The sequence below is a fragment of the Cervus canadensis genome, chromosome 12 (assembly GCF_019320065.1).
Source record: "Cervus canadensis isolate Bull #8, Minnesota chromosome 12, ASM1932006v1, whole genome shotgun sequence".
Taxonomy (NCBI): Eukaryota; Metazoa; Chordata; class Mammalia; order Artiodactyla; family Cervidae; genus Cervus; species Cervus canadensis.
In genome coordinates, this window is record NC_057397.1 from 9,019,275 (window position 1) to 9,155,543 (window position 136,269).

The following is a 136,269-nucleotide window of genomic DNA, read 5'->3' on the forward strand; positions in this document are numbered from 1 at the left end:
TCCACCATCTCCACCACCAGCACCATCTCTACCAGCAGCACCATCTCTACCACCAGCACCATCTCCACCACCAGCACCATCTCTACCACCAGCACCATCTCCACCATCTCCACCACCAGCACAATCTCCACCACCAGCACCATCCACCACAGCACCATCTCACCCAGCACCATCTCCACCACCAGCCCATCTCACCACCAGCACCATCTCCACCACCAGCACCCTCACCATCTCCACCACCAGCACCATCTCTACCACCAGCACCATCTCCACCACCGCAACCATCTCTACCAACCAGCACCATTCACCACCATCTCCACCACCAGCACCATCTCCCCAGCACCATCTCTACCACCAGCACCATCTCCACCACCAGCACCATCTCCACCACCAGCACCATCTCTACCACCAGCACCATCTCTACCACCAGCACCATCTCCACCACCAGCACCATCTCTACCAGCAGCACCATCTCCACCATCTCCACCACCAGCACCATCTCCACCACCAGCACCATCTCCACCACCAGCACCATCTCTACCAGCAGCACCATCTCCACCATCTCCACCACCAGCACCATCTCCACTATCTCCACCACCAGCACCATCTCTACCACCAGCACCATCTCCACCATCTCCACCACCAGCACCATCTCTACCACCAGCACCATCTCCACCATCTCCACCACCAGCACCATCTCCACCACAAACACCACCACTCCCCTCTTTTGCTAGGTTCTGGGTAGAGGACCATGCCAGTCAGGGCAGGCAGTTGAACAGCCAAGCCTGCTGAGCAGTCAGCTGGGAAGAGTAGGGAGGAGGTGCAGGACTGAGATCCTTGCCATGGTCCTTGTGTGTCATGTGACTTTGCACAACTGACTTGCCATCTCTGAGCCTCAGTTTCTCCACCTGTAAGAGTAGAATTATGCTCCCTGACCTGTCTATTTATCAGTGTTGTTTTGAGAGTGAAATAAATTGAACTATCTGAAGGTGTTCTGTAAATGTTAAAGTCCTGAGCAACTGTTATTCTTTCTTCTCAGCATATAAAGTCCATTTCCCTCTCTTGGCCCCCCTCCCAGAAACCACATACTTGCCGGGTCTTGGGAGTGCTGTGGTTCCAGGAACCAACTCCAGGAGGTGGAAGATGGATGCCACCTTTGACTGGAATGCAAACATGTGAGTGCACATGCACATCCCCCGAGATCCTCTGAGAGAGCCCTACCCAGCCCTGGCTGGGCTGCCCTGCCCTGGTCTGGTTCAGGACAGGCAGTGGGGGCACAGGGCTGGGGGGTCTGGGCAGAAGGAGAGGCTTGGAAACTTCCGCCCATGACAGAGAACCCAGCAGGTCAGTGTGCTCACCACATCTCTGCTCCACATGGTATCCACATGTCTTCCGGAGGTGCCAGCCTCCCTCCGTCATCTCAGATGTGGCATCCGTCCCACTCCAGGACCCGCTTCTCGCTCTTCCCTTCCGCCTTCCCAGCACTTTCCACAGGAGCTCTTGTGGGCCCTGCGCTCCAAGAGAGAGACCAACAAGAGCCCCTGCCCCCAGTCCCACCTCACAGTCCCAGGGAGCCGCCCGATGGACTGGGGGTCGGAGGCACTCCCTGAGAGACGCGGTGTGGAGCTGTGCATCTCCATCCTCCGCACACCTGTCCGTCTGGCCGTGCAGCACCCAGGCTGGAGTGTCCTGCGGAGCCCAGGCCAGGCCTCCGTCCAGCGGCAGCTGGAGCTCGTGAGGCCACCTGGTGGAGCCACGGCGATGGGACTTCAGGGCCCTGGGGGGGGACCCACGTGGAAACCTAGGTGGTGTCCACGTTCTCTGTGGGCGCCAGGGCCTCCTTGGCCCTCAGAGGCCATGAGAGCTGGGGAGTGTGCCTGTCTTGGGGACCTGGGCAGGGTACTGGGTCGTTGGGGAGAACTCGGCCTGTGACCCAGAGGGGCAAGGGGGCTGATTCATCACCCATGCCGCTAGGAGCCCGCTGGGCACCACGTGTGGCAGGTGAGCATGCAGAGCCAGCCAGACCACCTCAAGCCTTGGCTCTGTTGGCTCTGTGATCTCTACTATTGTCTGTATTGATTTTCACTGCACTGTTTATTCAACGCTTAATCTCCGTCCACTGAAATCTCCCAGAGCAGCACCGTGTCCGCCCTCCCGAGGGCTCGCTTAGCCCAGGGGAGGGCCTGACAGAAGCCGGGTGCTGCTGGCTCTGGGATCCAGCACTGCAGGGCTGGGGCACACAGGTGCCAGCCCATAAGAGGGGTCCAAGAAAACCCGTCAAGTGGCTGCAGTGGATAGTCATCCTCAGGGGTGACCAGGGAGGGTCGGGGCTCAGTCAGGATGGTGAGGACTGGAAATGGCACTTTGGAAATGTCCAGGGTTCGAGCCAGGAGCTACACATAAGGATCCTGCCTTCCCTGTCTGCGCTGTCAATCTTGAAGACCCTCCCTCTCTTTGAAGAACAAGTCCATGACTCGAGGTCCCACCTGGTTAGAGGAAAGACTTTGGTGTCAATCCTGGCTGTGTGAGCTCAGGCCAGTCACACCCCTTCTCTGAACCACAAGATTTCCTGCTTCCGAGCGGCACCACGCCTTGTAGCCCCTGGAGGTTGCAGAAGGAGACAAAGAGTGGAGTGGCCTTGGCCAGCATGGCTGCTGTGGACATGTGGGGAGCATGGCCACCAGGCTGCCCACTTGCCGGGTCTTGGAGACCCTGACGGCTCCCCAGTGGGCCCCAGCCCGGACCCTCGCAGCAGCAGCAGCAGCAATGCCCATTATGGGCTGGAGCCTCCTCGCCTCTCCCTGACCTGCATTTCCTCGGCCCTGCCTCCCACGGGGGTGTTAGGAAAACCCGCCAATCGCACCCGGTTCTCGCCCGAGAGTTGTGAGAACGAGTGGTTGAAAATAGCCTGAAACTACCCCGGCCTCCTCCTCCCCAGGGAGGGCAGGGCGGGCGAGGGGTGCCGGGGAGCAGGCAGGGCACTCCGGTTACATAAGCTCAGTGTCCCGGGCTCCCCAGGAGAAGGCTGGGGACTCAGCAGCATGGCCAGGAAACCAGCATCCAGAGCCCAGGCTGTGGGCCCCTCAGACCTGCGGGCGGAAGCTGGCCACGCAGACTGAGGGCTGGGGCCTGAGGGCTGGGTAGAAAAACTCTTCAAGCACTTGGTCCCAAGTCCCCCAAACAGAAGACCCACTCCCCCCAAAAGTCTGCCTGGGTCCTGCCTGATGGGTTCAGCCGGCGCCTTCACCTCTCCGCACCTTCCCTGCAGAAGGGCGGTCCCGGCCCCGAGCTGGGCTCAGCAGAGTCCAAAGTGGGACTGGCTGCTCCCCGGCTCTGCCCCTGCCCATCTGCTCCCCACTCAGGAGGCGTGGCCCCCTCCTGGGTACCCACACCCCAGCACCACCTGGGCTTTGACACCAGCCAGGCAAGAAAGTGTCTTGCCTGGCTGAAAGCGCCCTGCCAGGGGGCCTCCAGCTTTCTAGCCTGGTGTCCCCCACCCCAATTGCCAAGTGGACCCCTCCATCTGAGATTTCCGCATTGGGCATGCCTGGCATTAGGCAGAGGTGGGGAGCAGAGGTTGGATGGAGGGCCAGGGTCGAGGCTGCAGCAAGAGGGCTTGAGGTCAAGTGCGGGAGGAGCTTCCAAAGGGCGAGGGTTGTAACTGCTGGCATCACAGGCAGCTTCCCCCCCACCCCCACCTCCTGCCCTGCCAGCCCCAGGCCCAACACTCAACCCAGGTGTGGGTGGTGGCCAGGGGCCCACGGGGCGGGGCCACACTAAGGGCGTGGCCACACTAAGGGTGTGCACAGTGGCCCATAGGACACTGGTTCCATGGCACCGAGGCAGGTGGCAGGAGCTGAAGGCCCTGAGGCCAGAGGGGGACGAAGCCGTGGGCAGCCTACCGCCATCTGCCACCATCACGCCTGCTGACCCTGAGGGGCTGGAGGCAGGGGTCCCACCCTGCGGCTGCGCTGAGTCAGTGCGGAGAAGCAGGTGGGAGGGGGCAGGAGCTGGGCCCGGGCCAGGAGGTTTGGCACCAGAGAGCAGGCAAACTGGGGCTCTGACGTGGAGCCCGCACCTCCATCGGAATTGGCCATCTGTGCCAGGCCCGCCTTGATTTACTCACTCGATCCTGACAAAGACCACACAGGGGGTGCCTTTATTGTCCCCAGCACACAGATAAAGCAGGCACAGAGGAGGCAAGTAGCCTGAGGTCACACAGCTAGAAGGTGGGGCCGTCAGGATACAAGCCAGCCCCGGTCTGGCTGCAGCTACTGCGCCGATCTGCCCTGAGGACTCCCCACTCTCACTTGGAGCCCAACGTGGGGAAGGGGCGGTGCCAGGTGGCTCACCAGCTCTGCAGTGGAGCCTATAGCCACAGCTCACGTGCTCACTGGAGTCCAGTTAATGACAAATCTCAGGTCCCCTCCAGCCCGGAGCCCTCCCCGGGAGGAGCCTCAGGACTCCCCTGAGGCAGGGATGACAGGCCACCATGCAATAGGGCAGTCACCAGCCACACGTGGTTATTTAAGGTGAAACTAGTGAAAAGTAAGTAAAATTAAAGCTTCAGTTCCTCGGGCACACGAGCCTCATTCCACGCTCAGCAGCCACACGTGGCCAGGGGCAGATGCTCTGGTCAGCCCGCACAGAACACGGCCATCACTCATCCTGTTGGCCAGCTCTGTAGGGCCATCTGGAGACCAGCCTTCTCTGCCCTTTGCGCCCACCCCCACCCCGGTGCCCCTGGCCTAGGAGTGAGCAGCCTGAGCAGGGTGGGTGTGGAAGTCGGTCCCCCGGGTCCTCTCACTGCTGGACTCCGGCTACTCACGCTGATTCTGGCCCTGAACTTGGTCTCCAGGACACAGACCCCAGCTGGGTCGCTGCTGTGTGTGCAGACCTGGCCGGGGCTGGGGCAGGATGATGGCCTGCGGAGGATTGTGGACGTCTCGGAATGGGAGCTGACTGCCCACCTGCCCAGGCCCACCTATGCTGGCCCCGCCACCCGTCACCCAGCTCTGGGCTGGCCAGGGGTGCAGGAGGGTTGGTCACTGTCACTGGGCCCGGGGAGCACCTTGGCCTGTCTGCTTGCAGGTGGGCTGAGATGTCTGGGTGTCTCGGGGGCCCTGCCTGCCAAGGGGGAGATCACCGGAGGGTGATCCATGACTCCATGGATCCAGGCTCCATGGAAGCCTGTGGCCAGCCAGAGGAGCTGGGAGCCCTGGCCTCGCTTCCTTCGTCCTCAGGCATCCCTCTTCTTTTCCATCTCCTCACAGTCATATAGCCTGGAGAGTCCAGGGCTGAGCGGGTGGGCAGCAGGGGAGCCAGAAGGTGGAGCGGCCACAGGGCGGGGCCTCATTCTGCTGAGTGGCAGCGCAGGCCCTGCGTGTCCTGGCTGGGAGGCTGACGCTGGCATGTTGCATCCACAACTAATTACATGCATGTGAATCAGCTGATTACTCACTCTGCTCTCCCCCACCCCACACCGACCCTCTGGCTTACAAAGTCCACCAAGTGGCTGGACAGGGCCACGATGTCCCCAGGCTGGGACCCCTGCCCTGGCCCCTCCAGCCAGCCCCCAGGCACCTCTGAAGGCTGGGGAAGGGGTGCCAGGTGCTGCAGGCCCTTGCTCTGACTTGGTGCCAGGAGGCTGGGTGGGGAGACCAGGACTTAGGGGGCTCTGCTGTAGACCATCCCAGGTCTCCCTGTGACCACAGGTAAACCCTCATGTCTTCCCCAGAGAGGGGCTGGTCCTGTGTGAGAATGGCTGGAAACAGATATGACCCTGAGGTAGGCTTCCTGCTGCTCCACTGGGGGTCCTCCTAGCCCCCGCACACACAAAGTTTCTATTTCTCATTCCTCGGGGATGCCTTAGCGTGTACACTCAGGCTTGGGGATAAAGAGCTGAATGGGTAAAGTGCCATGAGGACAAGGCTCAGTGGGACCAGGCTGGGGCTTCAACATGTGACCAGGGTCAGGGCTGAGTGTGACTGGGGTCAGGACCCAGAGCGTGACCGGGGTCTGGGCCCGGAGCGGGACCGGGGTCAGGGGTCGGAGTGTGACTGGGGTCAGGGCTCAGAGTGTGACCGGGGTCAGGACCCAGAGTGTGACCGGTGTCAGGGCTCAGTGTGGGACCGGGTTCAGGGCTCAGAGTGCGCCCGGGGTCAGGGCTTGGAGTGTGACCAGAGTCAGGGGTCACACTGGGACTGGGGTCAGGGGTCACACTGGGACCAGTTACAGGGCTCAGTGTTGAATAGGGTCAGTGGTCAGTGAGTCGATGGCTGTGGTCAGTGTGTGGTTTATGGCCATGAAATTTAATATGCTCCTTCTGGGGCTGAGTGAAGAGGTACCAGGACTTGGTGCCCGGCTAGATAAGGCTGACCTGGCATGGGTCCATCAGTTTCAACCTCCTGTGCTGAGGCCACTTTGGACTACTACAGGCTGTGTCCTGCCCCTGTGTGTGTGTGGCCATGGGGATTGTACACGCTTTGGTGGAGAATGCTGGCGGTCAACTGGGAGCAAATGTCAGGAACAGTGGCCCTTGGCTCAGAAGTGTAGAATCCTGAGATGTCTGGGCCGCAAGAAAACCCCACCCCCTTCTGTCAAGGTCTCCATGCACCCCCAGGGCTGCTGAAGCCGCAGCGGGCGGTGCAACTCTGTTTCAGGACCTCAGCTGGGTGCAGGCCTGGGGAGTGGGTAGGATTCCCTGTGCCGCAATCCCAGGGCCCTGCTGACCCTGCTCCCTCCTTGAGGAGCAGGGGGCAGACGGCCTCTCTCCTCCAGGAGAGGAACTGTCTGGGGTTTGGTCAGGAACTGGGGTGAGGAGACCCTTTTCTAGAAAGGACCAAGAGTGGAGGGAGGCGAGGAGGGGCAGACAGGGCCCGCTGAGAAGTCCCGTCTCAGGGGACATCGCTTCGCACCAGGTCGCCTGAGTGGAGGGAACCCCAGCCTTGCCCTGGGAACCCCCGGCGGGGGTCCCAGAGCAGAGGAGCACGGGATGGCTGCTACCCTCCGCCGTGGGCGCGAGGAGGGCTGGTGGCAAAGCGGCAGCTGAAATCCTGACTCAGAGCTGCGGGCACCCTTGGCGCGGTCCATGGCCTAATAGCAAAGGCCCCCTGGTGGCCACGGGCTGCTAGTGCAGGAAGGAGAGCAAAGAAAAGGCTGAGGCCCTGAGGGCCTGGGTGGGGAGAGGTGGGAGCTACAGCCCCCAGGGGCACCGCCTCTGCCTCCTCCCTCAGTTCAAAGACTCTGGGGAGCAGGTCCTCTCCCCCGGATGGAGAGGGATACGTCTGCCCTGGGGGTGGACTGGGAAAGGGGCCTCCTCTGCCCTCCGATTGCCTTGGGGACCGTGTCTCCCTAGCTCTTCCGAGGAGCCCTTCAGGATGCCCCCTATAGAGGCTCAGTCCACAGGCTGTCCTTTCCAGAGGGACTGGTCTGCACGGAGCTGCCCCTGATGAGGTGAGCCACGTGCTGTTGCCGGGGATAGTGCTGTAGAGGCCCCGCTTGGGGGTTACGGTGATGGCCATGGGGAGAATTGTGCAGGGCTGCATGCTAACGTTCAGGCTGAGAATGGTGACAGCGACTGTGAATTAATGGTTGATGGTGACAGTGATGACACCCTGATGGAGCCTTCTGGGAAGAAGCTAAAAAAAGCCGACAGTTGGACCAGATGTTGGGCTTGGGCCGCAAAGGCATTGGTGGCCTGCTAAGACAAGAAATGTGTATATGATTGCATATTCAGGAAGACTCAATGAGGATTTTGCATTCAGAGTGGACCTCAGGTTATGAAAAAGAAGCAAGGGGCTGGAAGGCATAAACGTCCTAGTAGAGAAGGACCCTGAAGTAATCTCCCTGAGGTCCTTTCTCCAAGATGCTGTGTTTCATTTTAGGGAGGCCCCCTATGGGTATCTGGCCAAAGGTCTCAAAAGAAGGGGGGACTATGGTCACTTTAAGATGAGAGATGAAGCAGCTAAAGGAGCGTCTCCCCCAGTTTATGGAAAAACAAAACCTGCATATGGGACTGGGATGTTCCCACTGTCACCAAGTCAAAGGAGGATGCATGGAGGATATGAATGTGGACAAAACCACTGAGGACAGCCCCTCAGGGTAAGCGGTGCTTCTAACCCTGGGGGCTCTTTTCTCAAGCCCCTCCCTCAGCACCTCTCAGAACAGAGCCCCCTGAGGAAAGACTGGACAAACCCAACCTGAGCCGTTCAAGCTGGGCCTTCCCATGTCCGCCAACCTCTGAGGCTCACTGATGTGGTCCAGGGTCTGTGCTTCGGCTTCTGTCTTCTGCCCTCACCCCCATTTCCCGTCCAACCCGCCCACCCTGCTTCTGCACCTAGCCACCCACCGTCCTTGCAACTGCACGGCCCAGCCATCTCTTCAGCCCTCCACTCAGGTGCCATCCACCCAGTTATGCCCCCACCTAGTCTGCCCTTCTTCCACCTGGTTCCTCCACCCATACACCCACCCTCCATCCCTCCATCCACCACGCCGCCCATCTCTCTAGGCATCTGTCCTTCCACCCATCCCCTCCCTCACCTCCTCGACCGAAGCCCACTTACCTCATCCGCCCTTCCACCCAGCCTGTCCTCTCTGGCACCTCTGCGCCCTATCGGGGCACAATCCCGTACAACTTCCTTCCCTCCATCCATCTGCCTTGCCTATCCATCCACCCACCCGTCCACTCGCCCAGTCGGCCCGCGGCAGCCACTCCTCGGTTCCCGGGAGAGGCAGAGAGCTGAGACCCAACTCCTGGTGTTGCTGCTGCGCGGGGCTGGCGCCGGGCTTCCCCCGGTGCGCGCGTGTGCGCGTTTATCCTCCCCCCCGCCCCGCCCCCCTCTCCCCTCCCCCACACCCCGCCCCCCGCTCGCGCTCCCCTCTCGTGTGTGATCTGGAAGCTCTAGAAAGCCTGATGTAATCCGTAATGCAGTCTCTGGCTCCCGATTCGGGATCCAGTTTCAGAGCGAGAGATTGGGGAGCGCCGGCAGCCCGGTGGGGGAAGGAGCCCGCCTCTCTCCTCCTCCTTCTCGCCGTCCTCGGCCTCCTCCTCCCCCTCCCCGCGCCGCCCCGCCCCCGGCTCGGCTCGGCTCGCCCCCCCCTCAGGAAGGGGAAAAAAGGCGAGAGGAGCGGGCCAGGAGAGAGGAGCCGAGCGGCGGCGGCGGCGGCCGGAGAGGGAGCGGCGGGCGCGGCGTTGGCGGCGGCCCCGGCGGAACGAGCGTGGAGTCGGCGAGCCGGGAGCACAGGCGGCCGCGCCGCGTACTGGCCGGGCCCGGGCCCGCGCGCCCCGCATCGCCCGCAGCCCGGGCATCCGGACCTCCCGGGCGTCCGGGGGGCGCCGGCAGGCGGGGGGAGGGGAGGGGACCTGCGCGCGCCGGCGAGTGCGCTTCCCGGGGGCGTCCCGGCTAGGCCTGGAGCGGGCCGGGGGCGGCGGCGGCAGGAGGAGCCCCCGCTCCGGTCGGGCGCCCGTCTCGGCCGCCGGCGACGCGGGGCGCTCCTGGGGATTTGCAACTCGCCCGATCAAGTCTTCGCCAGCGGGGCCGCTGCTGCCTTGGAAGGTAAGGAAGGCTCTGGCGGGGGGCTGGGGACTGGGGGCGCGGCGAGAGGGGGCGCAGCGAGGGTGGGAGGGGGTCGGGGTCGGGGCGGACGCCCGGACTTCCTAACTTCGCCGTTTGGGGCTTCGTAGCTCCGAGGTTGGCGCTCCGAGCTCGGACCCCCCCGCCCCCACCGCCCCCGCCCCCTGCCTCCTCCGGCGGCGGCGACGGAATCTGGCAGGTCTCCGCGCGCCCGCACCGGGCGGGTTGAGGAGGGGGCGACCTGGAGGTGGGAGAGGCTCCTCGGCGCTGCTCGGCTCCCCCGAGTCCACACACCCGCAGCCTGGCCGGGGTGGCAGGCCGGGCTGAGGAAGACAGCCCTCCCCGTCACATGCACAGAGCCAGGGCCGGCTGGGGAAGGCGTTCCCCTTGTGTCCGCGACCCACACGGGCGCTGGCAGGGGTCTCGGGAACCCCAGAGGTGCCCCGCAGCCACACACTGACCCAGGTAGGTTCAGGAGAGACACCCCGGTGTGTCCCCCTTCCCCTCATCACACCTAGAGTCCCTAAACCCCTGTAGGGGCCCGAGATGTCCTCCCCACACGCACAGGCTCTCCCTCACAGCCTCCGGTAGACGCGGCACCGGCGGTGGACACTCCCTGGAGGTGCTCTTTCCCCCAGATGGTCAGAGGGCTACCCTAGCACTGTCCGGCCCCCTACACACACACACACACACACACACACACACACACACACACACACACACACGAATGCCCTGATTCGTTCCATTCTGATCTTTTCCACTCGCTCGGACAGGCCGCGCGGATAAGCGGGTCCGAACTTTGGGTCGGCCCTGCGCCCTCTCCGCGGGAAGCGGCGAGGCCGGGCGCCGGGCACTCCTCGGTCCCCATTCCCAGCGGGCCGAGGCCGCCGGCCCTCGTCGGCCGCCGCGCAGCTGCCTCGAGGAACTAGCCTGGCCCCGGCTCCCTCCCGGGCAGGTTGGGGCTCTGGGCCCGGCCGGCCGCCCTCTCCCGCTAGTCCCCGCGGCCCCCTGGGCAGGGCACAGCGCGCCTTGGGCCTGCTTCGGGAGGGCACGGCGGAGCTGAAAATCGCCGCGAAGCTTGGTGGCCGGGAAGGCTTGTCAGAGGATGCGGCTCTGAGCCCGGGGACGGCTGCCGGGTGCGGCGGCTCCCGCTGGGTCACTTCCTAGGCAGCTCAGAGGGAGCGCCCGTTCCGGCACCCCGACCCTGGCCCGCTGGGCACCTTACCCTCCCCACTTTTATTTTCGCCTTCCAAGTTTCTTGGCGTGCAGGGAGCCAGGATGGAGCCGGACGAGTCCTAACCCACCCCTGCTTCGGCGCCCTTTCCCTCCGCGCGCTCCCGTCACGTCCCTTTCATTCCCCGGGGTCAGGGCCGAGAATTCCTTAGCAGCAACTCCCGAGGAGTTGAAATGTGTGCAGGTGTGTGGGTGGGCAGGGGGCGCGCAACCCCCGCCGTAGGCAGCCAATTGGCAAACGTATTGGGAAGGGGGCTGGGAGATCTGCGCTCCCAACCCACCCTGGGGACCTAAGGGGACCCCCAGCGCCTTCCCCCACAGACACAAACACACGCCCCCTCCGAGCAGCGGCCGCGCGGGCGGGGTTGGGGGCGAACGGGAGGCCGGGGTCTCTTTTCATATCCGGAGGTGGAATACCGTGTATTTAGGGTCTGAGGAGGCGGCCATGGCATCTCCTAGAGCCTGCAGCTTTCTATTTCTCGGCGACCCCCGCCGCCGCCGAGGCAGCAAGGGAGGTCGAGGGAGAGAGCCTCCCTCGCCCCCGCAGGCGGCCGCGAAACTCTGCGTCCGGACGCCCGGGTGCCGCCGGGTCCGGCTTTGAGGACCCCAGCAAGGTCAAGAAGACGAAGGAGGGGGTGGGGGCTCCCGGGCGCGCCCCCGCTCGCTCAGTGTCAGGGCCGCTCAAGGGGTGGGGGCCGCCAGCCGATCAGCCCGGACCGCCCGCCGCCCGCGCCGCGTCCCCGGAGGCGGACGTTGCGCGCGTTCCGGGATCCCGGAGCGCTCAGCCCCGCGCCCTTCCTCCCGGCTCGCTCGCTCTTGTTCGGCGCTGCTTTCAGACTTGTTGCGCCTGGATCTGGGGGGCGGGGGGCCGGCCTGGGAGTCCCGGAACCCGGGCAGCGGGAGGCCGAGAGCGAGGCCGGCGGGAATGCGCCAAGGCGGCGCGCGGCTCCGCCGGCGGGCGCGGCGCGGAGGCTCGAGCGCGGAGTTTGCCGCCTCCGATCCCGGGGAAGGGCGCTTGTCCCCGCCGCGCTCCCGCGCGGGGGCAGGAAAGGGGATTCGCCCCCCTCGGCATCACGTCGCTCTGCTCCAGACCCAGGGCCGGGAGGGGACGCAGCCAAGTTGGGGGGCCCTGCCTCGCCCGCAGGCTCCGGCCCCTCTCCGGCCTCGGTGGCCGCGTCCGTGAAATGGGGGCGAGGGGGAGGCTCTGGGGGCCCTTCCGGCCCAGGCCCTCGGCGCTCTCCCGGACATCCGATGCGCTGGGCCCGCAGCGTGCTGGGCCCGCAGCGTCCCGGCCGGCCGGGTCCGGAGGCAGCTGAGCGCCTGCGGACGCGCGGCCTCGGGGCCGGGCAGGAGGCGGCCTCGGCGGGTCCGGACGAGCCGCAGGGCGCGGGCAACCTCCCTCGGCATTCTCGCCCCCTGGCCGGCCCACCTGGCCCGGGCCCGCCTCCGGAGCGGGTCCTGGGGGCGAGTCCGCCCCCCGGGGACGCCTCCAGCTCCGGCCGGGGCGGCGGGCGCGGGGCTGCGGTGGCGGCGGCGGCGACGGAGGGCGGCGCGCTGCCCCTAGCGGCCGAGAGAGGGCGCCCGCGCCACCGACCGCCTGCCCGCCCCTTCCGTCTTGTCCGCGGCCCCGGCGCCCGCCCCATTCCCGCAGCCCGGCCGCCCCCGCCTCTCGGCTGGCCCTAGGCTCCCTCGTCAGGGCCCGAGCGCAGTCAGCCGCCTCCCCGCACTCGCCGTGCCCGCGTGCCCGGTGCACGGGCGTGAGGAGCGCGTTTGGGTACCTGTGTGCCACGCTTGCACGTGCGTGTCCGGCCGGCAGGTTGGCGGCTTGTGTGGGCAGGCACGCAGACTGCCACACGTGTGTGCGTGCGCGGAGCAGATCTGTGTCAATGCGCGCCCGGGATGGCAGGATTGAATCTAACCACGTTTTACCTCTGATGGGTCCTGTGGTGGTGTGCAAGCGGTGGCCCCCTCAAGCCCTAAACCCGGAGCGCTGGTTAGCTTCGTGCATCCCGGCTGACCCACTCTGTCCCACTGTCCTCTGGAACTCTCTGGCCCCCAGCCTGCGTGGCTGTGGCCATGCTACCGGTCAGAGCTGCGATTTCTGGGTAGACACATGGCCCGGATACCCTTGTGTATAGCCTGCACACACGTAGTGAAAGTACAGGTGCCCACGTGGACACATGTGCACTGGGAGTGCAGCCTGAGCAAGGCAGATGGCGTGCCCCACCATGTGAAGGCGAGTGGGAATAAGGGAGGAAAGAGACCCTGCTCAGCTCAGCGAATGGGCTCTGGGGTAGAAGGAGGCCAGAGGTGGGGGGTCTCCGAGAGACCTCTATGGGGAATGGCAGCTAAACCAGGAGAAGAGGGGTGGGAGTGGTGAGGATGGTCTTGCGCGGAAGCAGCCATGCAAAGGCCCTGTGGCAGGTGTGAGGCGTAGGCAGCTTGTGTGCAGGAGCTGGAGAGGAGATGAACAGCAGGACCAGGGCTCCAGAGGGAAGGAGGCCAGAACCCAGAGCCCTGTAGGCCTTGGACTGTGTCTTGGGAGTCGTGGGGACTACGGCGGGAGGGGGGGGGTGGTCCTAGACTGAGGTGGTGACCTGCCCCAATGGCCAAAGAGATGTTAGGTGCTCCTGGGGACAGCCGCCGCCCACAAGCACGCTGGACTCCAGGCTCCTCTTGTCATCCCGACACCACCCAAGACCCCCCGTCAGAGTGTACCACAAACAGACCCACAACACAGCACAGAATATGAGTGTACACTGCCCTGGAAGCTGGGCCCCGTGGTGGACATTCATGTCTGCGGCTGTGGCATTGCTCCAAGGATACCGTGCAGAGGGTGCTGGGGGAACCCTTCTCCCCGCCCTTCGTTGTTGGGAAAGCAAGGCCCAAGAGGGGAAGAGCTTCCCGCTGATTCCCAGCCTGGGCCTCAGAGGCAGAGCACTGAGGCACGAGCCCTCCTCTGCAGGGCGAGACGCAGCGGGAGACCCAGGACCCTTGGCTGTGGCCGCACGTAAACCCCTGGGTTCGGACCCCTTTCTGCCTGAGCATCTGGAGCCTTCCCTGCACCCAGGGTCCCCCTGGCTCACAGAGTAGCGGGAACCGGGGCTCCTTCCTGCCTGCAGCCACCATCCCCTCCCCTTTTTCTTATTAATTCATTTCTACTTGGGCTTCCCAGGGGACACTAGTGGTAAAGAACCTGCCTGCCAGTTCAGGAGACATAAGAGATGTGGGTTCGATCCCTGGGTTGGGGAGATCCCCTGGAGGAGGTCATGGCAACCCACTCCAGTATTCTTATCTGGAGCATCCCCTGGATAGAGGAGCCTGGAGGACTGCCACCCATAAGGTTGCAGTTAGACACGACTGAGTGACTTTGTATGCACGCACCTGAAAGGTGACAAGCAATGGGAGCACCCCCAAAGGGCTAGAGCACAGAGGGAGTCTCCTTACCTTGACCCCAGGTCCTCCTGTTAACATGTCCCTGCCATCCTTCCAGAATGTTCTGTGCCTTTACAAGCATAATCGTGTGTGTCCTGTAAGTGCTTTAGACAAACGGAATCCGTCTGCATGTGGCAGGGGACCCTGGCTCACCCCTCGACCATCTCATCCTCAACACTCACTCCCACTGTTGCCCCCACACCTCCTCCCCCTCATCTCCCCATCCCCCGCAGCACTCCCACCCTTGCCTCTGACTCTTCAGTGTGTCCCTGCCTGTGGGGTCTGTGGGCATCCTCCAGGGCTCACTTGGGGGGTCGGGTACGGACTGGCCCCTGCTGAGTGACTGGGTGGCTGCGGGACCAGAGAGGCCTCCAGGGCAGGCGGTTTCCAGGGCCTCAGAGGCTGCGATGGATGGTGAGATGAGGGCCAGGTGGCCCCCATCCCCCACGTGGTGGCTGGTTTTGGGGGTGCTGATTCTCAGCTGAGACACGGCTGAGGGGTCCCTGAGGTGGGAGGACAGGCAGAGGACCTGAGCAGCTGGCAGGCAGGGGCCTCGGAGCTCCATGCGTGGCCCAGATGGCCTGGCCAAGTCACTGGGGGGCAGGGGGTGATGGTGGGGGGCCCGCCCCCTGGAGCCTGTGTCCCTGGCCGGCGGAGCCTCCCTGCGGAGTTTAGACAGGCAGTGTAGGCGCTGCCCTGGGCAGTCAGAGCTGCCAGCCCTCTTGTCCAGGTGGATGCAAGTGAGGTCAGCACATAGAGAGCGCTGTCCCTGCCCCCAGCCCAAGACCTGACCCTCCGGGTCCCACCAGTCCCTGTGTGTCCCCTGCAAGGGCACGTATCCCTCCGGCTCGGCCCAGCCCTGGTCTCGGGGTCAGCCTCCTCCCCAGGGCTCGCCCTGGGCCACAGGTTGGCCTGTTCTCTCTGCCCACCCAGCCCTAGCTCTCGGGGTGCAGCTGGTGGTGGCGCTGGGCCCGGCCCAGACTCTGTCACCCTCCCTCCCCTCAGCCCTCCTGGAGATGGGGGAGAAGGTGCCCATGGGTGTCGGGAGCCTTGGTATCTCTGAACACCAAGTGCTCAGGGCCCTCTCGGGACGGGCTGTCCTGATGCAGCCGCTGGTGCCATTGGGTGGGTCAGGGGGCGTCGGGAGCCCGGAGACCTGGGCTCCCTGAAGCGTGTCCGGGCTAAGCACCCCTTCCACTGTTCTTGCCCCTCCCACCACCCCATGCTGTCGGGGACACCCTGACACCCCTGGGACACCCCCGGGACCTCCGTGTCATCAGCCCGGCCATAACGGCCCTTCCTGACTGCCTCTTCCGATCTTGCCGCCATCCCCACCCCCTCCCTGTGTGACCTTGGACCGCTGACCTTGGATGAGCCCCTCTTGCTGGGAACCCCAGGAACAGACCCTGGCGTGGGGCTTGGGCAGGGCATCACCCATGACCAGCAGCTGAGTGGGCGAGGACACTGTGTCTCCCTCGGGGAGCACGGGCTTCCTCTCGGTGCCAAGCAGGGGGTCGCAGAGAGGAGAGGCAGGGACGTAGGTTGCAGCCAGAATATCGGGAACCTCCCCTCCTCGGGAGAGCTCCCTGCCCCCGAGGGACGCCCAGCTGAAGGGGCTGACGCTCACTGTCCCCGCCCGGGACTCCGCAGAGTGTGTCTGTGCGACACAAGGGCACTGTGTGTGCATGCGTGTGTGTGCCCGGGTCGCAGGACGTGGTGGGAGCTCGCGAGGGTGCGTCTGTTCTCGGGAGGGCCCACAGGCTCAGGTAACGCTTTCCAGGGCCGCCACCTTGCCAGTGACCTGAAGGCCCGGTGTGTCTGCCCGGTGGGGGATGGGGGTGGGGCAGCGCTGCTCAGAGCTGGCGGGTGTGAGCACAGGCCCGGAGCGCCGGAGCGCGGGGTGTCTTCAAGGCCTGCAAGTGGCTTGGTGCGACAGGCACTTGGGAAAGAGAGGCATGATGAGGTTGCGGGTCTGAACGGGGCGGCCTGGAGCGGAGCCAGCGCAGGACAAGGCTTCTCTCTCCACCCCCAGCACTGGACCTTCCGGCCGGGCCGCCTTTCTCTTTCCTCCGGGGCGGCTCTGCCTGGCTTCTGGCCAGGTTCCCCTGGCGGCCCCGGTGCCCAGGCTGGCGGGCAGGGAAGGGAGCCTCGCCGCTGGCAGCCCAGACCTGCCCCAGCGCCCCCCACCCCTGGACCTGGGGACCCTCCCCCTTTCTGCTTCCCTTCTCTGCTGGGAGGACAACATGGCTGGGCCCCCTCGGGGCAGGCCTGGGATGCCCCACAAGTTGGCCCGGGGTGCTCAGGGAGCTGGCTGGCCCCACGTGGGCTGGGAGTGGGGGCAGGTGGTGGTCGCGGGGCTGGGGGCTAGGCTCTCCTAGCAGACCACCCCTGGCTTTGCTCGTAAATGGAGGCCTGCCCGGGCTCCTGGCCCCTCCCCGTGGCCCCATGCCCCCGAGACCGCTCGGGCAGGCTGTCCGGGGTCAATGACTGGGGTCACCCAGCGGTGCTGCCTGTGCCTCTGGGAAACTAGCTGCCTGACCTGCCACAGCCCAGGAGGGACCTGTGGGGGCCCTGGGGGCCCCACGGGAGGGGGTGGGGTGGTCAGGCGCCCTTAGGTGGCCTCTCACAGTCCTGCCCACCGCCAGCCCGCGGACCGCCGTCCATGCCGCGGATGCCCACCCGCCCCTCCCCCAGGGCAGCCTTCTCCCCAGGGCAGGACACAGGCGGGCACTGTTCAGGGGGCCGGCCGGGACAACAGAGCGCCTTTTGTGGCTGGTGTCTGGGGATGCCATTGGTGGCCTGGGGTGGGTGGGGAGGGGACGGCAGGGCCGGGTCGGGCCTGTGTGTTGGGCCGGGAGGGGAGCGGGGGGCCCAGGGATGGAGGTGCGGCTGGAGAATCCCGGATCCCGGCGGGCTGGCACAGAGCCGATGCCCCTGTGGGCAGGGAACCTGGGGCACCCCCAGCTTCTGATTGTGGGTGGGGGCTGGACAGACCACCTGGGCACGGATGCATCTGAGACAGGGTGGGAGGTGGGTGGGGCACTCCTCAGCGAATTGGTGACCCCCCCAGCTGTGACGTGGGGCTGACACTGTTCCTGCCTCGCGGGGGTCCCCTGAGACCCGAGACCCGGCCTGGGGTGCGGTCAGCCCTCTCTCATCACCGTGACTCCAGCTTCTCCTTCCTCATCTGGCATGGCTGGCTCTCTGGGATCCCCCATCCCTCACCAGAGGCTGCCCTACAGGCTCCGAGAGGCCATGCGGTAGGCTTGGGGCAGAGGCTGGCCAAAGCGCTGGGGCCCAGCGCTTGGTGGGCTTCCTGGCTGCAGGCAGGCTGGGGAGGCAGGGATCTGAGGGGGCTCCGGTGCCCATCGATCACTGGAACCCAGGACGGGCAGTGCACGCTGGACGCCGCAGTGACCCCGGTCGGGATACGTGAACCCACGGACCAGACAGAGGCCTGCAGCCTCAGGCAAACAGCCACCCGTGAGGACTTCTGAGAGGAGGGACCGGTGACCATGCTGGAGCCCGGCCCGGAGGCCAGGTGCCTCTTCCACCCTCACCTTTGGTCCGTGGGCTTGTGGAGTCTGACCCCCAGGGGAGGCCCGGTCTCTGGGTGTGGCTGAGGGCAGGGAGCACGGGCCGGCTCAGATGAGCTACCGCGCAGTCACCTGCATGGAGGGGTGTGGAGTCACCCTCCCTGGCCCAGCCTTCCTCCAAGGCCCTGCCCTGGGCTCCTCAGGGCTCCCCCTCTAGGCTGGCCCCTCCCCGGTCACTGACCCGCACATCCCATAACACACACTGAGCCCTCCTCCTGCCGTCAGCCTCGTGCAAGCGTGCTACAGGTGCCCACGTGTGCAGACGCCTTGCAGACACATGTGTGTGCACACAGAACACACACATGCACACACAGATACTCGCACGCATCTGTTTCCCCAGCTCAGCGAGGGTCCCCACCGCCCATCGCCCACTTGCTCAAGCTGGGGGTTTGGTCATCTCTGAGGCCCTGTCTGTCCTCTGACCACCCCCCGCCCATCTCTTCCCATCTCTCTGTGCCTGCACCCCCACCCCATCAGAGGAACCCCCCAGTGAAGATCAGGGGCTGCCCCCCATTGATCCCAGGACCCTGCCTGGCATCGCCCCTTGGGGACACTAGCCCAGAGTGCTGGGGGGTCAAGGGCTCCCTCGCGGGCCCCACCCCCTCTCAGCTGTGATCTTCCAGCCTGGGATGGGTTTGACTGGTCGGCCTCCACCCTGACACTGGTGTGCCCTGGCCTGAGCAGCCTCTGAGCCGTTTATCCAAGGCCTTGTTAGATCATCTCAGGCAGGCAGTTAACAGGGGCCGGGGGACCCCCGCTGTTGGAAAGCACATGTGGGCCTGTCGGGGGCGGGGCAGAGGGTGGAGTCTGGGCAGGTAGGTGAGTGGCCACTGGTGGGCTCAGGGGCCGTCCATGCTGGCGGCCTGGGCCTCCTGCCCAGCTCTGCCCCGAGTCCAGCCAAAAGAGGCCGGGCCAGGCCACTCTGAGGCTCGGGCTCAGAGCTGGGATCACCTTCTGGCCGGCAGAGCCATCCCCAAGGCCCAGGGCATGGAGCCCTCGAGTTCTGGAGGACGCCTGGCCCTCTGGTGGCCCCGGCAACCCTGCTGTGGAATCCTGTGTGAAAACCCCACGGGGGGCTCTACCAGGCCATCTTCTAGCCCCCCAGGAGCCTCTTGAAGACTCACACCGGAGCCTCAGTCTTGGGGGCACCCTGACCCGCCCCCTTTGGCACCTCCCACACCCCCAGTGTGCAGGCCAGAGGGCGCCCTCCTCCCCTGCCCGCTGGGCCCAGGGCCGCTCCCTCCTGTGGCCCCAGCACCTGCCCCACTTGCTTCCTGCCCCCTGGCTGGCTTCTCATGTTGCCACGCTTCTGGGGGGCAGTTCTGAACAGGGCCCTGCCCTGTTTGTGACCCTCACTGCTCCTCTTGCCCGCTGTACAGGGCACAGGGGTGGCCTCGCTCCCTGGACACGCTGACTGGAGCCGAGTGAGCCAGTCTGGATGAGGGCCGGCCGGCTCCCACGGGCCCCTGGACAGGCAGGGTTAGGGCGGTCTGCCTGACCCGGGTCAGTGCCTGGCCTCTCAGGGGGCAGGGGCTTTGTCCCGCAGGCCCGGGCCCAACCCTGGCTCAGGCATCCAGCACCCGCAGGCCCTCACCCAGGTGGCTCCTCTGTGGCCCCCACACGCCCCTCTGCACAGAGGTCCTCCAGGTTGTGGACACAGAGAGTCTGGCAGAGGAGGTCCTCCCTTGCATCCCGCCACGCGGGGCCAGGCTGACGCCCCGTACAGGCCTGTGAGGCCACGAGGAGGGGCAGGCAGCTGTGCCTGCCAGCCCCTCACCCCTAGAGCTGCAGGCCGAGCATCTGCTCCAGGCTGCATCCACTTTTCAGACGGGAGGGCTGGGAGTGGGCTACCAGGAGCAGGGATGGGGCAGGGGGAGGGAGGGCAGAGCCCAGGCAGGCCCCTCTAGGGACAGGCGTGCGGTTTTGGGGTGGCCTCGACCCTGGGTCCAGGGGGATGGGACAGGCTGAGCTGGCTGTTGAGTGGTGGGATCGGGGAGCTATTGGAGGAGGCACCAGACTATGATGATGGTCTCCGCGGGGCTCTGCCGACATCCACCAGGGACTCTCCCGGGCATCAGAGCGGGTCTGTCCCAGGGCTGGGACCCCAGCTGGGGGGCTGGCGGCCGCGTTAGTTCCCAGCCTAGGGCCAAGGGAGGGGGTGCTGCCGCTGGAGTGGGGGCCCAGGTGAGGTCTCAAATCCCACAGCCACCCTGCAGGCAACCTCCCCGCTCTGGGATTGGCCGTGGCACCCTGGCCCCAGCCTCAAGCCCCAAACATGGGCTACGGGGCTCTGCGGTGCTGCGCCCATGGCTGGCCCAGGATGGCCTGGAGGTGTGGCAGGACCAGGGGCTTCCTGGAGGCAGGGGCCAAGGGCAAGTTCTGCCCAGTTCTGCCCAGAGGGCTGGCACAAAGAGTTTGCAAGTTCCCTCCCCAGTGTTTGCCACTAAAGAGCCCCCAAGGGCCGTCCCTGGTGATCTGGAGCCCCTCCCTTCCCTCCCCACTGAGGTCCCCTCCTGCCCCATCTCTGGGTAAATCCGCGGGTCCAGTGCTTCCTTTATTCTGGGAGAGTGAGGCTGCAGCCCCACTGTACAGATGGGGAAACTGAGGCCGGGAGGTTAGGGGCGTGGCTGCATCCACACAGCCTGAGGGGGCGGCCCAGGCCCGGCCACCCTGCCCTGCCTGCACGGCCTGTAGGAAAGGGCACCAGGAGCGGACTGCAGAGCGGTGGCCGACCTTGTGCAGCCCGCCAACTAGGCCCGGCAGCACGAAGCGGCACGTCCCTGTGGACAGGCGGCCGGTGTACGCGCACTCAGCAGAGCGGAGGGGCCGCCCCGGGCCAGGGGGCTCGAGGGTCTGCTGCGGCTCCTCCCGCGCCCATCCACCCAGCTGCCATGGGGAGCGACCCCCAGCAGGGGCTTTGGGGAGGTGAGGTTTGCAGGCAAAAGGAGCTTTCCAGGGTCCAGGTGCAGGCGGTCAGGAGGGGCGGTGCTGGCCTCTGAGCCCAGGCTCTGCTGCGTCCCCGCTGACCTGAGGTGTCCCGCCCCCACCCCCCAGCGGTGAGTGGGTGGCACACGGCCAGGCCCACTCCTCCACAGGGCAGGGGACCCCAGGGCCAGGAGTTTGGGGGCAGCCTGGGGGTTCAAGTGTGGGTACCCTTGCCCCCTCACTGACCCCATCTGAGCCTCGGTTTCCTCATGTGACATGGAGGAGGACAGCGCCCGCCTGACTGGGGGCAGGCAGGGGTCAGCATGGGCCAAGGCCTGGTCCCCGGGGGCTGCAGGTGACTCCAGGGAGCGGGAGAGGGCGGCTCCCTGGCAGGAACGCAGGCAGGAGGCTGGGCGGTATGTGCCAGGCACAGGGCGGGTGGATGACGGTCAAAGCTAGACCGGGTCGGACCCCACCCTCGTCCACCACAGAGCCAGTCACTCCTGCAGACGTGGGGACTCCGCACCAGCCCGGGCAAGGCTCAGAGAGACGGGGCTGCAGGAGGCTGGGCGCGACCTCTGTCCTCTGCCCTCCGCCCTGCTTCTCCTCTGGCTGGGTTGTTTGCAGATCCCTCCCTGAAAGGTGCGGGGGAGGGGTGTGGTCTGAGAGGCCCTGAGGCCCCCGTGGCTGTGATGGGGCCAGTGGGCAGGCCCGGAGCCCCCGGAGCCTCTCCAGGCTGCCCAGCCAGATGGGCACAGCCAAGGCCCCTGGGCCGGCGGTCCTGGCCGGGGCTGCCCGCCGCTGCCCACCCAGGCTTGCTTGGGGAGGAAGTGACCGCCCCTGGCTCTCTGCCCCTGCAGGTGGACACACGGCAGGTGGGCAGAGCAGGTGCCTGAGCGCGGGGCCAGGGCCCGCGCTGGAGGCTCGGAGCCCAGGGTTGGCACTGCCCTCAGTGTGCCCTCCCCAGGGGCTCAACCCTGCCCTCTGCTGTTTCTCTTCCAGCTGCTGCTTGAGGCCACAGGCGGGTGCCAGGCTGCTGGACCATAGGAGCCGCCACTGCTCCCCCGGTGCCCGGAAGCCGCCTCTGCCCCCCCGCCCAGAGCCCCGGCCCCCCAGCCCAGCCCAGCCCCGCTCGCCGCCGGACCCTGGCATGTCCAGGCCTGGCCCGCGCCTGCCTGCCCAGCCCGCGGAACCCCGGCGGCCCCGCGAGCTAGGATGAGGGGCCAGGCCGCCGCCCCGGGTGCCCTCTGGATTCTTGGGCCACTGCTGCTGCTGCTGCTGGGGCGCCAGGCGGGCACGGCTGCAGGCACGGCCGCGGGGCCTGGGGCCGAGCCCTGCGCCACGCTGGTGCAGGGCAAGTTCTTCGGCTACTTCTCGGCGGCCGCGGTGTTCCCGGCCAACGCCTCGCGCTGCTCCTGGACCCTGCGCAACCCGGACCCGCGCCGCTATACGCTGTACATGAAGGTAGCCAAGGCGCCCACCTGCAGCAGCCCCGCCCGCGTCCGCACCTACCAGTTCGACTCCTTCCTGGAGTCCACACGCACCTACCTGGGCGTGGAGAGCTTCGACGAGGTGCTGCGGCTCTGCGACCCCTCAGCGCCCCTGGCCTTCCTGCAGGCCAGCAAGCAGTTTCTGCAGATGCAGCGCCTGCGGCCGCCCCAGGACAACACCCTGGGGCCCCGAGACGGGCCCTCCGGGCCCAGCGACGACTTCTCCGTGGAGTATTTGGTGGTGGGCAACCGCAACCCCAGCCGGGCCGCCTGCCAGATGCTATGCCGCTGGCTGGATGCCTGTCTGGCCGGCAGCCGCAGCTCACACCCGTGCGGCATCATGCAGACCCCCTGCGCCTGCCTGGGCGGGGACACCGGCGACCCTGCCTCCGGCTCCCTGGCCCCCCGTGGGGACGTCTGCCTGAGGGATGGCGTGGCTGGTGGCCCTGAGAACTGCCTCACCAGCCTGACCCAGGACCGGGGTGGGGCCGGCACTCCAGGTGAGTGAGCAGCAAGGCGTCCGCGCGTGAGACGGTGCAGGGGGCGGGGCCTTGGGGGGTGCTGCCAGTCATCTGGAAGTCAGGGGTCACTTGGTCCTGGGGGACAGTGTTTGGAATTCTGGGAGAAGTGCAGGTGAGCCCTGTGGGGGTCAGAGTCAGGGCAGGGCAGAGGTGAGGTGGGCGTGTGCTCGACCAGTCCCAGCTTCTTAGCAGCTCGGGGTCCTTGGTGAGACAGGCAGCAGCACAGGGCAGGGGTGGTACCATCAGGGGGCGGGATGCGGAGCGGAGCGCCACGGGGGCGGGGCATGAGGGAGACCCTGCATACGCATGGAGGGTTGCCCCCCGTGGGACCCCAGGGCGAGGGTGACGGGACAGCTCGTCACCATCTGTGCCGGTGGAGACACCAGTGTGCCAGGCACTCGGGAGCCAGGCTGGGCTGGGCGTGCGTGCGTGCGGGTCCCCGTGGGGCCAGGTGGCGTGTCCATGGCTCTGGCCTCTCCTAAGCCAGTGAGACTGATGGACTCCTCAGAAAAATGTCTTTCAAGGTGTAAGAGCAACTCCATGGGGGTTTCAAAGGGCACCCGCTCTCCTGGAACACGGCCCTATTCATCCACGGCCCCTGGGCCGTGGAGCCCAGAGTAGAAACCTCCGTGAAGCAGGGAGCATAGCTGGAGAGGAGGAGAGGGAGGGGGCAGGCAGAGCCCCCGGGGGTGGGGGCGCGGCGTCCAGGAAGCTGTCGGGAAAATCCCGCCTTCCATCAGTTGGGTCAGGGTCCCCAGCTTTGGGGTGCAGGGCTGATCTTCGGGCTGGATCTTCGGCGCTGTGACCTTGGCACGGGCAGCCCCCGCAGCGTGGTGGTGGGAGTGGTCCTCTGGGTGGGGAGGAGGAGAACGGAGCAGAGAGGGGGCGGTGGCTGGTTTGGGAGGCCGGTGGTTGCAGGAGGGCCAGGCGGGGTGGTGGCCTGGCCGCACGCATCGCTCGGCCGCTCCCCAGTGGTTACCTGCCCCCTGAACCTCAGTGTCCTCACCGGCAAGGTGTTGACTGCTTTGAGGGACTGTCCAGTCCCCTCAGGCCTGATGGCCCTGGAGCTTGGCCCACACTGGAGGCCACAGCACAAGAGCTGGCCTCTGCCAGCATCCCGGGGCAGTGACCATGCCAGGGAGATAACCTGGTCTATCTGGAGCCACACGGGGCTTGCAGGACAAGGTCAAGGAGACAGGGCTGCTGTGATGAGCAGCGAGCTTGCAGGGCTCAACGTTGGTGCTGGAGGGAGCAGGCCCAGGTGTGCATTTGGGTGCAAAGGTGGCCAGGTCCCCTGGACGGGGTTTGCCTCTTCTCTTGAGAACTGAAGGGCCATGGGGGCTTTAAGCAGAAGGGGCACAGGGCTGGGGCTGTCAGTGTGGCGACTGGCTCAGAGCACAAATCCGGGAGGGAGCTGATGCTGGCCTGGCCAGGAGGAAGGGGGAGCATCTGGGGGATGGGGTGTGCAGCTGATGGACTTGCTGATGCCAAGGATGTGGGCGTGGAGGAAGGAGATTGATCGCTGGACCATGCCCAGGTGTCTGGCCGGGCGTGAGGACCTCAGCTGAGGTGGGGAAGTGGCGGGGAGGAAGATCCAGAGTTCAGAGTGGGACCCGACTATGAGAGGCCCATAGGCCATCCAGCGGGAATGTCATTTGAGAGGGACCATGGGGTCAGGTTCAAGTTAATCCCAGCCTGCCCTGCACTTGCTGTGTCCCTTGGCCAATCCCCTCAGGCTCCGTGTCTTTAAAATGGAGAGAGTAAAACATCATCTTTCCTTGGTTGTCATGAAGAATGAGAACTGGGGTGAAAGTGTTTCTAAGCAAAAGCAACATCAGTGATGAAATGTCAATATCTATGTTTATTATTAGGTAGGGGATCTGGAGGGCTTGGCAGGCAGAGACAGATTAGAGGGGGAGGAGGGCTATGTGGGGACTCCTGACTCGAGCAGAGATTCTGAGAGGGAGGTGGGCAGGTGTGTGTGTGTGCACACACGTGTGTACATGCTTGCACCCATACATGTGTACATGTGTGTAGTGTGTTATGTGAGCATATGCGCAGTGTTATGTAAGCATGTGTGTTCAGTGTGTTATGCAAACACATGTGTGTTCATGCATCCATGTGTACGTGTGTGTGTGCGTGTGTGTAGGACGTGTACGTGTGTGCTCACACAGGCGCTTCCAGTGTGTGTGTGTGCACACATTCACACATGGACATGTGAGTGTTTGCATGTGTGCGTGGCTGGCATGTATACGTGTGCATGCCGGTGTACAGCGCATCAGGTATCTGTGGGCGTTGTGTTTGTGCTTGTGTGTGTGTGAGCATGTACACGTGTGCACTGGTATGTACTCGAATTCACTGCTTGTGTGTGTCTGTGTGTAGGCTGGCCCTGTGCAAGTGTTGACAAAACTCAAGTCAAGGCTCTGGGGCAGGGCTGGCTGCCCCATGGAAGACCGTTTGGAGGGCATGCGGGCTGGGGCTGCCACCGGGAAATGAGGAGCTCGACTCTGAGGGGCCGGGCGGTGGGAACAGGAGGTGGTCACCCCCACCCAGGGGCAGCACGGACCCCGTGCCCATGCCCTGGACTCAGAAGGCCCTGATGCTTCTGAGACCTTGGGAGTAAACGTGGGGTCAGCAGTGGCCGCAGCATCTTAACCAGCTCCCTCTTCCCAGACGCCCAGGTGGCTCCCAGCGAGGACCGCCTCCCGGCCCGGGGCCTCTGGCTGGGGTGCTCCCTGGCCTGGAACACTCTCCCCACGTGCCCCTCCCTCAGGGGCTGCCCGGATGGCACGTGGCGGCAGCCCCAGGCCCACTGTCCCCTCACGCTCTCTCCCTCTCTTCCCACACGGAATCGCCCGTGAACACCAGAGAATGTCCCGTGTCCTTACTCTGTCCCTGCCAGGATGCCCCCAGCACGGGGCAGGGGAGTTGGGCCTGCTCGCTGATGAAGCCCCGTGATGGCCCAGCCCCTGGCGGCAGCAGGCCTTGGATGAATGCGTGTTGAGTGGACGGAGGCACAGAGGTGTCCAGGCGGCGGGTAGGCTCACACAGTTTGAAACGGGGAGACCCGGAGCAGAGCAGCTCTTGGCCACCTGGGGCGTCTCCCGCAAGAGCGCAGCTGAGAGGGTCTGTGTGTGTGTGTGTGTGTGTGTGTGTGTAGGGGTGAGCTGGCCCACGGACCAGAGAGATCTAGCAGTCATTCAGAAGACACACAGCTGAGCTGGACCCCGTATCGTGCTGCGGAGCCTGTGCCCCGGAGCCACGCCCCCACACCGAGCAGTGGAGGCTGGGTCAGGCGTGTCCTCTGTCCCGGCTCGAGGGGGCCATGCAACGCCCAGAGCGAGCAGGCGGCCCAGGCCAGCCTGTGGCCCACTTTCAGCCCTGCCCCCGCCCGGCCTGTCCAAACGCCGCATGGCCATGCCACGCGTCCAACTGGCCAGCCTTCCTCGGGCCAGAGCACCACTCCCTGCCCCCGGCCGGCCGCCCCTCTGCACAGCCCACCTGCTCCCGCCCCCTTCAGAGTCTCTGTGCGTTTTTCTGCCTCTGGTGAGATGGGGCCATTTCTCTCAAGGGTTGCTTTAAATATTCATGTTTTAATTAAAGAATTTTATTGCAGAAGCGACATGTAAGATAATGAAAAAGCGGCATCCTGGGGGCTGGGGGCCAGTGTGTGCGTGTGTGTGTGTGTGTGTGTCCCTGTGCTTATGCGTGGGTCCCTGTGCGTGTGTTCTCGTGTGTGTGCATGCGTGTCCCTCTGCATATGTGTGTGCCCCTGTGTGTTCATGACCCTGCATGTGCACATGTGTGCCTCCCCCAAGTGCCTGCATGGGTGGGGTGGGGCTGGGCTGGAGCCTGAGTGTGTGACATCCCCGGTGCGTGCAAGGCGGGGATGCTGGGCCTAGGGGCCGTGACCTACCCCGGGCTGAGTGCCCCGGTGCCTCCAGGCCTGTCCACTCTCAGCTGGGGCGCCCCTGCCCTGACACCCCATGGGCTTTGAAGTAATTCCCACCCTAAATGCTGCACAGCTACCCTCTCTAGGGGCTGCAGTGTGTGGAGAGAGGCAGGGCTCTGATGGGAGGAGGTGCTCCAGGGGGAAGGGGGTGTCTCTGGAGTTTAGGGGTAATCAGGAATGTGTTGGGGGGACAGGGGGACAGGAGCAGGAAGGTTAGGGCCTCCCTGCCAGGATGGTTTTCATCCCAGCCCGGTGAGGTGTTCTTTCACTCAAGGGCCAACTTAGAAAACCTGGAAAACAAGGTTTCCGGCTCCAGGCAGACAACCTCCAGGCATTGTAGGCGGACGTAGGAGGACGTGACCCCGTGGAGACCAGAGGAGCACACAGGGGGCCGCCCAGAGCGGGGTGCCCACACCACCCTGCGGCTGTGGCCCTGCGGGGGTCTCGCTGCCCCCCAGAGCGGGGAAGGGCTGAGTTGTGTAGCCGAGGCTCCAGGAGGGGAAGAGACCTGCCCAGGTCATCCAGCATTGAAGCGCAAAGCCAGGCAGGACCCGGGTCTTCGCCAGGGTTTGTAACAGGCACCCTTAGGACAGGGGGTGCCTGCTGGACTAACCCTGCAGATGGGGTCCATCACTGACTTGCCGAGTCTCAGCTTCCTTCTGTAAAATGGGGATGGGACAGTACCTGCCTGTAGGGTCTGGAACCTCTGTCGTGCATGGAGGAACTCTCCTTGTCCTCCTCCTCTGTCAAGTGGCCTGTGGGCAGTGGCCGCGGTTCTCAGCCCCGTCCTGAGATCCCACAGCGCCTCCTGCAGCTGAGTGGCTTGCTGACCTCTAGGGCCCTGACAGTGGAAGCCGCAGGCCTTGGTGAAGGATGCACCACGTCTGGACTGGTGGAGCCAGAGCGGGGCTGTGGTTTCGGTGGGGGCGGAGCTGTCCATCCCCTGGGGCCTTCATTTGCACATCCATGCAAGGGGCTCAGAGGAGGAACCTGCGTGCGGCAGGACAGGCCTTGATTCTGGGGGCTCAGTCCTCACAGGGGCTGGACTGCGCTGTGGTTGCGTAGGGACCCCAGCCTGACAGTCAGGGGCGGGGCGGGAACAGGCGGTGCTACCTGACATGCTGGACTGGGGAGACCTCTGCTGGACGAGATGGGAAGTGCAGACTGCCTCCTCCAAAGGGGACCCGGGAGGCAGGGAGGCCCAGCAGGAAGACGGCCTCCCTGGGTGCCCCGCCGCAGCCCACTGGGGTGCAGGGACCCCGGGACTGGGGTGACCACAGCCTCCAGACTGGGGCGCCGGGGTGGGAAGGAGGCCTGGAGCCCCCTCACCGTGTGTCCTCTCTCCTGGGTGGCCAAGGCTGCCTGGCGGCCATTAATTGGCTCTATTCATCCCTTAATGAGATGGAAATGAGGCTTCCAGACAGAGGGGGCATTGAGCCTGGGAAGAATGGCGGCTTCTTTCCGGGCCTGGAGGGGCAGCCCACCCCCCCAACCTTGCCCACTCTTCTGCTGCCCCCTCAAAGCCCACCCAGCCCAAGAGCCCCGTGGCCACCCAGGAAAGGGTGGCCTGAGCCCCTCCGTGCTCAGCCCTGCGGGCCCCAGGACACCTGCCTGGGTGATTCTCTGGTCTTGGATGCGCTTGCCTGACAAACATTTATCAGGTGTCAACCACGTGTGACGACACACGGTAAAAATGATAACAAAGACCGCAGCTGCCGTTAGCCGAGCGTGCATCAGCGGCCGGGCTTGGTATGCGACAGGGATCCTGTGTCGAGGATCAGAAGTCAGTCTGTGATGAGGATCAAGGCCGTGTGTGATCAGGACCGGGAATCAGCATATGAGCAGGGTCAGGGCCGGGCCCGGGGGGCAGTCTGTCCTCTGAGCCAGTGGACCCCCTGCCTGTCCTCTCCTGATATGACCCTTCCCTCCTTCCCCTCCCCCCCACCACGTCCCCGCCACCTGGGTCACCAAGGTAACCAGCCCTGAAATAGTGGGTGTTTTGGCAGCTGAGGCCTAACCTGAGTCTATCCTGAAAGACGGAGCTCTGCAGCAGTTGCCATGGGAACCAAGTGGCATCCTCCGATTAGCCTGGCTTGGACACCCTCTCTCTCCCGCCCACTGCCAGGTTCCACGTCACTCAGGCTTCCACACGGGGGCTGGGCTGGGGCAGCAGGGGGGACAGGAGGATGGGCCTGCTGTGTCTCTGCAGCCAGGCCGGCCCCCAACTCCAGCCTCCCTGTTCCTCCGTGTCAGTGTGACAGGCCGGGGGCTCAGCCAGTGAGACCGCTGGGACCTGGAGCCCCAGGTCGGCGAGCGGTGCTGGCAGCCTGCCTTGTCTGAGGGCCGCAGGGGCAGTGCTTGGAATCTGATTGGGGGTCTGGTCCCGGCTCCCCTTGTTATCAAATGGGGGTGTCTGTGGGGCTCCTGCCGACCAGCGGGCCTCGAGGGAAGGCGCCTGAAGTGGCGGCAGTGAGGGCCCCGTGTCTGGGCAGCCTCAGAGCCACTCACGGGCAGTGTGCACAGGGGGGCTGTCCTGCAGGCCCCCCACCCACTCCCCTGGGCCCTGGTCAGCTGCCACACACCCCGAAGCCCTGGGACACAGGCATTTTCAGCTCAAAACCAAGTCATGTCTGTGTGGCAGCCTCCATGCTTCCGGCTCCTACCCAGCCGTGGGACCCCGGGGCCACCTGCCTGGGGAGGCTCAGGCCTGCTTGCCTCCTCAACTCCAGGGCAGATCTTCCTGTGGGGTGGGGTGGGGAGAGCCTCACCAGCTCCCGACTGTCTGGACCACCCCTCTCTGAGCCCTGGTTTCCTCTGCTGTAAGTGGGTCCACACCTGGTTCCTGGGTGGACTGGGACTCAAGGTTCCTGAGGCATCCGATGCTGAGCAGGGAGGGGGGACAGGAAGTGGGGAAGACAGGACTCTGCTGCCCAGGATGCCTCCTGAGGGCCGGCCCTGGGGGAGCACGGGCCTTGAAGGGTGGGGGGCCAGGTCCAACAACCTACTCAGCCCCTCCTGACTGGGGGAGCACAAGCGTTCCGTCACTAGGGCAGGCTCAGTCTTCTCACCTGGACAACGGGGGCAGAGAGGCCCCGGTGGGAGCACAGGGCATCAAGCCCAGGCCCAGGAGGGGCTCGGAACCAGGGCCCTTGGCCCCCTGGAACCAGGCTTCCTGCAAAGCTCAGCCCGGCCTCTCCTCTGCAACCCTGGCAAGGTCCTCCCTGGGCCCCTCTGCACTGCGTGTGCAGGAGGGGCACAGAAGGGCCCATGCCCACCACAGACCACGTGATTCAGATCCAAGCCGGCCCCTCCTGCCCCACCCACCTGCGTGTCCCAGCTGCAAGGCAGGTCTGAGAACAGGAGGCCTGACTTCTGTGTGCCCTTGAGGCCTCTCTGGGCTCCAGGGGAGGTGAGACGCTTGGGAGGGGGTGCTCTGTGAGGGCAGAGAAGGATCCTTGATGGCTTGGGGACCTGGAAGGTGAATGAACCTTGCCTTCTTGTGGGACTTGGGCCCCCTTCCCTGCCTGCCATTCATTTGCTTCTGGCGCCCCCTGCTGGTCAGTTCCCAGCACAGGCACAGGACAGCTGACACCTTTCAAGTGGCCCTCCACAGAACCCAGCACCTGGACGCCCAACTTGCTGCACATCAAAGCAGGTTCTCTGGAGGAATTCCCTGGCGGGCCGGTGGTTAGGACTCGACGCTTTCACTGCTTTGGCTCGGGTTATATCCCTGGTCTGGGAACTAAGAGCCCACACGCTGGGCAATGTGCCAAAACACACACACACACACAAAGTGGGACTTTCTAGCATCGACAGACCCCACACCTGTGGTCTCCCCGTCGTTTCTTGCTGCTTGCCATCATAGGCTGCAGACTTGGGAAGAAGCGCCCTCATCCTCAGGTGGAGGGTGTGAGGGCAGGGTGGGGTGGACCTGACCATCCCAGGGCAGTGGGTGGTGGGGCCACCACGTGAGCCCCATCTTTCGGCTCCAGCACCCACCCTAGGGATCTGCACAGTACACCTTCTCACCCCACGTGCTCCCCAGAGAAGCCAGGCTCCGAGAGGCCACAAGGACTCTCCTGCCGGGCCAGGCGTGACTTGCCCTTGGCCAGCCTGGCTCCCCTGCTCCCGCCCCAGGTGGGGCAGCGGCCCAGCTCCAGGGTGACTCCCAGTGCCAGGCCTTGGCAGTGCCTTCTCCTTGCCCCATTCCTGGGGGCTGTGTCAGGGGCTGCGTGCAGGGCACCCAGCCCACAGTAGGCACTTGGTGACCTGCACGTGCCCTTGCTGGGTCTGCCCTGACCCTGCTGTGCTGGAAGCAAGGGGCCCTGGAGTTCCTGAGGACAAATGGGGTGGCGGCACCAGAGTCCCTCAGGGCGGGAGCTGTCTGGCCTGTGGACTGAATGCCTGGATGAAGCAGCCCCTCCCTGAAGCCATCAGTGCAGCCCAGCTCTCGCCCAAGATGTTGGCCTCCTGCTCCTCACCCCTCAGTGGCTCCCCAGTGCTTGGAGGCTCTTACTGTCCTCGGTGGCACTGGGGCCACCAAGGGGCTCAGACCTTCAGGGACATGCAGTCATGATGCTTGAGGGGACAGGGCCGGGATGAAGATCCGTGAGAGGGCTGAAGGAGGGTGGCCAGAGGGACCTGGAGGCCAGTCTCTGCTGTGTCTAGGGGAGGGGAGGCCTGGCGGGGCCCAGGGTGTGAGACCTCACTAGGCCACCAGGTATGGGGCCTCTGGTGTCCCTGAGTGATGGGGTAATGAACACACAACACAGATCATGGGGGGAGGGTGAACAAGTCTAGACTGAGGACCATGGGGAGGGGATCTGCAGGGGCTGAGGCTCTGTGCCAAGTAGAAGCCTCCTCTGCCCCCACCCCCTCACTGGGCCCTTGGAATAAGGCAGCTGTTGGGGTGGCCGGGGTGCCTTTCACTCATTCATTCTTCAGACCTGCCTGGGGCTCCAGCTCTGGGTCCAGCCGCTACACTGGGAACCTAAATTCAGAGTCAGTGGAGACCCTGGCCTGGGAGCCTGTAAACAGAGCCAGAAAGCACTGAGACCCCAGAGGGAACTCGGGTCGCACCTCTGCCCCCCCTGCCCTGCCAGCCGCCTATGCTTCGCACCCCATCGCTAACCTCATCCAGGCCCACTCTCGCCTCCTGGCTGACCCTCCAGGGCGCTGCGCTGGTTACGCCGCCCAGGCTTCTTCGCAGGGGCCGCTCTACCCTCAGGCCCCTGCGAGACCCCTGAGACACTGCCTGAAAGACATCGCAGCCTTTTGACCCCGGCCCTGACTCTGCCCTCTGGTTCCCACCAGGCGGCTGGAAGTTGTGGTCCCTATGGGGCGAGTGCACGCGGGACTGCGGCGGAGGCCTGCAGACGCGGACGCGCACCTGCCTGCCGGCGCCGGGTATCGAGGGCGGCGGCTGCGAAGGGGTGCTGGAGGAGGGCCGCCTGTGCAACCGCAAGGCCTGCGGCCGTGAGTGCGCGGACCGGTGGGACGGGCGGAGTCGCGGCGGGGGAGAAGGAGGGGCCCGGGCCGGGCCAGGTGGGGAAAAGGGCGGGGGCTGGGTCTGGCCGGACAAGGGAAGGTGCTGGGGCCAGGCTAGGCCGGGCTAGGGCTGTGAGGGGCGGGACGTGGGGCGGGGCGGGGTCAGGGGGTGGGGCCTAGCCAAGGGAGGGGCCAACTCCTGGTCCAGGCCGGGTGGCATCAGAAGCAACGGCCTAGGAGGAGGGGCGGGACCGGGTGTTAGACTGGATGTGGCTGTCTTAGCACCTGCGGACTGGGAATTCTGGGGTGCACGCGGAAGGCTGTCAGTGAGGCTTTTCCCTCCACCCCGATCCCCAGCCCTGACCAGAGCTGCCTGTCCCAGCTGCATCTTGCCTCCAGGATGTATTTCTCTAATAAGGCTCTCTAATGACCTCATGCATATTTTAGCTGCTTCCATAAAGTTAAATCAAGTTATAATGAGACTGTCATTCTTCGGGTTGTTTCTTCCCCGATGAGTTTTCCTGGGGAGAGGAGCTCATCTCAGAAGCCTGGGGAGGGCCCTGTGGTGTCTGGGCTGGGCCGCGGGACGCAGGACTGCAGGCGGGATGCTAAGGAGGGGACAGCAGCAGCCATCTACACCTGGTGCCTTGCGGATGACGCTGCGGGCCCCGGGGGAAGAGAGGGAGGGGCGCAGGACAGGGGAGTCTGGACCAGACAGGGCTTGGCACCAGACCAGGGTGCCCTGGTCCCAGGTTTCTCAGCTGCCCAGTGGGACCAAGTGGCCCTGGTGCTGGCAAGCCTGGGCCCGACTGTGACTGAGGACTGAGGGGCAAAGGGTCAAGAGCGCCCCTCTAGAGCTGCAGGGCGGGAGCCGCAGGCCAGGGCCTGGGTGCTTACCTGGACCCGCCCTGCAGCCGCTGGCCGCACCAACTCCAGGAGCCAGTCCCTGCGGTCCACAGATGCCCGGCGGCGTGAGGAGCTGGGGGACGACCTGCAGCATTTTGGGTTCCCGGCCCCGCAGACAGGTGAGTGGCAGCGTCTGGGTGGGGCTGACAGCAAACGCACTAAAGCTGGGAATTGGGGAAAGTTGGTTCCAGGGTATCAGGTCTTTGGACAAACACTGTACGTTATTAATTGCTGCTGATTCCAAGTAATGACTGTAATAATTTCCCATAATTAGACTAACCTCTCAGGTGCCAGGCGCTGGTCTCCAGGCACACTGGATTTAGGAGAAATGGTGTGAGGTGAAGGGGCCTGTCGAGACAAAAAAAAAGGAGGGAGAGCTCACGGGCCTTGCTGCGGCCACCTGGGGGTCTGGCCGCAGCACAGGTACGGGCGCAGCAGCAGGCCTGTGATGCTGTAGGTCTGGGCCCACAGGTGACCCCGCGGCCGAGGAGTGGTCCCCGTGGAGCGTGTGCTCCAGCACCTGCGGCGAGGGCTGGCAGACCCGCACGCGCTTCTGCGTGTCGTCCTCCTACAGCACGCAGTGCAGCGGGCCCCTGCGGGAGCAGCGGCTCTGCAACAACTCGGCCGTGTGTCCAGGTGGGCGGGGCGCCGGGTAGGGGCGTGGTGTCGGGGCGGGACGTCAGGGGTGGGGCGGGGCGTCAGGGCCTGGGGCGAGGCGTCCAGGGCAGGTGACTCGGCCGCCGGCTGGGCCGGACAGGGGTCGCAGAGCACTATGTTCCCTCCTTAGTGCACGGCGCCTGGGACGAGTGGTCGCCTTGGAGCCTGTGCTCCAGCACCTGCGGTCGCGGCTTCCGGGACCGCACGCGCACCTGCAGGCCGCCCCAGTTTGGAGGCAACCCCTGTGAGGGCCCGGAAAAGCAAACCAAGTTCTGCAACATCGCTCTGTGCCCTGGTAGGTGAGAGGGAGGGCGCTGGGTGGGGTGAGACAGGGCAGAGGAGGGAAGGACGCAATGGGCCACCGGCCAGCCCCCGGAGCCCAACTTTGCCCACTCAGACCCACCTGCTGGGGCCTCAGAGGTGAGATTGGAACCCCAGGCTGTGATCAGGCTGTAGGCAAGAGAACCTGGGACGTTCTCACTGGTGCGCCAGGGGTGTTGGGGTGCTGGGGCCTCCTTGGGTGTCACCCATGCCTCAGACTTTGTGGGGTGCTCACACCTGTGCCCCAGGTGGGGTGTGGACCCTGGCTGTTCACGCTGGCTTCCTGTCCCCTTCTTCCCCTGGGCCGGGCAGTGGATGGAAACTGGAACGAGTGGTCCAGCTGGAGCACGTGCTCCGCCAGCTGCTCCCAGGGTCGGCAGCAGCGCACACGCGAGTGCAACGGGCCTTCGTACGGGGGTGCCGAGTGCCAGGGCCACTGGGTAGAGACGCGAGACTGCTTCCTGCAGCAGTGTCCAGGTCAGGCCATGCCCCGGGGCCTGTGGGTGGGGACCTGCGGTCCTGAGTCACTTGGCGGGCTGGGGGCTGCTGGAGGGCCCTGGAACGAGGCCCCAGGGATGTGGTGGCGGTGGAGGGATCCTGGGGGCCAGTGCACATGAGGCACTTTTCTTATCCTGTATCAAGCTGAGCTCTGCCTTCCCCTCCCTGGTGTCAACTTCCTTCCGCTCCTGGCTCCCCGCCCCTGCGTCCCTGTGGCTCCTGCACGCCCCTCGTCCCCATCCTCGTGCCTCCATGCGTGGCTGTGTCCTGCAGTGGATGGGAAGTGGCAGGCCTGGGCGTCGTGGGGCGGCTGCAGCGTCACATGCGGGGGTGGCACGCAGCGGAGGGAGCGCGCCTGCTTGGGGCCCTTCTTCGGGGGAGCAGCCTGCCAGGGCCCCCAGGATGAATACCGGCAGTGTGGCACCCAGCGGTGTCCCGGTGAGTGTCCCCACTCTGCCCCACAGCTGGACCCTGAGGAGGCGCAACCCGAGTGGTGGGGGAGGCCCTCGGGGCGCAGCTGGGGGACAACTGCCTTGTGAGGGTGGATGTCCCGTGGCATCTGGGCCCTCCTGACCCTGCTGCCAGCTCTCTGACCCTCCCTGCGTTCCCCTCCCCCACTCATGTCTCTGGCCCTTGGCAGAGCCCCATGAGATCTGTGATGAGGACAACTTTGGAGCTGTGGTCTGGAAGGAGACCCCGGCCGGAGAGGTGGCTGCGGTCCGGTGTCCCCGCAACGCCACAGGTGAGGGCCAAGGGGGCAGGGGCTGGCAGGGGCACCTGTCCCTTCCTTGCGGGATGTGTGGGAGGCACCGAGATGCCCCTGGAGGCCCGCCCGAGAACTGTCAGCACAGGGCACGCAGCCCAGACCCTGCCCAGGCAGCCCCTTGCACACCGAGGCCAGAGGGGTGCGGATGGGGACCCGGGGCCGCCGTGTCCTAAGTCACTGGAGCCAGTGCCGGCATGAAGCCCTTTGGTGCGATGTTTACACGTGGGAAACCAGAGGCACAGAGGCCACAGCCTTGCCCTGGGTCTGCACGGCCAGTCACGGGGAAGTCGGCTTTGGACACAGTGGTCTTGATCACCATGCACCCCATGGAGCAATATGAGGTGTGGGAAGAGCAGGATGGGCTCCCAGAAGGGGCTCTGCAGTGAAGGTTTGGTTTCCTTTGCCCTCTTGTCTGAGGAACATGTGTTGTTTTGTGCCCCTGTGTGCTGTGTGACATTCAGGAAGTACCTACCCTCTCTGAACTTCCATTTCTTTCTGTAAAATGAGCTTGCTCTGGGTTCCCCACCCCCTGATAAGGCTGGTGACCGTGGTGGAGGCTGTGGCTGCAGCCCCCATACCCTGTTTTGTTTACAGGATAATACAGGGTCTGGGTAGCGTCTTGCAAATCTAGGGAAGTAAAGTGAAAACACAAGTTGCAGGATGGTGTCACTTCTGTAGCGTTTGTCTGCTTGTGTGACCCCTCATTTTGATTCTGCACCATGCTGTGGACCAGGTGTCCCGTCCTGCCCCGTGGCTCCTGTTGGGTGGCAGTGTCCTGGCAGTTCCCTAGGGTCATTACAGCTATGCCTGGCTCCCTGGGAGTAAGGTCTGGGTCATAGTCTGTGCCTGTGTTCAAGGCCGTCCACACCTGACTCCAGTCAGCCCCAAGGCTGCCCAGCATCTGCAGCACACCAGGGTCATCAGGGGCCCCCTGACCCCAGAGGTGGAGCGGGGCAGGGGTGGGCTGTTGGTTCTCCCCAGGGCTCTGGGTAGGAAGGGGCTCCGGGAGAAGCCCTGGGCTGAACTCTGAAGCCCGTCACTCAGCCCAGGGTTCAACCTCCACACAGGATGCCTGCAGGTTTGGCTCCTAACAGGCTCCAGTGCTTGGCTGGCAGCGTCTGCTCAGAAATGTTTTGAGTGAAAAACTGTCGACGGAGGCCTGGCCCCCTTGCCAGCTCTGCTCCGGGAATGCGGCCATGAGCGAGTGTCTTCCAGGGCTGGGGGGTCCCATCAAGAGAGCTGGAGGCACTTGGGAGCTGTGGCTGGGTGGGTGGGACTCTTGCAGCAGACGTGGGCATCCTCCTGAGAAGTGGGAGATGGAGCTGACCACCCATCTCCACAGGCCTCATCCTGCGACGCTGTGAGCTGGATGAAGAGGGCATCGCCTACTGGGAGCCCCCCACCTATATCCGCTGTGTGTCCATTGACTACCGGAACATCCAGATGATGGTGAGGCTGGGCCCCGGGGTCTCCCACCCCACCCCGCCCATCACTCCAGGGCTCGCCTCTCCCCTCCATTCTCAGACATAACCCTGCATCCCCAGCGGTACACTCCGTGGACACGGGTCAGCATGGCTGGGGGCTGCAGAGCACCCTCTGGGCATGGGAGACCCTTGGTACCTGCAGAGTCATAGCACCCACACCCTGTCTGCCTAGACCCGGGAGCACCTGGCAAAGGCACAGCGCGGGCTGCCCGGGGAGGGGGTCTCCGAGGTCATCCAGACCCTGGTGGAGATCTCCCAGGACGGGACCAGCTACAGCGGGGACCTGCTGTCCACCATCGACGTCCTGAGGAACATGACAGAGATCTTCCGCCGGGCGTACTACAGCCCGACCCCTGGGGATGTGCAGGTGGGCGCCCAGGAGGGCATTCTCTACCCCAGCCTTAGACCGAGTCCCGACTTCAGACGGAACCCTGAGCAGGGTCCCGCACTGAGCCCTGACCTCGGTCACACTCTGACCCCTGGTCACACTGAGCCATGATTCTGGTACCTTATTCTCTGTTCTGGAGAAGGAAATGGCAGCTCACTCCAGTATTCTTGCCTGGGAAGTCCCGTGGACAGAGGAGCCTGGTGCGCTGCAGTCCCTGGGGTCGCAGAGACCGAGTGCACGTGCCTTTTCACTGGCCGTTCTTCCTCTTCCTTCCAGAACTTTGTCCAGATCATCAGCAACTTGCTGGCCGAGGAGAACCGGGACAAGTGGGAGGAGGCGCAGCTGGTACGCCTGCCCACCTGGGGGTGGCTGTGGGCATCTCTGTGACTCCCCATCCCCCAGGCCGGCTCAGGGTGGGGTCTTGGGTTCAAATCTCAGCTTGTCCTCTTCCAGGAAGTCACTTAGCCTTCTGAGCCTCGGCATCCCCGTCCGTCAGATGACGGGCTCACGCTTGGGGCTCAGGGAGGGGTCTGAGAAAGCTTGTTGGCCATAGGGTGCAGGCCGGAACGTGGCAGTCCTTTCTCACCTGGAGAGAACGGTCCGCCTCCCCCCCACACTGATCGGGAACCTACCGCTACGCCTGTGCCCAGGGGCTGCGGCGCCCAGAGACCCGTGCTCTCCTCCCACCTGGACACCTGGCCATGGGCCGGAGTGCCACAGCCCCTCTGGGCTCAGTGTTCTTATCCACAAATTGGTGGTGGACACTCAGGTCCCACTCCGCTTCCCAAGTCAGGTCCAGAGCCCTGCGGGGTAGGGAGTGACCGGCGGGACCTCGTCCAGGACGGAACAGATGAGGGAAGGAGGCGGGAAGAGGCAGAGGAGCAAGAGGCTGTGTCCCTGCTGGGGGGCAGGGGACTCGGGTGACACTCAGTTCTGGCGCATTCTTGGCTGGGCTGCCCCCCACAATCTTGAGGCTCCCTGACCCTGCCCCCATCCCGTCTGCAGATGGGCCCCAATGCCAAGGAGCTCTTCCGGCTAGTGGAGGACTTCGTGGACGTCATCGGCTTCCGCATGAAAGACTTGCGGGATGCATACCAGGTGACAGACAACCTGGGTAAGCCCAGCCCTCTCTCTCCCAGGCCTCATCTTGCACACCTGGACGGGGCTTTCGAGCCTCAGTTTCTGGCGGGACCCCCGGGCCAGGTTCTAGGATGATCTATGAGTCCTCAGGTGCACAGACCTAAGTCTCCTGACAGTGGTTGGATGTGATGCTGGGAGGGGGTCAGCGTGGGGGCTCTCGGACCCAAACCAGGCCCTGGACATTTAGAGTCATGGGGTGCAACAGGAAACCCCAGCCACAGCTTCTACCTCCCTGGGGTCGGGGGCCCACAGTGCCTTGTCCCCAGGACCCGCTGTGCTGGGACTGCGGAGATTTGAAGGCAAGGTTGCACTCTGCTCCCAGAAGTGCTTGTCAGAGGGGCTTGGCGACAACCAGCTCAGTAGCACTGACAGAATCTCAAATGGGGAGGCGGCAGTGCAGGCCTCGAGGGGTTGGAGGGAGCCATAGACGGGCCTGGACTTGGGGGGTTGCCGGTGGCTGTCGGCACAAGGACCTGCAGCAGTTGCATTCAACGATTACCACCACGTCCCCTTAAACAGCTCTCCAGGGCACTTCTCCAGATAACCTTCTCACAGTGGGGAGCTGGGTGGGGCCCGGGCCTGGCAGTGGTCCACATAGCGCCGAGGAGGGCGATGGTCACCGCCTCTGTAGAGACTCCTGGGCCTCTGGGGACGTGTCCTCTGGGCCCACTGTGCTCGTTCGCACGCACCTGGGTACCTTCCCCAGGCAGGGATGAACTCCTGCTAAGCTAGAAGTTTCTAGAGCCCTGGTCCTGCCTTTCGCCTTCGAGCTCAGGACCCCAGAGCTGGGGAGACCCCTGAGGCCAGGGGAGTGGGAGCAGCGTCCTCCTGTAGGTGGGGAGAGCCCAGCCTGGAGGCAGGGTTAGCAGGGGCTCCAGGCTGCTGGGTCCCTTTCTCACTGGGCTGATGGGGCCCTTGTTCTGGGTGAGATGGGAGTGGCTGGAAAGCGGGCTCTTCTGTGGCCACATGTGACGGGTGTGGCCCGGAGGCCACCTCAGCTCTCAGCCGCCTGCCCCCGGACCTTGCTGTAGAGGCTGGACCCCTGGCCACCCAGCACCACCCACAGCCCCTGGGGCGGGGCTTAGGCCGGGGCCAGGACCCCTGACCTTCCACCTCCAGGGAGCCTGTCCAGAGCCAGTGGACATTCAGGGCCCACCGTTTGTCACCAAAGGAGGCCCTGGACTCCTCCCGTCACCCCTCGTTAGCCCTCCCACCCCCTGTACCCACACACCCCCATTCTCCCGTACACCCCGCTCATACACTAGCACCTCTGCACCCTACACATACACACTCCATGCACCCACTGCACACCCCACGCCCCCATTCACCCATCATATACTCACAGCCCTGTATCCTGTGCACCCAAATGCCCTACGCCCTGTGCACCCGTGTACCCCCTGCACACCCCTCGCGTGGTGTGGCTGGGTGGCCCCACGAACACTGCGTCTGTTCTGAGCCAGGAGCAGCCCCGTGACGGTCCCGCCCAACTTCCCGTCCCAGGGCCAAAGCTCCTCACCCTGAAACCGCTCTGTCTCTGTCTCCCTTTGTCTGTCGCTATCTCTCCCCTCCCCCCGCCCCCCACCCCGCACAGTCCTCAGCATCCACAAGCTCCCAGCCAGCGGAGCCACCGACATCAGCTTCCCCATGAAGGGCTGGCGGGCCACAGGCGACTGGGCCAAGGTGCCGGAGGACAGGGTCACTGTGTCCAAGAGCGTCTTTTCCACGGGGCTGGCAGGTGAGGGCCTCAGGGGGCTGGAGGGGCTCCCCAGTGTCTAGAACTTCTCAGGCCCCCCAAGGAACTCCCCAGCCCCACTCCAGAAGCACTCCAGAAGTTCTGACGTGCTGTGTCAAGGGCTAGGGCGGTGTCCGTTTCTTCTACACAATCTCAGTGTTCCTGAGATTGCCCCCTCTTCCAGGAAGCCCTCTCTGCCCTCACTATGTTGGGAGGCCCCAGGAAACCTTGGCTGAATGGAGCCCCTCATCACAGGGAGGGAGAGGGTCTTGCCTGGTGTCACACAGCAAGCGACTCCAGTTCCCAGGAAGAAAAACGGTGCCCTGCCTGCCCCTGGCTTTCAGGGGTTACTCACAGGGACCGAGGAAGTACCCCAGCTCCAGGGCAGTGCTGTGTCCATGGTTGGGTGACGGGGGTGGACACACTCCTCTTGCCCAGCAGGGCCTTGGCCTGGGGGTGGTGGGAGGAGGGCGACCACAGTGCTGTCTTCCAGAGGCTGATGACTCATCTGTGTTCGTGGTGGGCACCGTGCTTTACCGCAACCTGGGCAGCTTCCTGGCCCTGCAGAGGTGGGCATCAGGGCACAGGTGGGGGCCGGGGAGGCTGGGCCTGGGGGAGGTGGGGGCTGGGGAGGCCGGGTCTGGGGGCTGGGGGCCTGTGGAGGCTGGGTCTGGGGGCTGGGGGCCTGGGGAGGCCGGGCCTGGGGGAGGTGGGGCCGGGGAGGCCGGGCCTGGGGGAGGTGGGGGCCGGGGAGGCCGGGTCTGGAGGGTGGGGGCCAGGGAGGCCGGGTCTGGGGGATGAGGGGCCTGGGGAGGCCGGGTCTGGGGGGTGGAGGGCTAGAGAGGCCAGGCCTAGGGGAGGTGGGGCAAGGGGCTCCTGACCCCAGCATGGCCCACCGGCTATCCCCCAGGAACACAACTGTCCTGAACTCCAAGGTCATCTCGGTGACTGTGAAGCCCCCGCCTCGCTCCCTGCTCACACCCTTGGAGATCGAGTTCGCCCACATGTATAACGTGAGTACCCTCCGTGTGCACGTCCACGCACATGGACCCCTCCACCTGTCCCCGTGTGCGCACACGTCCCGGCCTCTGGCCAGCCTTGAGAGACAGCTCAAGCGGCGGGCGGGGACGGTGGCTGGCAGAGCTTCGGGGACTTGCCCGGGGTCACAGGCAGGGACTGAAGGAGCCGAATGCAGCCTAACCCAGGTCCAAGGCCGCTGCTCCCGGGCGCTGCCAGCCCGGCCGCTCCTTGGAGAGGACGGAACTATCTCTGCCATGTGCCCCCACCCCGCAGGCCCACCACGCCCTCCTCCCCGGCCTCTCCGTTGGGCCTGAGATGCCCTCGGCCACCGAGAGTCTGCCCACACCTGCCCCGCTCCCCAGCCAGGACAGGCAGTGTCGGCCGGCGCTGGGCCGTGCCCAGCCTCTCCCGCCTGGCACCTCCCTCATCAGGCGGGAGCCCCCTGTCATCACCCCGCAGCCTGTGGGGCAGAGGTGCTTGCCGAGCCCTGTCTGTGCCCCTGACCTTCTGGCGGCCATTTCGTATTAAGCGGAAGTGGTCGCTGCTGCCCAGCCCCGCCCAGAGAGGGAACAGAAGCTGCCCGAGGCCGCGCAGCGGGCTGGGGGCTGAGCCAGCCCTTTCCCCGCTCTGGGCCTCAGTTTCTCCTCCGCAAACGCCGTCTCTGGGGGGCAGCAGAGGCAGGGCGCCAGGCGGGGTGATGGGACCCCGCGTGGACACTGCCTCGAGTGGGGCTTGAGGGCGGGCAGGTGGCCTGACTCCGCCGTCTCTCCCAGGGCACCACCAACCAGACCTGCATCCTGTGGGATGAGACGGACGCGTAAGTGTCTTGGCCGTGTGGCCTCCGGGGCGGGCTCCGTGGCCAGGAGGGAGGGGCCTGGGCTCCAGGTTTGGGGCCAGCTGCTGACCGTCCCCCGCACCTCCCGTCAGGCACGGTCTCTCCCTGCCTGGTCCAGCACTGATGGCGTGGGGAGCCCACCCAGCCAGTTTCCCACCGCTCCTAGGGAGGTCCATGGCTGCGGGTCCAGAGGGCTGCAGGGGTCCCCCAGGCCAGGTCAGGGGAAGGGGCATGAGCACAGAGCTGGGTGAGACCCAGGGTGACCGATGGGACGCAGAGGCCAGGACTCCTGGGGTCTCGGGCCCCGCTCCCTGCCTGGCACGTGGCACCAGCCTGTGTCAGGCCCTGCCGCTCCCGTTATGAGTGGGGGCCGGGCGCTGGGCTGGACTGGCCAGGCTGAGATTCAGGGTCATGGCACCTGCATGGGCGCCCAGAGCAGGGTTCCTCCCAGACACAGGGAGACAGAGGGAAAGGTAGATGGGGGCTCGTGTGGTCACAGGGAAGAGTTTGTGCAAAGGCCCTAAAGTGGGGGCAGCCCTCAGAGGCAAGGAGGGTCAGCGTTTGGGGAGACTGGGCAGGAGAGAGCTTGGCGGCTGGAACCTGATGGCCCAGGTGGGCCGGGTGGGGGCTCGGCCTTCCCCCCAGGGGTTCGGTATCCACTGGGGAGGGGGTGTCAGAGAGCCGCGTGTCACTGTCACCGCCTGCCTCCCTCAGCCCTGGCACTGCCAGTCCCCAGGCCGGCCCCAGGGCCATGGGGAACGTCCCTCATGCCGTGGGGATGGAGGTGCGTCCTGTGAGGTCAGGGGAGGCTCCCAGAGTGGCCGACACGTGAAGGGCACACGTCCTCCCGGCAGCGGAGGGAGGGGGGTCTCGGGCAGAAGCAGTTTGAGCAAAAGTGTGGATGTTGGAAGGTACAGGAGGAATGTGAGGCATGGCCAGTGAGAGTGGGCAGCCGGAGGGGCAGGGGTGCGGAGTGGGAGGGAGGCTGCAAGGGGCAGTTTGTAGAGGCTGTGGACCTGTGGAAGTTGTTGGGGAGGGATGTGATTACCATGCATCCATCAAAATCCTCCACCCACCCGTCCTATCTATCCATCCATTTGTCCATCCATTCGCCCATCCATTTTTCCAATCTCCCATCCATCCATCCTCCACCCATCCATCTGTGCATCCACACTCCATCCATCCATCCATCCATCCATCCTCCATCCACCCATCCTCCCATCCTTCCATCCTCCCATCCTCCCATCCACTCTTCCATCCGCCCCATCCATCCATCTGCCCACCCACCCATGTACCCATCCACCCAGCCACCGACCCGTCCTCCTATCCATCCTCCCATCCATCCATCCATCCTCCCATCCATCCTCCCATCCATCCTCCCATCCATCCACCCACCCACCCATCCTCCCATCCTCCCATCCATCTTCCCACCCACTCTTCCATCCATCCCATCCATCCGTCTGCCCACCCACCTATGTACCCATCCTCCCTCCCACCCACCCATCTTCCCATCCTCCTATCCATCCTCCCATCCACTCTTCCATCCACCCCATCCATCCATCTGCCCACCCACCCATGTACCCATCCACCCACCCATCCATCCCTCTTCAGTGGTTCCTGACCACTGACAGAGCATGCTCTATGAGGTCCTGGTGCTCAGCCTCCTCCTGTCCCCTGTGCGGAAGGACAGGAAAGTAGGAACATCCAGATCCCCGTGAAACTGTCCGGTCACACCACATGCCAAGAAGTAGAAGCAGTGGATCTGGTGGCCGGTGAGGTGAGGAGCCTGAGAGCAGGTTCACAGAAGCCTCTTTGGGGTGGTGTTTGAGAGAGGCCTGCTCAGCACTGCACGTGGGTGTCTGGGGACAAGCATTTTGGCAGAAGGAACAGACAGTGTAAAGGCCCTGTGGTGAAAGAGTGCAGGCCCATGCGCGGACTCCACCGCCCTTGCCCACTCGGGGTGTGAGGACAGCGTCGGGGAAGCGCTGGGGTGGACCCCGTAGCCCCAGGAAACCAGCCCGCTGGCTCTGGTTGCCAGAGACTGTTTTTCTCTGAATTTCATAAGCGGTGTAAACTTTGCACAAAATGCACTGACAGAAAAGGGTAAAAAAAGAAAAGGCAAGAACGAGGGCTCGCGTGCTCCCAGGCTGGCCCCTGTGGCCATCATGTGGCTGCTGTCCACTCCGTCTGGCCCCTGACGTCAGCACGAGCCCCTCCCCACCGTCCAGAAACCCTCCCACTGGTCTGTTCACAGGTGGCCCGGAGCCCCTGGGGTGCCTGATTCACCCAGCGGCCCTGCCCTTGGATAGCTCTGCTCACATTTCTGATTGTTTCGTTGGCATCAAATCCCTGGACAACTTCCAGGCCTTGGTAGTAAATTGCTTTCCAGAAAGGTGGACCCATCTATCCCCTTTGCTGTCCGGGAGCAGCAGGTTGTGAGAGGCCTGGCCAGCCCAGTGAGTGCTGGGTTCACTGTCCCCGGGGCACGGTCGGGGCAGATCCTGTCCCCTGGGAGCGTCCCTGTGGCCGGAGTCCACCTGCTTGTGTGTGGGAGCAGAGCGGGGATGGGGGTGCGGACAGCAGCCAGGCCCGTGGGACGCTCATGTCTGGCCATGGCCTCCACTGGCCCCTCCTTTCTCAGGTGTGGGGGCCTGCCCACACCCCAGGCCTCCCTTGCCCTCTCCTGGTCCCCCCTGGACAGATGGGACTATCAAGGCCTCTGTGCCTGGGCCCAGGGCCCTTTGGACAGGGGGGAGGTGCCAACAGCTGGGCCACATTGGAGGTGCCCCAGAAGACATGTGCCCACAAGCTCCCTGCTCAGTCCGGGGTGTCCCTGGGAGCCCTGCCTGTTACTTCTGGAGAAGCCGAGGCTCTGGAAGGTTGGTGCTTCAGCTCAGGGTAGGGACCGAAGCTTCTGCCCCAGAGCCGGACAGCCTTGGGCCCAGAAGTGATGGGGTGGGGGCCTGGGGCAGGAGGCAGGCAGCTGGCTCTCCCTGCCCAGGCTTTGTGCCGGAAGCACCTCCCTCCGTGGCCAGGTGAGGCCATCTCACATGTAAAAGGGCTCAGAGGAGCCAACGGTTTCCCAGGTGACCCAAAACGGGGACCAGGGCTAGGGCCCCAGGTTGCTTCCACCGGTGTGCCCAGGGATCAGGTCTGTGCTGGCGTGGGCTTGTGTTTGTATGTGTTTGGATGAGAAAGAGTCTCATGTCTGCAGAATTGTGTGTATGTGGGTGGGGGGAAGGTGTCAGTGGGAACTGAGAGTCACTAGCGACCTTCAGCTGAGAAGCGGTAAGCTTCTGACCCGTGACTCAGTCTTGGCCCTCGTCACTGCAGGAGCCTAGACACCAAGCCGGACTGAGCCCTGGCCCTGGGCACACTCTGAGCCCTGACGCAGCATCTCACCCGGCGTCACTTGTGCGTGCTCACATGTAACATGTAACTGCACGTGTCCTGTGTGTGGAGGGCCGCCTCCTCTTGCAGACACACGCACCCATCAGGCATGTGACACACTCTTCTCGGAAAGTCTGAGTCAGGCTTCCACCCACAGTGCAGACCCTCCACCTGCCTCGCCCCCAGTCACACACGCACTCTTGCACGCACAGGCTCAGCGTCTACACTTGGGACGACTGCTCACAGAGAGGCTCAAGGCCGCCCCCCCACGCCCCCACACCCTTCTGCCAGCCTGGCCAGTGGCAGTGAAGGCCTGGGGGCAGGGCAGTTAGGGAGGGAAAGGGGGTCTTTTCAGAATTCTTAAATGTTTAGGTGGGAGGGGAGGGGGGTCTGGAAGGATGGGCTGGTGGGGGCGGGGTTGACGAAGGCCAGAAGCACCGCCCGGATTTCATGTCTGTGGTTCTGAAAGGACAGCTCCCTGTGTCTTTCTAAGAAGCTGCAAATGTTTTGCAGTTTCCTTTTTAAAAATAAACACCTGAGAGGCACACAGAGCAGAGAAGTCAGAGAGGGCAGGCCCTCAGAAGTCACCTGCTCCGGCCGCACTTGAAGATGGTGTGGCTGAGCCCCAGCGTGGGGACGTCAGGACAGGACAGGCCTGGGTGCTGCGCCCCCATCTCAGAAGGTGTTGTGCCCAGTACCAGGCCCACGTGGGCTCCAGGGCGGACAGCGTTTCATGCCCACCATGTCTCATGCCCCCGGGTCCACACTCGCGCCATCTGTAAAGGCTCTGAGAAGTCCTGCAGCGGGCTGCTATTGAGTCAGGCTGGGAGTTCCCCTAACTAGTGGGCTCTTGACACCCCTACACTCCGGAACTTGAGCTGGGAGAGCAGACGCTGGGACAGGCTGGTGGAGGGCAGGCACTTCCCCAGTCTGGAGGGTCTTCTCCAAAGCCTGAGCCCCTTCCAGGCACCTTCCAGTGTTCACTCATGCAGCTTTCTCAGCCGGGCTGAGGACTGGGCCCAGAGCTCTGCTCGCCAGTCTGGGCTCTCTCCCCACCCCCGGCGGGTGCAGCTGTCCTGGGGGACACTCAGGACGCAGGCCCGGGCCCATCCCCGGGTCCTCACACAAGTGCGTGTCCTGATCCCTTTAAGAGCCTTGCCCCTCCCCCCCCACCCCCAGTCCCTGGTTTCCTTGGAGAGGGCGGTGAGGGGCAGGCCGAGGGGGGCAAGCGGAAGGGAGACTTGGCAGGGTCCCCAGGTCGCTGTCAGCGGCCGGTTCCCAGCCCAATTTCTCCCACGCCGTCTGGTTCCTGATGGGGGCAGAGAAGGCAGGCGAGGGGGGCCAGTGGGGGAGGGGAGACAGCTGGACACAGAAGGCCTTTTGGTGGCCCTTCATGAGCGTGGGTGGGAGGTGGGGTCCTGCTCTGCACCCCCACCTGGGTGGGGAGCTAGGGCCGGGGGAGGGGTGCAGTGCTGCTCTCAGCAGCGAGACCGCCCACCCCCAGCCCCTTCCCCAGCGCCCCTCCCTTCTCTGAGCCTCCCCTGGACTGTGTGCTTGCGGAGTGGGGGGCCTGGCAGAGGCCTGCTCTGAGCCTGCCCTCCTCGAGGGGCATCTGAGTCCAGGCCTGCCTGTCTTGGCTGGGTTTGGGACCTGGAGGGGACAGACAGCAGTGAGGTCACGGCCCAGGGACAGCAGCTGCGCTCAGAACGTGGGGCAGTGAGTGCCCCCGCCCTGGCAGGCAGCCCGGCTCCCCAAGCCGCAGTCCTCCACCCCACGGGCCCCTCGCCACTCCTTGGCGCCAGCTGGAACGCCTGGCGCCTTTGTCCCTGGTCCCTGTGCCTCTTCTCCAGCCTCAAAGCCACCTGCTTCTGGAGGCCTCTCTTCCTGTTCTCCTACATGCCCCCCAGGTCCCCTGCTCCCCAGCTCTGACTTGCCAAAATTCTGTGTATCTTCATGTGCCCCCCATGAGAGTGTGAGCCTCCTGATCAGAGTATGAGCCCCCCATCAGAGTGTGCAACCCCCCAGCAGAGTGTGAGCCCCCAGCAGAGTGTGAGCCCCCCATCAGTGTGCAACCCCCCAGCAGAGTGTGAGCCTCCTGATCAGAGTGTGAGCCCCCCATCAGAGTGTGAAACCCCAGCAGAGTGTGAGCCCCAATCAGAGTGTGAGCCCCCCATTAGGGTGTGAGCCTCCCAGCAGGATGTGAGCTCCTCTAGCAGAGTGTGAGCCCCCCAGTAGAGTGTGAGCCCCCAGCAGAGTGTGAGCTCCCAGCAGAGTGAACCCCCCATCAGAGTGTGTACCCCCCAGCAGAGTGTGAAACCCCTATCAGGGTGTGTACCCCCTAGCAGAGTATGAGCCCCAATCAGAGTGTGAGCCCCCAGCAGAGTGTGAGCCCCCCAGCAGAGGGGGCTCCCCCCGTCCTGCCTCCCACACCTGCACTGATCTGGGGGTGAGGGATAAGGAAGAGCCTGGAGTTTCCCTCAGGGAGGGGGGCGCATCAGGGAGGTCAGTGCTGGGCCTTGAGCGCGTGGGACAGTGCCCACAAGTGGGGAGGGCGCTCACCTCCTTCCTCCACTGAGATCTGGGGGTCCCTGCCCTGGGATGGGCCTGGAGGGTGTGAGCTGAGCCTCCTCCTCATGCCACGTGCTTCCCCACGCTTGGGGTGTGCAGTTGCTAGTTTCCTGAGGCAGGAAAGTCTTAATCGAAACCCCAGCTCCGCAGGCTGCCCAGTGGCTTGCTGGTGGTATTGGCAGGGACTAACGTCCTCTTCTCTGCAGAGAACCAACTCAGGATGCAGATGGCAAGAGGTGGAGGAGACAGGAAAGCTTCCACGTTAGCAGGGAGGGCGGCGTGAGCAGGGTGACCATTACCCTTTCCTGGCCTAGAGAGGACTTTGATGGAATGACCTTGAGGTTCACCTTGGAGGGTGGGGTGTGGTCAGCAGTGTGGAGGATCAGATGATGGTGATGGTGAGGTTGCCTGGGTTCAGCCCATCGTGATTGACAGGCGTGGTGGGCGGTGAGGCCTCCTGCAGGACGGTTTCTGCCTACACAGTGCCCTGGATGTGGAGGGTTGAGTGTTGGTGATGGCGGTGCCCAGCTAGTGTCAGTCCACAGACACAGTGCTGGTTCAGCGGTGATGGCAGTCACGGTGACACTGCTCACAGCGGAGGTGGCGCTGGTGAGCTCGGTGATCAGGGGACTGATAGGAGTGACCGCATTGGCGACGATGTGCCGTTGGTGGTGGTGGTGATAATGTTGGTGCAGCGGTGGTGTTGCTGTGATGGCGTGACCGGCATGGTGGTGGTAAGGGTCGTGTTGTTGTTGCCGCTGCCAGTGTTGGTAACGGTGACAGTGTTGGCAGTGGAGGTGACAGCGAAGGGGGTAGTGATGACAATACTGCTGATAACATAATGGTGGTATTGGTGTTGCTGGTAGTGCTGATGGAGGGGAAATGGTGGTGGTATTGATGATGGTATTGGTGGTGGCAATGGTGATGCTTTTAATGACCCGGTTAACCACGATGGGGTGGTCACTCACCTAGAGCCAGACATCTGGAGTGTGAAGTCGGTTGGGCTGTAGGAAGCATCACTACGAAAAAGCTAGTGGAGGTGATGGAATTCCTGATGAGCTATTTCAAATCTTAAAAGGTGATGCTGTGAAAGTGCTGCATTCGTTATGCCAGAAAATTTGGAAAACTCAGCAGTGGCCACAGGACTGGAAGACATCAGTTTTCATTCCAATCCCAAAGAAAAGCAATGCCAAAGAATGTTCAAATTACCCTATACAACTGCACTCATTTCACACGTCAGCAAGATTATGCTCAAAATCCTTCAAGTTAGGTTTCAAGAGTACATGGACCGAGAACTTCCAGATGTATAAGCTGGATTTACAAAAGGCAGAGGAACTGGAGATCAAATTGCCAATATACACTGAATCATAGAAAAAGCAAGGGAATTAAAAAAAAAATCTACTTCTGCTTCATTAACTACACTAAAGCCTTTGACTGTGTGGATCACAACAATGGAAAATTCTTAAATAGATGGGAATACAGACCACCTTACCTACCTCCTGAGAAACCTATATGCAGGTCAAGAAGCAACAGTTAGAACTGGACATGCAACATCGACTGATTCAAAATTGGGAAAGGAGTATGTCAAGACTGTATATTGTCACTCTGCTTATTTAACTTACATGCAGAATACATCATAAGAAATGCCAGGCTGGATGAATCACAAGCTGGAATCAAGATTGCTGAGCGATATATCAACAACCTCAGATATGCAGATGATACCACTTCAATGGCAGAAAGTGAAGAGAAACTATAGAGCCTCTTGATGAAGATGAAAGAGGACAGTGAAAAAGTTGGCTTAAAACTCAACATTTAGAAAACTAAGATCATGGCATCTGGTCCTGTCACTTCATGGCAAATAGATGGGGAAACAATGGAAATAGTGTCAGATTTCATTTTCTTGGGCTCCAAAATCAGTGCGGATGGTGACTGCAGCCAAGAAATTAAAAGACACTTGCTCCTTGGAAAAATAGCTATGACAAACCTAGACAGCATATTAAAAAGCAGAGACATCACTTTGCCAACAAAGGTCCATGATTAAAGCTATGGTTTTTCCAGTAGTCATGTGTAGATGTGAGAGTTGGACCATAAAGAAGACTGAGTGCTGAAGAATTGATGCTTTCAAACTGTGGTGCTGGAGAAGACTCTTGAGAGTCCCTTGCACTGCAAGGAGATCAAACCAGTCCATCCTAAAGAAAATCAGTCTTGAATACTCATTGGAAGGACTGATGCTGCAGCTCCAATACTTTGGCCACCTGATGCGAAGAACTGACTCATTTGAAAAGACCCTGCTGCTGGGAAAGATTGAGGGCAAGAGGAGAAGGGGGCGACAGAGGATAAGTTGGTTGGATGGTATCACAAATTCGATGGACATGAGTTTGAGCAAGCTCCGGGAGATAGTGAAGGTCAGAAACGCCTTGAGTCCTGCAGTCCACGGGTCTCAAAGAGTTGGACATGACTGAGCAACTGAACAACAAATGGTGATGATGTAGTGGTAATGATGGTCCGATGATGTGATATGGTGATGTGATTGTGTCCTTCTTGAAGCTGGTGGTGCTGTTAATAATGGAATGCTGGTGTTGATGTTGGTGGTTACAGTGGCGGAGGTAATGATTGTGTTCTCGATGACGTTGGCGGTGATGTTACAGATGCTGGTGGTGGTTTCAGTGGGAGCCGTGAGGGTGGAGGTCGTGGTGACAGTTAGGGTAGTAGTGCTGTCAGCTTTTTGGGGGGATTTGAAGCCCCTCCCGGGAACCAGGACCCGCCCGTGGCACAGTTTTCGAGGCCGACCGCAGCACACAGGGTCAGACACCAGCCCGGGGAGATGAGAGGACTGGGTGCACGGGCAGAGGAGAGGGTGTCCTAGAGGAGACGAAGCTGGGCTGGCTGAGGCTGGTGAGGTCTGGCGTCTCCTGGAGCTGAGGAAGTGGCCATTGGAGGTGCCTGTGCCCAGCACAGGGCCTGAGCAGGCCGGCGAGGGACTCGCGTCCTGAAAGCGAGTGACCGACCAGCCTGGAGCATGAGAGTGGGGCGTCAAGGCATGGCCCCCCGGCTGGTGGGGGCAGGTGACAGGCCGGACAGAGCTGGGCCCGCGGTGCAGCGGGCGGAGGTCTGAGTGGACGGCCAAGGCTCTGGTAGGCTTCATGGACTCTGAGCCGGCAAGGGTCAGCAGGTGGGCTGAGGCCAGAGGACTTCCTGGCAGGGCTGGGGAGTTCCAGGCCCAGACTCACCAGGGGCCCTGGTGGCTTTGCCCAGGCAGGTGGGTCGGTCAGTGAAGAACCACCAGGTCCTAAGGACAGCCGGTTTCCCAGCCTGGGGCGGGCCCGGGGCCGGAGGCCCCGACTCAGAGGGAGCGGCACCAGCCGAGAGCCAGGAGATGGCTATCGCAGCTTTGTGGGGAATGCAAGGCGCCCCGGAGGCCCCGGTCACTACCTGGTGGATGCTGAGCAAGCCCGAGACCCTGTCAATACTGCGAGAGCAGCCGTGGGCAGGGGTGCAGGCTGAACGGGCATGCTCTGCCCTGACACGTATCCGTCCCCTGGGAGTCCCCAGGCCCTGAACCCAGAAGGGATGGAGCTGACCTGGGCCTGCCCTGGGGGTTCTCAGTGGCCAGACGGGGAGACGGGGGCTGGGCATGGAACACATGTTGAGGAGGACTCAGGTTGAGGAGGCTTCCTGGAGCCGGCAGTGCCTCAAGGGAGCCCTGAAGGACGGGGCTGAGTCAGCCGGGGGACAGACGAGTGTGCGGTCAGAGGGACTGGCTGAGACAGAGACCTGGAGGCAGGAGAGGCGCCTGTGTTGGTTCCTCTGGGCTGGCACATGCAAGCGGGGCTGCCAGGGCTGGGGGTGGGGAGGGCTTGATGGTCACTATGAGTTCCAGCCGCTGGCTGAGGTAGGACCCAGAAAAGCAGCACCCGCGCAGCAGCAGGGTAGGACCTGGTGAAGGAGCCAGGTGCAACACTTGGGAAGTCACTGCTTATCCCAGCAGGCTCCCTGGAGGAGGCAGCTCAGCACAAGCCTTGATCTGTGGATCAGAGGTCAATAGGGGGAGGTGGGAGGTAGGAACTCTGGATGTGTCCGTACGATTCCGCAGGGGTTGTGCCTGGAATGGGTGGTCTGGGGAGCACAAAGTCCAGGCTGAGGGACCCCTGCCTGCAGAGACACCTTGCCCACTCCCTGTTCTCTCACTGGGGTGATCTGTGCCCACTCTGGTTTCTTTCTGCTGTGTGGGAGGACACCTATGAGTCACTCACACTCCAGTGTGAGTTAGTCCATCAAACCCCAGGCCCCCTGAGGCACAGTCCCATAATAGCACCTGCCGGCAGGAGGCATCCTGAAGACAACGAAGGCCCTGGCTCCATGGGTGGGCAGGCCGAGCTCTCCATGACTGTCCCCCATGTGCCAGGAGCACGCGGGGCCCCATGCTGGGCACGGTGTGCCTGTGGTCTCCGTGGACATCACATGGGGGGCGCTGGTGCCCACTTCACAGAGGAGGCACCGCAGCTCTGGGTGGCCGGGAGGGAATTTGCCCAAGAGGGGAACAGACCTTGGCCCCCAGTGCTCCTCGACTCCAGCTCCCGGTGCTACCCCCCTCCCTGCAGGGAGCTGGCCGGGGGGTGGGTACCACAGGCTGAGCCTCCTCCCATCCACACTGGGCCCCCGGGGAGGTCCCTGGCGGGGCTTCCTTAGCTGGGCCAGCTAACTCCCCAGGCTGCCTTCTCTGAGCCACCCCTCCTGGGCACCAGGATAAGGTGGGGCCCCTGCCCGGGTGCTGAGTGAGGTGGGGCTGCACCAGGCGGGGTTCACGGTCTGAGTGTGGTTGGAGGGGAGTGCTCGGGGCGGGGGGCAGTCCCTGGGGCTGTGGGCCCCTGAGTGAGGAGGGAGCTGGGGGAGGTCTTGAGCAGAGGACAGCGTGTCCTGGCACATTTCAAATGACAGTGGGGGACAGACAGGCGGCGGAGGGCAGGGCAGAGGCTGGGGGGTGGGTCTCACTGGGTGGCGGCCACAGGCTGGGGGGCAGCAGTGACTCTCGCACATCCGCAAGGCAGGCCAGACGCCCGCGGGTCTGCAGGTGTAAGCCACAGGGACGGAGGGCCTGGGGGTCACCTCCAGGCAGCAGGGCCTCGCTTGCCCACCCACAGCAAGTCCCGGCTGTGTGCTCTGCTCCCACCAGGGTGTGAGCAGCAGGGAGAGCCAGCCGGGCCCCCCTCCTGCCCTCTCAGGGGAGGACGCAAGCGGGAGCATCGGCCCATCACACGCGGTGGGAAAACTGGGCAGGGCGGGAGGACCCTCCAGCCACCGATGGAGGTCACGGGTCAGGACAGCCCTGCTGTGAGAGCCGGGGCCTGGGCCTGTGGCTGCGGGCATGGGGGATGAGCCAACCAAGCCAGGCACCGCTGACGGGCGTGCAGGCCGCAGATAGCCACTGGGGGACACGTTCTCAAGGACCACTTGGGGCGGGCAGGGGTGGGTGGATGGGGAGGTGGGAACAGGAGGCCACCTGCCCAGGGAGCGAGGTTGGTGGGTGAGGCTGGCACAGGGGTGGGGGGAAGAGGTGGGGTGTATTCAGGACTGACCCCAAGGCCTCAGGGGCTAGGGGTAGCCAGGGGAAGCTCAGGTCTCAGCTCAGGGTCAGGACGCACAGCGGAGACTGTGTGTAGAGGTTGCTGGCTCAGTCTGAAGTAAAGGGAACGGGGATTGTCCCTTGGGTTTGGTGACATGGGGTCTCGTAGGACCAGGGTGGGAGGAGCCCGCGGTGAGGAACTGGTGGCCTGCAGAGGGGTGGGCAGTGCTGGACCTTTCCAAGGGCGCATGCGGGGGGGCACAGCCCTGTCCTGGGGGCTGTGGTCCGATAGGGCAGGTGTGGCCGTGTCCTGGAGGCCCTGGTCTCACGGGGCAGAGACGGCCTCTCTCTGGGAGCTCTGCTCTGAGGGGCCCAGTGCCCCTTACACCCTTGCCTCCACTCGGGCCGGGAGGGGCCGCGGCTCCAGCTCCTTCTCTGGCTCAGGACCTGGGGGATGGGGTGGACCAGGTGTCCTTCACCCAGATTCCCTGGGCCTGGGCCCAGGAAGGGGGGCATGGTTCTGTGACCTAGATATTCCCACGTTTCTGAAGCTCAGTGAAGAGGCGGCCAGTGGTCTCCAGTGCATGGAGCGGTCGGGGAGAGGGCGCGCAGGGAACGAGCTGCCTTGTTGCAGAGATGGTAACGGCATCACGGCAACAGGAGGGATTTCTGTTAGAGGCGGTGGGTGTCTGAGGATGTGTCCGAGAGGTTTTTGAAGGAGGAGGGCCAAGCGTGCCCGCGCTTTCCCAGGTCAGGGTGGGTGTGCCTGGGATGCTGGCAAGGCTCCCCCTGTCAGGGACGTCTGCCCACCCATCCTGCTCCCGCGGGTCCCCTGCTGTGCCCGGCCCAGCCCAGAGAGCTCAGCTGAGGGCCTCCACCGACCAGGCTCCGCCCTGGTGATGGGCCATATGCCATCCTTGAGGGCCCCTTTCAGATTCACCTCTCAGAGCCCAGCGGTTCAGATGCTGTAGGCCTTGTGGGGGGTACGGGCTGATCAGACAGATAAAAACCTGGAATCTGGGCCCTTCTGTCGTCATGCTGTGTGGCTTCTGGCAATCACCCCACTTCTCTGAGCTGCGATCTCTGTATCTACACAGTTGAGCTGAGGATCACTGCAAAGATTGCATGACAAAATGCACATGAAGCTACTAATATTGAGGTGGGGCAGAGGCAAGGAGCGGGTCCCCGTCCCTGTGTCGTATGTCAGGAGCCCAGGCACATTCCCCCTGGCCCGCTGGAGTCCAGGGGGCCCTGGTGTGGGGAGGTGCCAGGGAGCCCGCCTACAGTCTTGCGGGGTCTGGGCAAGACGAGCAGCCGCTCACCTCCCAGGCTGCCCGCCCCAGCGGCCGGCTCCCTGGGCTGGGGCAGACGCCTCCTCGTGCCCTCCGTGGTCTGAGGCTGAGCCCGTCGGCAGTGGGCAGTGCCCCTCGCCCTCCCCTCCTCTGGGAGGCTGATAAGCTAATTAGTGCCCATGGTAGGAGCCCTGTGGGGCCAGCCACCAGTCGGGGCTGGCCTTCTCCCAGGAGGTGGCCGGCAGCTGTCAGCCTGGCGCCCAGCAGACCCGCCAGCGCCGCCTGGGAACCTGCCAGGCTGCTGGCCCCAGCCAGCCCAGCTCCCCTCGCCTCAGGCCTGGGGTGCTGTCCTCTGCCGACCCTCCCAACATCCTTCAGTGGGCGGAAGAGCTGGGTTCAGGTCCCCCCTCCATTCAGAGGAGGAGGGCCAAGACAGCGTCCATGCCTGGGCGGTAGACATTAGAGCTCAGATTTGAACCCAGGACAGCCCAGCTGGCCACAGACTCCGGCTTTTAGGAGCAGGCACATGGCCGATATTGCAGACAAGCATGAGAGATGGAGGTACTGCCTCCAGGCTGGAACGGCCCCGGAAGGCCACCTCCCCCGAGCGCCTGGGGTCTCGGGACTTCTGGCCTCCACTGTCTTGGCCGTTTGGCGTCTGGTCCAGGGCTTGCATTCGCCACCCCAGGTGTGGACAGGGTGCTCCAGGGGTGGGAGGGACCGGGGGTAGCTGGGGCCCAGTACTCTGCACCCCTGTCCTGTGTGATGCTGGGGAATGAGGGAGATGGTGTGTGACTGGCCCGGGGCAGCTGAGTGAGGCCTCGATACCCCCTCACCGAGGGGGCGGGAGGACCAGGCTGGGCCTCCCAGGACTCTGCAGGGCCCCACGCTCCCTTTCCCCATCCTCCATCACCCAGGTCTTCTTTCTGGTCCTGTGGCTATCGGGGTCTTCTTTTCCAGAGAAGGAAGGGGAGAAGGGTCTCTAGCGAGGCCTTGATAGGTTGTGACTTCCACTTAGCTCAGCAGACGCTAGCGGGGTTCAGGTGGGCCAAGGCGGGCAGGCTCAGGCAGAGGCGTGGTCGGGAGCCAAAGAGATGGAAGCTCCCAGGACCCTCCCGTGGCCTTCCTTATGGAGGGCCGCTAAGATGGAAGAGTTTTGGATCCCCCAAACTCTGGCCCCCAGGGCTCGGGCCCCAGTGCCCAAGAGAGGGACATCCTTTCCCCTCCCTGCATTTCAGAGATGAACAGACAGTGTGGGTGGGGAGGCATCTTCTGGGGCCACAGAACCCTGATGCACCCCTCGGAGCCAAGGTCTGGGCTCTGCCTAGCTGTCACCTTGGGCTGCCTCAGTTCTCCTCCTCTGTAAAATAGGGGCAGGTCCCTCCCCGTGGGGGAAGTGAAGAGAGAAGAGCAGATTCCAGGGCCTCCAACAGGCCCAGAGCGTGTCCCTCCTCCCCTGGGGCCTGACGCTCAGAAAGGAGATTGTGTAACATCTCAAATTCAGCACAAGCTGCTCTGGGTTCTGGGATGCCTGCGGCCGAGCCCCTATGCTTTCCTGAGCTCTCATGTAGGTGTTGGGGAGGAGGGCAGCTGGATGGGTGCCCAGTGTCATCCTCTGGACTGTCCCCTCCCCGTTTTAGAGACGCGCGAACTGAAGCTCCGGCTGGTACCTGACTTCCCAGGTGATGCAGCCAGGAGGTAGCCCAGGGTGGTGGCTTGCATCCAGGTGTTGAGCAGAGGCCCCCTTGGTGTGGGGCAGGGGTGGTGGCTTCCCTGGAGGGGCGCAGGGCGGAGTCACTCACCCCATACCAAAGGGCTGGGATGGGGGAGGCAGGCTGAGGCCTTTGGAGGCTCCTTGCAGTTCCCAACTGCTGGGGCTGGGGCCAAGGGATCTAGGGCTGGCCATGGGTAGACCCTGGCCACAGAGACCTGGAATTTTCCCCCGGGGCAGACTCAGGGTCTGAGTTGTGAGCAGGAGAGAGGCTTTTTCAGCCCTAGGGGTAGAGGTCCCCTCCCAGCTGTGGTTCCTGAACCACCGTTTCGGTCTCGGCTCTTCAGGCAGCCTGGAGCCCCCTAGCCTGCAGGCCCAGGGCCCTGGGGCGGACCCTTCATGGGCACCTTCTGCGGGCGTGCCTGGCTGGATGCTGCCGAACAGGTGGGCCGGCCTGGGGATGGGGAACTTGGATCAACAGCGACTGGTTTGCAGAGTAGCTCAGTTCGGCGCACTGAGACCCTACCAAGTGCTGGTTTCAAGGGAACCCGCGCCACCCGCCACCCCGAACGGCAGACAGCAGGAGGGCCTTGGGTCAGACGCCAGGGGGCAAGTTCTGGCCGAAGAGGCCCGGCCCCGGGAGGTGGCTGTGGGGGCGGGGCGGCCCCAAGGTCACCAGCTCGACACGAGGCCCGGGGGCGGGCGGCTCAGGGCGCCCCTCACCCTGCCCGGCCCGCGCGCGCACCGCAGGCCGCCGCGGCCCCCGGCTGGCGCCCCGCTCCACGTGCGCCCACGCGCCCCTCCCTGCCCGGCGCTGGGGCGGGGCGCTCTCCGGGCGCGGGGCCAGGGCTCGGCGCCCCGCCGGCCCCGCCGGCCCGCGCTCCCGCGAGTCGCTCTCCCGTGGCTCGGCGGCGGCGGCGGCGGCGGCAGCGGCCATGGGGCGCGGGGCTCCGGGGGCCGGTGGGGCGCGCGCGGCGGCGGGCGCAGGTGCGGGCGCGGGCCGGGGACGCGGGGCCGGGGCGCGGCCGGCCGCCGCTCACACCGCCCCTGTCTCCCCTCCCCCCGTGTGTCCCGCCCCCCAGACCCTCCTCCCCCGCCCCCCCGCAGCTCGGGCCCTGGTCGTGGCGCGGCTGCCGCACGGTGCCCCTCGACGCCCTCCGGACGCGCTGCCTCTGTGACCGGCTCTCCACCTTCGCCATCTTAGCCCAGCTCAGCGCCGACGCGGTGAGACCCCGGCCGGGCGCTTGGCGGGCGGGTGGGGGCGCGCGGAGAAGGGGCTTCCGGGGAGGACGGTAGCCGCCAGGGCCGGCGCCGGGAGGGGCGGCTGCACCCCGATGCCCCCCGTGGCCCGGCCAGAGAGGCTCGGGCCTCTGGAGAGGGCGGGTGGGGAGCCGAGTGGGTGGCGGTGTGGAGTTGGGGTCTGGCCCTGAAGGAGCCAGGCTGGGGCTCCTGGGAGGGACTGACGGGTGAGTGTTCCGCACTCTCCTTGGGGGCTGAGGGCCCTGGAGGGAGCCGGTGCTCAGGGGAGATGGGCAGCCCCAGCAGGGCGCTGGGGTTGCAGGAAGGCATGGCCTGGCAGGGCCAGCCGGGTCAATGCTGTCCCTTGGTGAGGGTCCGTCCCCCAGCCGCTGGCAGGGTCCTGGCCCTCCCTGAAGAGGGAGGGGGAGGAGCTGCCACCCTCCTTGGAGGCGTTCCCCACCCACCCCAAATGGACCCTGGTCTTCGGAGGTGCCTTCGTCCCCAGGTAGGGGTCCCGGCTGGATAGGGTGCTGGGCTTGGCCCAGGCCCGCAGCCCTCCCTGGGAAGGCCCCATCATCTCAGGGGCCTCCTTTTTGTTCCCATGATTCTTGTGGGGGCTGCCAGTTTCTATGGCGACGGCATCTGGGGCCAGCTCGCTGGCTGGGGCCCTGGGTGCTGGGCCCAGCCAACCCGGGCTGGGGAGTGCTCTTGCCCAGGGCCAAGTTTCACTCACTGGACCCAGGAAAGTAGGGTCCCCCAGCCAGGTCACTAGGCCCCCGGAGGAGGCAAGGGGTAGGGTCTTTGCTTGTTGAGCCCCAGGCCTGGCGTGGGAGGGTGCTCAGGCAGCAGATGTGGAGGACAGACAGGGAGGGGGACACCGATCTGGGGGTGTTTGGGGTAGCTGGCCCTCATTGGATGGGGGTGGCACCGCTCCCCCGTCACAGAACCCTAGTTTCCATGTGGAGGATGGCTCCAGGCCTCTCTGAGAGCAGTCTGCCCCCTCCTTTGTTCTCTGGGATGTGGGGAGGGCGGGCGATGTCAACCAGGACCCCCTGGAGGGTAGGAGCTGGGTGAGACCTTAGAGGTCTTTGCCTATAACTCTTCCATCCACCAGCAGGGAAGTCACGGCGGGGGCAGGGGCTTGCTCAGGATCTTGGGGCGACGCTGCTGGACCCGGGTCTGTGCTCTTGGCCCAGATCCCGGAGTGCCGTCCCCCTCAGGCTGTCCCCGTGACAGAACTGTAGGTGTTGCTGGTTCTGGGGGCTTGGCCCTGAGGACAGCAGCCAGGGCCTTGCTGGGGACTTCCTGGAAGAGGTGACTTTTTGCACAGGGAAGCAGCCCCCTGCGCTGGGGCTCCCTTGGGTCCCCTTTGCAGCTTCAGCAGGCGGAGCAGGGCTGCCTTGGGAACTGCTCTTCCTTGGAGGGTATGGGAGGCACTGGGGGGCTCTGGAGCAGGATGCAATGCCCAGACCCCCTCTCCAAGTCCGAGGTCTGGCCCGCAGGAGGTCAGTGCTGCTCTAATCTTGAAACATGAGCTTGTCCCTCACATGTGGTGGCTGTAGACTGGCCCTCGGTCCCCCTGAGCCTCGGTTTCCTCTCCTGGAAAACAGAGGTGGCCTCTGCTGCTCAGGGTGACTGCGAGGGCTGCGCCGGTTGACAGGGACCTTCCTGGGCCAGGCCTGCAGCAGGGAAGGCCCCCGCATCCAGGAAGGGTGGTCTCCTGCCAAGCCCGGGGCACCCAGCAAGGAGAGCGTGTTAGGTGAGGGGCAGGTGGGAGGCTGACGCTGGTGGAGCTCAGGGGTGAGCCTGAGGCCCAGGGGGCCTTTCTAGGAAGATCTGGCCTGGCACTGGTGCTCCCGAGGGTGAGTGTGCCAGCGTGCTCATGCGTGCGCAGAGCTCTGGTCTGTGAAGAGGTCTAGGCTTTGCCTGGGTGGGGGAGAGCAGCTGCAGTCAGAGGGGCTTGCGGTGGCCTGGTCTGCATATAGGCGGAACACCCCGTACCCACGTCCCAGAAGAGTCAACTGAATCCCGCGGTACGGGAGCTCTCAGCGGCCACAGAGCCATGCTTCGGCCATGGACTGCTGTGAGCCTCAGGGTCCTCCCGTCAGATGGCAGAGTAGTGGGCTGGGCCATGTGCTGCGGCCCCGAAGGCCTGGGCGTGGCTCAGAAGGGCGTCCCACCTCTTGCTCAGCTGCCATCAGAGCCTTCGCCACTCTCCTGTCTTTTCCCAGCTGGCTCCAGCCCCATTGAGGGTGACCCCAGAGGTGCCGATGGGGAAGGGCTGAGAGCAAGAGGGAGGCTGTTCTGGGCAGCCCACCCCTCTGCGTGCCTGAGGCTGGGCCCTCAGGGGGCGCGGCGTCTACTGGAGAGACAGCCCAGGCGGAGAGAGGGCCGCTCTGGTGGCTCCGCCCCAGCCTCCTTCCTTCCCGGGGGTGGCTCGGGACACGGGCACGAGAGGAGGCGTGCAGCAGGGCCCTGAGGGGTGAGCGGGAGTTCACAGCGGCTCGTGGGGGGAGCGGCGGCCTCTGGGAGGCTGAAAAAGGCAGAGATGAGCAGGAGGCAGGGGAGGGGGCTGGGTCTAGAGGGCTTGCCAGACAGGGGCAGGGGCTCCAGCAAGGAGCTTCATGCCGAGGTCAGTGGACCTGGGTGGTGAGAGAGGGAGGTGAGGAGGGTTGCGGTCCTAGAGGGGTCCCACCGGCGTGAAGGCAGAACGACCCAGCTGGCAGGGGATGGTGGCAGCGGGGAGCTGGGCTATGGGGGTGGGCGCCGCCTGCCTGCACCCACGGAGTGGGGGTTGTGCGCTGGGCATGGGGTCCGTCTGAGCCGACGGAGGCTGTGCTCCTGGGGTGCAGAGCAGAGTCCAGAGTAAGGGCCCCAGAGAGGACGGAAGAGAAGGGGTGCTGTGGTCACACCCCAGGAGCCAGGGAGGGCTTAGATCCTGGGGGAAGGACGCGAAGGGAGACGAGACCCTGGCGTCCCCGCACCCCCAGCCCTGCCTGCAGCTGAGTGTCAGGTCCTGGCTCTGTGGCCTGTGCCAGGCTGTGACCGCGGGAAGGTTGAGTAACTGCTCTGAGTTGCATCTGAGGGGGCGAGGCTGGGTGGGGACCTAACCTGGCAAGGTGCTGGCGGCGTCCACACGGCCTGGCGTGTGCTAAACGGTCTGCAGCGCCCAGCGGCTGGTGGCATCACTTCTGGGATTTGCCCGGAGATGTGCAGCCAGCCCCACCAGGGTCACGGCTCAGTGTGACCAGGACCAGGAGTCAGTCAGTGTTGGGGTCAGGGCTCGTCTGTGTGGGTGGCTGTGAGCCACGTGCGGCGCTGGAGCAGAGCTGGGGTAAGGACAGAGCCTAGGAAAGAAGGTCAGGGCGTGTAGGGTGTGTGATGGTTTGGGAGAAGACTGGAAGTAGGGAGGTCACCTGGTGGAAACTGACAGTGACCCTGTGGACCACAAAGGGGTAAAGGCCTGGGGGGGAGGGGCCGGCACCCTGCAGAGACTCAAGGCGAGAGGATGGCAGAGAGATGAGGGGCCAGCTCAGAGTGATTGTCCAGTCCTCACTGCGAGGAGCGCGGAAAGTGTGAGTCGCTCAGTCGTGTCCTACTCTTTGCGACCCCATGGACTGTAGCCTGCCAGGCTCCTCTGTCCATGGGATTCTCCAGGCAAGATTGCTGGAGTAGATTGCCATTCCCTTCTCCAGGGGATCTTCCCATCCAGGGATCGAACCCGGGTCTCCTGCACTGCAGGCAGATTCTTTACTGTCTGAGCCACTTGGGAGATGACAGCTCAGCTGAGAGAAGGGCTAACTGCGTGGAGGTCAGGGAAAGCGCTGGGGGACTGGCCTGTGCAAAGGCCCTGGGGCGGCGCGGAGCGTGGCGAGGGAGCCCGTCTCCAGCAGGAGGCTGGCCTGCTTCTGCCTGCTCTCCGCGTGGACTGGGGCCCGTCTCTCACGTTTAAGGTCTCCGGTCCAGCCCTCCCAGCAAGACCTTGAAGTCCCTGACACCCCTGCCCACCACTCTGTCACCTGTGCTTTCCCCACACTGTTGAGAACCTGTGGGGTTGGGGCTGTCCGAAGTGACAGGCGAGCCAGGCAGAGAGGAGGAGGGCGCGGGCGGGCAGGTGGACAGCCGACGGGTGTGTGGCTGCCAGGCCTGACGAGGGCAGATGGAGGCAGATGGCCGTGGAGGTCGGGGCCGGAGCGGCCTAGGAGCAGGCCTGAGCCGCTTGCTCGGCAACCCGTGACTTATGTCTCTGACCAGGGCCCCGAGGTTGCCCAGCGAGTTTAGGGGTGCTGGCTAGAGCCCAGAGTCCCCCTTCCCCAGGGCCCTCCAGCTCCCCTTGTGGAAACGCAGGAGCTGGTTCCAGAGCCTCACCCGGGCCAGCCCCTGGGGACAGTGGATGGCCTGGCTGACCTTGAACGACTTTCTCAATTTTCCAGGAGCCTGCCTCCCCCGGCTCCGTTCATTCAGCCAGTCACATTGACCGCCTGTCTGTGCTGGGCCTGGTGGAGGGGGGCTCCCAGACGTGAGGACAGCAGGCTCGGGGGACAGACAGGTGCCTCCAGCAGTGGCCCGGGGTGGGGACGGGGGCCCTGGTGTGGGGAAGGGCCGTCCGGCCGTGGATGGAGCAGGCGGGAGCAGCTGCGCCCAGTGGGTGGGCCCTGGGGTGCCTGTGCAGCAGCCTCCAGACCTCGGACTCCCGAGGAGGGTGAAAGGTCCCATCTGGGGGCAGGAAGGGCGGCCGTGGTTTCAGGAGGCGAGCGGGAGGCTTGCTCTGCACGTGCGCGGTCAGCAGTGTGGCAGCCAGGTTAGACTTGGGCCGGGGCACGGAGGCGTCAGCTCTGCGGGGGGGCCACCAGACACCCCTTGTCCCCTGGTTCCTCCCCCCCGCCCCTCCCTCCGGCTCCAGGACTCACCCCCTCCTTCCTCTGGGTGGGGGGTGGGTGGGAGGGGCTGCAGGGCCCCTGGGTTGTCTCTGGGCTCCAGACATAGATGGATTGAGATCTTTCCTCAGCAAGCACCCGCGGGCCACCCGCCTGGGGGTCACGCTCACACGGGGTGCACACAGGGAGGCGTGGGAAGGGCCCGGTCGGAGCTCAGGGCTGCCCCGGGCCCCTGGGATGGGACTAGCCAAGACCAGAGGGGCCTGAGGCGCGTCTGGGCATCTGGGCAGACGGAGCGGCGGGGCCAGGCTTAGAGTCTGGGGGTGGACTCGGGGCACCCAGCGTGGGAGGTCTCACGTGGAGGCGGTGGGGGCCTCTGGGGGCAGCTGCTGTTTGCAGAGGCCAGGGTGGAGGGCCAGGGTCTGTGGCGGGTGTTGAGGGCACCCCCCTCCCCCCCGAGCCGGGTCCCTGCCATTGGCCGGCGCTGCAGAGCCACGGGGTCAGGAACAGCTGCCCGAGGCGGGTGTGGACCTGCTGCCTCGGTGAGCTTGCCTGTGATGGGGGTGGGGGTCCCTTCCCTGAAATGGGGGGGCGCTGTGGCCAGACTTGCCACACAATTATACCAGTGGGGGGCGCAGACAGAGACCCTGTCCTTGGCAGGAGATGAGACCCCCCCGGGGACCGCCCAGGGCTGGGGGCTGCTCGGGGTGCTGCGGGAGTGTGGCCGAGGACTGCTGGACGTGGGGGCTCCGGGGGGTGCGGGGCGGGCAGGCTCCCCGGCGTCCCCCGCAGGTCTGCCCGCCCCTCACTCTGTTGCGTCCCCCGGACCCACAGAACATGGAGAAGGTGGCAGCGCCGTCGGTGACGCTCATCGTGGGCTGCGGCGTGTCGTCCCTGACCCTGCTCATGCTCATCATCATCTACGTCTCCGTGTGGAGGTGACCGCGGGGGGTCCCCGGGAGGGGTGACTGCGGTCCCGCGGGGGGATGGGGGGACAGGCAGTCCCCGGGAGGGGTGACTGCAGCTGCCTTACTCGTCCTTCCATCGGTGGAGGTGGCATCCCCCGTGGGTAGGGGTGGAGCGGTGCAGACTGTCTCCAGGAAGGGATGACTGCACCCCGTGCCAGGGTGGTCCCCAGGAAGGGGTGGCTGGGGCCGCCTTGCCCCTTCTCCCATCAGGGCGGCTGTGGGCTGGGAGCCCAGAGCCGTCCTTCCCTCTCACCTTCCCAGTTAGGACCATCCATCACCTCCGTCGTCACCCCCCAGTCTCCCCTCCTGCAGTCCCCTGGATGCTGGTGGACAGTGGGGGGCGCAGAGGCAGCCAGGGGGCTGGGCCTTCCTGCTCCTTCCCAGCCCCGTGCCCACTGGCCACTCACAGAAGGCTCCCTGCTCCCTCCTGCCCTCTGAGGGGACCTGCCCAGCTGAGCACCCTGTCCCATGACTGCTGGGCCCCAAGACCCTGACTTCCTCGTCTGTGGCCTGTCATCACCTGGATGAGCCAGGCCGCGCCCTGAGCCTGGGTGCACGTGTCTGGTGGGAACCTCTGCCGGCCCCCTGCCCCAGGCCGCACGGCCTCTCCACCACGGACCCCCGTGCCCGGGTGCTGTCTGACCGGTGTTGGTCCCTTGGTCCCTGGGGTGTGGGGGGCGACCCCATCCCTCTCTCACCAACCCTGGGGTGGGGGTGTGTGTGCGCAGACTCCTTCCCAGTGGGCCCCGAGGGGCAGGGGTTGGGACTGCGGCTCACTGAGGGTCAAGCCAAGGTTGCCGCACCCGCTGGGTCCAGCCCCATCTCCAGTGTGTCGGCTCCAAGGGCAGCATGACCGCAGCCGAGGCCCGCGAGGAGGGGTCGATGCAGCCACGGGGTGGGCGGGGAGGCCGTGCCTTCCTGCCGTGCCCCCGTCCTGCCGAGGGCAGAGGCACCAGTGACCCTGAAATACCCCGCGCCCCCCAGCAGCCCCTTCTCGGATGTCCGCCCTGACCTGCCGTGGGCCTGCTTGGCGCCCCGGCGGACCCTCCCCTGCAGCCCCTGTGGTTTGCAAAGTACCTCCTTCCGCGTGCGGGGTGGTCAGGACCCCGTGGCCCCTGCCGAGTCGGTGATGTGAGGAGCGGTGCCGGTGCGGTGGAGGCCAGGGCCCAACAGGGAGGAGGCGGCCCGGCCTTCATGGCCGCGGCACCCGGCTCCTGTGGAGCTAAGACCCTGCTGGGCACCGAGCATGCCACCCGCCCTCGCCCTCAGGTACATCCGCTCGGAGCGCTCCGTCATCCTCATCAACTTCTGCTTGTCCATCATCTCCTCCAATGCGCTCATCCTCATCGGGCAGACCCAGACCCGCAACAAGGTGAGCGGCCGCCGTTGTGCCCGGGGATGGCCGTCGGCGGTGATAGGGAGGCTCCGCGGCAGGGCCCGGGCCCTGGGGTGCTTGAGGCGAGGGCAGAGCCCTTACTGTTCTGGCTACGGCAGCCCCGCGGCTCAGCCTGGAGGGGCTGTCCCCTGGCCAGGCGTGGGGACTCGGTGTCTGGAGTCTCCAGTGGGACTGGTGCTGTGAGATGACCCGCTCAAGCTCCAGCACGCTGGCCCAGCATCGGTCCCAGGCCCCCCGCGCCTGTCTGTGCCTTGTGGTGTGGTCTCAGGGTCGCCAGCGGATGAGTGGGTGGGTGGCCTCTGAGGCGTCTGCGAGTGGATGGGGAAGCCGGGGAGTGGGGTCGGGCAAGCATGCCCCAGGGCCTCAGGGCCCACAGCCCAACTCCGGCGGTGGGGCGGGTGAGCCCTGGGTGGCGTCCTGCCTGGGGCCTCGCCCAGGTCACGGCGTGGGCACGGGGCCAGGTGAGCAGCGCCTCCCCGCCTGCCTGCCCTCGTAGGTGGTGTGCACGCTGGTGGCCGCCTTCCTGCACTTTTTCTTCCTGTCGTCCTTCTGCTGGGTGCTGACCGAGGCCTGGCAGTCCTACATGGCCGTGACGGGCCGCCTGCGGAACCGCCTTGTCCGCAAGCGCTTCCTGTGCCTGGGCTGGGGTGAGCACTGCAGGGCGGTGGGGTGCCCCCCGCCCGGCCCCCTCCTAGTCCCCCCCCCGCCCCCTCTGCCTCCGCCTCCAGGGAGTCACCTGGCTCTACCTGAGTGCCAGGTGAGGAGTAATCTGGTGGTGTGAGTCTGTCCCAGCCGATGTCCGGGATATACTTACGATGGGAAACGTTTCCTTCCTGAAGTCCTGAGGTGGCTGGGCCTCCTGTCTCATGTGCTGACCTGGCCGCCCTCGCCCCCGTCTGCGGGCTCTCGTCCTTGTCCACCTCGTGTCCCCTCTCTCACGGGCTCAGTCTCACCCTCTGTTCAGGGGCTTCAGAGGTGCCTTGTCCCCTCCCTCCCCCACCTGCAGAGCTGGGCCTTAGACGGTGGGGGTCCCCCCGACACCTTTTCTTTCTGCTCCTCCCCTAGGGCTCCCTGCGCTGGTCGTGGCTATTTCCGTGGGATTTACCAAGGCCAGAGGGTACAGCACCATGAACTAGTGAGTTGGGGTGGGGTGGGACGTGGTGGAGGCCGCACGGCTCCCCCAGACCCTCCCGCCGCCCTGGAAGGTGAGGGCTGGCTGGGCACCCATCTCAGAGCCTGGCGAGAGCGGGGGCCCTGGGAGCTGGAGGCCAGGCCCAGGGTAGCCCCCTTCCCGCTGTCCACCAGCTCCTCCTGGTGGTGGGCAGCAGGCTCAAGAGAAACAGGCCCTGGGCGCTAGGAGCCCCCCTGTTCTCAGCTGCTTAGGCCCTCAGAGCTTCCATTTTCCCGTCTGCGTGACAAAGGACCCAGGTCTTCAGGAGTCTGTATGACCCCTGGGGCTTCCCTGGGGTTCAGATGGTAAAGAATCTGCCGGCAATGCAGGAGACCTGGGTTCGATCCCTGGGTTGGGAAGATCCCCTGGAAAAGGACATGGCAACCCATTCCAGTATTCTTGGAGAATCCCATGGACAGGGGAGCCTGGCGGGCTACAGTCCATGGTTCGCAAAGAGTCGGACACGACTGAGCGACTCTGCACGGCACATGGCCCCTGGGGGGGTGCGGGATGGAGCACGGCGGGGCTGTCTCACAGATGAAGTCACTGAGGCCTTGAAGGTTCAGCCGGCCCAGGTCCAGGGGCCTTGAATGCCAAACCAGGACGCCGTGTGGCTTCCTAGGGTGTGGGGCGAAGAACTGAGGCCTGGGAGGCCGTGGCTGTGGTTGTGGGGAAGAAGAGAGCAGTAACGGGAGGAGGGGCCACACAGGCCCGGCTCCCTGGGGAGCCCAGGGGCCTGGGACGTGACCAGGCCCTGGGGCAGGCATGCCCTGCACTTGACGGAGGACCCTGGCGGGGGTGGGGGCTCTGAGTACCGGGAAGGACGTGTGGACACTGACCCCACAGCTGGGAGGAAGGAACACCAGTCTACCCAACTTGGGGACAGATCAGGTGGGAGTGGGACGTTGCAGTGGGGTTCTGAAGGATGAAGATGAGTGGGTTTGGCAGATAGCACGGAAGCTCAGGGCAGGTGAAACAGAAAGCACAGGAAGAAGAGCAGCCCTCCCTGGGCTCAGGGCTCCTGGGCGCCCCCCTGGCGGGTGTCCAGGAGACTTGGGAAAGTAAGTGTGGTGGTGAGGAGGGCCCAGGCCCTCCCGTGGGCAGGAGGCCCGATGCTGAGACCCCGGGGCTTGTCTGGGGTGAGTGGGCAGGAGGAACTCCAGGCCAGGGACCCAGCCCAACATTTTAGCATGATGCCAAGAGAGGGTCGGCACGTGAGGTTGGGGAGGGTCTGCAGGGCGAGGTGGGGAGCCCAGGCCTGGGGGAGAGTCGGGGGAGGGGGACCGTCAGAGCTTCCGGCACCCCCCTGCTCTGGACCGATTCCACCTGTGAACTTCACCTGTCAGCCGCCTGGGGGCTCCCTCGAGTTGCGAAGCCAAAGAATTCATCACGCGCAGTGTCCTCACTTCCTCCTGCCTCTTCTGGGCTCTGCACCTGCCCGCCTGGAAGCGGGTGGTGCCCAGCCTGTGCCTGGGTGGGGTCATGTCTGGCCACTAACCAGCCTGCCTCCCTCCCCAGCTGCTGGCTCTCCCTGGAGGGGGGACTGCTCTACGCCTTCGTGGGACCGGCCGCGGCCGTCGTGCTGGTACGGACCCCTGCCCCTCTGGCCCGGACTGAGCCCCTCGCCTACCCCCAGGCCAGGCCTCCAGTTGGGTCTGCTCCTCCATCAGGGTCACCCTGGTCAGCAGGGGCCGGTGGGGCCCTCAGCCCAGCCGGGCTCATTTCCGTGGGCGCAGCTGGCCTGGCGGCTGTGCAGCGGCCCTGTGCCTGTCGGGAGGCCTGTGCGGGTTTGAGTGAGTGACCATGAGGGAACAGACAGACGGCCAGGCCAGCAGAGATGGCGACCACGCCAGGGTTTTCTTTCTCTACTGGTCATTCACTGGAAGAAGGGAGCCCCTTCTTTTGCTGGACCCCGCACTGCCTGGCATTTCCTTTCTGCAGTTCCCTCCCATTTGGTGAGGATGGCAGTGCCCCGGGCACACAGGGTTACCTTCCCTAGGTCACGGGTGAGCAGGGAAAGGCTGGAGATCTGAGCCTGTCTCGCCCTCCTCTCCCGCCTGCCCCCAGGAAAGGGCATCGCTCTGCAGGGTCCTGCTCACCGGGCTGGGCCTCACTGCCTCGTTGTCAGACCTGAGCCGGGCTGGGGGCGCAGACTGGACGTGGCAGAGGAAAGTGAGGCCCAGGGCACCCAGGGGAGGCTGGGCCTGCAAGGGACGGGAGATGGGGGAGCCAGCGGGCAGGCGGAGTTGGTAGGCAGGATCCTTGGGCAGCCCCCAGGCCCCTGCCCCCAGCCCCAACCAGCCTGCTCCTTTAGTCTGGAAGACTGGCAGGGAGCGGGGCTGCGTGCTCTGCATTTCAATGCTGCTGGTCAGTGGGCTGGGCCTCCTAAGGGCCCAGGGAGGGGCGATGTCAGAGGCAGGAGTCCCCCGCGTCCCTTCCCACAGTGCGAGGAGGGCAGGCCTGGACCTGACCCGGTGTGCACTGCTGCCCGGAGCCCCTCCTGTAATGCTGGCTGGTTGTTCGGTTGTGCACACACGTCTGACTCTTTGTGACCCCCTATGGACTGCAGCACGCCAGGCTTCCCTGTCCTTCACCATCTCGCAGAGTGTGCTCAAACTCACGTCCATTGATTGGTGATGCCACCCAACCGTTTCATCCTTGGTTGTCCCCTTTTTCTCCTGCCTTCAACCTTTCCCAGCCTGAGGGTCTTTTCCACATGTAACACGGGCACGCGCAAGTAAAAGAGGACACAGCCTGCTGCAGGCAGGGTGGCGGCCACCGGTGTCCCCTCCCCTGCCCCAGCCGTGGCAGAAAACGAGGTCACCCGGGAAAGCCACTCTCACCCAGAGGATGGGAGGCAGGGACGGGCCTGCCGCTGTGTGTGCAGCCATGAGTGCTTGGAGTTGAGGGGGCCCCAGGGAGTCGGCCTTCCCAGACCTCTGGGCCCAGGGTCACGGGTCCAGGGACCCCCAGAGCCCCAGAGTCTCTGAGACACAGGAACCTGGCCAGGGGTCAAGCAGCCTCTGCAGAGTGGAAGCCTGAGGGCAGGGCATTCCGGTGAGAGGGAAGACCAGGGCCTGGTGGCTGGTGGGGACGCTGGGGACAGCCTGTCTCTGTCGCAGGCGGCCGAGTGAGCAGTAGCATGAGACTCGCCTCGGCTCCCAGAAGCACTTCCCGGGGCAGGTGCCCAGTGGTCACAGGTTTGAGGGAGACTTGTGGGGCGGTGGCCCTGAGTTAAGGTCTCTGAAGGGCTGCCTGGTTTGGAGAGCAGCGTGGCCCCAGGCAGAGCCAGGATGGGGTGTCCCGGGACGGCATCAGGTCAGGCTCTGGGTGAGCTCGTTTGTGGGATGCACACAAGTTGCTGGGACACTAAGGACGGGGGCGCAGGGTGAGCCTGGGCACGACTCAGCTGGACTGGTGGTCACTTGCGGGCCCTTCTGCGGTCTGCACAGGACAAGTGCCCTGCGGGGCTTTTTGGCCAGCCTGCTCACGTGCTTGACCGCTCCGGGCAGTGGCCGATTTGCCCCAACCCCAGCCTGACCTGTGGACTCCATCCCAGATGGAATCCTGGCTTCACAAACTGCTATTGATCCCAGGAGAGGTGGCACTGGGCCTGGGGACCCATCACATGGGAGGTTTGGGGGTCTGGTGGGACCGTGTGGTGTGGAGAACCCCTGCTAGGGACTGGGGCTCCGGGAGGGGGTGACAGGGCAAGGGGACCAGAGTTTGGGTGAGCTGGCAGCACCCCCCTCCCCGGGGCCTTTGCATCCTCCCTGGAACTCCTTTCTTCACCCGCAGGGGGCTGTGCGAAGCCCCGTGCTGCCCTGGGGTTGGGGGGCCGGCCCCAGTGCCCCTACGGGCACCCCCCCATACCCGCTTCCCCCCATCCTGCAGGTGAACATGGTCATTGGGATCCTGGTGTTCAACAAGCTCGTGTCCAAGGACGGCATCACAGACAAGAAGCTGAAGGAGCGGGCAGGGTAGGACCGGGCAGCCGCACCGCGCCCCACTTGAGTCGGGATGACCCAAAGCCCCTGCCCTCACCAAGCAGGTCGGGAGACAGAGGCACGGAGCCCCTGACAGAGCAGGGGCTTCACAAGTTCTCAGAGGCCGTGAAACCGACTGCTTCCTGAGACCCCGGGCCCGCAGGGTGGAGGGCGGCCCGCCTGGCCTCTCCCCGCCCCTCCGTGGTCGGCTGGCCCTGAACCGGCATGCACCCCGTCTTTGCGGTGCCAGGCGGGATGCTCCTCCTGCCTGGGGAGCCAGCCCCGCGGCACTCGGGTGGGCGGTGCCCAGGGGCTGCAGTGCCCAGCCTGGGGAGGCGCGTGGAGGGGGGCGATGCTCCTCCAGCTGCGGGGGCAGGAGCCCCCGGGATCACAGACGGGCTGGTCCCGCTCCAGCTCCGAGCCCGCCTCGGCTCACCTCTGCCCTGCGCGGGTCTGTTGGGGATCCACGCTCTCCCCACCCCGTGTGCCAGTCCTGCCCGGTCTCCGTCTGTCTCTCTCCCTTGCCTCGTCCTGCTCTTGCTTTCCCCGTGAACAGAGCTTCAGGAGCCCTTCTCCGTGGGCCCCTGGCGGGCTCCGTGCTAGTTAGAAGCCTGCTCTGGGGCAGGCGTGTGACCCTGGAGGGCCCGCGGGGGCTGGGAGCCGGCCGGCCTGGCTGTGGGCTTGGGCCTGCACGGCCTGGGCATCTGCTGAGTCTGCGAAGCGGGGGTTGGCAGGCTTGTCCCAGAGCACAGCGTCAGCCACGCGTGCTCCGGGAACGGCGGGTCAGGGCGGCAGCGAGGCTGGGCCCGTCCACCCCATGGCGCTGTCTTGTCTCCTGCAGGGACTTGTGCGGCGGGGTCTGCGGTCCTGCTCCCGTCTCACAGGCAGACCGAGGCTGACGTTGAGGGTGGGGGCAGGGGCGGGTGGAGCAGGGCTGCGGTCGGGTCAGGCCGCCCACCGCGTTGGGCCTTCCCTGGGTGCAGCAGTGGTGGGGCTCGAAAGGCCCTGGACTCGCGTATGGGCCTGACCCCAGCACCCCGCACGCTCAGTGCTGGCAGGGGGGCCGCTGCCCAGGTCGCTCGCAGGTGCCCCCCGGGACCATTGGGTGAATCCCTCCCTCTCTGGCTGGGGCAGTGCCTGGTCCTGTCGGATGTGGGGGACCCGAGGGCGGGGACTGTGGCTTCGTCCAGGTGTCCCACTTCTTGGTTTGAATGTGGGCGGCTCACGTCATGCTGTGCTGAACGTGGGTGCACACTGGCCCAGGCCGGCCCGGCCCTGCCCTGCGGTCAGCCGCACCCAGCCTCAGAGCCCACACTCGGCTCTCCCGGCTGCCCAGCAGGTCCAGGGCCCCGGGTGCAAAGAGACCTGGGAACCCCTGGCCCCCCATCCTCACCCCTGCCCTGGAGCCTCGCCCCCGGACCCCATCCCCCCCTAAGGAGGCTCGAGCTGGACACCTTCTGGTTAGTTTTGGGGCTACACCCCTCCTGCTCTCCCTGCCTGTTTCTGCGAGAACAGTTTTGCTCTCATTTCCGTCTGTTTCACTTGCAGTCAGCTGCCCCAGGCCCCCCTCGGGCGCCCCCCAAATGTGCCGAGTGTGCAGTCCTCTCTGAGGCCGACGCCACCTCCGAAGCCACCAGTCACGCCATGTCAGGCCACCCCTCGCCCGCCGGCGGGCTCTGCGCCCCGCGGCCCCATCTCGTTCGTTTTACGCCTCCTCTGTCCTTCGTGTCGTCTCTGCTGTCCCCTCCAGGCCTCGGCAACCCCCCCGCCCCGGGTCTCCTCACACTGCGGTCCCTGCCCGGCCCGTCTCCTCCCTTCCGTCCTCCAGGGCCTCACGGAACCAGCCGGGCCCGAGGGCCGGGAACCGGGCCAGGCCTCTGGCTGTGAGAACACGGTCCACTGGCAGCCGTTGTCAGGGTGTGGTCATGCTGGGGTCCCCGTGCTCCGTGCGAGCATGGCGGAGTGTGGGAGGAGTCGTGTGTCGGTCGGGAGTCGCAGTGTGAGAGGCCGCTGCACCTGTAGAAACCAGGTGTGTTGGGGCAGCCAGCCTGTTCGCTGACCCCGGCCGCCTCCAGGGGCCGCAAGCAGGGCAGGGGCAGTGCAGCCTGGGGGTTCAGATGACCCAGGAGCGTCTGACTGTCTGGTCCCCAGAGACAGGGGTCCCTGGGACCCTCCTGGGGGAGGGCCCACCTGGCCTCAGGATGCTCAGGGTGGAGACGCAGCATCCTCTGGAGGGGGACAGGCTGCTCCTCCGTGCTGGGGTCCACAGCCCGGACACCGGGGCTCCGCTGGGCCCCTCCATTGTTCCGCAGGCAGGCGGGCCTGTGGGGTGGCAGACAGCCTCAGCTGTGACTTGGGCTGTGCTGAGAGCCTGTCCCCGGACCCCTGGCGGACGCGCTGGGCCGGTCGCACGGGAGGTCAGCGGCAGTGGGCCTGCCTCGCCCCATTCACGCCCAGACCCCTCCCCAGGGCATCTGACTTTCCCGCGGGGGAGCTGTGGACTTGCCCCTCCCCCGCCCAGCAGTCACGCCTGGACTTGCACGATCCCCCCCTTGCTGCGAGGTGGAAACGCTTCAGAAGCTGCAGGGGATGGGCTGCAGGCGTCTGAGTAATTTACGGGTCCCCAGGCCCCGGCCATCTGCCAGCCGGCTGCAGCACCTGGCTGTCAATGCCAGGCCTCCACCCGGGGGACGATGACTCACAGCAGGATGAGGCGTTTTGGTGGGGGAGGCCCGGCCTCTCTTGCTCGGAACAAGAGGGGGTGTCTGGGCCCGGGGGTCTGGCCCAAGAGGGCCTGCCGTGGAAGAGAGGAGGCAGACCGCAGGGCCCTGCCCACCCTGTGGGGGAGACAGGCCCAGGCCAGGACGGGGCTCCCGTCGTGGGCTCTGAGGCGCTGGGCCAGGTATGGGCACGGCAGACAGGCGTGGAGGGCACACAGCCTGCGGTGCAGGTCCCCAGCCCGGGGGTTCCGCCTGGCCCCCTTGTTCTCAGCGCCTGCCGTCTGGGGGGCCTGTGAGGCGGCGAGAGAGGCCAGGGTCTAGCTCTGGAGGCCCGCTGTGCCCAGGGAATGTGCCCCAGGGTGGGGGGCCGTCCCTGGGGTGGGGACCCGGGCCCTGGAGATGGCCGGGCAGGGTGGGGGAGGACGTGGAGGCCCAGGGAGGCAGGTGTGGCCACTGTGCCCTGTCCGGGCCGATGAGGGCCGTTGTCCCACAGGGCTGGGCCCCTCGCCGGTGGTCCATTGCAGGGGCGGCACGGCTTTGGTGGCGGATCTCACCGTGCTGTCTGGAGGCCCTGCCAGCTCGGGGCTTGGGGACCTAAGCGGACCCCAGCCTTTCTCCCACCAGCTCCCCCCGGTGCCCGCCCCGTGGTCCTGCCCCACCTGCTCCTGGCTCCCCTTCTGACCAGGAGCCCCGTGAGGGAGGAGGGCCCGTGAGGCCCTGCTGCCCCCGCCCCTGGGGAAAGAGTCCCGCCAGAGCCCCTGCGGGCAGTCACTGGCCCAGGGGCAGAGCCTACCCTAGCTGCGGTCCTCAGGCCCAGCGGCCCTGAGAGTGGGAATAGTGGTGGGGACAGGGCTTAAGGCAGGTTTCCTAACACTGCACCCCAGGATCCCGCTGGTGCGCCTTCTGTCCCCACACAGCCTGTTGACAGTGTCCCCACTGTGGGGACAAGGAAACAGCCCAGAGTGACCTCCTGTGTAGCCCATGGTGGTGCAGAGGGTGATGCCTGCCTCGGAGGTGCTCCTGGAGGACTTCCTGGAGGAAGGGGTGAAGGCTTCCGAGCAGGGCAGCTGCTCCCCTGGGGAGGGCAGAGCAGGGCCCGCCAAGAGGGGGACGCGCCTGTCGTCTCTGTTCTGTCTGTCTGTACTGCCCCTGCCCCATCCGGCCCTGTCTGTCTGTTGTCTGTCTTCTCTCCTCACAGTTCCGCTCCTTCCTTCTCTCTGAGGAGTCCTCTGGTCCCCCGCCCCCAACCCCGCTGACCCCAACCCTGTCTCTCTGTTCAGCGCTCAGAGGCCTGGCCAGATGCCTCCCCTGTGGCGTCCTCCTGCAGTCCTGGCCCTGGGCCTCTGGCTGGGGCTGGGGGCCCTGGGAGGAGACCCTTCCTACCCCAGCTCACCCCTCCCTGCAGCGTGCGTGTCTCCCTCCTGGGGCCTCCGGGACGGTCAGGCACCTGCATCTTCCAGGGACCCCTCGCCCCAGCCCTCACTGCACCCAGCCGCGTGGGACCCCGTCCCAAGTCCCCAGCTGCCCGGCGAGCCTCCAGCTGGGGGTATTGCTGGCAAAGTCCACTCCCCAGGAGAGGAGGCAGCCGGGCTGGGTGTGGGGAGGTCTTCCCGGTGGGGGGAGAGGGCGCAGCTGGGGCGCCAGCCAGGGAAGGGAGGTGGCCTGGCCCGCCCCAGGGCAGGCGCGTTGGCAGGCTCCGGGGCGGCCCTGACGCCCGCCGCGTCCGCAGGGCCTCGCTGTGGAGCTCCTGCGTGGTGCTGCCGCTGCTGGCGCTGACCTGGATGTCCGCCGTGCTCGCCGTCACCGACCGCAGGTCCGCCCTCTTCCAGATCCTCTTCGCCGTCTTCGACTCGCTGGAGGGCTTCGTCATTGTGATGGTGCACTGCATCCTGCGGAGAGAGGTGGGCAGGCGGGGGTGCCCACCCTCCCCGGGCCTCGTGGCTGGGCCAGGGCCCGCACTGCCCTCCGTGCTGGGGATGAGTGGTCAGCTTCCCCAAGGCAGTGGGGAACCGCCTCCCCACAGCCGGAAGGTTCTGGAAGGAGGCGGGAAGTTGGGGAGGGGCAGCCTCCTGGGCCCTGACTCTTCCAAGAGGCTGAACTCGGGTCCAGCGCTCAACCGGGATTCAGTCAACATGACAGCTTCCGCAGGAGGCACCCTGGCTCCCTGTGCTGGCTCCGGCCGAGGCGGGGCTTGCGCCCCGGCTGGTGGGGCCCAGAGGTGGGAGTGGCTCCCGGGGCAGCTGGGGCTCCCATCTGGCATTTTCTGGGCTCCTCCGGAAGGTCTAGGAGAAGGTTTTTACCGAGCTCTGGCCAGACCGTCTCCTGGCTGGTGGCACCGACGGAGGGGACGTGCCCCTATCCTGGGGGGCGGGAGTGTGACACACCAGCATCGGACGTCGCTGGACGAGAGCCCACCCCAGGGTCTCGCGGAGGCAGTGAGCGCGCGGGGCAGCCCAGGAGGCCAGGCCGGAGTGCCCCTCGGTGCTGGGACGTCCTGAGACCCCGGGGGCGATCCATCTTCTGCCTGCCGAGCCAGCGCGGCCCACCCAGCCTCGCTGCCTGGAGCTTCTTGTCTGGGCGAGGACGCCAGGTCCTGGCCTGGGGGCCTGCAGAGCTGAAGATGGGGCCGCCCTGGCGGGGACAGCCAAGCCCGCTCCCCACCCTGCTCACACCTGGGGGAGATGGGGACGCCCCTCTCCAGGGGCTCCTTCTGTACGAGAGACAGCGGGGCAAAGCCCCGACGCCTCTGCCGTGGGAGTGGTGCCCCCACCACCTACAGACGTCCAGTCGGTCCCACCTGTCCGCTCTCTAGCCCTGAGGCCCCGGGGAGAGCCTCCCCCGGGACAGGCGGGGCCCACCTGCGCTGGAGCCAGAGACGGCCCAGGAGGAGGTGACTTTATGGACCCACGTTGACGCCCTGCAGAGAGAACCTCGCTCCCCCAGCCCAGCACCCGCTTTGGCCTGGCCCCCCGCACGCTCGCATTAGGGAGCCTCTGGACAGCCCCCAGAGTAGCTCGTGCCCACTCACCTTGGATGGACTGAGGCTGCAGTGGCCCGGGCTCGTGGCCCTCAGCCGCCTTGCCGTCTGCAAAGCAAGACGGGCAGCAACGACAGAGTGACGTCCTGAGTCAGGAAGAGAGCCTGTGAGCCTCAGAGATGTTGAGTAGAGACGGAAGCACTCAAAAGATGGAGGAACAGAGGCTGTGTCCCCGAGGGGGCAGGGGCAGAAGTCAGACAAGGATTCAGGTGACGGTGTCCCATGGAGGGCGGACCCCGCCAAGGGCGGGCTCATGGGGGCTGTCATGGCCTCGGCTGTCTGGAGCTCTGGGCCGCCCCTTGGGACACTAGGCGGTGGGTTTGGAAGCCCCCATGCGCGCCTGCAGAGCTGGGCCGGAGGACCCATGGGCTGGCCTCCCCCACCCTCGGTGAGCTCCGAGGGCCCATGGAGGGGGGCCCGGCCGCCTGTGCCCACTCAGCTGTGCTGGGGAGGACGGGCCAGGAGGGGCACTCAGATGCCGGCCCTGTGGGCACAGGACGTCCCGTCAGGGGCACAAGCAGGGTCCTCGCCAGCACCCCTGGAGTCTGGGTCGCGGAGTGAGGACACAAGATATGGGGAGCCGGTGGCCGTCCGTGCCAGGAGACAGCATGTCCTCCGTACCCCCGTGTCCGCCGTCTTCTGGGCCAGGCCTGCCCCGCTGGGCATGCAGCAGGGCTGAGCAGGTGTTTGCTGGCCAGGCGGCGAGTGTGAGACTGGGAGTGTGGCTCCCTGAGGCCAGCAAGACCCTGACCGGCCGGGTGGCAGTGTGCATTGGGCTTGCCCAGTCCTCACAGTAGCACAGGCTCAGTGGCCAGGGTCAGTGGGCACGGGTTCTTGGGTGTGTGCTGGGTCGGTGTCTGGGAGCCCTCCTCCCAGCTCTCCCCACCGTAACTCAGGACACCTCCTCGGGCAGCGTTCCGCATGTAGCCCACCCCACTCTCTGTGCTTTAGCCTCCTGCACCTTCGTTTATTCCCTGCGCACCCACCTTGTGGCCTCTGAAGTGTCAGCGCCCTGAGCACGGGCGCTCTGCTCACTGCCGTCCCCGCGCCTGGTGCAGCAGGCGGAGGTGGTGGCCGGGGCCCCCACTCGCGCAGACCAGCATCGTCCGTGGCTAACTGGGTCTCCTCCTCCTCCTCTGGCTGCTTCCTCCTCCCCGGCTCCCTGCCGCCTGCTCCCCGGCCCCTCACTAGCAGCCACCCTCTCTCGCCTGTCTGAAGAGCCCGAGGCCGTGATGGCTCATCCCTTCCAAGGAGCGTGCTGTTCTTGGTGATAAGGGAGTGAGAGCCTGACCCCAGCTAGCCCCAGACATTCAGGGACGTGCCAGGCACAGTGACTCAGGACACATCTGGATACCAGCTGACTCAGGCCGGCAGTGGTGGGCTTTTACCCACAGATTCCAGGCAGGAGGGCTTGCAGCATGTTCTCAGGGACCCAGAGCTCCATGTTTTCTGAGTTTTCACCCCAAGACGGGGGTAGAGGAGATCTCAGCGGTCAGAGCAGAGGACGGGCCCTGGCCGGCTGCTGTTGAAGCTGCCCTGCGCGCCGTGCCCTGCTCTGGCCCACAGACGAGCGGGTGCCCCTGTGAGCGCCCCCACCCACCCCCGCCGTGGCCCGTGGGCCCATGTGGCCTGCGATAGGCCCGCCCCTCACCAGGATCCTGCCTGCTGGACTCAAGCTCGCCTTCCCGGCGTTGGGGGCGTAACTGGCCGTTGACTGCCTCTGCTCTCCATCCGCAGGTCCAGGACGCTGTGAAGTGCCGCGTGGTAGATCGCCAGGAGGAGGGCAACGGGGACTCGGGGGGCTCCTTCCAGAATGGCCACGCCCAGCTCATGGTAGGGCTCGGGGCCGGGACACAGGCAGCCCCTGCTCGGCCCCCCGCCGGCACCTGCGCTAGGCCCCAGCTGCCCGTTAGGAGGACCTCCGAGCCCAGTTTGAGGCTGGGGTCTCACGGAGGTGAAAGCCCCAGTCTGGGGGCATGGACCGGGTCAAGGGATGAGGGAGATGGGCGGGGCTGGTGTCCGCCCCGGGCTCATCCTCTGGTGCCAGCCATGCCCTTTGTCCAAACACCATGCTCTGGATGTCCGGCCATCCGCCGGACTGCTGCAGCCGTCTGTAGAGCTTCCACGCCTCCCGTTGCCCGCCCACTCACCCCCTCCCCCGCCCTGAGCTTGTGCACAGTCACATCCCCTAAGGACCTGACTCTGGTCCTCTTGTGTTACACACACTGTCCAGTCTCAGGCACCGCACACCCCTGCCTACTCCTGCTGCCCGCTTTGCAGGTGTCACCTCCTCCAGGGAGCCTTCCCTGAGCCCCACCAAGCCGCCTGCTCAGACCCTAGTAGCGTCCTGGGTGAATTCTCCATGATGTCATTTGGTGCCTGCTGTCCGCTGGGTGCCCCCGGCAGGTGGGAAGTGCTCGTTCAGTCTTCGGGGTGCTGGCCACCTCGCAGGCAGGGCCTCGGCAGAAGCTCAGGGCCGGGCTCAGAGAGGCGTTTTCAAGGGTGACGCACGGGCCCAGGGTGGGCGGAAGCCAGGTCCCGGATCCCCTGACACTTCTCCTGGCCTCTGACCTCTGGGCAAAGACTTTGTGATCTTTCTGACAACCTGGCCTCCACATTTGCCAGGAAGGAACTTCTAGGCTTGACTAAGGGCCCTGCCATCCCCCGGGGTCCCCAAGGCCTAGGAGAAGGCCACTGCCAGCTTGGGAGGCCCGAGCCAGGTTCCCCAACCAGAGGGCTCCCTTGGGGCGGGGCAGGGACCACCCACTTCGCCTTTCCCACCTCCTAGCCTGGGGGGGAACGGTGCGGGGGCAGTGCTGCTGCAGGGGCAGCAAGCCCCACCCTGGCATGAACCCCTGCGTCCCGACCCCACTGTGCCTGTCCTGGGTCGGCTGGCCTCCACTTTCTCGTCCCTAGGGCTGTGGTGGGGGTCATAGGGGTGATGCCCACCCGTCCCGACACACGAGTGGTGGGCAGCAGGGGCTCCGGTGTGGGGCCCTCCGTGTATCCGATCCCACTGGACGGACTGGAGGCCAAGGGTGTGAGCGAGCTGTTCCTAATCACAGACGCCCGGGAAGGGAGAGTGCTCACGTGTGCGGGTGCGTGCACACACACAGACGCACGGGCATGCAGCTGCACACACGTGGGTCCTCAGGGGCACACAGGTTCACTCTGTGTCAGCGCATCAGCCCACGGGCACCCTGGAGCCTGTGGACACCCTTGGCCCTCCAGAGCTTGCACACACACTCTAGAGGTGTGGCTGCAGCTCCGGGGCAGCCCTCCTTCCCAGCCTGCTGGCAGCGTGGCGCCGGGGCAGCAGCCCAGCCCTGCCTGCCCACCCTCACTCTGCCCATCTCTGTCTTGTAGACCGACTTTGAGAAGGACGTGGATCTGGCCTGTAGATCAGGTGAGCGCCTGACAGGTGAGAGCGACAGGTGGCCCCGGCCTGGGCCCTGTTTCTTCTTTTCTCCGTGCGTCTGTCCACTGTCTGTCCTCATCTCACACCCACAACCACCTCCAGGCCCCCATCCCCCAGCCACGCCCCCAAGTCTGCCCGCAGGGTCAGAGAGCTGTCCTGGGGCTCAGGTCCGGCAGGGGAGGGGCATCCGTGCCCAGGGATCCCTCAGGACTGGAGAGCACCGTCTGGGGCTCCCCCGCCGCCAGCCTGGCCCACTCCTCGCCCTCAGCGTGCCCCCATCCTCAGCCCTCCGTCCCGCCTGTGAGCCCCAGGGTGGCCCACCCCCCTGCCCCCTCACAGGCCTGCCTTCTGTGTTGCCTTCATTCCCTCACTGTTAGTCCATCCATGGAGGCGGGGCTGGTCGAGCTTCCAGGTTAGGGGGGCGTCAGTGGGAGCAGTGAGCCTTAGGCAGGTGATGAGCTTGCAGGAAGCAAGTGCAAAAACAGAAATCACTTGCCCAATGAAAGGAAGCTGTCCAGGTGTTGTCGTATTGTGAGCCCCGTGTCGGGGCCACCCAGGACCAGCTGGTTCTGTTCCCTCTGATCTATCAGACGTCTGGGAGCATCTTTTCTAGAGATGGCTGTGGGGAGGGGCGGGACCAGCCCTGGGCGGGCAGTGTCAGGTACTGCCAGAAGGACATCCGGAAGGCTTCCTGGAGGAGGTGACCTCTGGCTTGGTTCCTGCTCCATTTTCGTCTCATGCGCCAACCTCCCTGAGAGGTGACCCCAAGGCTTGGGGGCGTTTGGGGTCTTGGGCCTGGTCCTGCGTGGAGCTGGCCTCTGTGAGTGTCCAGTTTGTTTGTCATTAGTAACCTGGCCCAGCCTGGCCTGTCTCCTCGAGAGGAGCCAGTGGCCAGGGTACAGGGGCCCGCCCGGGCCGGCACAGGGCAGATGGGTGCCCCAGCGAGTGCCCGGGAGGCCTGCAGGGAATCTGCGTGGGGGGGCCCACGGGGCTAGACCCAGGCTCCAGGTGGACAGCGGAGGGTAGGGACACGCATGGGAGGGGCAGCGAGGGAGCCTTTCCCGACCATGAACCTGAGACAAGGGGCGGGGAGTGGGTTTGGCAGGGAAGTTGGTAGGTTGGTTGGAGGACCAGGGGCAGAGCAGCACTGCAGACTGGGTGTTAGTGTTGGCACTCGGGGGGTGGAGAAGAGAAGGGGCCTGGGACCCCTGGCTGTTGGGGAGGACGAGGAGGAGGACCAGGGTGGGCCAGTGCCCGCTGGTCTCAGAGGAGGCGGCTCAGAGGAGGAGGAAGCAGGAAGCAGCTGACACGCACTGGGCCAGGGTGGGCATGGGCGCCTGTCCACTGCCAGTGCCGGCGTCGGGAGGTGGGGGGGCGCTACCTCCAGAGCAGGTTCCCAAGGACTGGGCCTCCGTGGGCTGTGGGTGGGCGCTGCCCATCGCTTTGCATTTTCCGTGGGCCGGTGGAGGCCGAGCTGACCGGCAGGGACCAGGCAGGTGGTGGGGATGCCGCGGCCCAGATCAGGTGGAGGTCAAGGCAGCCTGGTCCCGCAGCTGCAGAGCAGAGAGGCGGGGGGTGTGGTCCCACCTGCAGGGGGGCTGTATGCCGCGCCGCCAGGCAGCATGGGCTGCCCCCACGTGCCCGCCAGCTGCTGTGGGTGGCGGTCGTCCGTGCTCTGCGGGGAGGCGCCCCTGCGTGCCAGCCCCCACTGAAGGCACACAGGAGTGCCAGCTGCCGTAGCAGCAAACACAGGGCCAGCGGTGCCCAGATGAGCCAGCAGCTGAGACCTGGAGGGCCCGGCCCCGCCCCCCTCGGCTGCCCTGACCCCCGTCTGTCCCCACAGTGCTGAACAAGGACAAGGACATCGCAGCTGAGACCCGGGGGGCCCGGCACCAGCCCCCCTCGGCCACCCTGACCCCCTCGTCTGTCCCCACAGTGCTGAACAAGGACATCGCAGCCTGCCGCACGGCCACCATCACGGGCACGCTCAAACGGCCGTCACTGCCGGAGGAGGAGAAGCTGAAGCTGGCCCACGCCAAGGCGCCCTCCAACTTCAACAGCCTGCCGGCCAACGTGTCCAAGCTGCATCTGCACGGATCGCCCCGCTGCCCCGGCGGGCCCCTGCCCGACTTCCCCAACCACTCGCTAACTCTCAAGAAGGACAGGGCGCCCAAGTCTTCGTTCGTCGGCGACGGGGACATCTTCAAGAAGCTGGACTCAGAGCTGAGCCGGGCCCAGGAGAAGGCCCTGGACACGAGCTACGTGATCCTGCCCACGGCCACGGCCACGCTGCGGCCCAAGCCCCCAGAGGAGCCCAAGTACAGCATCCACATCGACCAGATGCCCCAGACCCGCCTCATCCATCTCAGCATGGCGCCCGACGCCGGGCTCCCGGCCCGCAGCCCGCCCTCCCGCCAGGCCCCCGGTGGCGGGCCCCCTGAGCCGCCCCCCACCCAGCCCCCACCACCCCCGCCCCCGCCACCCCCGCCGCCCCAGCAGCCCCTGCCCCCGCCGCCCCCGCTGGAGCCGGCACCCCCCAGCCTGGGGGAGCCCGGGGAGCCCGCTGCCCACCAGGGGCCCAGCACGGGGCCCGGGACAAAGACAGAGAATGTCTCCACGCTGTCTGTGAGCTCCCTGGAGGTAAGGGGGACCAGGGAGCTGCTCCCAGGACAAGGGCAACCTAGCAGGCAAGGCACAGGCGTGTCGGCCCTGTGGGTTTAGGCGACGGCTCAGCTGGGGGTGCGGGGCATTCAGGTTGGGTAGCAGCCAGCCTCAGGGAGCCCAGGCCTGGGAAGTCAGGAGGCCAGTGTCTCCTCTGTGGGAATGAGCCCTGTTGGCAGGATGGGAACCCGAGGCCTGGGCTGGGGGGACCTTGCCTCCCCCTTGCCTGCCTGGCGTGCATCAGGGCCCTGCCTCAGGGGGCAGCGTCTGCTTCCCTCCAGCCCTGCTCCCGGGACCTGCCGGGCCCACACGGTCTTGTCTGTGCCAAAGACACAACTAGTCAGGTGGTCACCCTCAATGGTGGTCTCGCTGATCGCATAGGGCTCAGGAGCCCTCAGCCTGGACACTGAGTCCAGCCCCTTCCGTGGTTGAGCAGCACACCCCGCCTTAGGCCAGCCTGAGGCCTGGAGTTGACCCCCAAGCCCTGCTCGGCCTGTAGGACAAGGGCCCAGGGTTGGGAGGGGAGCCAACTAGGCCCAGCACCCTCGGGGAGCCCCAGCCGCTGCTGTCCGGGCTCCCACCCCCTGGCCTGTGCTTTGGGTGATTCAGCCCCGGGGTTCCAGGTGTGTGGCCCCCAGAAGTGCTACGACCCTGTGTCGCAGTTTTCTTGTCCCTGGGAGTGTGTCCTGGGCTGCCTGAACTGGACACCCGTGCCCAGCCCTGGTCGCCAGGTGTCTCCAGGCAGAGAAGCCTCTAAGGGCCCGGGGTACTGAGAGCCATAGCTTCAGTGCAGTCGAAGATGTGTCCGCCAGGGCTTGGCTGAACAACGGTGGGCTGGGGCAGGGTAGCCCTGGCCTCCCTCAGCCTCTGGCAGGAGCTCTTGTCTAGGGGATCTGAGCATATGCTTGCCAATGTGCACCAACCCCTTCTCCCCACAGCGGCGGAAATCGCGGTATGCGGAACTGGACTTTGAGGTGGGTCCTGGTGTATTCTGTCCCAATCACCCGGCCCAGGCCTTACAGCAGGCGGGGAGGGGCTGGGGAGCCCCTGCTCCACACCCCCGCATCGGGAGCCCAGTCCCCAGAAGCCTGCCTGGGCGGGGCCAGGGCAGCCCCTTTCCTGGCTCAGGGCTCGCTGCCTCCCCTCCCCCTGCAGAAAATCATGCACACACGGAAGCGGCACCAGGACATGTTCCAGGACCTGAACCGGAAGTTACAGCACGCGGAGAAGGACAAGGACGTGTTGGGCCCAGACAGCAAGGTGTGGAGGAGGGGCCTGGGGCGGGGCTTTGGGGGCGGAGCCGAGAGTGGGGCGGGGGCGGGGCCAGGCGTGGACGGGGCTATGAGCCCTTAGGTAAGCGCTTATCTTCTTCCTCTGGTCCTACTTCATTTCATTCATTCATTCAAACTTTGCCCAGGACTGGCGTGGCCCAGCCCGTGCTAGACCCTGGAGGGACAGGGCGGGTGGACGGGTCTGTCCCAGGGCTGGCTGGAAGGGTAGGCAGCATGCCGGGCTGACCCTGTCCTGGGCGAGCCTGAGCAAGTCTTCCCCCCAGCGCCAGGCAGCAGCCAAGCGAGGGGTGCTGAGCGGGCAGGGGCCTCTGGCTGTCCTTCCACGCTCTTTACTCCGTGGTGGGGGTTGCTGCCCTTGTGCGGTCCGGAAAGGCTCTGCTCCCAGGCTCCCCACTCTGTGCTTGGGTCTCCCTGCCTCCTGCACCTTCCTGCCCGGTCCCTTCCTGACGGCCTGCCTCCTCTTCTCCACGCCCCGTCTGCTCTGCGTCTCTCCGAATGGGCTCCCACCCATCCACTGCCCACCGGCCAGCAGCCAGAAAAGCAGCAGACACCCAACAAGCGGCCCTGGGAGAGCCTCCGGAAAGCGCACGGGCCGCCCGCCTGGGTGAAGAAGGAGCTGGAACCGCTCCCGCCTTCCCCGCTGGAGCTGCGGAGCGTGGAGTGGGAGAAATCGGGCGCCACCATCCCGCTGGTGGGCCAGGACATCATCGACCTCCAGACTGAGGTCTGAGCGGGCGGGCGGTGGCCACGCACCGGGCCACGGACGAGGGACGCTGCTCTGCCCGCTCCTGCCGCAGGACAGGCACAGACACGCTCGTGGGCAGCGGGCGAGGCCCGCGCCCCGGCCTCAGGGCGCTCGGACGGCAGCCAGGCAGAGGCCCGCAGTGCTGGGACCAGAGCCAGACGGGACAGGAGACGGCGGCCCCCGTGGGCACAGGGCTCCGGAGGCCGAAGGTGCCTCAGACTCTGCCCTCCTCGGGCCCAGCCCTGGCGGGCGGGCAGACAGCCGAGGACAACGGCCAGGCCGGGCGTGGCCAGCTTCCCCGGGGATGCCCGCCTGAGCTGCTGCAGCAGAGGACCAGCCTGCTTGGCCCGGCCGGCCTGGCACCGTTTTTTAGACACCCCCACCCCTCGGAAGCAGCCAGCCCCCCCCCAACTCCTTCCAGGGCCTGGGTGCCCCACCCCAGACCCAGGCGGAGAGCACAGCCCTCTCCCCTACGCCACCCAGGGCCAGGAGCAGAAGCCCACTCCGGGAAGAAACAGGGGTGGGGAATCTATTTTTTCTCTCCTTTTCTTTTCTTCAATAAAAAGAATTAAAAACCCAAGTCCTGTCTGCGTGTCTCTTCTCTGTGCAGCACACATCGGGGCCCTGGTGGGCTGGCGGTGGTCTCTGCCGACCTCGATGGCCCTCCATCTGGGCAGGGAGAGCTGGGGAGGCCTGGGGGCTCGCATCCACCTGCTTCTCAGCCTGAGCTCTGAAAGGCTGGTTGAGCGAGTGGACACTCTGGGTCCTGCCTTTCTCCTGTGCTTCCAGCAGGGGGCAGCTTGAGCCTCCGCAGGGAGCTGGCAGGAGACCTGCGGGGCTGCAGTTGGAGGGGTGGCTGATCCACTCACCCTGGGCTGTGCGCCCCACCCCGTGGAGCCTCAGGGCCTCTACCAGCCAGGCAGACCCCCTGAGCCCTGAGAGGCAGCACGCAGAGGCCTGCCCACGGAGGAGACGTGCATTTGGGGGCCCTAGCACCCTGAGATTATGGGCCACTAACGATGTCATCCAAGAGGAAAGCAATGTCAGAATCAGCTGAAAAGCTGTGGGTGCTGCCTGGCACAGGGTTCCCGTAGCAGACTTGCCCGTCCTCTCCCCAGCTTGTGGGCATCTCACCAGGCATGGGTCACCTGTGACCCCGCCCCCTCGCCCATAGTCTTCACCAGCAGGAGGATGGGGGAGGGGCTTGGTGAGGGCTGCCCACTGTGAGTGACCACAGTGACCAAGGATGGAGAGAGACTGGGGACCTTGCCTGGCTTGGAGGGGCTGAATGACCACTGTGACCCTGTGTGAGTGGACAACAGTGAGGGAAGGAGGCGTGCAGCAGCCAAGAGGTGCCAAGGCCTCCAGCTTCGCACAGCAGGCACTTGGGAACCACTGCTTCCCCAGGGCACACAGCCCGAGTCCAATTCTGAACACTCCAGAAAGCCAAAATGTGGGGTGAGATGGGCCAGCAAGACGTGACCCAAAATGAAGCTCATTATAGCTCATTTGAACCTCTAAATGCACACTTGCACATATTAGCATGTTCCCTCTGGGGTGTTTGGTGGAACCTCACATGTGCACCATACTGGCTCTAAATCCAGAGTCCCAAATTCCAAGCCCATCTGGCCGGGAAGATTCAGATGAGGACCATGGCCTGTGCTGCCTCCCTCATCTTCAGCTGTTACGGAAGGAAGCCAGACACCCGAGGACACCCTAGGAGCAGGGTGTCCAGGTGGAGGAAGTCCTGGGCCCCAGCAACACCCCTGGGGAAGGAAACTCAGAGCGTGGGGCCAGGGTGTGCAAGTCTGCAGTTCTGCAGAGGGCTCACCAACAGCATCGTGGATCAGTTCCCTGATCTTCCCTGTCCTGTTTGTGCCCAGAACCACACGCAAAGAAAAGTCTGAAGGAAAAACACTAAAGACAAGGTGGAACCCAAGCCACCCACTCTGTGCACACAAGAGGAATAACTCAGATGGCGTAAGCCGCCGGTGTCGGGGCTTTTGGTGTGGGACCAGGGTCAAGATTTAGTGTGAGGTCAGACTCAGGGCTCAGTGTGGAATGAAAGTCAGGGTCAGCATGTGACCAGGGCTCAGAGCAACCAGAATCTGGATCAACCTGTGACCAGACTCCCCCAGTTTTCCCTCAATCCTAGCCCCACTTTCTAAGAAGGCCATGTCTTCCAAGAGAGGCCACACATTATCCTGCCTGGGCCCCATGCTCACAGCTCTTCAGTGCTCTTGACAGCCTGGAATGGTGACCAGGCACAGAAATTGCTCTCTGCTCTCTGGCTTTCCCTGCAAGAAGCCCGCCAGGGAGGGTTCCACAAGACTCACCAAAACCTGAGGGCCCTGCCTGAGTCTGCCGTCCATCACCTTGGGGTGAGCCCCATGCTGGGCAGCGTTTCAGGCCCAAGGGCGTGAGGTGCTCAGAGCTGGGGCAGGGACCGCCGCAGCCTTCGGCTTGCCCCTATATTCCTCCAGCTATTCAGACTGCCCCCGACGGGGACATCTGCACATGAGGACACTGACACTCAGGGGTGAAGAGACCCTGCCAGTCCCTCTGGGTGGTGAGGGTGAGGCTGCATCTAAGCCCCACTCTCCCGGCTCTAATTCCCGGATCCTTGCTCTCACGGATGGGTTACCCAAGGGCAGCCATGTACCCTGTCATTCGTGAAGCCGAGAAGGTCTACTCTGCTGCCCTTCGTCTGCCTTCAGCAGCACCACCATGCCCAAGGGAGAGGGGTGGGGCTGGGCACGGTGGTAGTTACTACGATGGGCAGGAACGTGTGCAGCCCAGGGTGGTGGTGACAGTTTTGTGGATGGAGCCGGAGATGGAGGTAGTGACGGTGATGATGGTGGAGTTGGAGATGGAGGTAGCGACAGTGGTGGGAGTGATTTTGCTGCTGGTGATGCCTGAGATGGCAGTCACCATGATCTATGCTGCTGAAGGGGTTTCTGGGATTGAAAAGCAGAATCTCACCAGGTCACCTTGTCCCCCACACCCGCAGACTGGGAGCATCTGGAGGGCAAACGGGTTGACAGGTAGAAGGAGGGGTGCATAAGGACAGTGACTAGAGCCTCTGAGTCACTGGGGGTGGAGCCGTCAGGAGCCGACATTTCACCAGCACCCACACTCCGGAGACGGGAGGCCTCCTCACCTGGCTTCCGTCTGCTCACTCCCTTTCCTGTCACCAGCGCCAACAGAGCAGGCACATCCAACAAGGGCCCCCACCCTTCCCTGGGCTGGGCCCGCCTCCAGGCAGGTAGAGGCTTTTTCTAAGTCTTCCCACCTGCCTCTCCCCCTCCGAACTTCCTGGCCCCTGTCCAGCGCAGACACACTTGCTGTCAGAAGCCCTCCCGGTGGTCTAACCTCGTGCTGCAGTGGGAACGCTTCCTGTCCCCAGCAGCTGACCTGCTCAGTTCATGTCTCCCCCATCGCCGTCTGGACTGCTCATGACCACCAGGGGAACACTCCTAGCCCCCGCTGGCCCCTCTGGGTCTCATTCAAGAGGAAGGATCGACCCCTCCACCCCCAGGCTTCCCACGCAAATCCAGTGTGCTTCCTACTCCAGCGCTGGTTCCAGAACCTCCCACTGGCTCACAGTGTCCTTCCCAGCCCTGCCCCACCTGCTTGCGGTGACCTGTGTTGGGGAGGGGAGACCCGGAGAACCGCCGCCTCCCTGAACCTTCTCCATGTGGATCCAGAGGTGACAGGGCAGCTGGGGTACCACTTGAGAAGCCCAGAAAGTGCCACCCACCCCTGTCTCAGCCATCCTGCCTCCCTGGGAGGTGACCAGGCCATCCACGCTTTCGAACAGAGGTAAAATCTGGGGGACCGGGCCTCCCGCTGAACTCCCCAGGCCCCATCAGGTATCTTGACTGAAGGCCTTATTCTGAGACAACCCCACCCCTAGGCCCTGGGGAGGGGACCAAAGGCTCTGCCTGGAGCCACCCCAAAACTCAAGAGTACAGTGCTCGTGGGGGTGGGTGGCACAAGGCCCCCGCCCATGTTTCGGTTCTGCCACCGGCTGCCTATAGCCCGGGAGGTCTCAGAGCCCCTGCCAGTGGGATTCCACAGTCCCCTCCCTGCAGCCCCTGGGGAGACGGTGGGCTGATTCTGGCCCCAGCGGGACCTCCTCTGGCATGTCCCCTCCCCTGCTGCCCACTAGCCACTGCAGCATCCCTGCCCCTGCAGCATCCCTGCCCCTGCCTGGGTCTGCTCAGAGAGGCCTGCACAGGGGCCCAAGGCAGTGAGAGCCCCCATGAGGGGCAAGCCGATGGTGGCCCCTGCTCCTGGCCCTGGGGCTCCTGGAGCAGGCGGCCTCGACCTCGGGCAGGCCCCGCCCCACTGGTCCTCGGTCTCCCCTGCAGCTCGGCTGAGACCCCCTTCCGGGGCTGGCGTTCTGGCTCGGCACTTCTCAGGCTCCCCGACTTATTTTCTCAGGCCCTAAAAATAGCCAGGAGAGGAGGGGCGCCTCTGAATAACTCTGAGTGTGCCAGTCACGGCCCCACTTGGAGCGGAAGCGTCTCCAAATAAGGCCTTGGCAGAGGCGGAAGCAGCACCCGCAGGCTCTGCTCACGTCAGCGCCCAGCTGCGCGGCTCCCCAGCCTCCCCCCAGGACTGCCAGCCCCAGGACCGCCCCAGAGGGTGGTCGGGCCTGGGGCCGGGTGCGGGCCGGGGGCCTGGCAGTCCACTCAAGCTAGACGCCCGGAGCCTGCCAGGCTGGATGCAGCTGCCCAATGGAAGGCGCTGGCCCCAGAGTTTGGAAATACAGAGCCTGAGGCTCCTCGGTCTGGAAACCCGTGGTCACGCGTGGGGAGTCAGCACAGTCCAGTCCAGGCCCCTCCCCAGGCCCAGGGGACAGGAGGGCAGGGCCTCTTCCTCCCCACGTCCCGCACCCCACGCCCAAGCCTGGCCTCCCAGCCGGCAGGCAGCCTGACTGGGGATGGGTGGGGGTGGGCTGGGGTGGGGGGTGGTAGTCGCCCCAGGAAGGCGGAGGAGGTGTTGCTGGGCTCAGATGGCTCCCTGGGAACACCATATGGACCCCACCCCAGAAAGGAGTTGGGAAGAGGCAGAAGGCGGCGTCCCCATGGGCTCCTTCCCCCTATGTCACTTGGAGATCCTTGGGGGGCAGATAGTAGGTGGGGGTGGCCTGGAGGTCGGGATGCCAGGACAGCTGGGCTGCCCATGACCTCGGGGACCTGTCCACTCACTAGCTCTCTGTGTCTGCCAGCCCCGTGCCCTGCCTCGCTCCTGTGTCCTTCCAGACCCCCTCAGATCCTTTCCAGGCTCAGAAGCCCCCAGCCCCTAGCGGGGAAGCGACTGACAACCTCCACCCCAGTCCCCGCTAAAGGCCAGCTCCGGGCTGGAGGAGGGTGGGCAGGGGTGCAGGGCAGGGAAGGGGAGGGACAGGGTGGGGCTGGGTGCTGATTCTTAGGAGGAGAGGGTGGGACCCTGAGAGCCAGCGCGGGCAGCCAGAACAGGGGCATGGTCCCCCCAGGGAGGGGCCAGGCTGAGCCTGCAGGGGGCGGGGTGGGTAGCTGGGCACCCAGGTGGGCCTTCTGAACACAGGCTCAGAGGCTGCTGATGGGGTATCAGCCCTGGGGAGGACAGAGAGGCTCTTCTGCCCCAGTCTGGCTGGAGCTCCCCATCCTCGCTCCTCCCCAGTCCTGAGTGCCCCCAGAGTCATCAGGCTTTGGCCTGGGGGTCTGGTCCCCCGTAGAGTAGGGGCCACCCCGAGCCCCAGCAGGCACCTGGGGCCTGCTCTCCCAACAGCTGGGGTACTGAGAGAACCTGGGAGAGCAGGCCCACCAGAGCACACAGGGAGGTGGCACAGGCCACCTCTACCTGCTGCGGGTGTGCGCCGGGGAGAGGGGCAGCACAGTGAGCAGAGCGGGCAGGACAGGCCGAGGCGGGGGCGGGCTGCGCGCCGGAAGCCCGGGGCCGCGCCGGGCCGTCGAGGCCGAGGCAGGCCCTGCTCCAGTGTTCTCTGTGGCCCATCGACGCTGTCCCCACCGTGCGCCCCAGACCTGCAGGGACTGTCGCAGTGGGTGCAGGGCTCCCAGAGAAGGTGGCCCTCAGTGAGGACCTGAGCCTTTACACGACTCCCTGTCGGGACAGAGGGCATGACGGCAGGCATCCAGTGCTGTTACTCAAATCCCCCTTCGCAGAGGAGGAGACTGGCCTGCAGGGAGGCTGGGCAACTTGCCCGGAGTCGCAGGAACGAGTCAGGAACGAGTCAGTTGCCCCGCCCCGAGCTCGGGGCAACTGTCAACGCTCAGGGCAACTGGCAGCACAGCTGACAGTTGCTCGGGTCAACTGACAACACGGCGCTGGCCCCAGGCACAACGGGAGGTCCATCTCGCCTGGACCCCGGCCTGGCCCGGACAGGGGCCTCAGGCAGGAGGGCGACCTCGCTTCTCCTCACTCTTTCTCCAGCCGGGACCCTGACTCCCTCTCCACCTCCGTCTCCAGGACTCTGCCTCCCTGGCTCCCCTTAACTAGTCCTGCTCATCAGCATTTAATTATAGAACTAGTCAGGCTTTCTAGTTCTTCCTTAGTCACTTTTAGCACGCTGTATATTTTTAGAAATCCACCTATTCCAACTATGTTTTCAAATGTATTAAAACTGAATGGCTCATCTTGTTCTCACCTTTTTGGTTTCTGAGGAGTCTATGCGGGCCCCCGTTGTAGTCCCCAGTTGTTTGAGCTGTGCCTTCTCTCTCTCCTTTTGTGTTTCAGTTTATAAAGAACAGGCTCTGGGCTTTGTGTTTTAATCATATTTTTCGTAATTACCAACATCTTTGGACTTGTTTCCCCATCTTCTTTAGTGTTCTATATTTGTCCTGTTTTCACTGTACTTAAAAAAAAAAACCCTCTTTCTTGATTTTTGGAGTGGTTACATTTAACACATTTATTTTTAGTCCACTTTTATCTTTTATTGGTTGGTAAACTATACAGATTCTGTTTCCTTTCAGCTTACCTTTGAGATGTTGAAATATAACCAGTTATTTGACTTAAGGACCAAAATTTATCAATATATTAACCCCCCTTTCATACAACACAAGAACCTTGGAAGACTTACTTTCTTGGGGCTTACATGGTAATAGTTTCTATTATTATTTTCATTCTGTATTTTTCTACTGCCTTTAATTAGATATTATTATCTTTTGGGGGCTTCCCTGATGGCTCAGCGGGTAAAGAATCCGCCTGCAAAGCAGGAGACACAGGAGATGTGGGTTTGAACCCTGTGTCGGGGAGATCCCCTGGGAAAGGAAATGGCAACCCGCTACAGTATTCTTGCCTGAAAAACCCCACGGACAGAGGAGCCTGGCAGGCTACAGTCCATGGGGTCGCCAACAGTCGGACACAACTAAGCACGCAGGCACGGCATTATCTTTTTTAAAAACAGATAGCGTTTGGTTATATTTACTTATGTGTGTAACAGTCTCTTGGCTCACCACTCCGATTCACGGGTGTGCATGGGGGTTTCTCCCACACCACCAGCAGGCCAGCTCTACGCATCAGCTGGCGGTCCTCCAGTTCAGCTCAGCTCTGACCCTCTCTCTGCGGCAGCGGCAGGTCCCACCGGTTAAGGCCTCAGGCCCACACGGCTACTCCCTCCACACATGCTTCAGACACCAGCCTCAGGTCCAGGTTATCACCTGTGCTTCTAAGCAACAGCTGCGATTCAGGGCTCCCAGGTTCCCGCTTGGGTTTGGTGGATATGCCAGGGCTGCTCGCAGAACTCAGAGCAGCATTTTACTCGCTGCATCCCTGGTTATGATGGCAGGACAAGGCTCGGGAATAGCCCAATGGAGGATGCACAGAGAAAGCATGGGAAAAGGGCTGGAGCTTCCTCCGTCTCTCTCATCCATCATCACGTGTTCACCAGTGCGGACGTTCTCCAAATCCCTGCCTTTGGGCTTGCATGGAGGCTTCATCACAGAGAATGGACTGATTAAAGCCCTGGCCTTTGGCCGCAGACGCCACCTCCAGCCCCTCTCCCCTCCCTAGAGCCGGGGCTAGTTTCACAGTTCCCTCTGTCCCAAGGTTGATTCTTCTGGCATCCAGCCCTCTCCTCTGGTGGGTCCAGAAACCACCTCTTTGACATGCAAAAAGACTCTTTAAACCTCATCACTTATGACCTTGCAAGGGTTTGGGGCGCTCTGTACCAGAGAAGGGAAGACCAAGTATGTGTTTATTATTATAAATCACTCTGTCGCACCAGGGTATTTTAAGTTTCATTCCTCCTTCCTCCTGGAGTATGTTTTCCTAAGCCCCTCAATCTGTTGATGGTAAACCCTTCTTTCCACAGAGGATTAAGGTCTGGCACTTTATCACCACTGCCCACGCAAGTCCCACTCTGGCTTATTAACGTGTTTATTTATTCTTCTTTGTCCCCAAAATCCTCCCACTAACCTATAAGCAACTACTCTAATTTAGTTAATGTGCCTTTTTTGTTTGTAAGTGCTCTTAGGGAGGAAAAAAATAAGTGTTTTCTAAAAGCTTTTTATTCTGAAATAAGCTTACAGAAGAATTGCTGAGATAGTATAGAGGTTCCTTACACCCTTCGCAAGCTTCCTGTAATGTGAACATCTTCTATAACCACGGTATAAAAGGGTACATATTTTAAATTTATTTAAATTATATTGCTATATATCTCAATTTTGTTTTTCACTTTTTTCCACTAAGCATTTTTTTTTCTCAAAGATCCATCTGGGTTGCTATGTGTGCATCTGATCTGCTATTTCGCTTTTTTTTTCTTGACATGGTTTCTTTTAATAAAAAATACTGCCGAACGTGTACCACAGATTATATGATGCTATACATAACAACATTTTCTGTGTGTAAAAACTGTGATGTGCGTTCTTGAATTTTATATTTTTATTCAACTTTATGAGATACAAAGTATATATAATAAGTATCACCCATTTTAAGCATTTGATGAGTTTCAACAACATATGACTCTCACAGCCAAGTAGGACTGGGGTGAGGTCTGGACTGAGACTCTCACAACCGTCACACAAGAGGAACACGGAAGTGTTGATTTTCTTATTGCTGAGTTTCAGTTCCTCGTATGTTTTAGATATCCTTTATCAGATACATGTTTTGCCAGTATTTTCTTCCAGTCTCTGACTGGTCTCTTCGATCTTTCAACAGTATCTTTTGCAGAGCAAGATTTTTTAATTAAAAAAAATTTTTTTAATTAAATTTTAAAACTAAAAAAATTAGCATCATTTTTTCCTCCATGGATTGTTCTTTTGTGTTCTATCTAAAAACTCATCGTCACGTCCAAGGGAGCTGGATGTGGTCCGTGTGTCCACGTCTCAAACGTCCCACCATCACAAGCACTGCTCTGCACTTTCGGACTTGTACAAGGATCCCTTTGCTTTGTAAAGGCGGGAGTGGAATGGCTGGGTTATCAGATGTGTATATTCTAGTCATCCAAGGATCAGACTGCTCTCCACTTGTTCACACCAGTGACTTTGAGAGGCAGCCATACATTAAAAAGCACAGTTATTGTAACTTATCCAAGATCTGGTTGTATTTTGGTGGGAGGTGTCTTCAGAGCATCTAGTCTGTGCGCCATGGAGGCTGGACTCTCTTCCTTTATCTTCTGTCCCACCTGCCGACCCTGAGGTGACCCTGCGAAGACCTGCATCCTTCTGCCTTCCTTACCCCCAGCCTTGGGAGCACTCCACACTGCCCACCACTCCCCCTTCTCTCTGAAGATACACTCTGCCCTTGGCTCCTGTGGCTCCACGCCACCCGCCCCGCCAACTGCTGACGCTCAGGTTCCTCGCTGGGCACAGCCAGAGGCTCCCACCTGGGCCCTGGCAGGAGGGAAGACCTCGCAGGGGAAGACGTGAAGTCTGGGCTGGGAAGGATGGCAGCCCTGGGCAGGGCTGGGCAGGGCCCCTAGGCTCTGCAGAGGCAGGGGGAAGACCTCGACCGAAAGGCAGTGGAAGGTGGGGACCAAATCGCCGAGGGTCCCGGGGCCACGCTTCAGACTTAAACAGGATCCTGAGGGCAGGATGGGCAGGGGTGGGATGCTCATTTAGCAGGGGGTCGGCACAGGAAGGTGGGGAGCTCAGGGCCTGGACCAGGGTGAGGCACGTGGAAGATTTGAGCAGTTGGGAGGAAGCATCATGGGATCTTGAAAGGCTGGGGAGGAGTGAGGAGGGGGTGCCAAGGCAACCCCTGAGGCTCCAGGCCCAGTGCCCTCGGGGAGTGCCTGGCTCTCGCAGCAAAAGGAGATGCCCAGCTGAGATGCTGAGGACCCTGTGTTGCCGGCCCTTTGGGTCCAGGGCCAGTCAGCATTTGGGTCTGATGGGGAGGCTGCCGGGCCCTGGTTGAAGAGGGGGCATCAGGAGGGCTCAAGGTAGGAAGAGCCCAGGGAGGCCAGAAGAAACTCCTCATATTTAATACAGAACCAAAAAACACAACACAACACAACAAAACCAACTGCAAGGATCGGCAGCCCTAGGCTGACTCAGAAGATCATGACGTACTGCGACAGCTCTGCGACGTCTTTGGAGAAGTGCTTGCAGAACCTGCGGCTCATGGAGTCCGGGTCCTGCCTGAGCGTCTCGAAGTCTGCAGCAGAGACCCAAGGGTCCTCCAGCCGCGGCACAGCCGGCCGCGGTGTGGAGGGCAGGCACAGAGGGAGGGGACAGGACGCGCCCTGAGGATCTGGTCTGTGAAGACACTGCCCTTCTGGGGGCTCCATCAGAGGGTACAGGGGGTCACAGCCTGTCCCCCGGGCCCACGTAGGTTGTGGGTGGGGGGGTGGGTAGGTCACGGCCTGTCCTGGGGTCAGTTCTCAAGGGGAAGATGACGGCCCGCCCTGGGGAGGGGCTGAGGCCACTCCAGCATCAGGGCAGTTCCCATGCAGCTCAGGGTGGCCCTGTGCTTACATTTCTTGAGAGTCTTCACGTCGTCCTTCTTCAGGTAGAAGCAGAGATTGCTGAAGTAGTCCTGCAGGATGCCCCCTGCAGGGGGGAGGGTGGGGGCCGCTGAGGGAGGCAGGCAAGGACAAGGGGCAGGTGCCCAGCTGGCGGACCCAGGCTTCACGTCCGGACTGCGGCTTCACGTGGATCGGGCAATGGCCACACCTACCGATGAACTTCATGGCTGTGAGCTTCAGGCGCCTGTTGGGGCTGTCCAGGTACACCAGCGCCTGCATCAGAAACTGGTGGTAGCTGTTGAAGTTGCTCTCCACCTGGGGTGGTGGGGAAGGAGACGGGTGAGCAATGGGCAGTGGCCCTCATGCTTCCTGGCCCTGCCTTCCAAGCCTGAAAGGGTGAGGGCCGTGACTCCGGGCTGGGTCCAGGGCTGATCCAGGGCTGGTCCAGGGCAGGCAATCTGGACCCCTGGCAGGACTGCAGCTCTGCAGGACCCGCCCTTCTCACGCCCATCTCCGGTGGGATCTCGCCTCCCGGTCACCCCTTCCGCATACAGTCCAGATGTCTCCCAGGAATGGCCTATGCCCCTTCTGGGAACACTTTGGGCCATCAGAGTCCACAGGGTGCGGGCGGGTCTGCAGGTCTGCGGGTCTCCTCTGTTCAGAGGCGCATGCACGGGGATCCAGTGTCCTGTTGTTCCTCCGGGCCTTGGAGCCGGGCCCTGTCTGCGCCTGGAGCCTGCAGCTGCCACGGCTGGGCGGGCAGGGCCAGCCGGGGCAGGGATCTTCTTGGGCCCAGAACACGGAGCTGTGGAGCTGCAGCGTCTCTTGCTCTCCCCAGCCTGTCCACGTCCACCTCCACACACATCTCCTCCACGCCAGGTGGGGGTCTGGTCCACTGCCGGTTCTGGGACCTACAGGGCCTGCCCGACGTCAGCACTGGGATGTCAGGGGTGGCCGTGTCCCCCGGGGCCTCTCCACAGCGTTGTGGGGCTGCTGCTGGCCCGGCCCCCTGGTCCAGACCCGTGGCAGGGTGTGGTCTCCTGGTGGCCCACCCTGGAGGCCCTGAGTGCCACGGCAGAGAGGCAACAGTGTCCTCCCAGGGGCTGAAGTCTCCAACCCAACATGGAGCCGGCATTTAATAAACACCCACCCACAGGACTGAGGCGGGGACACCCGAGGGAGCGCTGGCATCTGCCCTGCCCACTTGGGAACCCCTCGAGGGACCCTGTTGGCACCCAGCCCGTCTCCACCTCCCTTGCCTCCTTGCCCCACCCCCGGGGGAGCCCAGCATCTCACCATGTAGATAAAGATGTCGTTCTCAGCGCCTGGGCCATGACCCCAAGCCAACTTCCTGAATAACTCCTTCCGGAACTCCCACTTCAGCAGGATGGCGCAGCGCAGGAAGGTTAACTTTGCCTTCTGCGGGTGCCCAGAGACACGTTACCACCCCCACATTGCACCCTCCTGGGCCCAGCAAGCACCCCCTCCCAGCTGTACCTCAGGGGAGCTGCACCATGGCATGAAGTGGGGTCTCCGCAGCAGAGTTTTCACTCCCCGAGACCCGCAGGTGTCCTGCTGTCATTCACAGGAGGATTCCAGAGGTGCCTTGGCCACCCAGGCCTCCTTCCCAACCCTGAGTGCATCTCCCAGTTCAGGGGCTAGGCACCCAAGGAAAGAGTGTTGGCCTTTTGCTCACCAGCCCCCACCAGCCATAGACCCTGGTCTCACGACTCCTTTAGAGAGTCCCTGTGTCCCTGTGTCCCCGGGATGCGCACTTTTGTGTCACCAAGATCCATGTGTTGAAGTCTTAAACCCCAGGACTTTAGGGTATGAATGTATTTGGAGAAAAGGTCCTTAGGGAGGTGACTGAGTTAAAGCGAGGTCTGACAGCGGCCTTGATCCAGTATGACTGGTGCTCTGGTAAGGAGAGGGGTCGGGACACAGGCGCCCCGCGTGAGGACACAGGGAGAGGGCGACCATCCACACACCACGGAGAGCGGCCTTGGGCTGCTGGCCCTTCCAGGGCCCGGGCCAGGGTCTCAGCGACAACGTCTGGGCGGTTTACAACCACAACCCAAGCTGACGACGACAGGCACGCCAGACCACTCACCGTGACCACCTCAGGGCAGGAGTCGGCCAGGTGGAAGAGCAGGGGCACCAGGGCCTGGAAGGCATGGCTCTTGAGCGCCTGCCGGAACTTCTTGCCACCGCTGTAGATGACATCTCCGTAGAGGAAGATGGCTCCGCCGCGCACGCCCTCCTGCTCCTGCCAGAGACGGGCAGGTCTTCCCCTCAGCCAGGCAATCTGCTGGTGCCCAAGGCCCCACTGCAGCCCAGCCCCACCAGGCCACTCACCCTGCCTGCTGCCACCCGCCTCTCACCTTCCGTTCCAGCCCAGCGATGGCAGTGGCCAGCGGGTGCCATCACACCCGCTCTCTTGGGCACAGGGCGAGCCGACCCCCTCCCTCCACTCCCCTGGCCCTGCTGCCCAGGGCCAGGCACAGGTCACAGCAGCTGGCTGCCCGCTCCTGCCTCCCCCTCCCACAGCTGCCGCCTTCTCCTGGGTGGGCCTCTTACCCCGGTGTTTCTCCTGTGCTGTTTCTCTGGGAGCCTCAGGCTGCCAGCAACCACACCTCCAACTCCCAGGGAGACAGGACGGGGGTTAGAGCACAGACCCCGGAGCTGGCTCTGTCACCGGCTAGCTCTGTGACCCTGAGCAAGGCTTCTTCAGTGCAGGACTCCGTTTTCCCTTTTATGCCCATGGGCTGACAATAGCATCTCTGTCCTTGGGCCACACTGAGTGCTCAACCCCACTGTCCTCCTCTGCACCCCAGCTCCTCCGGCCTCAAGGACCACCTTGGGACAGCAGCCCCAGAGCTCTCCTAGACACCGCATGAACGGCGGCATCGTCGGCCTGCCCCTCGCCCCCGACCGGCTCCAGCCCCCTTTCCTCACCTCGAGAGTGGAAGCCACCGGGCCTCACCCCTCATACCCTGGCCTCCCCATCCCCAGTGTGCCCGCACCCCTGAGGTCCTTCTGGTGGCCCAGCGGCCCTGCCTCAGTTCAAGCCTCACCACTCTTAAGCCTCTCATTCATTCAGAACCCCTGAAACCATCTACCCTGCCCCCACTCATTCTCCACGTGTGAACCTAGCTGGGCTCTGCCCTCTGCTCCCAGCCCACCGCCACTTCTGGGTGAGGAATGCGGATGACTATCTCCGAGGCAGCCTCAAGGCCTCACAGAACCCTCCTGCCCTGGGCCAGGTTCCCGCTGGGCTCCACCTGTGGAAGTATCCACAACGCCAGGAGAAGCAGCCTCGGCGGCTCTGACTGGAGGGGGTTAACCTCTCTGGCTGCTCTGATTGGCAGAAGTTAGCGCGCCTGGCTGCTCTGATTGGCAGGGGTGGGGGTGGGCAGGGGGTGTGGCAGCTCTGGCTGTTCTGATTGGCAGGGGTGAGGGTGGGCGTGGGGTGTGGCGGCTCTGGCTGTTCTGATTGGCAGGGGTGGGGGGTGGGCGTGGGGTGTGGCGGCTCTGGCTGTTCTGATTGGCAGGGGTGGGGGGTGGGCGTGGGGTGTGGCGGCTCTGGCTGTTCTGATTGGCAGGCTTGGGCACTGGGTTCCTCACGGCTTCAAACAGCGGCATCAGGTGCTGAGCCATCTTGACGCTGACGGCGCCGACGCCCTGGGCGCCCAGGTGGTGGAGGACGTCACCCAGGACCTCCATCAGACCCAGCAGGTCCTGGGGCTGGGCTTTCAGGAAGCTGTCCAGCAGCCCGGTCAGCTGGTTCCGGAGCAGGACCACCTGCCGGGAGACACGGGCGGCCTCCATGATGCCCTTCCCCGCCTCTCCACTGGCGCCACTTCCCCGGGCTGAGTCCCCCACTGAGGCCACCTCTCCTCCGCACTCCTGGACCCCCTTTGCGCCCAGTGGAGGCCCGGCCCCAGCCCCGAGCCGGGGTCTTGGAGGAGGACGTGTGCCCGGAGGCCCGCGGGGCAGGAGCGGGAAGGGCGTCCACATCGAGGCAGGTGCGAGCTCTCGGTGTCCAGGTGGAGTATGGACGGACGACCTGGCAGGAGTGCCTCCAGTTAGGGATGTCTACCTGGAGAGGAGGCCGGGGTCGCGGACTTCAAAGTCGCTGAGCCCCTTCCGGTCCAGAACGTCTAGGACCCCGTGGCGCTGCAGCCCTCCCCATCTGCCCCGCCCCGGCCTGCTGCGCCTTGCTCATCCACCCCTTCTGATGTGACCTGCCGCGGAGGCTCTTTTCCACCGCACCCTCCTCCTCCCTGAAGCCTCCTCCCTGCTGCCTTCTCACCTTCTGTGGTTGCATGAGGCTACTGCTGAGGCCCTTTAGGCTCATGGCCCTCACCAGCGGCTTGGGGTTGTTGAGGCCCAGGTTCAGGACGCTGTCTATGGTTCTCCGAGACATGTACTGGGTGAGCTCTTGGCCACTGAGAAACTAGGTAGGGGTGGCACAGTCAGGTCACCAGTTACTTATGGCTGCCAGGGGAAACGGGCCCGTAAACTGGCATGAGATAGTGGGGTTAGAGGCAAGGAAGCGTTTCCAGGCAGCAAGTAGATCTGACATGGAAGGCGGAAGTTATGGGGCCTGTATTTCAGGGGTAGGGATGGAAGTCCATTCTCTGTCCTGAGGGCCAGAAGGCACTGGTGAGGGGCAGAGGTGAGGTGTGGCCGGAAGGGGCTGACCTCTGTGAGGATGAGGATGGCAACGATGTTGTCCCGTTCTTCAGGGCTCTTCAGGAAGATGACTGCCTGCCCCAAGACCGCTTTGACCTCACAGTCATAAAGGGCCATGGCCCTGTTAGATGGAGGAGGTAGACAAGGGAGCATAAAGTCTCCCTCCTTGGCCAAGGGGACCCCTCTACCCCAACAGATCTTCCTCACTCAGGGAGATGACTCAGTCTGGAGTGCAGGGTCCCAGTAAGGAGTTTGGGTGGCGGGGGAGGGGGGGTCCATCAGGGGTGCGGTCTGGGGCAGGCCCCTCCCAGGCTTGGAGCTTACCTGGCCAGGAGGGTCACCCCTTCGGTGTAGGTTTCCAGGTGCTCAAAGAGCTCCCAGCCCCTCAGCAGCTTGAGGTGAGCAAACACCTCCCAGTAATTGGTGGTCCAGAAGAGACCCTTTAGGGCCTCCAGGCATGTCCTAGGGGCAAGAAGGGTCTTGAGAGGGGGTGAATGAGGGCAAGGGCCCACTTCTCCAGCATAACCTGCGCTCCCCCAATTGGGTGGGGTAAGCGGCCTCCTTCCACGCGTCCCTCCTGCAGGAATCGCCCTGCTGGTCGCTGTCTGAGCCCCCTGCTACCCTCCGTGGACCCCCAGGGGGGACCAGAAGTTGTCCTTTTTGGGTGGGTCTCCAGCCCTTAGCCCAGGTCCTTTTGCCCACCAGGGCTTCTAGGGGTGAGTGGAAGGAGCCAGAAAGAAGGTATGGGTTGGGGTCCTGAGAGGGGGCTGGGCCCAAAGGCTGAGTCTCGCATCTCACCTGCAGGGGCTGAGGGCCTTGTCCTCCAAGGCCTCCTCCTGGTAGTCGGACATGCCCTCCACCATATCCAGCTCAAACAGGTAGTGGAGCTGGGTGAGAAGGCCCAGGAGGATCCCTGCGAAGGCCCAGCGCACCGTGGCCTTGTACTCATCCATGTAGAGCAGCTCATAAATGGTGCCCAGGGCCTGCAGCAGCACAGGCACTGCCCTTGGTCCCTGAGGACGGTCTGCTGCCAGGCTTGAGCTGGCCCCACCCTGGGACTCAGCATCCAGGGAGTCCCTCTGCCAGACCACCCTGGCCACCGGATGTCAGACTCCACTGCAGGGGGTGGGGTGCAGGGGAAGGGCTCACCAGCAGGGAAACAAGCTCGGCCTGCACAGGGGCCTTGATGAGCTCCCGGGGCGGCCGCAGCCTCAGCTTCACGTAGAGCAGCGTGACAACCTTGCGGGCCAGCCGGCTGTTGGTGGCCAGGGCCTTCCACAGGGGCGTGACCTGCCTGGGGAGGCGGGGATCAGTCCCACCAGCTGGCTGGCCACTCTGGGCAAGGGGCCACCGGGACACAACCCCAGGGCAGCAGGGCAGTGGAGGTAGCCAGGCCCTGCCGGATCAGGGAAGCCCCCAGTCTGGGGGGTCCAGCGGCTATCTTCCGGTGACCCATGGCGGGAGTGGGGGGGATGCCTGCTTGAAGTTCTGTCTGGGCTGGCTCTCCCCAGTATTCACACTCAAGCCTGCCTCATATCCCATCACCCAGGATGTGAGCAAACCTTGTCCTTCTCCTGCCTGTCCCCTCACTCGTAAAGTGAGGCTCGTACCCAGCAGGGTGCACCCCTCAGCAGCCTGGGGGACAGGTGAGCCCTGAGGTGAGTGTCGGGGGGCACAGCTGACCCCACAGCAGGCTGCTGCTCCCCGAGGTGCTTCAGGAGGCACTGTGACTGCCAGCACCCCTGGGCCTCAGAGTTCACACACCACTCAAGTCAGGTTAGAATTCCACTGCGGACTGAGTTACCCTGGGGCTGGCCGGAGGCTGTGTTTCTAACATGATGCTATGGCCCTCACGGTGTTGGCTCCTGGAAACCCCGCATTAGCCCAGGGGGCGGCTGGGACACAGTGTGCTCAGGGCCGCGCAGCGGCAGGAGCTGCTGGGGGCTCATTAGTGCTGTCACGTTCCCCAGCTGACCTCCCCGCCCTCTGCAGGTTGGTTCCTGGGACCTCTCTGAGCCTGAAGGGATGCATCCATGCCAAGGGGTCCCTCTTGGGACACTCTGCCTTAGCCCCTCAGCGTGGCGCATCTTCAGAGACCCCTGGTCCCCCTGGCTCTGGAGTCTAGGCAGTGGCGGGGGAGGGTCGGGTGGAAGTGGTGGGCAGTTCTGCCTTCCCAGGAACCGAGTCTGTTCGGGAAGTATCTGTGGACTGGAGGGCGGGCCGCGGAGATGGACGGGTGTTCACCTTTGGGCCGTGGGCGCAAGTAACCTACCTGTCTGAGGGAGGGCACAGGGACAGAATCACTTCGACGGTCTGCTGCGTGTGCTGCATGCCCAGCACCGCCACGGCCTTCATCATGGTCTGCAGGATGCTTGTCAGAATGACGCAGGGCAGCTGCTGAAACAGCTCCTGCAGGGTCTCGGCCACCTGTGCAGGGAGGCCGGGCCACGAGATCCTTGGAGCAGCCCCCATGCCGGGTCTCCTCCAGGAGGGCGTCCCTGCCAGCAGCCAGTGGGGTGTCTGGACCTGTGCAGGCCCCAAGGGTGCTGCCCCCAACTGTGCTGAGCCCGCCATTGCTGCAGGCTCTGCGAAAATGGGCATCAGCTCAAGGGGCCAGTGGGCCTGGCCGTCACTGCGGAAGGTCACTTTCCGAGTGGGCTGTGGACTAAGGTTGGCCAAGCCAGACCAGGGCAGTTAAAATCTTGGTGGGAGTGGGGCCCGTTTCTTTTTTGCTGGACGAGACTGCGACAGAGGCAGGGTGCTCCTCTGATGGCCTGTGGAAGGGGCCTGGGACCTTGAGGAGTCCAGCCAGATGGGGACACCTGGGCCTGGCTAAAACTCAGCCCTGCCGACCAGAGCCGATGGCCAAGAGCAGCCTCAGGACTTCCCGCCTCCAGGGCTCAGGGGGCCTCGGTGAAGAGGCCCGGTGTGCGCACGGCCCCCGCTGGCAGCCCACCTGCTCTGGCTTGATGCTGCGGTCCTCCATGATGGTCAGGAGCAGCTCCGAGGCCAGGTGGCAGCTGAGGCCGTCGTGGCTGCACAGCCCTTGCAGGAGCGTGAGCACAAGCTGCGTGTGCTGCGCCACCGTCAGGTACTCGTCCAAGGTCTGCCGCAGAGGGGCCAGGCTCAGGGCCAAGGGTGTCCTCCCCCGGCAGCCGCTGCCCAGGCCATCCCCCGTGTGGGCTTGGAGACGAAGCTGGGGTGCGCTCTTACCCGGGGACAGAGTGAGCGCCAGCTGCACAGGCTGCAGAGACCCTTGGAGGGCCCCAGCTGAACCCCTACCCCCAGCAGGCTGTCGGTGCCGGCCCAGCTGGCCGCCACAGGCCATGCACCCCTGCCCAGTGGCCAGAAATGTGGCCACTGCAGCCTCACAGCTGCCCCTTCTCTGGAAACTTGCTCTGCAGAGGCAGAGAGCGAGCAGCCTTGCTCCACCCCTAGCTGGGATAGACAGGGTGGGGCTGGCTCTGGTGCCTCCCCCGTTGGCTCAGCCCTCCCCCCTCCTTGGTCAAGGGCGCTGCCCTGGCTGGCCCCGCCTCTGGGGAACCCGCTAGAGGGATGGGCTTCTCAGCTGTGAGCCCCCAGGGAGGGTCTCCAGGGACATCCGTGCTCCTGTCCCAGCCTGTGCTGAGAGTGGCTAGGATCCAGGCTCGGTGATCCTCCCTTGGAAGGTGGGGAAACGGGCACAGAAAGTTTGACAGACCCACCAGGGTACTCAGCCAGTTAGGCGCAGAGCCTGGACCCAAACCCAAGCCCTAGAATCCCAGTCCAACTCGAAGGGAGAGCTGAGCCCGAGGACATGATCTCGGTGGGGGTAGGGGGGTGCAGAGGGGGCGAGAGAAGGGAGACCAGCCATCCTGCTTGCCCGAACTGGGGACAGGGGGTGCTAAGGTAAGCTGTCACCCTAGTGGGGGACCACGGGGGGCCAGAAGGAGAGGATGCTGGGAAGGGAGGTTCTGAAAATGTCTGTGAGACCACAGATTCTGCGTCTCCTAAAGGACCCATCACGGTTGGGTGAGCGGGGCGGGGGCGGAGTTCTAAGGGGAAGACAGGGTGCTTCCCTGGAAAGAGCTCTGGGGACCGGGCGCTTGCTAACCTGACCCTGCACAGACTGCAGAGGCCCTCCACTGGCCCTATCTGTGAAATGGGCAGGCCGACCCTGTGCTCTTGGGCAGTGTGGGGCTCTGCAGGAGCCCCGGGCCAGCTGCCAGCAGCCTCCACCCTTCCCAGCCCTCACCTTCACCAAACTGCAGAACAGCTCAGAGTCTTTGTGAGCCTGTGCTTCAGAGTTCTTCATCTTATTCAGATGCATGAACTCTGACGCGCTCCCTGCGGAGGGACGCTGGGTCAGGAGGCCTGCCACCTGCAGCCTGGGAGACGACACCCTCCCCGCATGCCACCAGGGAGGCCTCCCCCCGCCCCACGGCTCACCCTTCTGCTGGATCAGAAGCTGCAGGAGGAGGTAGACGCACTGGTGGGAGTGGCTCTGGGTGAGCTGGTCCTGGTCCCGCCACAGCAGCAGCAGCAGGCCCACCTGGCGGCCCAGCCCCGAGGGCATGGCCTCCTCCTGGGGGAGGAGAGCAGTGAGCGCTGCCGGCCTCCACCGTCCCTCCCTGCCCTGCAGCTCTCAGCTGCTTCCTGTGCTCCGAGTCTCGTGGGTCGGGTGCTGGCGCCACGTCTGCAGAGGGGCCCTCGTTCACCCTCAGGACCCCCATTTCCTCCTTGCTTCTGACCGGAAGTTGGTGGACTTCCTGTCCTTCCTTCCCCGTGTGCATGTGTGCACGCCTGTGTGTGTGCACTCTTTCCTTCTGGCTGCTTTGGGATATTTTTCTGTTTCCTCTTGTATCTCAGCAGCTTCGGGGCCTTGGCTGAGGGTGGAGTGACCGCACCAGGGCCCGTCCTGTTCCCTCCAGGTCTTTGTGTCTTGTTTCCCCCACCGCTGGTCCTGGGGCAGAGAGCTTTCAGCTAAGCGCTCCTCTAGCTGGTCCTTGTATCGGCTGCCCGGTCCTCAAACACTGCCCTCTCTGTCGGGCCTTGCCTGAGGGCTCCAGGTAGCCCCCCAGCTCCCCCCTCTTTCCTTCCAGTCTTGCTCACGGGGAGCCTTTTCATCCAGGTCGTTCCTGTTCTATTTGAACCGCAACCTCCACCCCAGGACTGGGCTCCTGGTGGGATGGTGTCTAGTCCCCAGCGCCCGCCAACCACCCCTGTGCTCAGCGGACAGGGACTGCGGGAGGCGAGAGGAAGCAGGGTAGGGGCCTGGCAGGGCACTCACGGTGAGCTTCACGTAGTCCGCCACGTACTTGAGGAGCAGAAAGACAGACTGCACTACCCGCTTGCGCTCGTAGCTTTTGCTCGACTTCAGCCAGGGCTCCGCGTGCTGGGGTGGAGGCCAGAGCCAGGGCCCTCAGCCCACAGGCCCGCCCTCCTGGGGCGCGGCTGGGACAGTGGAGGAGATAGGGGCGGCTCACGGCCCACAGGGCATATTACCCTTTCCTGCCCGTCCAGTGGCCCGGCACCCTCGGGTGGAGCACATGGGGCCACGAGACTGTCCCTCGGGGCTCCCGGGGCTCTGGGGTGAGTGGTGTCCCCCTGGGCCCTGGGCTGGGCAGGGGGAGCAGAGGGAGGCTGGTGTTTCAGGGACGGCCTCTCCAGGCTGGGCGAGAGCCCTCAGGGGCTGATCCTCCCTGCCCTGGGGCTCCCGGAGGTAAGGGCAGCGGGCCTCCCTGCTCCTTGCAGGATCCGCACTGTTCTGAGGGAAGAGGCGAACACCCCTCGCACTTGGGTACATGTGCGGGGCACACTGGCTGACCTGCCCTCCTGGCCCTCCTTCACCTGCAGAATGCTCCCTGGCTGGGCCCCGGGGTGGGATGGGCACTGGGAGCCCTCACCTGCAGGAGGAAGCAGATCTCATCCATGCTCTCGTTCTCAGAGATGAAGGCCTGGAGGAGCAGGTCAAGCGCTTGCATGGACTTCTGGTACAGCCCCTGGTGGCCAGAGGGTAGCTGGTCAGCCCAGCTGCCACCAGGCACCTTGGGGGTGAGCACAGACAGAATGCCCCCACAGATGCCAACTCTTCGTGTTATAGCCTCTGGGGGTATCAGATCTGCCTCCAAGACCCCAGGAGGAAACAGGGCTCCACAAGCCATGGGTGCTACCAGGGGGTGGGCAGCACCCACTCTGGCTCCTTAGACAGCTCCCTGTGGTCCTCCCACCTCCCGGATCTGGTCTCCAGGGCCTGCCTCCTCCGTTTGCTCAAACCCGCGTCCTGGTGTGAGTCCTGCTGTCTCTCCTTTTCCCTTCTTGCTTCTCCCGGGGAATGTTTTTTGGCTCATGTTCCCGGATATGTGAACTCAGACACAAAGCCATATGCAGACCTGCCCCAGTACTCGTGTGGTGGCGAACCACAGACCTGCCGGCACTTGGCACTAGGAGCCCCTGGGTGATTGTTGAATGAGTAAGTGACTGCATCACTGTGGTCCATGCCACGAGATTACGCCAAGTGGTGGGAATGACTGCGGCAAGCACTCAATAAAGCCTGGTTGAAATGAGGGAAACACGGCTGTTCCTCTGCGTAGTAATGCTGCAATCTGCCACCTGGGACCAAAGGTTTCTCAGGATCAAAGGAGACAGTCTATGCTGTAATGCAAATTGGAACCAGAAATACAGTTGGCACCCTTGTAATGACAGCTCACTAGCCATGTATCCATTGTCTTCTTCAGTGGGCGCGTACTGAGCGGGTACCACACCCCCTGCAGGAGACAACGGGAGAAAGCAGGCCTGGTTCCTGATCCTGAGCCAGTCGGAGAGAAGCAAGAGCATTTTGTAAAACTCTAAGGAGAACAACTGGGGGGAGGGGCCCCAAAATCACTGCAGATGGTGATTGTAGCCATTAAATTAAGACGCTTACTCCTTGGAAGAAAAGCTATGTCCAACCTAGACAGCATGTTAAAACGCAGAGACAATTCTTTGCCGACCAAGGTCCGTCTAGTCAAAGCTATGGTTTTTCCAGTAGTCATGTATGGATGTGAGAGTTGGACTATAAAGAAAGCTGAGCGCCCAAGAATTGATGCTTTTGAACTGCGGTGTTGAAGAAGACTCTTGAAAGTCCCTTGCACTGCAAGGAGATCCAACCAGTCCATCCTAAAGGAAATCAGTCCTGAATATTCATTGGAAGGACTGATGCTGAAGCTGAAACTCCAATATTTGGGCCACCTGATGTGAAGAACTGACTCATCTGAAAAGACCCTGATGCTGGGAAAGATTGAAGGCAGGAGGAGAAGCGGATGACAGAAGATGAGATGGTTGGATGGCCTCACTGACTCAATGGACATGAGTTTGAGCAGGCTCCAGGAGTTGGTGATGGACAGGGAAGCCTGGCGTGCTGCAATCCATGGGGTTGCAAAGAGTCGGACATGACTGAGCGGCTGAACTAAACTGACTGAAGAAGAAAAAGAAATACCTAAACGAGTTTGAGACGGAGTTGCTATTCAGTGCTGTAGAGGAGGACGGGCATCAAAGAGGTGATGAGCACCTCTCCCCTCAGACCCTGGGCCGGAGGGCCCAGCACTGGCAGGTCCGTCTGCCCTCTGTGCCCCCTCCCAGTGGAGGTGTGTCACTGCAGGCCAAGGCCACTGGCGTCCACGAGACAGAGAGCCGGGGATGGGAGAGGTGCACAGAGAGAACTGGCGTCTTCAACAGGTGAAGGTGGGACCCCCCCTCCAGGGTGGGAGAGAAGGTCCCCAGAGCTCAGCATGCTGGGACTGGGCCTGCACACACTGGCCTGGGTAGAGAATGTCTTAATTCATGGGGAGAGGGCAGAGTCCAGAGGTGTCTTTGAGGCAGATTGAACTCCAGAATCAGTGCTGCTCTAGCCCACCAGCAAAGATTTTTTTTTTAAGATTTGAAAAGATTTAGAGCTTACAATTAATTTAACTGTGTATCACAACAAAGCCTCCAAATAATTATAGGAATACAAAAATACACAGCACATTAACAAACTTCATTTATGATGGTTCACATCTGTTTAAAAATTACCAGGTATGCAATGAAGCAAGAAAACATGACCCACATTGAAAGAGAAATATGAATCAAAATCCACCCATGAATGACAGATAATAGAGCTAGTAGGCAAACACATTGAAACAGTTATTATAACTGTATTCCACATGTTAATAAACTAGAGGAAAGCTTGAATTTGTAAGATAAAGACAAGGAAGATATGAAAAAATGATCCAAATAGAACTTTTCAAGATGAAAACCAAAACGTATGAGATAAAAAACACACCATGGGATGAAATTCAGATGAGATGTCAAAGAAAACAAAGATTAGTGAAACTTGAAACATAGTACCCTGACAAAAATATAATTCTAGTTCCAAAATGGTAGAAAGAAGAAAGTAAGAAGAATATTAGTGACCTGCAGGTCAACTTCAAGCAGTCTAATATACGTGTACCAGCAGACCCATCCAAGACGTGGGGGTGGGGTGTGTGACGAGAGTATGTGAGGAAATAATGGCCAAAATTCCTCCATATTTGGTGAAAAGTATAAGTCCACAGTTCCAGATGTTCAACAAACTCCCAGCACAAGGAACATGAAGCAAATTACAAAAGCTCTACCATACAGAATTGCTTAAAAGCAGTCTTAAGGAGAAAGTGTCAAAAAATAAAAATAAAAAGCAATTGAACAGTCAAAGGAAAAAAGACCTGTTATTTATTGGAGGAACAAAGTTAAGGATGGCAGCAGATTTTTATTTTTTTGGCTAAAATTATGTGATAAGACAGTGGTCAAGTGTGTAAAGCACTAAAACAAAAAGAGGAACCCGCCAATTTTGAATTCTATACCCAGTGAAAATGCACTTCAGTAACCAAAGCTAAATAAAGACCTTCACAGATACAGGACAGCCAAGATGCTGGCACTGTCAGATCTTTGAAAGGCAAGTCTCTGGACAAAAAGACTCTGATGTAGGATGGAAACATAATATCTGAATCTACAAAAAGAAATCAAGGCCTGCAGAAACGGAACTGTGGTGGCAAGTATGAGACACATTTCTCATTATTTAAATCTTGCTGAAGGATAACCGGCTGTTTAAAGCACACAGAGCATCGATGCTTTGGTAACGCGTGTGGACGCAAAGGCACGGCACTGGAATACAGGGGCTGGGGAGCCAGGGTGGTGCTGGGAGCCCCCGCGTGTGAAGTGGGGCAGCATCACCGGAAGCGCATAGCAATAGGCTAAAGATGTCTGCTGAAAGCCCTGAAATAACCAATAAGAGAGCAAAGAGCCGTTGCAAATAAGCCAAAAACACAGATAAAATGGAAACTTGAAAAGAAAACAAAAACAGAAAAAGAGTAACAAAAGATAAAGGACAAATTGAAACCAGCAGTCAGATGGTCACATTAACCCAACTATCTTGATGTGTAGTTAGTTTAACATGACCATCTCCTGGTAAAGGCCAAGACTGCCAGATTAGATAGAAAAGCAAGACCCAACTACATGCTTCCTGTAAAAAAAAAAAAAAAAAAAAGACACCTTAAATTGCGACACGAATAAGTTAACAGGAACAAGTCTTGTGATGCTGACACATCCAAGCTCCATTAACACCAGAAAGCTGACTCCAGAGCAAAGAGCAGACCTGCAGTAAGGATGGTTGTCCCATGAGGGTGCTGGGGTCTGTTCCCCGGGAGGACAGGTGTCCAAAGTGTTTGTGGAATAAAGCTTCAAAGTGAACTGAATTTCAAATAAACAAAGCAAACTTGATACAGCTGCAGGAGAGAGACAACCACAGCTGTTGCAGGATTTCCACACCCCTTTCAGTCACTGATAGAAGAGACAAAACTTGGTGAGTACTCAGAAGACTTAAACAGCATGAGCCCCTGCCCTCACCTGACTGGTGTTTGTGGGCATCCCCCAGGGACAGCGGGATGCACAGCCCGTCAGGGCACCCTGCACGTTTAGCGACACAGGCCAGTGCATTCTAAAAGATTCACACTTCTGTAAAGTGTTTTCTTTGACACAAAAAAGAATTAAACTAGAACCTAATTAACATATTTCTGAATAAGTCATAGACCAAATTTTTCAAAAATCTAAACTGACATTAGGAAGTATTTGAACTAAGTGAAAATGAGAATATAACATATCAGAATCAATCATCACAGTAGATATAGCAAAAGCATCTGACAAAGCCCAACCTCCATCCTCATAAACACTCGCAGTAAACTAGGAATGGAAGGGAAGCTTTTCATCCTGACAAGAAGCTAGCAGCATGCTTGAATGTAAAGATAGGTGTGTTCTCCATCAGATCAGGAGCAAGACTGGGACATCTGCCCTCATCACTGCTGGCCAGCACCATCTCAAGGTTCTAGGGTGTGCTGAAAGTAGAGAATGAGATAGAAAGGGCATCGAGATTGGAGAGGAAGAAGTCAACTGCCTTTATTCACAGAAGTCATGCATCAAACCCTACGGAATCTACAGAAAACAAACTTACGGTTTCCAAATGGGGAAGGGAGGGGAGAGGGATAAATGAGGAGTATGGGATTAACTGACACAAACTACCATACGTAAAATAGATCAGCAACAAAGATTTACTTATTCAACAGGGAACTAGATTCAATATCTTCTAATAGCCTATAATGGAAAATAATCTGTGTGTATGTGTGTGTATATATATATACACACACATATAATGTGCACATGTTATATGTATGTGCATGTGCATACATGTACATGTGTACATACATGTGTAATATATATAATTCACACACGTGTATACATATACACATACACACACACACACGTATATAAAACTATCACTTTGCTATACACTTGAAACTAACGCAGTAGTGTCAATCAACTAGACTTCAACTTTTTAAAACTTGTTGCTGTAGGAGGCAGATGAGATGGGGGAACATATGGTTACTTATAGGTTATTGTCAAGGTACTAGCTTTGGTTTGGGGCAACATGTTTTGTTACTGTAAATAACTAAACCTAATATCATGGACCAACAACAGGAGTATATCACAACCAAGGGTTATGGTCACCTGATTGGATGCACCTATAATCAATCCCCTTGAAAAAAATGAGCAAGGCTACTCATTTGAACTTTAAAAGGAGGTGCCCGTGCTGGCAGCGGCTCCAGGCGGGGCTTGTGACAGCTGAGCCAAGGGTGTAGGTGAGCCCGAGTGAGGTGTGTGGAGTGGTGAGCGTGTGTTTCAGGCAGGGCTGGGACCTTGGGAGCATATGCCACGCGCAGCAGACCTGGGGCCTGAGCAGACCCTGGCTGCTCATCTCCGGCTGTGCGTTCGCCCCAGCACCCTCTGATTCTCATGGAACACAGTTGGCATGGAGACCAGAGCCCCATTTGAGGGGACTGAGCCCAAAGACCCAGGGTTTTTCCAAGGTCAAAGCAAGTCTGTGTGAAGCTGGGCTGAAAAGCACATGAGCCTGGGACTCCCTGCTCTGTTCCCCCACTCGCCCACGTGGCCCAGCACCCGGAACCCCACCCCAGGAGTGGGCCAGTCACCAGAACGTCTGGGGCCGGCTCCAGCGCCGGCAGGCTGGACTTCAGCATCTCCACAGGGGGGAGGTTGTACAAGCTCTGCAGGCAGGTCTGCAAGATTCTGGACTTGACTGTGGGTTTGAGCCGGGGCCGTAGGTGACTGGAAGAGATGGCCGGCAGAGGCCGACACAGTCCAAAGTGAGGGAAGGGACTCTGGCTGGGTGGGGGTGGGGGTGGGGCGCCGTGGGGAGCATGGAGCTCAATCGGACCAGAAGGGCCATCCCAACTCATTCATTCACTTCTCTTGGGTTCAGTGACGTTTGCTGTGAGAAAACTGAGGGATGATCCCGGGGTCAGTATCAACACTGTGAATAGGATCTGGGTCAATCTGTGAGAAGGGTGGGGTTCAGAGTGTGACCAGAGGTCAGTGTGACCAGGGTCAGGGCTAAACATGTAACATGTGTGACCAGGGTCAGGGCTCAGCATTGAGCACAGCCAGGCGTCAGTCTGTGCCAACGTTATCAACCTTGACCTTGACGAGAAGCAAAGGAAACCTAACTGTCCCTGACCCGGTGGCCCCTGGGCTCCGCTCAGCCTCTGGTGCCAGGCCCAGGGGCTCCTGCCCTCAGTCACATCTTTCTCATCTCCTCACACACTGACCCCCACCCGAACTCAGAGGCCTGACTGTCCTCGCTCCTGGACCCCGAGAGACATTACCTCAGCTCCATGATGACCAGTATGATCTTCTGCCGGAAGAGGTTGGCTAGGAAGTTGGGTTCCTTCTCCAGGATGCACTGGGGGGCGGGTGGGAGCCAGCATGGGGGAGGTGCCCACCTGCCTGCCCGGCCTTCCATCCCCGCACAGGCCCCCGGGGTCACTGACCAGGAGACACTGGATCAACTCCGGGGTCTGCGTGAACTTGTAGCTCCGGGCACTGCTCTCCTGACTGAGAGCCTTCACCAGCATGATGGAGGCCGAGAGGAAGCTCGCCTTCAGGGTGCTGTCCTGCCCAGGCGGACAGACCGGAGCCCCGCCGGGGGCTCAGGGTGAGCAGGCGCTCAACCTGCCTGGCCCATGTACAGGCAGCACCCACACAGCGAGCACGCCCACAGCGCGCACACAGCGCGCACAGCAGCTCCACACAGACACGATAGAGGACGCACCCTCAGCACACACACACGTGCAATGCACACACAGCCCATGCAGGTAGCACACACAACAGAGCTCTCAGCACACACACACACGTGCAATGCACACACAGCACACGCAGATAGCACACACAACAGAGCTCTCAGCACACACACCACACGTGCAATGCACACACAGCACATGCAGATAGCACACACAACAGAGCTCTCAGCACACACACCACACGTGCAATGCACACACACACACACGTGCAATGCACACACAGCACACGCAGATAGCACACACAACAGAGCTCTCAGCACACACACGTGCAATGCACACACAGCACACGTGCAATGCACACACAGCACATGCAGATAGCACACACAACACAGCTCTCAGCACACACACCACACGTGCAATGCACACACAGCACACGCAGATAGCACACACAACAGAGCTGTCAACACACACACCACACGTGCAATGCACACACAGCACACGTGCAATGCACACACAGCACACGCAGATAGCACACACAACAGAGCTCTCAGAACACACACCAAACGTGCAATGCACACATACCACACGTGCAATGAACACACAGCACACACAGATAGCACACACAAGAGCTCTCAGCACACACACGTGCAATGCACACACAGCACACGTGCAAGAGACACACGGCACACGCAGATAGCACACACAACAGAGCTTACAGCATACACACACGCGCAATGCACACACACCACAAGTGCAATGCACACACAGCACACGCAGATAGCACACACAACACAGCTCTCAGCACACACACACACGTGCAATGCACACAGCACATGCAGATGGCACACACAACACAGCCTTCAGCACACACACCACACGTGCAATGCACACAGCACAAGCAGATGGCACACACAACACAGCTCTCAACACACACAACACAGCTCTCAGCACAGACACCACACGTGCAATGTACACACAGCACACGCAGATAGCACACACAACAGAGCTCTCAGCACATCTGCACACCCAATGTAGACACACACTGCACACACGGCATATCCACTGCCACACACACCCACACATAACACATGCACGCAAAATTCACACATGTACAGAAACTGCCCACATGCATGCATAACACACATGACACATGCAACGCTGACAGCTTGCAAAACATGTAGCACGCAGCATGCACTAGTGCACCTACATGAACATCAGCTGTGCACACGGCACACACAACACACAGACCACAGGCACACTCACATACAACATACAACACACTCGCACACACACCGCCTGGCTTACAAGGCCTGGAGCCCTCCGTGGGAAGTCTGCACTGGCCTGTCCTCACTCTCACTCACTGACACTTTTGAGAAAAAGAAGTGATGGTCTGAAAGTCATTCTGAGGTTGAGGTCGGCACTCAGTGTGCAACCAGGGTCAGGGTTCAGAGTGGGCTGGGGTCAGAGGTCAGCCGCTGGTGAGGAAAGGACACAAAGCCCAGGCCACGATGCCTCACACTCAGCCCCTGCTCCCCTGTTTTCAGAACTGACTCCCCACCAGGCCCTGCTTTCCAGCGTCATCAGTGCAACCAACTGATGGGCAAGGGGGTGGACACAAGGACTGGACGTTGGAAGGGGTGGCTTGCTCGACACTCGTGCACACGCACGCACAGTACATGCATGTGCACACACGCTCACGGCCCCCCGCCCTGCTGCCCGAGGCCTGGCGGGGCTCACGAGGCTGCTGCAGGAGAAGTAGTACGCCATCCTGGAAGCGATGTTGTCCACCCAGGGCAGGACCTGCTTCCCGGCGTGCACGGCCATCTGCCCGTAGCACAGCAGGGCGGTGCTGCTCACCCACCTCCAGTGCAGGTCTGACTCCAGCTGCCACGGCAGGGAGCACGGTCAGGAGCGGGGCCGCGGGCGCTGGGAAGGGCCCGCCAAGCCCTCTGCTCCCCGACCCACCCTGGCAGGACCCCGGCTCCTTGGAGCAGCCCGTCTTCTGTGGGCAGAGGCACCCGGGCAGGGTAGGCAGGTAAAGTGCAGCCACTCAGCGTGGCTCCCAGGCCTGGTGCCTTAGCGAGGGCGTGGCCGGGGCCATACACACTGCCTGTGGTCAGGGTAGGCCCCTCGGCCCCTGACCTTTAGCCCGACCCAGGCTCTGGAGCCCCATGTGTGGGGCCCCCGGGGCAAGGCTCATATCTGCCTGGCCTGCCAGGATAGGAAGGCCTGAGTCCCTACCTCCAGCCCCTCAGGAAGGTGGCTGGGTGGGACCACTCACCTCCCCAGGTTCCATGAGCAAACTGATGCTCAGACAGCACCAGTGACCAGGGACGCGCTCCAGGCCCCCACCCTCCCCACCTCCATGCCACGGTTCCTACCTGGCTGTCCGGGGACAGCAGCGCAGACCTCAGGAACCTGGTGCGGCCCAGGTGCTCCAGCCTGCCCCACACCTGCTCCAGGTGAGAGGTGGACGCTATGCCCACGGCCAGCGAGATGCCCTGGGGGCCAGAGGACCCCTTCACGAACCCGTCCCCGAGGGCAGCGCCCTGCAGCCCACCCACCCCTCCCAAGGACGCAGCCTGTGCCTGTGAGATAACCTGCACCCTTGGGCTGCCCGGCCAGGATGGAGCGCGGACATGCCCTGGGCAGTCCCCACTCTCACAGTCAGCGCCTGCACCGGGGGCCCCTGTTTACTGCAAAAGGGCTGGGGTGCTGTTAAGAGTCACAGAGTCCCCATGGGGAGGGCGGCGTGGATCTTGGTCACAAAGCATCCAGGTGAGCGGGAGGGGGGCCCGGCCCACGGGCCTGATGGAGCCCGAGGGGCTGGGGTGCCTGGGGCCTCCGACCCACCTCCCGGTCGCTGGACGACTGGTGGGACAGCTCGAGGAGCTGGACCAGGTGCTTCCTCACCATGTTGCTGTCAGCACTCTCCCTGAGGATCACGCCATACAGGTGGAAGAGAAAGCACTAGGGCGGGGGGAGAGCGCACTTTCTGTGCGGGGCTGGTGGGCGCCCGCTCCGAGCTCCGTGCTGAGCCTCCCGGCCTGCTCATCCCAGGGACCCCCGGCAGAGCCAGGCCCCTCTGCCCCTCACTCCCCCTCAGGTGAGGTGGAGGCTGCACTCAGAATCTTCTAGAAGCCCCAGCATTTTTCTCTTGATGGAAATTAGTACATGCTGCACTAGGCAGCATGACCTGAACGGACCAGCATCACCGGGTGCCCCCCTCGCTGTGAGAGTGCAGGGCCCGGGAGGGGCAGGCAAGGCAGACCCAGGCCTGGACGGGCCGGGCCCACGTGCAGCGGCTGCACACTCAGGGGCACTGCCGCCCCGAGGCCCATGTCCCTGGGGCCTGGCCGCCTCTCCTGCCCTGGGCTCAGGTCCTGGAGCAGCCAAGGCGTGAGCAGGGCCGCCCCTTGCCTTCCCAGTACTTCCCAGCCTGGGTCGGCCTTTGAGGAGGGGAGGGTCTGGGGGTGACCGTGGGACCGACCTTCTCCAGAGGAGAGCTGAAGTCCAGGTTCAAGGGCTCCAGGACCTCCTGGATCCTGGCATCTGACACCTGCACCTTCTCCACGAGCTGCAGGCAGAGCAGAGTGCTCGCCAGCTACCCCCTGTGCCCCGAGACCAGAGCGCACAGGACAGACGGGCCCAGCAGGCCTGCCACCGGGGGTCTTCAGGGACTGCGGTGACCTCACGAGTGGGCAGAGAACACACAGCCCATCCCAGAAAGGGGAAGCAGAGGGTGGGGGCTGCTAGCCCTCCAACAACCCTCCAAGGGACTCATTCCAGGTGGATTCTAGCCACACCCACCCTAGCGTGGGCTCTGGTGGCCAGCTACCCACAGGACGGAGGCTAAACCCTTATCACGGCTGGTGAGCGGGGCTGGCCTCTCGCTGTCTCCAGGGATCAGGGCCTCTGCACAGGCTGTTCCCCTGGCTGGACGCTCTACCCACTCCCGAGCCGGGCTCCTGTGCGTGGGTCAGCAGCCACCAGGAGGCTGGGCTGAGCTGTGCTGCTCCCCCCGCTCTGTCAGCGCAGGCCTCCAGGCCTTCACACTGGACAGAGGGCTGGAGCAGGGGGGCGCGTCAGGGAAGCACTGGTTCCACCCCCACGTCAGCTTGAGACCCTCGCGGAGTCCTGAGCACAGCGTCTCCTGTGTCCTCAGAGGGGCACCAGCAAAGTTCAGTCCTCGGGAGCCCCCAGGGGCCCAGGGGCAGCAGCGAATGGATCCAGGTCACTGAGGGGGCCGGGCCCTCGCTCAGCTGACAGGCACCAACCTGCCCTCATGTGTGCCCATCACGACTCCCTCCTGCCTCTGGAAACCTTCCCCTGAACATGCCCGGGGGTCAGGGATGTCAGGACTGCAGCGGGTGGAGTGGACTCTGAGGCCCCAGGGCAGAGTGGGGAGGGGCTGCCCCCCAGGGTAGAGGGTGGAGATGGAGCCCCCCAGGGGGGAGGGTACAAAGTGAGCACCCCTCCGGGGTGGAGTGTACAAAGGGAGCCCCCCGGGCCAGAGGGTACAGAGTGAGCACCCCCCCAGGGTGGAAGGTACAGAGGGAGCCCCCCAGTGTGGAGGGTGCAGAGCCCCCTGGGGTGGAGGGTAGAGAGGGAGTCCCCCGGGGTGGAGGGTACAGAGGCAGCCCCCCAGGGTGGAGGGTGCAGAGCCCCCTGGGGTAGAGGGTAGAGAGGGAGTCCCCCGGGGTGGAGGGTACAGAGTGAGCACCCCTCTGGGGTGGAGGGTACAGAGCCCCCCGGGGAGGAGGGTACAGAGGCAGCCCCCCCAGGGTGGAGGGTGTAGAGCCCCCTGGGGTGGAGGGTGGAGAGGGAGCCCCCCGTGGCAGAGGGTACAGAGGGAGCCCCCCCCCCGGGCAGAGGGTGGAGAGGGAGCACCCCCAGGCCAGAGGGTGGAGAGGGAGTCCCCCCAGGTCACAGGGTACAGAGGGAGCCCCTCCCCGGGGCAGAGGGTACACAGGGAGCCCCCCCAGGGCAGAGGGTGGAGAGGGAGCCCCCCCAGGGCAGAGGGTGGAGAGGGAGCCCCCCACCCCGGGGCAGAGGGTGGAACTCAGCGCCCACCTGGCTGTCCTGTTGGAGGCAGCAGAGAATGGACTGCAGCATGCGGCACCTCTCTGAGACTGTCATGGTCCTGATCTTGCTGACAACAGCCTCCTCCCAGGGCGGGCTGTGGCACAGGGGCTTCTCCGCCACCATCCTGCCTGAGAGGTCTGCAGAACGCGGAGAGGCAGAGAGGCAGTGGTGCAGGGACACAGAGGAGCCCAGGCCTCAGGGCCCCTGCACCGGCTGGGTCCCAAAGTCACAGCAGCCCAACCGCCTGGTGCATAAGGCACCTGCGGGACAGACGAGTGAGCACAGCCAGGAGGCTCTGAAAACCCCCTTGGAGGGCAGACACCTCCCCCGAGGCTGAGACTCCACCTGGAGGAGGGAGAAGAGCCAGAGCCCAGTCCAGGAGAGGGGCCCATGGGGCACCCCCTACAGGAGAGGTGGGGGCGACGAGTGCCACCCTCGCGGGGCCAAAACCTAACTTGGACCCTGACCCTGCTCCTTGCGCCCGCCCGAGGAAAGGGCAGCCCGTCCTGATAGCTGCATTTCCAAACTACAACCCTAAACATACAGAGGAGACTGAGGAGCTGGGGCCTCGGAATCCTGGGACCTGAGAAGGCTTTCTACACACGGCGCGAAGGCAGAAACCAGAGGGAGGGGGCTTTCAGAGTCAGCGACAAGGACTCGGGGCCCCGGGCAGCATCACAACCCACCAGTAAACACTGAAAACACACTTGTGACCTCTGTAACCAAGGTCACTCTCCATACACCTGTCAGTCAGTCGGTAAGGATTTGCACCATCCTTTGGAATACAGACATAGAGGATGGAGCTGCTGGCCAATAAATGAAGCCCCGGCCGCCTCACCAGTGATGAAAGGACCGCAGACTAAAACCAGGGAAGAGGGTCTTTCCTGTCATCGAGACAGAGATAAGCAGAGTGTGCAGAGAGACGCCCTCGTACTGCAGGGGTGGGGGCGGCAATTTGTCCTCCTGGAAAGTGATCTAGCAACTCTTCTCAAGTGCAAATGACAAGTACGTTCAGACCACTCAGAGACAGGAGTGCTTCTCTCATGGGCACAAAAAGGCTTTGTGATAGCAGTGAAGACCGGTTTCCAAATGGCCACAGATAATCAAGACTTCTTCCATCAGAAAAGCAGAGGGCTGCGAAGCCAGTGTTTGCGGGAAATGAAACAGGTCGCGTGCCTGGGTCAGGTGGTCATGGGCGGCGTGGGCCCCACGGTGCCCGCGTCCCCTGCCTCCTGCAGGCCCCCACATTCCCCAGCCTGCTCTGAGAAGCCGCCAGGTGGCACCCACCGCCGGGGCCCCGCCTCACTGAGTGCTCCTGTTGCGGGGGGCGTGCACCGCTGGCTCTGACCAGCACGGGGGAGCTGCCTGCCCCCCCGCAGGCTCACCGACTCACTCACTGAACGCTTGCTGAGGGTCTGCACCCGCCAGGCACCGGAACCCCAGACTGACACAAAACGGTTGTGTTCATTTGGCTCTCGGGCCAGCTCTGTGCCCCCAGACCCTGACGGGCAACGGCGAGGGGTGACGCCACCCTGTGCCTCCCTCGAAGGGGCGAGACCCCAGGACCCCAGGACAGGCAGCATGGAGCGGGGACCTGGCGGCCTCGGGGGACGGGGAGAGCAGGGTGTGGGGTGAGCTCCGCAGGTCGGCCCAGCCCCTGGTAGACTGCTGAAGCCCTTCCAGAAGTTTCCGCCTGCTGCTCACCCACACAGTGTCTGGAGGGAACCCCCGAGGGGAGGGGCTGTGTGGGGCTGACACTTGGCCATGGGGACGGGAACCAAGGCCCGGGAGGGACAGCTCAGCAGGCCTCCCAAGGCCCCGCTCAGCCCTGCTCACCTAAGTCCAGCTCTTGCGCCTCAGGCGAGAGGCGGTTGGACCGCCAGGAGGGGCGGTGGAAGCCATCGCTAGGTGCGACTGCCATGGCGCTCCGGGAGGACGGGTCCTGGGAGGGCAGAGGGCAGCCTCTCTCACACCTGCAGGAACAGGGCCAGCGCGGCCAGCTCCTCGTCTGTCAGCCACCCCAGCCCAGGCCAGGCCCCCCACGCCCCGTCAGCAGCTCCGAGGCCTCCACGGCACCTGGGGAGGAGGAGGGGCTGGTTCCTAACTTGGGCCAACATTTGAGGTTCCCCCCCAACTCTACCAGTCCTCCAGGGCCCCTGGGCCCCAGTCTGCCCCCCAGGCCCCCACCCCAGAGGCTCTGTGATTCCAAGTGCAGAGTCCATGTGGCAGGGACCACCTGCCCCCCGCCCTTACATGCACAGCACAGGCGTGGCCCCCACAGGGACAGTCAGGCGTGCGGGCCTCAAGGACGGGCCACAGGAGCTCAGCGGGACTTTCCTGGGGTCCACTGCGCCCAGACCGGCCACCATCAGACCTTGACCCCCTTCTCTGGGCCTAGGCGGGCAGACCACACGCTTTGGGAGCAGTGCCGACCCCGGGGGACTCCATCCCTGCCTGAACTTCCAGGGGCGCCCAGCGTGAGGGGCAGCCAGGGCCTGTGGACGCTAGGACAGCAGAATCTGCGTTTCTGACGCGCCTCCGTCTCTAACCACAGGCTGCCACCTTGGCTCGTGGCCTCCTGGAGGCCCCCTGGGGCCCCCACTGGCCTGGACCCAGGCAGTGACTGCAGAGTGGGCGGGTGTTCCTCCCTCCAAATGTGTAGCCCCGCCCTGGGAGGCGGGACCTCCGTGCCCAGCACCCCACCAGGCCCCTGCTCCCTTCGCCTCCAGCCTCTTTCCTAAGGACTCCCCAAAAGTGTCCCTGGCTCCTCTGTCCCCAGGCGCCCAGCCCTCTCGCACATCCTGATGCCCCTCTACTATTTGTGGCCTGACCTCAGGCTCTGGCCGCCCCCCGCCCCTCTCCTCAGCCTCCTACCAGCTCGGTCCCCGCCCACCAGCTCCATCCCGCCCACCAGCTCGTCCCCACAGCACGGGGCGGGCTTTGGGGCGGCTCAGGTGTTTTCCCAAGGACCACGACCCAACCCCCTCCCTGGTCACAGAGGTGGGGACTGCAACCAGACTCCCAGCAGAACGCCTGGCATCTAGCCCCCGACCCCCCCACCCAGCCCCTGGGATGGGCGCGGGCAGCCCTGATTCCCAGGGCCTGCAGTTTGCTGCACCTGGCCTGCGGCTCAGGACCTCCTCCTGCCAGCCTCAGGGTCTCCTCTGCCTCCCACCTCTCCCCCCTTCCAGCCCACCCTCCATCCCAGCCCCCCGCCAGGAACCACACCTGACCAGCCCTTCCAGTCCAGACCCTCCTGGCCCCAGCCCCTCACGGGTCACTCCCCCGAGGCCCCCATGGGCTGGGCCCTGTCCCCACTCCCCTGCGCCCCAGCCATGCCCTTCAGGGCCCCCTCCCTAGTGGTCCAGCAGTCACTGCTCTCCTGTGACCCTTAGTGTTCCCCCTCAGCCCCCCTCCCCCGCAGAAGCGCTTGCTGCACAAAGACCCTCCTGACCAGCACACCAGCTACTGGCTTTGGCTGGGCTGGGGGGGCTGTTGCTGTTTAGAGGAGACAGTTTTCTCTGGGCGGTTGAACCCCTCATCTGCAAGCTGGTCCCCCAAACCACTTTCATGGAGGATGGAAAGGCCACTGCGGCCCCTTCCATGTAGGAAGTGACACTGGGAGAGAGTCTGGGGCCTCCTGGGGAGGTAAGACCAGACCAAAGTCAGCAGACGGGCAGTGCCCCAAGGAGGTAAAGCTAGAGGGCCCAGGCTGACTAGCCCCAGAGGGGACAATTTGGCCAGAGGGCAGGATTACGCCCCTCTTTGCCATCTTGTCCACTGCGGGCCCCCAGCGCCCTCCCCCAAAGGGCCACAAAGGCCAGGGCAGTTCCTGGCCCTGTCACAGCACTGCCACCCACGTTTTTACAAGGGCGCTGCTGCCTGGGGCATTCCTGCCTCCCAGCCCTGTGTTCCCACTCCCTCACCCCTCTGCCCTCCCCATCTCCAAGCCTGGGCCTCCCTTTCTTCCCTGTTCCGATCTGCCTTCAATCTGTCTCCCCAGTGCTTTAGGTTCCTGGAAGAGAAGAGCCTCCCCAAACACACAGGGTCAGGTGCGGGGAGGACCCCACCCTGGGCTCAGATATGAGCTCCCGGCAGCCAATGGAATAGCATCCAGAAGCTGCTATTCACACGGAGAGATCACTTGAAATTTTGATGACAGCCCCCGAGAGGGGAGTCTCTGATAGGACCCCAGGAGCACACAGAGGATCCCATTCTCTACTCAAGGAATCTTCTCCCATTTAAAATAGCCACACATGTTCAAAAACACAGGAAGAACGGGCAGTGATTAAAAATCATCTTTCTGAAGACGATTTAATGACGTGAGAAATTGCTCAGGGTCCCGTGTGCAGTGAAAAAGCCGTATGATTCTAATTTAAAATTAACCATTACCTCTGGGTGTTGGATTTTGGGTGGTTTTTCCCTGTACTCTTCAAATTCCGACTTGTCTGCAATGAGAATGATTACCCTTATAAAAAAAAAAAGAGTGCCTATTTAAAACCAAAGGTGACTTGAGGTTTAAGAATAAAAGAAAAAGACGAGTCAGTGGACATTACCACCGGAGGAGGGACTTGGCCAGCTCTGGGGGTCCAGGGGCTTGACCTCCCGGAGCTCCCTGAGAACACGACGGAGGACTCAGGCCTCAGGCCTCGATGGGGGCTGGCTGGGGACAAACTCGCTGCCCACCCTGTGGACGTCTGAGGGGCAGAGGTGGTGCCCATGGTCAGTCAGGACCCCGCAGGGCAGCCTGGGTCCGCGTAGTCCGGACTTCCACCTGCTGGTGGCTGGCAGAGCAGTGAGGAACGTGTTCGCTAAGGGCTTGAGGACTTTATGAATTCACAGGGTGGGGGCAGAGCCTGGCCACATGACGGCAGGACCCACCAGCCCCGGCCAGGAGCAGTGCGTGCAGGGCCTCCAGGTTGTCCGGAGGTCTGGAGGGCCCACCGAGGACAGTCAACGTGGGGTCACTGTGCACATCACCCCTGCTGGCAGGCGGGCATCACTCTCTGAGCCAAACAGCCCAAAGGACAGCAGGCAGTGGGAGGCCCGGCAATGCTGGGAGCCCCAAGGGGGACGGGTAGGGCTGGCGTGGGTGGGTGGGTACCTCCTGAGAGATGCCTCTGAGTCCAGTCCTGTCCCAGGGCTCCCAAAGCCACAGTTCCTTCTTCCCCAACAGCCACCCCACCTAACAATTCCATCTTCCAACTGCTGCCAGTGGCAGTTAGGGGACTTCCATGGCCCTGAGTCTGCTTCTCTGGGGACCAGGAGGACCTGATCCAGACACGGACAGGTCCTGGAGATGGTGGCGAACCCAGGACAGGCCCTGCCACCCCTGGGTGCCTCTTCCTGGAGCCCTGTGCCCTCTCACACTGGCTGCAGACAGGACTGGGTGCCCGTCCCCATTGCCGGCACTGGGTGCTGCCCAACTGCATTCATTCCATGGGTTTGGGCTCGCTGGTTCCTTCCAGAACGTGCAGTCCCTCCCTCACCTCCCCAACCCTCGGCCTTGGCTCTCAGCCCCCAAGAGAGCAGGAACCCATCCAGGCCCAGGTCGGGGCCCCCTCTCAATACTAGTGGCATCTCCACTGGTCACACCAGGAGGGCAGCTGGGGGCATGACCACACCAACTGCCGCCTCCGGGGCGTGGCCGGGGCCTCCGGGAGCAGCCTGTTCCCCCTGCCTGTGTCCCCAGCCCCTTCAGAGGTTGGAAGACTGGTGGAAGCCCCTACCCTGCCCTGCACCCCAGGACAGGGCAGCTCCGCAACAGGGTCTGCTGCAACAGTCTAAGGGGCTCGCTCCCCCGGGGGCCCTCTGCCCATTCAGAGAGGGCATCGCAGGCTTCCAGGGGGCATTTGGGAGGCTTTGGAGGGAATCGCTGCCCAGCAGCGTGGCTCCGATTCTTGGGGCTGAGGGAAGCTCAGAGCTGCGCACCCTGCCCCCCAACGGATAGAGGGCTGGGCTGGGCAGGCCTGCAGGTGGCTTAAGGCTGGGGGAAGCAGGAGGGTGAATAAGCGCACCGGGAAGAGTGACCCGGGCCCTTGGAGCCCTGCAGGTGCCCGCAAGGGCCGTGAGGAACTCGGGGGTAACCCCACAGGGCGGTCACTTGGGGGTTTTCTACCGCGTGTCCCCCAGCCAACAGCACCCTGGAGAAGTGGGCCCCGGGGCTTGCGGGGAGGGGAGGGAGTTGTGTGCAGCTAGCCCCAGACCTCGATCTGTGGGCCAGTCTCCTAGCCCAGAGAGCCGGGCTAGAGGAGCAGCCCCCCAGGATGCGGCTCCCCGAGTGGGGAAGGCTGCAACCCTGGGGGATGGGCCGTGTCCTCTGTCCACTCTCTCCACGCGTGCCCACTGCTCCCAACCAGGGCCTGCGGGGCCTCTGACCTCTGCTTGTTCGGGGGGACAGATGACCCTGACGGAGCCCAGCCCAGGCTCTGGGGCTGGAGGGACACACAGGGGTCTCGCTCTCCCTGCCAACCCTTCAGACTTTCAGCAGAACTGTTTGCTACTGGACGAAGCACCAGAACGGGCCCTGGGGATGTGTCACAGGGGGGCTTGTGAGCACCCTGATAGCCCTCAGGCCCCATGGGGGAGCGCTGAGCCCCTGGCCGCATGGAGGGCACTGACCCTGGAGGACGCATGGTCCTCAGAGACCCCAGATCTGAATCAGTGCCTCCGTCCCGGGGGTTCCTGGAGGCTGGTGCCATTTCCATGGCGACGAGGCCTCTTGGGGAGGGGCTGAGCTGAGGACCGGGCCATACGTGGGCACCGAAGCCTCTGCTTCGAAGCTATGGAGGCGATGGCAGGTGGGAATGGGGGCAGCCCCTTCTAGGACAAAGCAAGTTTCCCAGGGGCCGGATCAGAGCCAGGGTTGCCCATCAAGGGGGGCAGCCTTAATGCTGAGTCCAGGGGTTATTGGGACAAAAGCAGTACAACCCTTCCCGGAGGAGAATCAGGAAGCGGCCCCTGCCCGGCCATCCCTTTGGAAGGCCCCCTCCTGCTCCAGGCCAGAGAGAAGGCTGCACCTGCCCTCCCCCAGACACCTCTGCCGCATGCCCCCAACCAGCCTGCAGAGACGGGTCCCGGGGGAGGGGGGGGCTGGGATGCAGAGGCTTGCGTGGTGGGAAATGGAGGCTCAGGGACTTTGGAGTGGAGGGGGCCGGATCTGTCACCATTAGGGTCAGACACTACAGGGTGCCCAGGGCTTAGTGAAGAGCTCAGTACCTGTGGTATTGCCTGTGTGCTCTGGTGTGGGGACCAAAGATGAAGGGTCCAGAGGTACAGGCAAGCTGGGGTGGCCCTTGCCACGGGGCTGGCGCAGCCTGGGAGGGCTTCCTGGGGAGGCAGCAGAGGGACGGAGGACCCTGGGTGCTCTTGGGGAAATGGTGTGAGAGGGGCTATGGGAGTGGCCAGAGGGCGGGGCTGGATGGGGGGCAGTGGGCTCGGGGCGGAGGGGGTAGGTAGCACGCAGGCTGCACTGGCAGAACCCAGGGATGGACACGGTAGCAGCGGGACGAGTAGGCCGAGGAGGGGACAGCCCCGCTGTGGCCGCCTAAATCCAAGCACTCATGAGCGACCCAGGCAGGAGGCACGGGCACCCCTGTCAGAGCAAAGCTGGGGTGGCCCGACTGTGCCTGCGGAAGCGGCTCCTCCGCGGGGCACCGCGGTGTGGCTGCAGGCCCACGGAGGGGAGAAGGCAGGCTGCAGGGTGTGGGGGCAGAGGGGCTTCGCCCGCTGTGTGCGGTGAACCCTGGACCCGGCTCTGACCCCTGGGCATGCACCTGTCACCCCCAGAGCCGGAAAACCCGGAGTCAAGCAGGTAGATTGAGACGACTGCTGTGGAGCCCAGCTCGGCGCACGGCCACCCGCACAAGGGCCGGGCGCCTGCGGGTCCACAGGGCGCCCCTCTCAAGGGGCCGGCTCTGCCCGAGGCTCACGCTGCTCTGCGTGACTCCTTGGCCTCCTGCTGCCCACGGTCACGTGGGGAGGGACCCGGGGCCAGGCAGGATGGTGGAGGCTGCACGGAAGTCGAGTTTCTGCTGGAGCCTGTCTTGCTGGGAAGACAGGATGGAACGACATGGACTCCTGAATCCTGTGCAGCCCACGCCCCCCTCCCCATGACAGGCTGTCTCCATCTGACTCATTCATTTATTCAGCATATGATAACCGAGCACCCAGAATGTACTGTCCCCCATTAGCTTGAGAAAGGGAGAGAAAGACGTGACCGAGGCAGCTGGATGGCATGCTGACTCAGTGGACATGAGCAAACTCCCGGAGATGGTGAAGGACATGGAAGGCGGCCTGCTGCGATCCATGGGGTCGTAAACAGTCGGCATGACCGAGTGACTGAACGACCATGAGGCAGTCTGTGCCCCTGGGGCTCACAGCCTGGCAGGGAGACGGTCATAAACGGACAGCCACTCGAGAAGACAGGTGCCCAGTGGCAACAGCCCATTTCCACCTGCGGTATTCAGTCAGGCCTTGCAGAGGAAGGGGCATAGGAGTTGGGGCTTGGCACATAGATAGGAGTTTGCCGGACATGGAGCAAAGAAGAGGTGTCCCAGCGGACGGACTGACACGCAGAGGTGTGGAGCTGGGAAGCCGCCAGTCTCAGGGCAAGTGAGAGAGGGGGAAAGGCCAGTCTGGAGGTGGAAGGTGTCTGCACGGAGGTGCTGTGGGGGCACGTGGCCCCCGTGGCAGTGGGAGGGGCTTGGGTTTGAGGAAGGTCACATGGTCCAAACAAGGGCCAGCCGCACGGGGGAGGCCAGCCAACGGGAGGCGAGACCAGGGTCAGGCCAGACAGGAGCTTCTGGGCCCCCTTGAGTCCTTCCACTCCGAGCATCCAGGTGGCCGAGGCCAGCAGAGAACATGAGGCGTCCAGGGGCCCCGCCAGGCTCCCAGACCCTGCCACCTCTCAGGCTGTGCTCCTAGCAGGCTTCCTCCGCCTTGGCTCCTGCCCACACCGGACCTGCTGCTCTTGCGTCTGTCTCCTCAGAGCCCCCCAAACAGAAGCGCCTCCCCACCCCACGCACCTCCTGCTGTCTCCCTCCTTCCCACCCCTTTCCTCCTGACTCTCCTCCCAGACGCCCAAAGGCAGGCGTGGGGCTGGGAGGAGAGGCTGGGCTGGCAGGGACACTCCTGTGGATGCCGGGAAGGGGCATGGGATGGGGGAGTGGGGACAGCAAGGTGCTCACGGCCGGGCGGCCCCAGGCCCAGGCTGCTCCTCCTGAGGCCAGCCTGACAGTGGCCAGTCCCACGGGCCCCCCTGCTCTGAGCTCCGCAGAGCGCTGTGTGGCCTTGGGCAGATCACTGAGCCAGTCTGGGCCTCTGTTTCCCCACCTGTAAAACAGCACCTGCCGCCTATAGTCGTTATAAGATTAACCAAGTCCTGCGACAGCCGGGGCCCAGAGATGCCAGAGACAGAAGTAGGATAGAAATAGGAAACCAGAAGAGGAACACAGCCCTGAGCCACTTCAGGTTTGGCAGTGGGGAAGGAGAGAGGGAGGAGCTGGGCAAGACGCAGGCCCTGTCCTTGGGTTGGATAAATGGGGAACAGGGTCCGGGATGGTGGTGTTTGGGACGAGGAGGAGCAGGCCAAGCCCAGGTTGCAGGGCCCGGAGCAGAGCCCTGGGGGCCTGGGGGCCTGGGGCCTCCCAGAAGCCACGCCAAGCCCCAGCCCCGGTTCGGGAGGATGCAGTGAGGTCTGTGCAGGGGAGCCGCCCAGCCAGAGTGAGGTTGGCTCTGGAGAAGGCTTTCCCCTCATCCGCTCCTGTCTCCCTCCCTCCCTTCACTTGATAAACATCAAATGAGTGCCCAGCACAGGCCAGGTGCTGGGGTACCCTCCCCGCCCCCACCCAGCACAATGAGGGAGGGACACTGACTTGAGAGGCTCCGGGTCTAGCTGTCAAACAGTCCAGGACAGCCCGTCCCCTGCCCTCACCAACGCCTGCCTCTACAGCCAGCCTCCCAGACCTGGGAGAGGTCAAATCAGCCACAGCCCACGGAGCCCGCTGACCTGCGGCTGTGCTGCTGAGGAGGCCCTGAGGACGGACCAGAGGGCCAGCCTGTTCTTGCCTCCCCCTCCCACCTGCAGGTCCCAGCGGGACCCCACACAGGCCGGCCGACAGAAGCATTGTAGGAAAAAGCGGCATTCAGGCCAAGCTGGGGAGAGGAGAAGCAAGGCATAAGTGGGTGTCAGATGGAGAAGGGTGGCGTCCACCTGGACCCCTCCTTGGGCCTCGCTTGACCCCAGTCCACTGGAGAGAGCCCCACCAGGTTTCTTCTCTAAAGCTGGCCGCTGGGGCCACCGCGGCCGGCCCTGTGTTCCACTAGCTGGGTGCTGCTTCTCAGGAAACAGGGTGCCCTGGTGGGGCAGAGGTTGGGACCGAAGGGCACGCAGCCTCGGTTCTCTGCCCAACAGTAAAATGCACACATGTCAGAGTCATTATTTCCCTCGCCGAGGAGGGACCCAGGAAAACGTTTCGACCAGTTCAGAGGTAAATCCAGGGAATGCACAGAAATGGGGAGGAAGACAAGCTGCAGTGAACCGAAACAGACGCAGCAGGAGTCCCGTGCCTCCCGAGGCCGGGGCCCATCCCCGAGACAGTGGTGGCCTACAGCCACTGAACCGTAAGCATCTCCAGGTCAGGGGAGACAGAGCCACCCAGGGCGGAGCGCTGCCCGCTCCAGTTCTGCAGAGGGGGGCGGGGCGGGGTCCTGGGCACAGGGGCGGGGCAGCCAAGGCTGGGGTTTGTGAGCAGCTGGCGTGTTGGAGGCAGCCGTCTGGACCTGGAAATCCCCCAAAGGACGGGAGGCAGAGCCTCCACACCAGGCCTGGAGTCCAAGGCCCTGGGTGGAGGGGGCCATGAGCAAGGGTCCCCTGTGTGGGCCGGGCCCAGAGATCCCTGCCAGGGCCCCGTCTTCTGGTTGGATCTGTTAGGTAGTTAGAATAGGGAAAAGGAGTCCAAACTGGTGGTGGCTAACAGACAAGGAAGGGAAAACCCCTCGAAAATAGGACAAAGGAAGGTCAAGGAAAGATCCGAGGACTGGAGTGAGGACTTCGGGTAGAACAGCACTCCTGGCTGAGCCCAATTTGCATAGGGCAGGCCCGGGGGCGGGGAAGAAAAAATATAAAAGGAGGAGCCAGGGCGTGTACTCTCTCTCTCTCCCCAGCCGCCACCCCACCACAGGCGTTCGCTCCTTCTCTCTCTCTCACTCTCCCCCCACCCCACCATGTGCGTTTGCTCCTTCTCTCTCTCTCCCCCCTACATGGGTATGCTCTCTCTCTCTCTTTCCACACCCCACCACCCCGCACTGGCGCACTCCTCCACTCTCCTCTCCTTCGAGGATGGATTCTCCTTCTATCTTCTAACTAAAATAGAGCTGTAACACTGATTTGTCTAAGAGCTATGACATGGTTTGTCCAGACCCAAGAGCTGTGACCGGCCGAGGGCTTTAATGTCCGTTGCGCCAAATCATTGTTGTGAAGAAACAAGAACCTAGGAGCATCCCCTCGCCTGACATCCATGGTGCCGTGACTCGGATTTAACCTGGCAGAGACAACCTCCACACAGAAGAGGCCAGGCACAGCAGGAGCCCAACTCAGCGAAGCTCCTGCGGTAAAACCCGGAACGCGAAGAAAGCCCAGCGCAGGGGAAGGCCCATCGTGCCGGAAACCGGGACAGCGAAAAACGAACTCGGCAGAAAGCCCACGCAGCTCAGCCTCAGGTTCCAGAAGACCTCTGGCTAAGATAGGTCTTCGCTCCTGTGGCTGGAGGAACATGCCTAACGAAATCTTAATTCCTTTACAATCTCTCGTTTCTTGTTTCCTCGAACTCCCCGCAAACAGGCGGGCAGCAGTGGGCGCAATTGAGGGGCTCTGGAGAGGCTACTCTTTGGTATGTCCCAAAGGCGCTATCTGCTGGGCCCCAGTAGCTGTTACCCAAGTCAGTGAGGGTTCTTCTGTCCTTGCTCTTCTCTGTGCCAAGGATCAGGCCAATGAAAACTGTGAGCACAGGTCAGGTGTTTAGCAGATTTTCCAGCAGGCTATGAAGGGGATCCCTTGGCACGTTTTTCCCACTGCTTTTTCCTCCTGTCCTTCAGCTCTCTCCCGGGACTCGAGCCCGGCCAAAACCCAGAATGTCTGGTTTCAGGACCTACTAAAGCTCAGGCTCTGAGGTCTTATTGCAAAAATTCAGTGAGAGACAAAGCCAAAGGTAAGAGGTGGATTTGTTAGGATTCAGAGGGAATCTTCAGGGTGTGGGCCATTGCCTAGGGCAGTGTGGTCTGGATAGGTTTTGCGAGTGAATCCATATGCTAATGAGTGGGACGATCATCCCAGCCCTGGGGGAGCCACCCACTCCTCCCTCTTTGACAGTGCCTTGGAGCTGTCCTGCCACCTCTGGGCGTGTCTGTGGTTTATAGATTGGGGATTAAGGTTTACTTGAATTTGACTTGTCTTCTTGGACCCAATTGATTTTAATTGGTTTCCTTTATGCTCTTGTGCTATGTCATTCTTTCAAAGGTTGTGCTCTACCTCCTTCCTCCTGTCTCATGCTCCTTTCCTCAGCCCCATCCTGGCCCAGAATGTTGCCTCTGCAATCTTCTAGAGGGACAATCAGAAAATAGCTGGACTTGGGAGGGAAATACTGTATAATATCCAACCCCTTAATCCTACCTAGCACTGGTCACACTGGAGATCTTGGGGATGCCCAACTCCAGTCCAGGGGTCCCAGGAGGTCATCACACCTTGACCTGCCTAGGGATCTGGTCCTCGAAAGGTTGTCATGCCTCAACCTGCTTGGGGATCCGCCAGTCCCAGGGGTCCCACGAGGTCATCACGCTTCAACCTGCCCAGGGACCCAATTCTCGGGAGGTTGTCATGCCTCGACCTGCCCGGGGATTCAATCTCTAGGAGGCTGTCATGCCTCAACCTGCCTGGGGATCTGCACTCTGACCCGGGGAAGCCTGGCTCTCAGGTTGCAACACTTCTGGGTAGGAGAAGCTTCAGAAAGACTCAGCCCTGAGAAAGTCCACCCATGGAAACAGAAAGAAGCCTATTACTTGTGGGACTGTGCCCAGTCTCAGCAATAACTCAGGAGCCCAATGAGAACCCCATTGCCTTTCTGGAAAGGCTAAAAGAGGTCTTCCCAAAGGTTACCAATCTGGACTTAGACTCTTACGAGGGACAGGTGATTTTAAAGGACAAATTCCCGTCCCAATGTGCATCAGATATCAGAATTAAGTTACAACAGCTACAGCAGCAGGACCCTGCTGCCTCTTTAGATGAGATGGTCCAGACAGCCACCAATACCTTTTATAACAGAGAACAGGAGAAGGAGGCCAAGGCCCAGGAGAGGGAGGGAAGGAAAGAGACAAGGCTTGCCCAGATGCTGGCCGCCCTCCAGGGAAGCCCTATGGCACACCCCGATTCCTTAAAGAACAAGGCATGAGGCAGATGCGTAATCTGTAGACAGGCGGGGCATTGGGCCAAAGAGTGTCCAAACCGTGACAAGTATCCTAGAATGGCTTGCCACAAATGCCATCAACTGGGACATTGGGTGGCACTCTGCCCTCAGGACCCAAGAGCCTCAAGGTCAAGCGCCAAGCCTTCCCTCACAATGGTTCAAGAGGACTGAAGCGGCCCGCTCCAGCCAGCCCGCCTGTCACAGACACCATCACGGGGCTGGAGCCACGGGTGCAAATGGATGTGGCAGGTAGGTCCGAGAATTTCTTGGTTGACACAGGGGCTACCTACTCTATCTTGATCTCCTACTCCGGAGCCTTCTCCTCCCAAACCTGTACCATTTTGGGTGCTACAGAAAAAGCATTCCAACTTTACGTCCATGAAAGAGAGGGAATAGCCTTGGGAGTGTTAACTCAAAGGTTGGGATCTGAACCCCAGCCTGTAGCTTACTTACCCAAGAGACTTGATCCAACCGTCCAAGGCTGGCCCCCCCTGCCTTCAAAATCTTGCAGCTATTGCAATCATGATAGAAGATGCTTTAAAACTCTCCTTAGGGGGCAAATTATTTTTACCAACCACCAAGTAAAACAACTCCTAAATGGAAGAGGCCATTTGTGGACGTCTGATCAGAGAATCCTCAGATATCAAGTAATGCTGATGGAAAATCCAGGCCTCACTATATCCCCTTGTGAGGTTCTTAACCCAGCCACCCTCCTGCCTACCCCCGAGGGCTCTCTCCCCTTTCACTCTGTCTAGAAACCTTGGACCACTGGACAAAACCCTGAGAGGGATTTCTCAGAAGATCCTCTGACCAATCCTGAGGAAATCTGGTACACTGATGGAAGCAGCTTTGTCTTGGATGGAAAAAGAAGAGCCTGGGATGCAGTGGTCTCCAATTTTGAGACCACAGAGGCTAAGCCTCTGCCACCAGGTACTTCAGCCCAATTAGCTGAACTCATAGCCCTGACTCAAGCTTTAGAGCTGGGAAAAGGAAAAAGAATAGCCATTTACACTGACTCCAAGTATGCCTTTCTGGTGCATCAAGTAGGCACATGATGCTATTTGGAAAGAAAGGGGCCACTTGACCACCTGAGGGTCCCCAATCAAATATGGTGATCAAATCCTTAGACTCTTAGAGGCAGTCCATCTGCCAACTGAGGCTTCAGTCTCCCACTATAAAGGACACAAAAAGGGAGCACTGAAGTGGCACGAGGGAACCAAGCAGCTGATCAGGCAGCTAAGAGAGCAGCGTTACAGAACCATGGCCTAATAGGGGTTGCCACCTGAGTTCCACAGACTAATTTGCCAGAAACTCCTTCTCACTGAAGATGAGACTCTTAAAGCTAAGAGTGAGGGCTTTCAAGAAGATCATATGGGGTGGTTCCAAAAGGAGGGGCTCCTTTTTCTGCCTGGGAACCTCCAACGGAAGTTGGTTAACTCCTTACATGCCACCACTCATTTAGGAGAAAAGGCCCTCCAAAGATGACTAGAAAGGTCTTTCAGAGGAACAGGCCTCCAAACAACTATAAGGCAAGTGGTCTCCTCTTGTCCCACTTGCCAATTAAACAACCCCCAAGGAGCTCGAAGACCACAGGTGGCCCAGCACATCCAACAACATGGGGCCTACCCAGGGGAGGACTAACACATGGACTTCACCCAGATGCCAGTTTCTCAAGGGTTTAAATACCTATTAGTCATGAGAGATACATTCACAGGATAGATTGGAGGCTTTCCCACCCAGATGGAGAAAGCTGAGGAGGTGGTAAAAAAAACGACTCCATGAGATCATTCCAAGATTTGGTCTGCCCAGGTCATTACAAAGTGACAATGGGGCATCATTTACTTCTAAGGTCACCCAAGGGGTCTCTAAAGCATTGGGCATTACTTATTATCTCCATTGTGCCTGGAGGCCTCAGTCTTCAGGAAAAGTAGAAAGAGCCAACCAATTCTTAAAATCAGTGATAAAAAAGATAACCCAGGAGACCTCCCTGGGATGGAAGGAGGTTTTACCAATAGCTCTCTCCCGCACCCGTATTGTCCCTAAGGAACAGGTTGGTTTTAGTCCTTATGAGATTGTATATGGGAGACCTTTTGTTTATGTCAGTGACCGCTTCCTAGATCCAGAGGTTCAGACCCTCCAGTCTTATACCATGGCCATTGGGCAGTTCCAACAGGATATAGGCTTGTGGGGTATGAACCAGGACCCAAAAGATTCTAAGGAGTCACCACTATATGCTCCAGGGACTCAAGTCCTAATTAAAGTCTGGAAAGATGGGTCCCCAAAGACTCAACTCCAGCCCACATGGAAGGGCCCCTACCCTATAATACTGTCTACTCCCACAGCAGTCAGAGTGCCAGGGCATGGCTCCTGGATTCACTACTCACGAGTCAAGCCGTGGAAGAAAACAGAAGAGGACACTCAATACACCTGTGAGCCCCTGGGAGATCTCAGATACCTATTCAGAACTGCAAATGAGTGCCATTCTAATGAACAACCCCAAAATCTGATTTCTGGGGATAAGATTTCCCAAGATAGCTCTAAAGAGCCAACGCAGCTTGGTAGGGACTGTACTCCAAAACAGGCAGGAGATAAATCTTCTGATCCCTGAACAAGGAAGGACTTGAGCCATCCTGGCGATGGGAATTTAGAATTGGCTAATGCTCCTACTAGTCCTTGTTACACCATACTGATGCTACTTATGATTGTTCCATGCAGTATCAATTGTCTAACCTGTTGGTCTCTGCTCAGGTCAACAAGCTACAACATGTGATGTCAGTTCAACAAAGATACAAAACTACAGCTGACCACGGAAAATATCACTCACCCTTAGATGGACACTGCTTTGAGGACTCTGAGGCCTGAGACTAGCAAGAGGGGGAGGCCCAATGCCCCTCTACGTCCCAATTCAGCAGGAAGCAGCCAGAAAGACCTCGACGCCCCTATTCCCAAAGAATTGGGCCTCCCATCTCTTGAGGGGTGAATGTTAGGCAGAAAAGGAGTCCACAATGGCGGTGGCTAAAAGACAAGGAAGGGAAAAGCCTGCAAAAATAGAACAAAGGAAGGTCCGAGGACCGGAGTGAGGACCTCAGGTAGAACAAACAGCACTCCTGGCTGAGCCCAATTTGCATAGGGCGGGTCTGGGGGGAAGAAAACATATAAAAGGAGGAGCCAGGCATGATGCGTGAGCTCTCTCTCTACACACGGCCCCCCACCCCGCGCGCTGGCCTGCTCCTCCACTCTTCTTTTCTTCGAGGATGGATTCTCCTGCTATCTTCTAAATAAAATAGAGCTGTAACACTGATTTGTCTAAGAGCTATGACACAATTTGCCCAAGACCTGAGAGCTGTGACCCGCTGAGGGCTTTAATGTCTGTCACGCCAAATCATTGTTGTGACAAGACAAGAACTGAGGAGCATACGGTCCCATGACTGATCCCTCCTGTTGGACCAAGGGGGCATCATCCAGGCTGAAGCTACAGGCTCCCCTCCTGGCCCTCCAGGGGGAGGCCTGGGGCAAGAGGAGCCCCAGGAGAGAAGCTGACCAGGACTGTCCCATCAGAGGGCCCAGGCCAGAGGCATGGGGGCGTGGGGTTTCCTCCCTGTGGAGGGCGAGGGCAGCCTGCTTCCCAAATGCTTCCCTTCTGCCCAAACGTCCTGTGGAACCAGCCTCGCAAGCCTCGGGACCTGAGTCTTGAACCCAGGCTCTGGGGCTGAAATCTCATGACGAGAGCCCCCAGATGTTTGGGGCCAGAAACCCCTCCCCGTTGCTGGGAGCCCCCCAGGTTGGGGAAAATGACCCCTGGGGGAGTGGAGCCCTGAGTGGGAAGGGCTGCCAGGGAGGCCGGTCAGAATCCAGAGGGCAGGAGGGCACCGGCTGGGCACCAGGCATCCCTCCAGCCCCACACCCCGTCAGGGTCTGGGCTGGTAGTGTGGGGCTGGCCTCAGGCGCTGGGAGCCAGGAGAGGGCGTGGCCTGGCTGCCGGCGGGCCCTAGGGTGTCCTCAATAGCTCACTGCAGTGACCACTCAGGGCTCCGGAAGGGCACCACCGCTGAGATTGTGGCCACCTCAGAGGCAGGGCAGGGCCTCACCCAGAGCATGAGCCCTCTGGGGCCCCCAGGTTGACAGGAGGGGAAGGAAGAACTCCAGGGGCCCCCAGTACTCAGCCCTCCCCCAGGGTGATCGGGACCAGCACACCAGGCACCCCCACAGCTCTGAGGCCTCCCCAAGTGGCCTGCCCCTCACCCACCCCCCTCTTTGGAGGGAAGCTCAGCCCCAGTGGTGGCCCTCGTCCCGCGGGCTCTGGGCAAGGCGGACAGCAGGGACAGCCCCGTCGGTGTGCAGAGCTGGTGGGGGAACGTGGATGGGGAGGCACGGCCCTGCCCTGGGGCCCTGGGATGAAACCCCGGCCACTGCCTGGCTCTGCATCCCCGTTCCCCACCCCACCGGCCCTGAGGCCTGCACCCCCTCCCCATCACCCACCCACTGGCCCGGGGTGTGGGGCGCAGGGAGGCAGGCCTCCCCCCACTGCCGGCTCCCCTCTCCCACCCACGCAGCATCGGGACTCCAGGCACGGAGCTCCTGGGTGGGCAGGAGGCTGCATGACAGGTGGGGGCTGCTGTCAGCGCTGCGGGGGCCCCAAGCAGGTGCCTCCTGTGGCCGCCTTGCTGGCTGGGAGCCCCTCCCCCTCACCTCCACTGCGTCCAGTGGCCTGTGTCCCAAGTCAACGTGAAGGGCTCTAGCGATTTTACAAAGCTCCTGCCCCCGCCACCGCCCCCAGGGCTGCCGTGGGGTGCCAGGAGGGAGGAGGGGAGCCAAGGGGCCCGGGGGGACAGTTCCTGAGTGAGTCCATGAGGAGCCAGGCCAGCATCCCAGCACTGGGCAGTGAACCTGATCGTGACCATGGCCTGCAGCTGCGGTCACCTCGTGTGTTGCAGGGAAGACAGGCCCAGCACCATCGCGAAGTCGGGAAAGGGAGAGAGCTGAATCAGCCAGCGCCACCCACCCTGAGGCCAGAGGTGAAGTGAGCGGGGAGGGACTTCTGCAAGGGCGTGGGCACAGGACGAGGGCTGCCGTGGCCTTCCCAGACAGTGAGGGCCAGGGTGGTGACATCCAGGAGGAGGGGGTTGCGGGCAAAGGGAGAGTGGCAGTGACAGGGGGGTGCCCTTGGTGGGGACACTGGAAAAGTCAGAAGAAGGTGGTTTCTAATAACCCCTCCCCCTCCCTGGGCCTCCCATCCTGATCTTGAAACCCCAGGGGCCTCTCTCAAGCCTCACCCACCATATCTCACACACACACACACACACACACACACACAGGTGCCCCTGAAATCCATCCATCAAGGATGCTGTGGGTACCACAGCCTAGTTCCCATAGCAACGCATAGATGGTGAGGGAGGGGAGAATAGTGGCAATGCAGAGAAACACTTAATCAAGAACAACAACTTACAAAAATGAGCATTCAGGGAGAAATAACCTTGAGGGGCAGCCCAGCCCTGGGCT

At 62.9% G+C, this 136,269-nt stretch overlaps 3 protein-coding genes and 1 long non-coding RNA gene across 15 annotated transcripts; 1 reads left to right on the plus strand and 3 right to left on the minus strand.

Annotated features, from left to right (window-relative positions):
• Window positions 1-9,171: 9,171 nt before the first annotated feature.
• On the plus strand, window positions 9,172-84,575 carry ADGRB1 (adhesion G protein-coupled receptor B1). 9 transcript variants are annotated; one of them, XM_043483970.1, is made up of 31 exons: window positions 9,172-9,557; window positions 21,767-22,754; window positions 32,041-32,202; window positions 33,129-33,239; window positions 33,592-33,756; window positions 33,908-34,072; window positions 34,402-34,575; window positions 34,870-35,034; window positions 35,237-35,338; window positions 36,705-36,811; window positions 37,019-37,213; window positions 37,511-37,579; window positions 38,240-38,348; window positions 39,966-40,109; window positions 40,600-40,675; window positions 41,017-41,119; window positions 41,900-41,943; window positions 57,568-57,709; window positions 63,436-63,539; window positions 64,839-64,941; window positions 65,462-65,612; window positions 66,031-66,100; window positions 67,655-67,721; window positions 70,031-70,116; window positions 74,572-74,743; window positions 77,617-77,712; window positions 79,246-79,300; window positions 81,234-81,937; window positions 82,897-82,932; window positions 83,114-83,218; window positions 83,780-84,575. In XM_043483970.1, the coding sequence occupies exons 2-31, from the start codon at window positions 21,980-21,982 to the stop codon at window positions 83,978-83,980; spliced, it is 4,758 nt and encodes a 1,585-aa protein (XP_043339905.1). In that variant the 5' UTR covers window positions 9,172-9,557; window positions 21,767-21,979; the 3' UTR covers window positions 83,981-84,575. The 9 variants fall into 9 exon arrangements, with proteins under 9 accessions (XP_043339905.1, XP_043339907.1, XP_043339911.1 ...); XM_043483972.1 differs by having other exon boundaries at window positions 83,783-84,575; XM_043483976.1 differs by having other exon boundaries at window positions 66,031-66,082.
• LOC122451499 (collagen alpha-1(I) chain-like) lies at window positions 11,480-16,690 on the minus strand. Its single transcript, XM_043484481.1, has 7 exons — window positions 16,284-16,690; window positions 16,033-16,182; window positions 15,609-15,829; window positions 15,079-15,253; window positions 14,550-14,836; window positions 12,410-12,749; window positions 11,480-12,368 (listed from the first exon to the last, which is right to left on the minus strand). The coding sequence occupies exons 1-7, from the start codon at window positions 16,688-16,690 to the stop codon at window positions 11,480-11,482; spliced, it is 2,469 nt and encodes an 822-aa protein (XP_043340416.1).
• Window positions 84,576-94,414: 9,839 nt separating the features above from the next.
• On the minus strand, window positions 94,415-97,429 carry LOC122451175 (maestro heat-like repeat family member 5). 4 transcript variants are annotated; one of them, XM_043483778.1, is made up of 6 exons: window positions 97,263-97,429; window positions 97,018-97,173; window positions 96,204-96,326; window positions 95,120-95,222; window positions 94,918-94,992; window positions 94,415-94,597 (listed from the first exon to the last, which is right to left on the minus strand). In XM_043483778.1, exons 1-6 carry the CDS (start codon window positions 97,329-97,331, stop codon window positions 94,494-94,496), a joined length of 630 nt encoding a protein of 209 aa, XP_043339713.1. In that variant the 5' UTR covers window positions 97,332-97,429; the 3' UTR covers window positions 94,415-94,493. The 4 variants fall into 4 exon arrangements, with proteins under 4 accessions (XP_043339713.1, XP_043339711.1, XP_043339710.1 ...); XM_043483776.1 differs by having other exon boundaries at window positions 94,918-95,222; window positions 97,027-97,173; XM_043483775.1 differs by having other exon boundaries at window positions 94,918-95,222.
• A 2,169-nt stretch (window positions 97,430-99,598) lies between these two features.
• On the minus strand, window positions 99,599-100,824 carry LOC122451176. The gene is made up of 3 exons (XR_006272327.1): window positions 100,752-100,824; window positions 99,927-100,064; window positions 99,599-99,723 (listed from the first exon to the last, which is right to left on the minus strand). It is a non-coding gene; the product is annotated as an uncharacterized LOC122451176 (long non-coding RNA).
• Between the last annotated feature and the right edge of the window lie 35,445 nt (window positions 100,825-136,269).

Excerpts from the sequence above, each read along its gene's own strand:
- LOC122451499 (XM_043484481.1), bottom strand. The coding sequence starts at position 16,690 with ATGGGGCCACGGGGAGGGGCCAGGAGCCCGGGCAGGCCTCCATTTACG. Across the intron at positions 15,830-16,032 it reads GCCTTCAGGTCACTGGCAAG|GGAGCTCTCCCGAGGAGGGG; the intron begins GTGGCGGCCCTG and ends CCTCGGGGGCAG. Across the intron at positions 14,837-15,078 it reads GGGCCGAGCCGGAGGGATAC|TGACTTGGCCAGGCCATCTG; the intron begins GTGCCCTTGCAG and ends CCTGCCCCCCAG.
- LOC122451175 (XM_043483775.1), bottom strand. The coding sequence starts at position 97,331 with ATGGCACCCGCTGGCCACTGCCATCGCTGGGCTGGAACGGAAGGTGAG. Across the intron at positions 97,174-97,262 it reads GGCGGGTGGCAGCAGGCAGG|GAGCAGGAGGGCGTGCGCGG; the intron begins GTGAGTGGCCTG and ends CGTCTCTGGCAG. Across the intron at positions 94,598-94,917 it reads CGTGAAGACTCTCAAGAAAT|ACTTCGAGACGCTCAGGCAG; the intron begins GTAAGCACAGGG and ends TCTCTGCTGCAG.
- ADGRB1 (XM_043483970.1), top strand. The coding sequence starts at position 21,980 with ATGAGGGGCCAGGCCGCCGCCCCGGGTGCCCTCTGGATTCTTGGGCCA. Across the intron at positions 64,942-65,461 it reads AGACCCAGACCCGCAACAAG|GTGGTGTGCACGCTGGTGGC; the intron begins GTGAGCGGCCGC and ends CTGCCCTCGTAG. Across the intron at positions 70,117-74,571 it reads AAGCTGAAGGAGCGGGCAGG|GGCCTCGCTGTGGAGCTCCT; the intron begins GTAGGACCGGGC and ends CCGCGTCCGCAG.